The sequence below is a fragment of the Cheilinus undulatus genome, linkage group 11, assembly GCF_018320785.1.
Source record: "Cheilinus undulatus linkage group 11, ASM1832078v1, whole genome shotgun sequence".
NCBI lineage: Eukaryota > Metazoa > Chordata > Actinopteri > Labriformes > Labridae > Cheilinus > Cheilinus undulatus.
Genome location: NC_054875.1, coordinates 47764607 through 47886502, shown reverse-complemented (window position 1 = coordinate 47886502; position 121896 = coordinate 47764607). Strand labels below are relative to the sequence as shown.

Sequence of the window (121896 nt, the reverse complement as noted above, 5' to 3'; positions counted from 1 at the left end):
CCACAGCTGCTCGCCATCTTAAGCTCAGAATACATTTTGAAAATGAAGAGAAACTGCTGCATGGTACAATTTCCCTTCCACTCATCTCAGTACAGGCCTGCACTGCTGTCTTTACATTTATACTGTGCAAAGAAACCTAGTAGCTTTCTACAGTTTGGGAAAATGTCACAAATAATTTGTGGGCTTTCATTGTTGTGCAATGCATTCTGGGTAATGATGTCTAATGAATTTCCAAAGACAACAGTTTTAAAAAACCAAAAATGTCCAATTATTTAAAAGTTGAATAGCTTGATGCAAAGTTAAACAGACTCACAGCTCCCCCTGGTGGTCAGTTGAAAACACTGCAAGGGTCCAGAACAGAAACAGGTGAAAGTGGAGTTAAAAATCATGTTCTGATATTGTACCTCAAAAAATGTATAGATGATCATAAGATTTTATTATGCTTCACTTTTTAGAAATCTTTCTTTGAATCTGAACAAATGTATCAGAAATAAAAAATGATGAATAAATCACATTAATCGAGGAAGAAGTCCTTCATAACTTCTTAATCGTGTGTTCTTAGCAGAACTGCAGCACTGATTGTGATGAATAAGAACAGGAGATGAAGTGATCTGAGTTCATCTTTAATGATACAAACGCCCTCAGACGTCAATAAATAAAACATGTCAAAGAAAAGTAAAGGGAACTTCATTTTCAATCATTCTGTAACACTCAATGAAATAAAAAACGTTTATAACAAGTAATGAAACAATCATAACTTCTACAGCAAGGGTACCAGAGGAAACTACAAATATTTACAGGTAAAGACGAAGAGATTTGGAATAAATCAGCTGAGATTTATTGCATCAGATTGAAAAATCTTTGAAAGTTCAGACTGATGAGACTAATGAACCGAGCCGTCTCTCTGGTCTCCGTTATATCTTCTCTGCTCATCTACAGTCACATTCAACACTTTAAAAAGACAAATAATGAAAGAAAGGAAGCACTAATCTAGTCAAAACGGTGCCTGGTGTCCTCCATTTCCTGGTTTTTAACATTACAATCCTGCAAACATGATTCAGCTGGATGGTGAGACCAAACAGCTGCTGTTTGTAGCACGGATCTCACAAAAATTCAGGATTTTAGTGGAAAAACAAACATGGAGGATGACTGAAATCCTGGCTGTCCTGGTGTGTTATGATCAGTCATGTTTACGTTCACTGAGTGTTTGAAAAACGGTGGGTGATGCCTTCCCATCTGCTTTTTTTCATTGGCTGCTGTAGGCTTTCATCAGAGGAAGTCTGACCTTGAATCATAAATATCAAACATGTTTGATATTTACGATTCAAGGTCAAAGAGGCTCTGACTCGATCAGGAGCAGGAAACCTAAAACCCCCAAACCTGGCCTTCTAGCATGAAGCCAGCCTGCTATCAGCAAAACAAACAAACCCGAAAGTGAAACCTTTGTAATGGAGTTGCATTCTGGGTAATGTAGGCACCATTTGTACTAAACACATTGATATTTCTGCTTCAGCTGCGGGAATTTTAATATTTTCCATCGCTGAAATCTGACTTTAACAACCCTCAGAGAGAAACGAACACGTCTAACACTCAATAATCAAAGGAACCATGAAGCACGGTTGGCTGACGTCCTCATCGGTGGCACTCGGATCAAAAAGCTGCAGAAACGGTGATGCGTTCAGGTGAGTCACTACCTGCCACTGTGGTAACATGATGAAGAGCTGCAGCTGTTTAAAGGAATGAAGCCCCGCCTCTTTTTCACCCCACCGCTTCCTGTTCGCAGCGCGGAGATTTGGCACTCGTTCAGCTCTGTCCGTCCATCTCTCAGGTGCGCCTCCTCTTGGCCCCTCCGGGACTCGCCGGGTTGGAAGACGACATCAGTTTCTCAGCAGCTCGACTCCTCTTCCTCTTCTCCGCCTCTTTCGCTCCTCCTGCTGCTCCTCCTTCACTCGCTCCTTTCTCCTTGTCGCGCTCTCGCTCCTTTTCCCGACTGCTGCTGGTTCGCTCCGACATCTTCACTGAGGAGTTGCTGCCTGAAGAGAGAGAGGATAACGGTTCAAACAAGAGGAATCCTGACAGCCTAAAATTAAATAAACTTATTTAATCAATAAAGTAATCACACTTTATAATAGGTTTGTTTTTTACCACCAAAAAACACCAAAGTCTACTAAAACCACAATTATAACCAAATCCAGCAGCCGTAGAGTTCCAGGCCCTTTGGCCCTGAAAATCGATGGTTTTAACCGTGTAGTGTCACCGTAAACCACAATCAAGGCCACGTCTGTGACACCCGACAGAGAGGTGACCAAAATGGTCATGTTTTTTCCCCCAAAGACCACAATAGGGAAAATTGCGCCATCTGGTGGAAAATGGGGAAAATAGCTTCATCCTCAGCATTATTTTATGCATGTTTAAATGTTCTAATCATTCAAGGATTAAAAAAAATATATATCGAATTATAATGGAAGTAGATGGGACCAAAATGGACACAAAGGACACAAACATCAGGATTTTTGTACACCGGGCATTATAGACATGGGGTATGTTCACTTGGGACTCCACTCCTTCATTTGCCCCCCTTTCCTGTGGAGTCCCACAGAGTTCTTTTCTAGGACCAGTCCTGTCCTCTCTGTACCTCCTCCCCTAGGGCTTTTGGATCGTACCACCTGTATGCAGATGATACACAAGTTTACCTGCCTTTAAGAAGACGTGGCAGCACATCAATCATCTGCTAGACTGTCTCAAAGACATTAAAGCCTGCATGTCCCTGAGTTTTTTAAGTTTTTATGTCAGTAAAACTGAAGTTGTTGTGTTTGGCTCCAGTGGAATCACTGATCCCCCTCTTGTGGACCTGGGCCCTTTTCTACCCTGTGTTAAGTCCACCGTGTGTAATCTTGGTGTGAAGATCAGCAGAGCTTTAAAATTGGATCAACAGATTAAATCTGTTGTTAGATCCAGATTTTATCATCTGAGGCTTTTATCCAAGATCAAATCAGTTTTATCTTATGAAGGCTTCAAGCGAGTGATTCATGCTTTTATTTCTACACAACTGGACTACTTCAGTGCACTTTGTATCAAATTAAACCAAGCTTCCTTTGCACGTTAACAGTAAGCCCAAAATCCCGCTGCTCATCTTTTAACAGGTACTCGAAAACATGATCACCCCCATTTTTTCTTCCCTCCACTGGCTCCCCGTTCATTTGAGAATTGTTTTTATATTTTTTCATTTTTAAATGGATCTGCTCCAGAGTACATTTTGCACCTTTTAGAGGTTTACACCCCATCCAGATCTTTGAGAACAGCTGATCAACTCTGTCTTGGTGTCCCAAAGTCTTGATTAAAAACCTCTGGTGATCATTCTCTGTTGTCATACCTAAATTGTGGAATAAGCTTCCTCTTGAATTCATAATGTCCCCCACCTTACCTACTTTAAAATCGCATCTAAAAATGTACTTTTATTACTTGGGGTTTAACTCAGCATGAGAGTTGTGTGATCTCCTGTGTGTCTTTTATTTTCCTTTACTTACTTTTATCTATTTTATTGCCTTACTGTGTGTGGTTTTTAAACTGTTTTTAGTTTCTGTTAAGTTTTTATGTATTTTCTGATGTTTTTATATTCACTGTGGTTCTATTTTCTTATTTATGTTTCAGTCACTGTGCAGCACTTTGGTATATGTAATGTTTTACAAAACGTGCTTTATAAATATAATGGATTGGATTGGACATAAGTTTTGACAACATATTTCAAAATGCCAAGATTGCCCAAGATCATCCCTGAGGCTTGAAAACTCATAGAATGGCGCCAAGAGGAATACAAAACTGTCCCAAAATGGTACAGAGGGACACATGAAGGTTACAACTAAGTTTTATCCAAAACAGCTGTTGCTTTTCACTTTATTATGATGATTTACTTTGTAACATCCAAATTATCTGGTTGTTTTTGCACATTAAGGAAAGATCATGTTTTACTTTACAAAGCCCTGACTGATCTAAAAGAACTTTGAGTCAACTTTAAATGTACTTTTTCCTTTAACTTAAGACCGGTATATTAACCCCTTCAAGCTTGATAACTCAAGTAGTTGCCCAAAAATTCAAATTTTTTGGAAATGAAATGTTTATTTAACCTTCTACCAAAATCAAAAGAAAGAAAAACTGTCATAAAATTTCACATATACTTTTTTAATCACATTTGATACATTAGGCATTTTTGGCAACTGATAATCCACTGGGGGGCATTTTTCTTATTTATATGATTTTATTCAAAAGGGGTTTAAGTAATTTGTTAGTCATGTTGATCAAATAGAGGTCTCATAAAAGTATGTATCAAATATGATACAGTAGGCTTTAAGGGGTTAATTTAAAAAAAGTGTGATTTTGGCGTGTCTGTCAGTTCACATTACATTACGCTGTTGTGAGAGCACGAACAGAATTCAGAACAGAATTCGGACAGAGTGTTTTCAGACAGACACGGTTCTGGTTCTGGCACTGGTTCCGTTCTGGAGACTCAGAACCTTGGTGCTTTGTGGCAAACCAGCCCGTGTTCACACCAGTTTAAGCAGAACCAAAGTGGGAGGACATGATGGACATGTATCACCACGCCCAGCTCCACTTTTGCCCAAGTCTTTCATACAGTCCCGGTATTCCTTCTTCAGCTTCTTGAGTTACTTAATTATTTGGTCTGGTGTTCAGGTGAACCCACCCTTTCCCATCTCTTCTGCAGGTTCAGCATATAACGTGCTCTTCCTTGTTCTACTCTCCAGCTTCACCTAGAATTCTGTCAATGCCCAGATCACAACCAAACATTTTGTCTCCCCAGCAGACCGTTTTTTCTTTTTTTTCTGCACATCTTCACAATGTAGAATATGACACACCCACTGATGATGTCACAGTTCCCAAGAGAGAACCAACTATTTTTAGTTCCAGCTGAGAACCAACTGTTGAGGTTCAGAACCAATTTTTTCTCGGTTTGAACGCGCCGGCCGGTTCAAATCTAGGTTCACGAACCGGAACTGGCACCGGAGTCCTGCCAGTCTGAAAGGCCTAACAGAGCTGAGTTCACTGACCCCATTTGGTATCTGTAACGTCTGAAACCGGCACAGAGGGGATGACACCTCATCCCCCATTTCCCCTCTGTAACATTCATAGATGAGGTGAAACACCAAAGATGTGTTAAAGCTTTAAACAGCGCTTTGAATAAGCGGCGAGAGAGCGTACCTTCTTCATGAGTAGCTGGAGGTTCTCTCTCCATCCTGAACTCCTCTTTGCTCTCCTCCTCGGAGCACAGCTTCCCTACGACACAACCAAAAAATCTGATCCACATGTGTACCTCTAGGATTTAAAGACACAAACATCAGTGAATGTTTTAAACTATCAGAGCTTCGCTGACAACAGGATTCACTCAAAGACAAGAAGTGAAGAAGAAGAAGAGAAAAGTTCACTGTGAAGAAGCAGAGAAAAAGGTTCCTGTTTTAGTGATGAAACTCCTGAAACCCCTGCGGACAGTTAAAACCATTAGAGAGAAGTCTGAACTTCATCTACAGAAACAAGAGACTGCGTTCTGACCTTCTTTGACGTCCTGGATGATGTCGTCGGGCAGACAGAAACTCTTCTCTGAGTTTGGAAATGGCAAAATCTCAGACTCATGCTGCAACATAAACACACAAAAACATGATGAGAACATGCACATTCAGCCCAGCGTGAATGCACGCATGCAAGCGCGCGCGTGCTCACCAGAGCCTGCATGTCGTACATGGTTCCCAGGTGATCCCAGATGACAGAGGAGGAAACCTGCCGGCCGATATTCTGGCTGAATTTGTCTCTGATGCAGATCATGTGGAAATGCCGATTGACTCCTGAACAACAAAAACAGAAATGCTGAGTCACCACTTCTACAGAGACACCTGGGTTTCAATCAGTGTTTGCTTTAACACACATCCAATAACATTATAAATACATCATGTCACCATCTGCACTCACATTAACTCTCAGTACGAAAAAAAAAATGACGTATGATTTTTGGCAAGGATTCATCATACTGGATTTTCACCAATATTCAGACATTCATTTTAGTTAATACCAATACCATCAAACAAAAGTAGTCTGACCTAAAACTTTAGTCCTTTAAACACACTTTAGAGCTTAAAGAATGAGGGTGAACAAAGACAAAGGCTAAAGCTGACACAGGCCTGTTGGTCCTGACTTAAACTCAATTTTATTCATACATATTACAAATATTTACAGCTGATAAAGGCCAATATATACAGCCTATGTAGGCTGATATTCAAATCCAATATAAGCTGAGATTTAAAGACAATAAAGGCAGATATTTACGACTGATACAGGCTGGTATGATATAGGTATATAGGCTAATTCTTACAGATGTTTCTCACAAATAAAATAGGGGAAATGGGTTGAAAAGGGCCAAAATTGTGCAAAAAAAGCTATGAAAAGGGGTTAAAAAGTGGCAAAATAAACAGTGGCAAAAATAAATAAAAGAGTGGCCGAAATGGGATAAAACATGAGGGAAAAGTGGTAACAAGGGATTAAAGAATGGCAAAAATCAGGGCGCAGGTGTCCTAGTGGTTTAAGGCGCACCCCATGCACACGGTTGGCCTGGGTCGGGATCCGGCCTGTGGGACTTTAATGCATGTCTCTCCCCAGCTCTCGCATCCCTGTTTCTGATTCTGTCCACTGTCCTCCTCTATTAATAAAGGCATTAAGAGCCAAAAAATAAATCTTTAAAAAAAGAATGGCACAAATTTGGTCGGACAGGCATAAAGGGGCAAAAAGTATAAAAGTTACAAAAGCTAAAAAAATGGCAAAAATAGCCTGGCAGAGCAGTGAAAACGGGGTTTAAGGATGGCACAGAGAGGCAATAATTGACAGTAAAGTGGCTAAAAGGGGTTTAAGAGTGGCAAAAATTATTAAAATGGGTCAAGAGTGGCAAAATGTTGCAGAAATGGCCAAATGAAGATGTGAAAAGGGGCTACAAAGTGTAAAAATTAGTTTATATTAGTTCTAAATCACAACTGGTGAGAGCATATTTTCATGGCTTTCAGGGGCCCATTACTCTGGGATCGGAAAAAAAAACACAAATACTAACACAATAATATGTTAATTAGGCCACAATATTTACTTTTTATTTTGTTTATTTGAAAGTCTGGCCCCTAACCCTAACCCCTGGAGACCCTGTCAAGTCTACATCTGGCCCTTGAGCAAATGTACTTGACGACCCCCTGATATAGACTGATATTTACAGCTGATACAGGCTGATATTTACACCTAATATAGAGTAATATTTACACCTGATATAGAGTGATATTTACAGCTGATACAGGCTGATATTTACACCTAATATAGAGTGATATTTACACCTGATATAGAGTGATATTTACACCTGATATAGAGTGATATTTACACCTGATATAGAGTGATATTTACACCTGATATAGAGTGATATTTACACCTGATATAGAGTGATATTTACAGCTGATATAGAGTGATATTTACACCTGATATAGAGTGATATTTACACCTGATATAGAGTAATATTTACAGCTGATATAGAGTGATATTTACAGCTGATATAGAGTGATATTTACATGTGATATAGAGTGATATTTACAGCTGTTATAGAGTGATATTTACACCTGATATAGAGTGATATTTACACCTGATATAGAGGGATATTTACAGCTGATATAGAGTGATATTTACACTTGATATAGAGGGATATTTACACCTGATATAGAGTGATATTTACAGCTGATATAGAGTGATATTTACACCTGATATAGAGTGATATTTACACCTGTTATAGAGTGATATCTACAGCTGATATAGAGCAATATCTACACCTGATATAGAGTGATATTTACACTTGATATAGAGTGATATTTACACCTAATATAGAGTGATATTTACACCTGTTATAGAGTGATATCTACAGCTGATATAGAGCAATATCTACACCTGATATAGAGTGATATTTACAGCTGATATAGAGTGATATCTACAGCTGATATAGAGCAATATCTACACCTGATATAGAGTGATATTTACAGCTGATATAGAGTGATATCTACAGCTGATATAGAGCAATATCTACACCTGATATAGAGTGATATTTACACCTGTTATAGAGTGATATCTACAGCTGATATAGAGCAATATCTACACCTGATATAGAGTGATATTTACAGCTGATATAGAGTGATATTTACACCTAATATAGAGTGATATCTACAGCTGATATAGAGCAATATCTACACCTGATATAGAGTGATATTTACACCTGTTATAGAGTGATATCTACAGCTGATATAGAGCAATATCTACACCTGATATAGAGTGATATTTACAGCTGATATAGAGTGATATTTACAGCTGATATAGAGTGATATTTACAGCTGATATAGAGCGATATTTACAGCTGATATAGAGTGATATTTACAGCTGATATAGAGTGATATTTACATGTGATATAGAGTGATATTTACAGCTGTTATAGAGTGATATTTACACCTGATATAGAGGGATATTTACAGCTGATATAGAGTGATATTTACACTTGATATAGAGGGATATTTACACCTGATATAGAGTGATATTTACACTTGATATAGAGTGATATTTACACCTAATATAGAGTGATATTTACACCTGTTATAGAGTGATATCTACAGCTGATATAGAGCAATATCTACACCTGATATAGAGTGATATTTACACTTGATATAGAGTGATATTTACACCTAATATAGAGTGATATTTACACCTGATATAGAGTGATATTTACAGCTGATATAGAGTGATATTTACAGCTGATATAGAGTGATATTTACAGCTGATATAGAGTGATATTTACACCTGATATAGAGTGATATTTACAGCTGATATAGAGTGATATTTACAGCTGATATAGAGTGATATTTACAGCTGATATAGAGCAATATTTACACCTGATATAGAGTAATATTTATACCTAATATAGAGTGATATTTACACCTGATATAGAGTAATATTTACACCTGATAAAGAGTGACATTTACAGCTGATATAGAGTGATATTTACACCTGATATAAAGTGATATTTACAGCTGATATAGAGCGATATTTACACGTGATATAGAGTGATATTTACAGCTGATATAGAGTGATATTTACAGCTGATATAGAGTGATATTTACAGCTGATATAGAGCAATATTTACACCTGATATAGAGTGATATTTACAGCTGATATAGAGTGATATTTACAGCTGATATAGAGTGATATTTACAGCTGATATAGAGTGATATTTACAGCTGATATAGAGTGATATTTACAGCTGATATAGAGTGATATTTACAGCTGATATAGAGTGATATTTACACCTTATATAGAGTGATATTTACAGCTGATAAAGAGTGATATTTACACCTGATATAGAGTGATATTTTCACCTGATATAGGCTGATATTTACAGCTGATATAGAGTGATATTTACACCTTATATAGAGTGATATTTACAGCTGATATAGAGTGATATTTACACCTTATATAGAGTGATATTTACAGCTGATATAGAGTGATATTTACACCTGATATAGAGTAATATTTACACCTGATATAGAGTGATATTTACAGCTGATATAGAGTGATATTTACAGCTGATATAGAGTGATATTTACAGCTGATATAGAGTGATATTTACACCTGATATAGAGTGATATTTACAGCTGACATAGACTGATATAGACCCATATTTGTAGCCAATATAAGCTCATTTTTACAGCTGATATAAACTGCCAATATAGACTTATATTTTTAACATTGATATAGAGTAATATTTTAAGATAATATAGACCGATATCTACCTGATACAGGCTAATATGTACAGCCAATATATGTCAACAGTCACAGCTGACATGAGCAGATATTTACAGGGTATATAGGTCAATACTTACAGCCCCCAATAGACCAAAATCTACAGCTAATATTTCCTGCCCATAAAAATCATACAGTCAATATATGGGCTGTAATTATTGGCATTAACTTTATCTGCTGATAACAATCATTAATTTCTAAAGCTATTTTCTTCTGATCTACCTGTAGCATAGTGCCTTACAACACTGTGTGCAGGTTAATAATGAAAAACAAAGACTCAGCAAATCTTTATAATTCTTCAGTAAGAGAAAAATGAGTCAATACTGCACACTATAATGTCTAAAAGTTCCCAATGTTTGTGTGCAAATTAGCGAAGTTTGACTGCGTGTTTTATCTTTATCAACCAGAATCACCAAATTTGAGGTGCCTATGCCTTCTCGTGATAACTCAATACTGTGCTACCGACGTTTTCTTATCGTTTGATATTTTAATTGTAGTATCGAGACAGCCCTAGTCATTGATTAATTAGATTAAAGGAATAGGCACATTTAATTATTGACATTAAAAGAATAAGAATGTAAGTCATTGTTGACTAGGACCCTTCAAATGAACTTCGTGGCCTTTAAAAAGGCCATGATCCCCAGTTTGGTCAGCACTGGGTTAACTGGTTAAACTGGACAGCCGTTAGCGCCTCCAGTAGCTAACAGGCTAACTCCGTTAGCTCGCTGTTTCTTACCGACGGGCTTGTGTCCGATCATGGCGTGAAACAGACACACCTCCACTTCATGGCTCCAAACCACCGAGTCCTCCCCGGGAACCAAGGCCGAGTCTGGAGGCTTCTCCTCGGCCTGATTCAGCGTCACGTCGGCCTCCCCCATCTCCAAATATAAAGATAATACCGGCTGGAAGAAGCTAACTGAGCTAGCTGCTCTGAAGAGGGGACTCGAGACTAGTTTCTGAGCATGCGCCAAAAGCAGGAAACAGCATAATGCTGTCGGATATACTCTTTCAAAATAAAAGTATTTATATTGGCCCTGAAGGTCTACTATAAAGAGGGGAATAACTTTTAGTTACATCACGGAATACTGGATTTTTGCCGATAACACATATTCACAAATACCGTTACCGATATTTAGATGTAGTAAATGTAGTTCAGACATAAAACTTTAATCCTTCAGACAGACTATTTACATTTTGAGGATGATTAAAAATAAAAAAAAAATACTTCAGCTGAAGTAGGTCTGTTGGTCCAGACTAAACCTTCACTAACTTTTGTGTTTGTAAGGCCAATATTTACAGCTGATATGGGCAGATTTTTATAGCCCAAATATATCGGTTTAAATATAGACGGAAATGTTTATATCTGCTTTGTAGGCTAGTATCTACTGATAAGGACATCGTGTAAATATTGTGCATTCCTTCTATGAAAACGTAGCTACACAACAGCATATAAGGGCACCTCTAATAAATAAATACTAAGAGAAACCATTCATTTTAGAGGAAAAAGTCAAGATTTTTGCGATCACAAATTCATTAATTAACAAGAAAGCCAACTGAGAAACTTTTTGAGTTTATAAAGTCAAATTTAACAGAAAAAAATCTAAATCTTTCTAGTTTAAAAGTGAGATGTTTTTGACATTGTAACTCAAAATTTCAAGTTTATAAGGTCAAAAATTTTGGACTCTATAAAGTCATGAATTAATGAGAAACAAAACTGAAATCAGTGGTTAGATGGCCCAGTTTACAGAAATGTCTTTTCTAAGTCCAGATGATAATGATAATGTAACTATTCTGGACTTAAATCACAAGTAGTTGTTGATCAGCCCCATTAAAACGGCCCAAATGGACAGACACCACCCAAAAACAAGATGCTGGACCCAGATGTCGCCCTAATAGACACTTATAAAGTGTGCATTTTTTAAAAACAGCTTCTAAATGTTTGCTGTCAGAGACACAGTGATCTTAAATGTTGAAGTCAAAATAGGATAACATATTCATAGAAATGCCAGTTTTTCTATTGTTTATGAAAATACCAGTTGATATGCATGATTGAGGAATAATAAATAAATATTCTCTAACAAACATGAAAACCACATTAGAAACAAAGAACCAGTCAGAGTCAGAGTTATGCTTCTTTATACGGTGATCGAAACACCAAAAAGTTTATTGCAAATAAAATCGATACAGTCCGGGCCGTGAAACGACCTCCTGCACAAATGCAACCAGAGAAAAATAAAGAGAAATAAACATAAAACATTTCAGGTACTTTATATTTAAAATGATGAAGAGCTACTGAACGTCACTGAGCTGAAAATGAGAATGATATTTCTATTTTTTTTATAGTTTTTTCAAGTCAAAATACAAAACTGTGCATCTTTCAATATAGCATCAACATCAACAACATCCAGAATAATAATGAGGCTGGATACGTCCAGTCAGAGTGGAGGGTCTTTAACAAGCATCCAAAAACTCAGAGAAACAACGGTCTGAGAGCACTGGTTTGATTCAGGCACAACCTCAAATTAAAACACTATTAAAAAAAAAAAAAACTAGATTTTTTTTCAGCCTATGGAAACTTCATCCTGTGAAGTCTGATGAAGTGCTGACTGTGTGCAGAGGTGATTCTCCCACACCATCGTTGCTTTAATTGGATATTTATGCAATTCTCATGGAATACAGAGGCTACAAGAAGACAAAACATAACTTTATTTTTATGCCAGAAACCCCAAAGAGAAAGAAACAGGGTTAAAATTAAAACCTGCAATCAGGTCAGTCTGAAGATGCTTGTAGAAAAACTCAACGCTCCTCCTTGTCTCACATTTTATTGGACGAGGATCTACAAAGCCCCGCCTCCACCAATAAGAGGTGAGAATGACAACTGGAAATGCTCAGCAGAGGAGGTCTGCCTGCCTCCTCCTCCCTTTTCTCCTCTCAGGCCAGAATTTTAAGACGAAAACAAAGCGTGCCGATGTGTTTTTTATACTCCGGACAGGTAAACGTTCACTTGGTTTAATCAAGCCCAGACAGGTAAACGCTGACATGGATTAGTCCTCCTACAGACAGGTAAATACTAAATCTCAAGACCGGCTCACCAGGTTTATTATTCCCTGGATGGGTAAACGCTTTAATGCTTAAATCAAGCCTAGACAGGTAAACTTCACCTGGTTTAATCAGTCTCCAACAGGTAAATGTTCACCTGGTTTAATCAAGCCCAGACGAGAAGGCGTTTACCTGATTCAGTCAATCCCGGACAGGTAAACCCTCATCTGGTTAGATCACCCGTGACAGGTTAATTTTGACCTGGATTAATAAACTCCGGACAAATAAATGCTCACCTGATTTAATCAGTTCTGGACAGGTAATGACCTACCTGGATGAGGACAGAGAGGAGCTGAACTTGCAGCCCCTTTGGTTCACTACCAAAGCTTTTGTTTTAGTTTTTGTCTTCATTTTCCCTGAACAGTTTCGGTCCGCAGGAGGCCCCAGGCAAAGAGCAACATGAGGCCCTTCTCTATTTCGCTTTAAGCAATCATAAAAGTTAAAGAACATCTCCATACTTTAAGGTCTCAAGGTGAGGTGTACCTTACAAATTAAAATTTCTGTACCGTGGTTGATGCTTACAGGTTTTGCCTAGAGGCCCCATGGTGTGCAGCGCCTGATAGTTAAACAACCTGAGGTCATCCTCTAAAATGTTCAAACTTAACCATGTCCAAGGAAAAGCACTGTTAGAATTTTCTGTTATGAGGTTTACTTCCTGCTGAGGAGACGGTGTCCCTCGTAATAGCTCAAACAAATCAACAAATAACCACAGAAATAAAAGACGTTAGTTTCCATCTTAATATTCTGGCCTTTTACAACAAAAATGCAAAACTAAATAAAACTTGACAGAAGTCGCTGATGTGAGAAAGCAGAAGGCAGAGCAAGCGGCGGGCCGGCGCCAAATAAACCAGGAAGTGAAGAAACGGAGACAAAGAACCACAGCGAAGGATTGATGGGAGGAATGGTTCTTCGTTTGGTCTGAAGGAAATATAAAAAAGGACAGAAAGGCTGACGTTACTGTGATGTCTTCACAAAGAAGGCGGTTTAAAGACTAAACCAAACACGGTTTCCTGGTCTATCGGCACCAACGAGCTGCCAACACACAGGAAGCTCCACCCTGATGACACCGCAGCTCAGCCGTTGATCGGTGATCATTAAAGCGGATAAAACGGCGTCAGGGCGTGTGCGTGTTCGTGTGTGTGAGCAGCTCTCAGATGGAGCGAGGGTCATGGTAGGCACCGAGTCTGAGACGTTGGAACGAAACAACCTTTAATCAGAAGCACCACCACCGCTAGCACGACAGCAGCCGTTACCACGGAGACCAGCGGCCGTTCCCATGGTTATCAGAGACAAACACGTTTGGCTACATGAGCCCCATTTCCCCCAGCGACAAACAGGAAGCTGGCGAGGTGGGGGAGGGTGGGGCTTCGGTGAAATGTGGTGGCAGCAGGCTGGATGAAAAGTGTTTGGGGGCGGAGACAGGAGGGGCAGCGACAGATGCTATTGGTCCTTTTTCTCTGTTTCTGATGGATCCTCTTTAGGCCCCGCCTCCTCAGGAGGAGACTCCTCATACCTGCAGAGGAAGAGGAGGAGAGAAAGCACCATCAGCTGAGTCTTAAAACACCAATTACATCACAAAACAGCATTTTCTTTCACAGGACAAAAGTGACACATTTCTGAATCTGAACCTAGCAGAAAAGGAAGGATGCACTCTTGGAGTGTTTTTGGTAGGCTGGCCTCTCCTAGGAAGGTTCCCCACTCTTGAAACTACCAACAATCTTTCCCTTATGTTGACCGTCCTTTATTGGAAACCTTTGAAAAGTGGGTGGAACTGGCAAGAAGCGAGGGTTTCTGCCCCATCAGGTCGGCCCACTGGATGTGATCAAAACCCGATGTCCAAAAAGAAGTTTTGTATTGTAGGTGTTATATTAGTTGGTTTGGGAGAGGGGATTTAGAAGATTGTTGGGTTTTCAGGAGAGTTGTAATTTTGAGTTTGGAGCAGTGGTAGCCTGTCAGGAGCTGTATAAGGCCCCGTACACATGGAGACAAATTCAGGCGTATACGCAAAAGTTTTTTTTAACGTATCAGTGTTTCATCCACACGGAAACGGTGTTTTGGGTGACTGTAAACGATACTTTTTGAAAACGGGTCCCAGAGTGCATAAATCCGTAAACGACTACCGTTTCGTCTCTGTGTGGACGTCTACCCGCATCTTTCTTGAAAAGATTACATCACACACATTGTAGCTCCCTTAAGGCGTCAGCGCGGGTCCGGCCAAAACAATGAAAGTGGACTACACGGTTGTGTTTGTGCTGCAGAAGCTACTGAGTTTGTTATGTCTTTTACAGAAAAATCTGATGCTCCGTTACCACCGCTGCCAAACGCACACACCATATGTTCTTAAATCCAAAGCGGAGAACAACCAGAAGGGCAACTACAAGAAAGTTTGTGTCAGTTTTCTGTGATGTTCTTCTTCTCTTTTGGTGCATTTCTGTGGCAGCAACACAGCGCCACGTACAGGCTTGGCATATGCTCTACAGCGTTTTCAGTCGTTTCCAGTGGTTTCATGCTTATGTGGATATTTCCTGAAACGATCCCATCAAAACAGCAATTTATCGTCTCCATGTGGACAGGGCCTAAGACATGTCTTGCACAACCATTGAACATAACGATGATTGCATTTTATTAGCAGTTGTGTGGTGTTTGATAAGATCTCGAAGGGTGAGGTTAGGTTTAGGCGTGAAGCCCACTTTCCCTCACTTCTTGCCAGTTCCACTCACTTTTCAAAAGTTACTAATTAATGCGTACTATTTGGGAAAAAAAAGAAAGAAAAGAGTCAGAACATTGCCAGCTTCACCAACATTCCATCCACTGCCATTGAAGATGATGGTATCAAGCCTATTAACATTCCATCAGTTCCTTTTGAGGATCTTTAGATGTTGTTCTGGGTTCTTTGTGACCGCCTGGATGAGTCCTGATGTGCTCTTGGAATCGTTTGGTTGGTCAGCCACTCCTGGGAAGATTCACCACCATTTTAAGTTTTCTCCATTTGTGGGTAATGGCTCTCAATGTGGTGGGCCGGATCCGAAGGCCTTAGAAATGTCTTTGTAATCCTTTCCAGACTGACAAATGTTAATGACTTTGTTTCTCAGCTGGTCTTGAGTTTCTTTAGATGGTTCCATGATGGGTTGGAGATCTTTGAGCCTGCTTCACTTTGTCAGACTGATTCAACAGGTCTGGCAGTAATCAGGCCTGGGTGTGAATAGTGAAACTCAGCTTTCCAAAATTACTTTTTCACAGCACTGTAACTCAGTGTCCCGCTTGAGAAACACCAACACAGAAATCCTTCATGTTTATAGCGCCAATACAGGACATTGTGGACAGGACAGACACAGGACATGTTACATCTAAGACTGCTGCAGTGAGGTGCCGTTCTGTTGCTGTACCTCATTCATGTGTTAACGCTGATGGACCATGAATATTCTGACACTGGCTGCCTGTTCTGTCACCCAGACTCACCCCGGTTCATCTCCACTACCATGTATTCATAGTTTACACCATTTTAAAGCCTCTCTAAATATTCAGAAATAATGTGTTTGTGTCACAGATTGTAGATGGAGTGATTGATGTAGTTTATGAGGTAAAGACATCAACAGACAGATGCTGGACGAATGTCAGAACTGTTCTTAGTAAGGGGCTGGTTACCTGCCTAGGTGAGACAGAAGAGAGGGGAGATAAGAGAAAGTGGGCGGGGCCTCTACATGGAGGTGGGCTGTAAGCGCCTGTGACGGGGGGAGGAGCCCTTTGCCATAGAGACGGCATCCATGGAGCTAGCCAGGCTGGCGGGCGAGCCGCTGACGGTGGGGAAAGAGGTGAGCCTGGGAGAGCAAGGGAGGACTTCCTCTGAAGACTCATAGCTAACCACGGGGGAGACGGGGGAGGAAAGAATGGACAGGTAGGAGGAGACGTGGAGGAGAAAATTAAGAAAAGAAAGGTGATAAATGAAAGAAAAAGAGGGGCAAGAAAGAGAAGAAGAAACGACAGAGAGAGAGAGAAAGTAAGTTTTTATCTTAAATCTCTGAATTTAAAAAGCGTTTATAGAACTCTAACAAATCTGGTTCAACAGGAAGGATGAGGAAAAGAGGCGATGAGAATGGTGAGCAAAAGCGGGGACGAGGGATAAGCAAAATGTATGAATGTATGATCTTAAGAGGAATCGGGATTCTTGAATCCTCCAAGTTTCTTGAGGTTTTTATCCTTGCAAGATGGAGCAACATTACAGAGTTGTCAGGAAGTCTGCAGAGATGCTCAAGGTTTCTGCTTCAGCACAAACATTTTATAAACTTCAGATAGCGTGCAGCCACATGACCCGTTCTCTGCCCAGAGATAGCAACATCTAACATAACAGATTTACGCTAAAAACCAGGACGTGGAAGACACAAAGAGAGGAAAACTGCACCTGTGTATTTTGCATGAATGTAAATTCCTGTCACAGTGGGAAACAAACTGATGAGGCCTGGATGAAGAAGTGAGCAGTGGTGGGAAGGAGATGTCAGACACAGAACATTTAAAACTCCCTGAGATGCAGCGATGAAAACGTTCTACCCCTTGTCGTCCTCAAAGACAATCTGAGCAGCTTCATCCACTCATTGTTCTGTCTCTTCTTCGATTCGTTCTGCATCTGTTCAAATATTCCACCATCTTTGCTTTCAACCTTAAAGATGCATAGACGCTGAACACACCTGTGAACAAACCCATGACCACGAGGACGGTAACTCACCTGAACATCTCTGTGAGCTCTCCTTTGAACAGCGCTACGATGACGGGGAAGCCGACGCAGGCCGGGACCAGGTAGAGCAGAGCGGGCTGCAGACGAACAAAGAGAGGTTTTATTAAGGCAGGGGTGGAAGAGAATAACGTTTAAAGAAAAGCTGAGTGATGAGGAAATATCCAACATTTAGCCAAATAAAAATGAAGAGCTTCTTAAGAGCTCGGTTCTGTGAGGAACTTTAGTGTGTCGAACCTGTGCATGTTTAAAGGTGTGCATGATGAAGATTGTGAGGCCAAGCCCGAAGATGTAGGCCAGGAAACTCGAGTAGAAATACGTCCTGCTGTTCTTCTTTAAACTGCATGAAGGAAAAAGGATCATTTCACTAAACTTAAAAAACAAAAACGTCAATAATCCAAACAAAAGAGGAGAGGAGAGAAGAGTCTCAGGAGCTGAGGTTACCTGACGTCGAAACGCAGCAGCAGGGCGATGAAGATCCCCGGGATAACAATGTCCCCCAAACCCAACATGGCGAAGTTACTCGCTTCAAGACCTTTCTCCAACAAATCCTGAGGAAACACCACTGTGAAAGAGAGAGAGAGAGAGAGAGAGAGAGAATAAAACTATAAATCAGCATTACTAAACCCTGCTAAACCAAAGAGCCAAATTCTTGAAAAATACCTTTGCAAGAACCAAGTGGCAAAAATGGTCAAAAAGCAGTAAAAAATGGAAAAATGAGTGGAAAGTGACTTAAACAGGCAAAAAGATGGGAAAATGGGCAAAAAGTAGCACAAAGTGGCAAAAATAAGGAAAAATGTGGCATTTAATGGCAAAAGGCTGCCTAAAAGGGTGGTAAGTAGCAAAAAAAGGGGGAAATTGCAGGAAATCACGATAAAACTGGTGAAAAGGGCACAAACGGGATTAAAGTGGCAAACATGGGCAAAAAGTGGCAAAAAAAGTGGCAAAGGCGGGCTTAAAGCAGTAAAATTGATTAAGAGTGGCAACAAAATGGGGAGAAGTGCAGAACATTTTAAATCAGGGCAAAGAAGATATACAGACAAAAATATGTGGTTGCAATGTGACTTGGAATGGATAATTTCTGAGGTCAAAGTTTCACTGTTTTAAGGTTTTCTGGGGGGATAATATTTTAAATTAAGACATAAAAGAGCCACATGTGGCTCTAGAGCCAGGTGTTGAGTATCACTGCTATAAATTGAAGATACTGGAAAATAAACACCTACCCTAAGGTGACTCTAATACTCACGTTTGATTGGTGCTTCAAAGGACTTGGCAACTGTCACCATGACGTTGGTCCCAAACACCTGGAGAGAGAGAAAGGGTTAATAAAACAGATCGAAGGTGAATGTCTGTGCAGATGCAAGGATTGTGTTCAGGAGCTGCTGGATTATTAAAGGAAAAGTTTTTATTTGGATTTTTTGACAAAAAAATCTTTAAGGTCAAAGTGAGAACAGATTTCTACTAATATAAGTAATGTCAGCAGCTGAGAGGGAGAGACTCTGCAGACAACAACTGTTGGCCGGGTTCTTCACCAGTCAGAGCTTTATGGGAGAGTGGCAAAGAGAAAGCCACTGTTGAAGAAAACTCAGATTCAATCTGGACTAGAGTTCACCAAAAGGCATGTAGGAGACTCTATGGTCAAGAGGAAGAAAGTTCTTTGGTCTGATGAGACTAAACACTGACATCACCACAAACACACCATCCCCACTGTGGAGCACGATGGGTGCAGCATCATGCTGTGTGGATGCTTCTCAGCAGCAAAATATAGGAAAATCCTGGAGGACAATCTTATCAAGTCTGACAGAGAACTACAGCTCTGGAGAAGATTTCTTTTCTAGTAAGACAATGACCCAAAGCATCCAGAGAAAGCTACACAAAAATGGTTTAAAGACAACAAGGGGAATGTTCTGGAGTGGCCGAGTCAAAGCTCAGACCTCAATCCAATATAAATTTGCTTGGACCATGTACAACCTGACAGAGCTTGAGCAGTTTAGCAAAGAAAAATTGAGTAAAATTTCAGAGTCCAGATGTTTGAGCCCGACTGAGACCTATCCACACAGACTCAGAGCTGTGACTGCAGCCAAAGGTGACTCTACTAAATACTGACTAGAAGGTGGAGAATATTTATGCAGTCACTTATTTTATATTACAGATTTTTATTTAATTGACATCACTTTGTAGAAATCTGTTTCCAGTTTGACATTAAAGAGGGGTTTTATTTTTTGTCAAAAAAGCCAAATCATACTGACTTTTGTAATCCAGAAAACCAATGAAGGGTAAAACATCTAAGTGGGGTGAATAATTTTTTTAAGGCACTGTAGCCAAATCTGAAGGCACTCCATATTCACATCCATGCAGAGCAGCCCCTTTAACACATTACAGTATCTGTAGTTTTATAGTTGCAGTAATAACGTGTGGTTGTTCAAAGGACACATCTGGGCTCACCCCAAGACCCACCTTCTAAGACCCACTGGTCCTTAAAATTGTTTAAAGCAGCTAAATAGCTCAGTAGTTTACATTGTTGACTGTGGTGGTTGGGGGTTCAAATCCCAGTCAGAGCTAGAGTATCCAGTCTGGGCCCTTGGGCAAGATCTTTAATGCCAGGAACATCTGTCCCAGACGTGAGTCGCTTCGGACAAGCACATCTGTAAAGTTAACGTTGTAAAATCTCACCCAGAAGACGTCGTAGACGAACAGCCCCCCCAGCAGGATGCAGCCGGTACTGACGTTGTTCAGGTGGAGCAGCTCCACTCCGTTCAGAGCGAACGCCAATCCAAAAAGGTTATTGGCTATCCAGTGCTGTGATGTCATAAAATACAGACAGGTCATTGGCTACCCAGTGCTGTCATGTTAAATTTAAATAATCCACACTATGAAGAGGTTATAAAGTCATATTAATATCTTTTAATTTTTTTTCTTTTAACCTTATGTGGAACATCTTTTGGTTGTTTACCTTTTTGAGCAGGTACCAGACTCCCACCACGCTGCTGATGAGCAGGCACACCAGATTCTTTGTGTCAAACTCGTAGTTCACGATTTCTGCAGAAAGAAGAAGTTCTCAGGTTAAACTCTGTGAAAGTATGAATAAAAGGAAAAAAAGAGAATTTAAACAAACCACAAAATGCTATTTTCTCTGTCCTGTTAATGTTTTCCCTCAACACAATCAAATTATTAGAATGAATATTTTTATTTCTATGTAATATTTCTAATTGAGGTAGTTAGTAGTTTTTAAATTATTTGATTCCCCTTGAAACAGGGAACATTTTTCAACAGCAGCATTGTCAGGATAGCAGATGTTGATGTTACCATATTATTCTATTAAAAATCAAATATCAATGTTTAATGCAAAGGCAACAAAAAGGACATACCAGGCAACCAATAACGAGTAATTTATGTACATTTTTGATACCAAAAATTGCAGTAAAACACTAACAAATTGTGTAAATTGTTTAAAAACACTGCATATTGATGTTTTATCCTCTTAATCCTGCTGTTTGAAATTGATCATATCTCCACGACTTTAATGATCAGTGGGAACAAAAAGATGTCAGATTTTTTTTCACAACAGTGAAGAGCAAGGAGAAGGGAAAGCTCTCTCTGTCTCAGACTCTTCTCCAGATGTTGTATTTGTGTGATGCAGACCGCATGTTCACATGTAAGGTGTGTCTCAGGTGTATTTATTGGGGTGTGGATTGTTTCTTGGGATGATTTCTTCACTGGTGTTGAAAGCCATCCTCACAGCAGAGATTTAGTTTGTTCTGGTGTGGACTAACTACAGCTGAATCAGCGGTCTGGTCACCGTGGCGTTGTGCGGTGTGTCTCACCTTCTTTGGACTCTCCGGAGCCCTGTGTGAAGAGCAGCTGGTACTGTTTGTTTGGGAAAGAAGCAGGAAAGACTTTGGACATCAGAGGGCTGAGAAAAGAAACAGAGGAAAAATTAAAAGCTACAAAATCTATAAACTGACGGCTGCTTTCACTCCTAACGAAGGGGCGTTCCCTCTTTGGCTCCTTTTAGTCTCGAGTCAAAGTGACAGTGATCAGATTAAAGATGATTTCTGCTCGAACCCCAAAACAACTAATAAAACCAAAAAATGAAGAATCTCAGTATAGAGAGATGTAATACTAATGGTACTGTCGATGCATGCTTTGGTTCACTTTACAATACTTCAGTGTGAACACAGAAAAGCCTAGAAAAAATAGTTTCTGAATTGGAATAGAGTAAATGAGCTATAGAAGTGAAAGCAGCCTAACTTATGAGCTTAAGTTTGAAGCAGCAGCATGTTTCTTTACCTCATGGTGTGAGACAGAGCGAGGACGCCCAGACCGAAGAAATACACTGATAGCAGCAGGTTAATGTACTCTTGAGAAAATACCTGCATCAGAAACACAGATGAGCTTAAACTGGAGTTGCATTACTCTAAACTTTCTCTGAGTAAACAGTTCTAAAAAGCTGCCGTTACCTTAAAGAAGAGGTAGAGCCCAAACAGAGTACAGCTGGCAATGATGGGGAACCTGGCGGCGTCCCGACTGGTGATGGTCTCTGGCATGTCTGATCCATTCTGGGAGAGAGAGGAGGAGAAACGGAAAAAAGGCACATTTAGAGGGGCAGTCTAACTCAGAATTCATTTTTAGCAAAGGATGGTGTGTTTATAAGTCAAACTTCAGTCATCTTTGAATGCGCACAGCTCACTAAATCCATCAGAATTTTATGTTTCTGATGAAGTAAAACTGCTTTAGAAGAGTTAAATGAAAACATGAGAAACTGTTGGATTTTACCAGAATCTGGAGCTGCAGGGACTTTTTGGGGTTGTGGAGTAAACAAGACATTTGAGAGCATCATCTTAGACTTTAGGCCAGCTACGCTTGCTATTTTTTATCATTTTGCTGTAGATTTGGTATTTGTTTTGGATTTAATCTTTGAGTTTTGAGTTTGCATTGCTTCATCTGAAGCCTGTTTCTTTTGGTTGCTGCATGTGTTGGCACTTTAAGGTCACCGTAGCTTTGTGTGATCCTATCGTCTTTCTGTTACAGATGGAACGGCCCGAGCAGACTGACAGCAGTCCCTCAGAGAGTCGCCTCCATCTATATTCTCCTCCATCGACTCCTCAGAGACAGGAAGTGGGACAGAGGACAGGAGAGGAGAGGAATGACTGAAAGGACAGGAGGGAGGAGAGGAATCTTGTGTTGCAACAAAAGACGAGGAATTTAAACTATTCAGAGCTGCAATCATAAATCAGTGTTTCTGTCATTTAACCCCAACTACACACTGGACACAGAACATGGGAGAGCACAGACAAAGGCCCCGTTTAGACAACGCATTAAGAGGATTTCATATCTGTCTGGACATTCAGATACCAAATGGTAATCCTTGATGTTTTTTGTGGATTCACATCAATGTGTACTGAAAACGGTTTGATATCTGATAGCTTAGACTGCATACAGAAATGGTCTGGGATGTCTTCATGTGGACTGGACTGGTAGCACTGGCATGCACTAAAGACCGCCACATTAACTGATGCTATTGGTGGCAGTCCACTTTATTGATGTCCATCCAGCCTCGCTCAGAGTGATGGGAATTTCAGTCTTTTCAGAGAGTAATAAGAGCTGGTCGTTCAGCTCCAGAGTGGCTCTTTTTGCATTTGCATTTTTTGTATCTTGAAAACAAAAACAAAAGGGGGAAAAAGGGAACCCGCCTTGCAAACAGGTTGTTCACAAAAGCCTCTTAGAATCAGCTCAAGGGGCGGAGCTAGGTGTTGCCAACATTAGGGGCTTAGCCCAAGGCTAGGGGGTCTGGAGGCATTCTCCAGTCAACTTAAAACTACCAAAGAGTAAATCACATGTACAGTAGTTAGTGAGGCATGTATATTTACTTAAGACATGTGGGGGGTCTGGCGTTCCTCCCCCAAAAATCTTTGAGTTTCAAAAGCTTGATTTCCCATATTTCGGTGTGTTTTGCACTTTTTTTTTTCTTTTTTTTTTTTACTAAAAATTAAGTGGCTAAATTAGCTATGAATTGCAGAAAAATTCTCAAGTTAATTGTTTCCACATGATGGAGTCAACAAGGTCAGACTAAATCATCCTAACACAAAATCAAACCATCTTCTAGAGTCTAAAAGCCACACAATATTTATCTGTATAGAAGAACATGAAGATCCCAGATAAATTAGAAATGAAATTCTGTCAGACTTTCATAATAGCCAATATTTTAAAGAATAAAAGAGTTAGTGTTTCCTATCTGATTTGAACCTCTCCAGTCTACAGTCAGCTCACACTTCAGCAGAAACACAGTAAAGAGTCGACCCAGGCTAAATCATGAGTAGAAGTTTAATCTCCCCTCTTTTAGATCAACCTTTATTCTATATGGTTCATGTCTGACTGCAGCATTTTAAACACAGCTTTAACCAAATGTTAAAGTATATGCTAAGAGTTTGGTTCTAAATTATAATAAATTTATCTTTTAATTTTTTTTTTTTGAGAGAGATTTTTCTCCAAATAAATGAGTGAGACTGTATTTAACATCTCTGCTGTGCTCAGTGTGTGTGTGACAGACTGACCCAGGGTCACCAGCATCACTGCGCAGACTCTCAGCTAACAGGATCAGATCACTGTTTATCAAACATGTTCAGAACTCGAACGAAAACTTTAAGAAAGGAGTTCTGTCAGGAACATGGAGGATGCATATTTATTTTCTCAGTTATAGCTCTATAATCGAACTGGTTCATGTGACGGCCGTGTCTGTGTTTTAGCTTTAATCAGAGTGGGGAGACAGACACAAGCAGACAAACGTGAATGAGCTGTGAGCTCAGGCTGAATGAACGTGCTGTATGTTGGCTGTCTACTAAACCAGACTTCAGAAACTTTACCTGTATTCTGACCATCTGCTGTCCTCTATGCTGAACGTTTCTTCATTCAACTTTGGTTTCATCAGCGCAACCTCGGCTTTTACCGAAGATTGCATATTGATGAGAAGAGCGCTCACTTCATCCCCAATTCATGCACAATCAATAACTTAACGGAGGAGCGAGTCCCTCTGAGACCAAAAAGGTTCGGGCTTTAATGAAAACATCCGAGGCTTAAGCCCCTGTAGCCACCCCCTAGCTCCGCTGATGATCAGCTCCATAAGCGACACACCATGACTCCATCAGAACTTGTTGTTTTGAGTCATTATTCAAATCTAACCAGTGCCTCACAAGGTTTACTGTCCAAATAGTATATCTTTGAAAAGCATGTTAGACAGCGTGAGGGAGAAAAGCTGTTAAAAAAGCACAGCTAACCTCTTAACTTGTGGCTAACAAGTTTTTAAAAAAATCAGCATACTTAATCCTTTCATCATTATTAGATCCCACTTATATCAATAATTCTCTTCTGTTGACTTTCCCCACTTAGCGAGTTCATAGGCATCTAGATTTTCTCTGTACAGCTTTATGCCCATTTAAACTGCATTTAACCAACTCATCTAAAGTGGAGAAAATGCTCAGAAAACAGTCAGATTCATCACTGGGTCTCTGTATCAGTAGGTATTTTAGCCCCATATGCCATGTAGAGTGTGGCTGAAATTAGCAGCTAGCTCCACCAGCCCTCATTCCTTGTTGCAGATTAATATCAAGATTAATGTGGTTACTCATCACAGTCTGCATACCACTTTATTTCAATGTTCATATCCTGCTAGGGCTGGACAATTAGTTGCAAATTAGATTAAATTGCAATATGGGCCACTGCAATTTTTAAACAGCAAAAGACGCAATATTTCTTGACCTGAAATTTGCACCAAAATACCAGTCTAAAACCTTTTTTGCAGCAGAGATGTTATGCATTACATATCATGCAGTCATTTAAATGCCATTTTTAAAAAAATAGTCTCCAAAAAATCCTACTTTCTTCAGTTTTGTAGGTTTTTCTTATTGAATATGAGAATGGCATCAAAATGATCCCTCCCTTTAATACAAGAATTCATGTCTGATTTGCAATACGAGTCAAAATCATCAAAATTACACACTTTTTCAAAACTCTTTAGCCCTTGTTTTATCTAATATTGTGTTGGTAATAATATAGAATTATTTATTGTGTGAGTTTCTTGGAAAATACATAACATGAGGAACTTCAGAAAAAATCGCATATCAAATCGCAATTGCAATATTTGGGAAAAAAAAATCGCAATTAGATTATTTTCCCAAATCACCCAGCCCTATATCCCGCTGTTCCTATGACTAACCACTAAGCTACTCCTGTTTATGTCTGGCCAAGCACTGGGGGAAAACTCCGACAGGAGTGCTGCGGTCATTAACTGAAGCTACAGAAGTGACTAGTGGTGCTGAGCTTCATTACACTTTTGAAAGAGCATCTGACCAGGATCTCGGGCCAGGATTTAGCCGATATAAAAAGAAAACTATGAGGCAGTTAGTCAACTTGTACATCTTACACAGGCTAATTTGATACCGATTTAACCAGTTAATCAAGTAACCGTGAACATCCCTACCACCCACATTTCCTAAAGTTACCAACTATAACCTACAGTTTGGCAAAAGGGAGGAAATAATCCCCCCAACAACATTCCCACCTTCATGAAAATTCCGTCTTTTGCCTTTGATATCATCCCTTAGAGTCTTTTGAAATATGTCATCCATAGAAGCTTATAAAACATTCTAGCCTTGCCTTTTGCATGCAGGCCATTCAAGGCCCTCAGTTGCCATTCCAATCTAAACACTACCCCATAAGATTTACTGGCTAAATAGTATATCAACATGTGCTTTAAAAACATGTATATGACATTATGAGGGAGAAAAGCAGTTAAAGAGGAGAGGCACAACTAGCCTCTTAGCTCGTAGCTTACTGGCTCCTATTCATTCTTAGCAGCAGCTTCATGTAGGGATACAAGCCATGGTAAGAGAGCCACAGAAATGATGTTTGGGCAGCTGTTAGAATAAAAGGAGGGACCGGAGGGACCGTGAGTTGGGAGTGCAGAGTATGCATGCGCGGACGGAACTGGAGTTAACTTGGTATCTGAATGACCACATTGTTAATGCAAATGTAAACAGGGTGATACAGGTCAACAGTTCTCTCCTGGTCCAACACCACCTGAACATGTTCATTTCAGACATTATGGTAAAAATAGCAGCTCTCATACTCACTCTGAACCCAGAATCGTAACCATTTTCTCCAAGCTCCTACAGACACAGAGACAAAAAGACAAAAGAGACGGACAGAATGGATGGACGGACGGACAGGGGGAGAGAGGGAGAAAGAGAGAGAGGGATCAGATCTGCAGCAAAGAGGAGGACTGGAAGCATGAAGCTAAAATCAAATCAGCCGGAAAAAACAGATTATTACTTATAAATTACAAAAGGATCACAGGTTTAATGGATTAATTATTTTCTGTTAATTTATCTCCTAATAAATCAGGTCAACAGAAGACAGAGACAGGCAGGCAGATGGAGAGAGGAGGAAGAGGAGGAGAGAGGAAGGACGACATGCAAAGAAGTTCAGGAGCTCGACTCAAATGGAAACCATCGAGACAACACCCAAGACGTCATCTGTTCATCCTGTTTGTCCTCTGCTCTGTTTGTTTTATGGTTCGTTTTTCACATCAGGCACGATTGTCTCGTACCTTGATATGCAACGTTTCAGTGCAGAAATATCGCCAATGTTTTTGAGAAAATAAGACCATGTGCTGAAGTTTGATTCTACAGTTATGTTGGTAGGTAAGAGCATGAAATACCTCTGGATCAGTGCCAGGACTTCTTCCTTTTCATGGTTACAACAGATAATTTTATTTGAATAGAACTATGCTGTTCTTTTGCATCCTAATAAGTCTGCAAGTGTTTCTTATAATCAGTAAGTCTGTAAACTATTTTCTAAGGTTTTTTTTATTAATTAAATGTCAAATATGGAGGAAAGTCTCTGTGAGAGTGTCCTAAATTCCAGAGGATTTTATGAAATGTCTTGTTTTGTCCAAAACCCAAAGATAACTCAGTTGTAACAAAGGAAAAATTGGCATATTTGGCTCCTTTAGACACTCTTGTTTGCAGTCACCAAGTATTGTATGTTTCCATAAAATCACGGGTGTCCAAACTTATTCCACTGAGGGCCACATAAAAAAATCTGAAGGATAGTGGGGCCACTTTCAAATTCCTCTCCTTTATGATATCAAGGCTAGTCAATCCAATCCAATTTAGGTAAAGATTTTAAGTCACAGAAAGATGCACGTCAATAAATTGTCATATCAAAATGTTTGTTTACAGAATTAGCACAGTAGGTAATTTATACCATCTTCACAAACTATAATTTATTTGCGTTTTCTTATTGGCAGACGAGTATAGTTTTGTGTTACCTTCCGGACGAGCCCCCAAGGTGACACAAAAATATTCTCGTCTGTCACTAAGAAAACACAGATAAAATATAGTCAAGCACAAGCTTCATGTTGTAATGTGGGCCATTTTTTATTTGGAGTTTGCTGCGGGCCAATTAAAAATGTACAAAGGGCTGCATTTGGCCCCCAGGCCATAGTTTGGACACCCCTGCCTTAAATGAAGATTGAAACCAGGTTCCAGAGCACCAAAGGAAGTGACCCATTCAGCCAAAAAAAAATCTAAAAAGCTCAAAGAGAAACTGCTCCCAAATGACCCTTCCTTTAGTACCAGTTTGGCTGTTTTAGGGGGCTTTCACACCTACATCGTTTGGTCCAGACTTTCTGACTTTTCTGTTTGGTCCGAACCAAATTGATAGGTGTGAAACCTCCCCTGGACCGTGGTCCGGACCAAACAGCCGAACCTTGGTCCAACCAAAAGAGGTGGTCTCGGTCTGGACCAAACAGAACCACGGTCTGGTTCATGCCCAGTGTGAAAGCATTATTTTGAAAGGTTTGGACCTTCATATCAATGACAGGAAGTTACGACATGACTACCGGCAAAGAGAATCCATCACCAAAACAAAATGAGCCGTGGAAGAGCCCACAACAATCACAAACTACTGAAATTAAGCAGCAGCCTGGACAGGGTGGGCTTACGGTAGCTGCTCTACGTTACACGAGGAGTAGAAGTGTCCATTATTATGTTAAACGGAGATTGTCCAAGCACAGAAAATTTCATAAAATTATAGATAAAGTTCTACCTCACTATTGACAGCTCATCTTTTCAAGAGTTTTACAACACATACCTTCTCTCCCGAGTCCGTGTCAGGATTGCATACTTTCATTCTCCTTTCCTGTTGACGACAATAAAGTTGTCGTCTAATGATTAAACTCATAAGACGAATTCGGGCCAGCCTTATGTACAGCTCTTCAAGTTGTCGCTTTTGGTAGTAGAAAACCAACAATAATATGATGGTAGAAATGATGATTTCATTCATTGTTAACAACATTCAAGACTCACATTATTCAACGTGTTAACGTCAGACGCCCGCCGGCCAAATGGCCAATCAATGTAAACTACAGAGACACGCAAATCACGAAGTTGATGACGATATCACGTAGGTGCGTTATGTAAAGTCTGTTAGTCCGTTTGCAATAATGACAGTGTGAAACCCAAACAGACCAAACCAAATGTAGCTAGACAATGTAACCAAAACATGGACCTTGGTACGGACCTTGGTCCGAACTTTCAGGTGTGAAAACACCCTTGAAGTGGATTAAATAACAGAAATTGAAGAAAGGAAACTGGCTCTCAAACAGGAGCCAGCTCTTGTCATTCATCTAAGAGCCAACTCATTGTAAATGACACATCACTACTCGGCCTCATACATGTGTACTAACAATCTTTCCCCCTGTGTCAACTGTCCTTTGTTGCCAACATTTGGGAATGTTGCCAACCATGGCCCACTATTTGGCAGAAATGGAGGGAAAAAAGGCTCCATCTTCACCAACATTCCATCCTCTGCCTTTGATGATTTCATCCTTTAAAGTCTTTGATAAGCTTTAGTGAGACGATGTCATTTTTTGATGCTTATAAAACATTCCACCCTTGCCTTTTTGCATGCAAGCCAGTCCAGCCCCAGCTGCCATTCCAACCTAACCAGTACCCCACAAAGTTTACCTGCTTAAAAGTTCATCAGCCTTTCCATTAAAAGCATCTCCATGACAAAACAGGGAATTCCTTCCTATTATTCTATGTAAAACAAACTTCATTTCATAATTATTGGCGGAATAATATGTTCATTCATTAATGAATGCTTCTGCTTGTTAAAGTAACTGTGTCTTAACATTTTATTTTGCAGTACATGTAGGTAAAAAGGGGAAACCGACTTGAAAATGGTACCTAAACCTGCAGATGTACTTTCAATCTGCCCACCTGTAATCCCCTCTCTGAGCTGATCTTCATCACCTCTCTGCAGGGAGCTTGTTCCGCTACCTAAAGCTGATTCCACTGCGCATGTGCAAACAAAACCCAAAATGAGCGCAAATAAAGCCCTCAAGTACACGTCACTGTCAGTTTAACTCACGTGGATTTACTTTTACCTCCTCCTCCTCTAGATTCTGTTTAAGCCTCATCTTTGAGGTAACATCCGTTTGAATCTGCTGACTGGTATTTGTTCACGTAGTTCCCCCTCTGTCGGTCTGATTTCCCACCTTTCCCCCAGGATGGGAGCCAGGTTAAAGGTTGCCAACAGTTGGCACAGGAGTGTAAACAAAGAGTAGACTGGCATCCTTCCAGCAGTGACCGTCAGTGAACACCAGCACTACAAACACTGTTAGATATATAATAAACCCCCAATAAACTCACAAACAATGAAGCTGTCATTTAAAAACGAGCAACAAGTGGAGATAAGACCTAGCTTGACTGCTAGTCTTCAACTGAAAATAACGGTTAAATTTCCAAACAGCTGTGGCGTTACTTTGGTTCATTTCGTGAAAGAAACTGTTCAATTTTAAAACTTTTTAGAATAAATTCAACATATATTTACAGATTGACTCGTATAAACATCTCTTATTTGTTTAAAGTGACGGACCGATGTTATTTATGACGTTGAGAATCACCTGGAGAGCCGTTAGCCAGCCGTTAGCTGAAGTCGCTACATGATGTCACGGTGTAAAGAGTGACCGTGTTAATTGGTGGTCTTCAGCCGGATGCGTCAGTGGTTCGTCCATAAAATGTTTATTTTGACAATAAAAAATGTTTTCAATAATAACACAAAATGTGTGACTTTTGATTTAAAAAAGGAAGAAGAAGTTAATTAAAGTGGACGACTTCCTGAACGAACAGGTGTCATTCATTTTACAAATTAACCTGAAGATACTATTATTAGAAACACACTATTTCATTATGATAACAAAATGACTAAGACATATTCACGATGATGGCAGTTATTTATTATTTTATTTTTTACTGTTTCAAAAAACTGCAACATCTCCATCGGCTTAAAGTCACAAGTTAACACGGTCACAGGCTACACCAAAACACCCGCAGACGCTAACTCCGAAAAGGCTTGAAGTTACCTTAGATTTGGAGCAGCTCACGGACCTCAGGGCTCCAAAGAAGATGGGCAGCAGCGCCATGCACACCAGGCTACCGTATGCCAGCGCGGTACCCTCCGGCGTGGCCACGAATTTCGCCGTAGCGTTGATCGCCTCGGTCCCGTTGGAGTCCGTGGCGTTCAGGGCTTCCAGGACAGCAGCGGCGGCGGCCTCCGGGGCCGAGGCCGGGAGCTGTTCAGCCTCAGACATGGTTCTTCAGAGACTTCAGGGCTTCAGGGGACCGCTGGCAGTGCTGGAGGTGAGATGGAGGCTGACAGACGCGTGGAGGCTGAAGGTGAGTGTTTCTCATTCATCTACAACAAACAGGACCGCTGCTGCTGCCGACAGTCGGTAAGGCCACGTTTCCTAAGTCAGAGAGGGGAAACTGTGAGGAGGAGGTCTCACTCTGCTGCTGAAGACCGGAGGTATCGCCGACGCTTTTAATGGTTGATATTACTTTTCACAGACAAATTTCAAAACGTATCACCAACAAGAAACGTTAACTTATATTATTCTATTTCAGTGAAATATTATCTGCAACCCCAGATCACAACATTAGTGCATTTTTGTACTTCAATTTAAATTAGTGTTGTCAATCATTTTTTAAATTAATATAGCTTAATTAATTACAACATTTGTGATTCATTAATCGTGGAAGAACTTGTCTAACATCAGTCCCTGACCTCAAAAATGCTAAGAAGGGGTGCAACTCCTTACTTAGGCGTATAATTACAGTGCCATTGCAGTCCCTGATTGGTGTTATGTTCATACAATATTTTTAGTTACCTTCACTTCTGGGATGTATTTGATACAACTGCTTAAAAATGTATTTCTACAAATAATATGAATGAGACGTGTTTTAGGGGAATAAAGAGACTTTTGTCAGACAGTTAAACGTTACACTTTGAGTCTGCATTCTTTTAAACACTTCGTCATCAAACTAGAAGTCGTCACCTTACTGCTGAAATGAACTTTTTTTCCGATAATTAGGTTCCAAACGCGCAGAGTTCAGCCAAAACAAACCTTGAGTGTCGCTGTGATCCATTTTCTTAATTATAGACGATCTCTGTTGTGAGGAACCAGCGTGACTTCTTCGTTGGTGGAACATATTGTTCCGCGATACAGGAGGCTACAGAGCCACAGCGCCGCCAGCAGTCAGAAGGGAGAACAGAAAAACATTCCAAGCAGAGAGGAAAGATAATTTACATACAGGTGCATCTAAAAAAGATAGAATGTCATTGAAAAGTTTGTTTTTTATCCCTACCCACGTGAATTACTCTAGCCGTGAGCTGTAAGCCATAATCGTCAAGATTAAAATAAAAAAGGCTCGAATTATTTTACTTTGTATGAGGTGGATCTAACATTTATGGGAGTTTTACTTGCTGAATTAAATTACAGGGGAAAAAATGAACTGATGCATGATATTCTATTTTTTAATGCACCTGATGGCAAATACTTTAACACTTTTTTGTACCAAAATGAATAAAACTGTATACATTTAATAAGACATGGAGAGAGAGAAAAGAATCTATCTGAATTTCAGGACACTTATTGTCACCGTCCCAAGTGCACAAAAACCCAATGAGTTTTTTTGTTTTGTTTTGTTTTTTGTTTGTTTTTTTAAATAAAGGAAAATAAATAATTTCTCTTACCATGTCCATGTTTAAAACTCTGGTATTGTGACAAATCTATTAACATGATAAAAGAAAAATGTAAAAGCCGCAAAATAATTCAGCATAAAAACAAAAATAATGTTTTAAGAATTATCAGTCAGGTCAGTCGGTAATACGGGGCAGTAAATCAGCATCATTGTGAAATTTGGAATATTTACATTTTTCTAACTTAGAAATCCCCTCAATTTGTATCTTTTATAAAATTATGAGGGCCTATTATTTCAGCTGTACAGTGTGTTTTCATGTTTTGGTGCTAAAATCTTTAATGTAAAGAGATATTTATGATGATTGTATTAAATCAAAAACTACAGAATGATCTCAGAGCGGTAGCGAAGAAGAAAAGAAGATAGCATGCAAACATTACACTGCTTAAGCGAATATTCATGACACTTATGACTGAATTTATAAGACTGAAGGCTAGGAGCGACAAGAGTCAGATAGTTTTAGTCAGAATACCTGTACTGCACTGGCTGCTCTTTGCTGCCACCCAGTGGTAAAAGTGTGAAAATCGCTTAGAAGAAACTTAAAGGGGACACATTTTACCCCTTTAAGACAAGTCTATATTGGTCTCAGAGGTCGTCCAAACATGCCTGTGAAGTCTGTCCAGTATTGGAGTTTTGCATGTCTAATAAGCCCCTCTGTTTCAGCCCTGCTCAGAACAAGCTGTTTCTGTGTCTGTGGCTTTAAATGTTACTGAGCCGTCTGACTCCGCCCCTCCCAGGAAATGGATGTGGCTTCATGAATGTGATTCTCCTGATCCTCCTTTCAGCTGAGAAGAGGATCAGAGCTGTTTCTCAATATGCATACTGCAGCGTACTTCTGGACTTACGGACTTGTGAAACGTCAACAATCAAAGCCAAAGTTCTGTTCCAATTCAAAGTCCGCATCGAAACAAGTTCGGTCGAAGTACCCTGATGTGGACTCGCCCCGCCCCTTTCATCGAGTCTGCTGCTGGACGTAACTTGAGCAGACTTTTCACAGTTACAATCCCACAATGCAATTCGCGCTGTCCAGCTGGAAACTCAAACAATGTTGGAGTAGAAGTCACACAGTTGTAAGTAATCGTTGCTGCCGCGTAAAAATATGAATAAATTACCTGTGATAGAATTGTGTTTGAAACCCAGAAACGTTGGATGAGTTGGATAAATGTACGATGTCAGTGTTTTTGGAAACACTAGCAACGGGACAACCGCATGTGACGTGTAGGACGTAGAAGTCCGCCGCTGTTCCAATAGTAGTAGGATCGTTCGGCGGACTCCCGTAACCCTGAAGTCCGAACTCTGGAATGAACTTGCCAAGTCTGAACTTCCAGAGAATGCAAGTTCGAACTTGTGAACTTTGAATTGAGAAACGGCCCAGGAGAGGAGGGCGTAACTTTTTTCCAAGCGTGAGGGGCCAACCAGACCTGGGGGCGGGGCTAACTCCCCACATGACATCACGAGAGGCAGTGTTAATTTTGACAGCACTTTTTAATTTAGTTTTAGTGATAGTCTTTTGCCAAAAATATCTTTCAGTTTTAGTCATAATTTAGTCATCTAAGTTGTTTTAGTTTTAGTTGACGAAACTTCCCAACATTTTAGTCGACGAAATTTACAGTAAATTTAGTCGACTGATTGGATCTCTCCCCAACTTACCTCGCCACCACGCAGCAAAAGCAGTTGTGATTGGCTCTCCCTTGTATCTCATCCCACCTTTCCACACAGCCAAAGTAGCTGTGATTGGATATATGCCTAACTTCCCCCTACTTTCTACATGATGAAATAAGGTCTGATTGGATAAAGTCTCTGCCAAACATTTTTGTCTCGTTTTTATTTGTTGACTAAAGTGTCAATAAATTTCGTTTCAGTTTTGTCCATGTGCACTTGTTGTTATTGGTTTCTGTCTCATTTTCATCAGGGGAAAAAAGGCTATTAACAAAAACTATAATGAAAATAATTAGTCAACGAAATTAACACTGCTGAGAGGAAAATCTGAGACCGGCTTGTTTCAGCACACATTTTCTGACAGGTGGAGAAAGAGAGGGGAGGAGGGAATGGATTTTTCTGGTACTTGAGGGGATTGTGGACAGGGACGCATTTTTTTGTTAGAAAAGCCTGAAAAAATGATTTTTGCATAATATGTGATTTTTAATCTCAAAAACAAACATATGGACAAAAGTATTTGGTCGCCTGACCATTACATTAACAGGGACTGTACTGACATTGTATTTGAATACTTTAATATGGACTTGGCCTGTTTTGCAGCTCTAATAGCCTCCAATCTTCTCAGAAGGCTTTCCAGAAGATTCTGGAGTGTTTCTGTGGGAATTTGCACCCATTCGTTCTGTAGAGCAGGGGTCATCAACTACATTTGTACAAGGGCAGCGTATGTTTATGTCACTGTGAGGGCCAGCGTGTTAAATGAAATAAATAAAAGCAACATTTTTGTCTGAATAATTGTATTTTCTTTTCTTTAGCCTTTAGCAGTGAGCTCAGTCCCTGTTCACACTGTGAAATACCTGTACTACATCCAGCCACAAGGGGGCGATTGAGATATTTAACCCTTGTGCCCTCCTCAAATTTACTACCCTCAGGAAACCTTCGAAGCAAAAATGTACATGTGCAAAAAAAACTGCCATTAAATCAGCATACGTCAATGTTTTTTCTACTTTTTTTTTTTTCATAAATCTCTTAAACAACTTAAGACCTGCTCAAAACTACCAAACATTCAATCATTTTCAAGATTTTAACCCTTTAAATGCCAGTTTGATTATTTGAAATATTATATTTTTTTTACTAAAAAACAGAAAAAGTGAATTATTTTACATATAATAAATAGTAGAAATATGGGGCTTGGTGCTGATGAGAGTCTCGGATGGGTCAAAGATTAGCAACAAAATTGGTTTGATCGCATTAATATTTTTAAAGTAATGTCAGAAATACCCTCTTTACATCGTCGAGACAAAAATGCCCCCACTGACTTCCATTAAAACCAGGTTTTTTTAATCTCACTGTCATGGCAGTATAAAATCATGCATTCTTTAATGTCAGCATTTCAATGTGAAGAAATCTGGTGAAATTTGACATTTGTACCATATTCCACCAGATTCAACCTTTTACTCATTGTAGGACCATGCACCAAATTCTTGAATTTTTGCCTGTTATTTATGGAGAGTTTTGTGTGAGTTTAAAAGGGTAACAATTCTGAGAATTATGAATGTTTGGTGGTTTTGTGCAAGTCTGAAGTTGTTAAAGAGATTTATGAAAAAAAGTAGAAAAAATATTGATGTATGCTGATTTAATAGCAGTTTTTTTGTAGGTGTACATTTTTTTCTCGAAGGTGTCCAGAGGGTACCCTAATGTTAAAGCTGGCACTACATAAAGAATACAACTGCAATCAAATCAGTTTTGTTGCTAATCTTTGACCCATCCAAGACTCTCATCAGCACCAAAGCCCCATCGTTCCACTATTAATGTTATGGAAAATAATTCACTTTTTGTGCTTTTGTAGTAAAAAATTAGATATTTCAAATAATCAAACTGGCATTTAAAGGGTTAAAATCTTGAAAATTATTGAATGTTTGGTAGTTTTGAGCAGGTCTAAAGATGTTAAAGAGATTTATGAAAAAAAAGTAGAAAAAAATATTGATGTATGCTGATTTAATAGCAGTTTTTTGCACGTGTATATTTTTGCCTCGAAGGTGTCCAGAGGGTAGTAAATTCATTGAGAGAGTATGAATGACATTAAAGAGTAAAACATGTTGGATTTCAAAAATTTAACTAGAAAGAAAAGTTCCTGTAAAAGTTCATACCACAAGCTGTAAAACTGACAAAATGGTCACAAATTTAAAAAACAAAACAAAAAAAAGTTGAGAAAAATGGCCAAAAATGCCCGAGGAGGGCACAAACGTTAAGCTTCATATTTCTGGGGCTGCCATGTAGTTTGATGTGAATATGCTGCGTCCTCATTGGAGAAGAACACATGAAGGAAAAGGATGGTTTTTTTTTTTAATTCTCAGGCCGGGAAAAAGAAACCCTACTGCATTCATCACAGAATAAAAACAAATAACGAAGGTTTATTTTAACATAGAAAACTTTACTGAAATTTTAAAACATATAAAACACCAAAAACGCATTTTTAATACATTCTTCTGGCATATTCCAAATATTTACACCACTCTCTGTACAGAAGGAACAGAAACAAACAGACCATAATAGCTAACCTGCTCCAACAGTGGTTAAAAAATGTTCATTTAAATGAATCTACAGTATTTACATCAAGAACATCTGATAAAGGAGGGATTCTTTAAGTTTAGGGTTGACTTTAACTATGTTTTTCTGACTTAGATGAGAATTTTTCGGGTAGAAGACATACCTTGCATATGTAGAACAACAAATTTAACAAAAAAGAAAGGAGTTGTCCACCAGGGGGCGCCAATTTCAAGTCAGACAAAGTTTCTAATAGGATCAAACAATCCTCTACTGATTCAAGTATTTTACCACTCCTGTTTAAACGTGATCAATAAGAGAGCTGGCGTGCAGGTGAGCAGACTCTACCAGACGATCACAGAGACGGTACAAAGGATTGGACAACCATGCAGATGCTGAGGAGGATCAGTAGGGGCGTGGCCTGTAGGAGGAGGGCGGAGCTCTTTAGTCTCACTTCCACAGGGAAGTGATCGCTAACTTCCATTACCTGGCAGACAGAAGCAACAGAGCACAGAATGAATCCACAAAAACAAGGCCATGCATCCACGAGTTTCTACCGCAACGTTTCTAAATGTCGTACATGTGGAGATAAAGAATCATTTTAAACTTTATTTAAATATATAAGGAGGACGAGCGTCAGACAAACCTTGGATCGGGGGAGTTTGAACTCTTTCCCAAAGTTGAAGACTTTTGCAGAGTACGGAATGATCCCCTTCAGGAAGGGTTCCCCGTGCACCACGATCCTGAAAAACAAACAAAACAACAATTAAACAAAAATTACACCACAAAGAGCTTTCTTAGCAGCATAGGAGAGGTTTGCAGTGAGTGAATCTGCCAGGGCGAGCTTCCTCAGTATCATGTACACACACACTCAGGTCCTTCAGACTCCTCCTCTTTCTCACTGAAGAATACACACCTGTCGTAAGCACAGCTGGTGTCCTCGGTGACGGTCGTGTCCACTTTGTCCGAGATCAGCCAGGAGAACTTGGTCTGGAACAGTCGGATCTTCTTCTTGTCATGCTTGGTCATGTGGGCGCAGCCGGCGTGGAAATCTCCCAGGAACATCACGTTCTACACACACGAGGATAACACAAATACAGCTCGTTTATAGGCGGGACTAACAGAGATTTATACGTTTGTGGTCATTCAGATGCTTTCTGTGGACACACCTCAATGAAAACAGTTTGATACACTATATTGCCAAAAGTATTCACTCACCCATAATTGAAATCAGGTGTTCCAATCACTTCCATGTCCACAGGTGTATAAAATCATCACCTAGGCATGCAGACTGTTTCTACAAACATTTGTGAAAGAATGGCTCGCTCTCAGGAGCTCAGTGAATTCCAGCGTGGTACTGTGATAGGATGCCACCCGTGTAACAAGTCCAGTCCTGAAATTTCCTGGCTCCTAAATATTCCACAGTCAACTGTCAGTGGTATTATAACAAAGTGGAAGCCATTGGGAACGACAGCAACTCAGCCACCAAGTGGTAGGCCATGTAAAATGATGGACCGGGGTCATGAGGCGCATAGTGCACAGAGGTCGCCATCTTTCTGCAGAGTCAATCACTACAGACCTCAAACTTCATGTGGCCTTCAGATTAGCTCAAGAACAGTGGTAGAGAGCTTCATGGAATGGGTTTCCATGGCCGAGCAGCTGCATCCAAGCCATACATCACCAAGTGCAATGCAAAGCATTGATGCAGTGGTGTAAAGCACGCCGCCACTGGACTCTAGAGCAGTGGAGACGCGTTCTCTGGAGTGAACGATCGCGCTTCTCCATCTGGCAATCTGATGGACCAGTCTGGGTTTGTCGGTTGCCAGGAGAACGGTACTTGTCTGACTGCATTGTGCCAAGTGTAAAGTTTGGTGGAGGGGGGATTATGGCGTGAGGTTGTTTTTCAGGAGCTGGGCTTGGCCCCTTAGTTCCAGTGAAAGGAACTCTGAATGCTTCAGCATACCAAGAGATTTTGGACAATTCCATGCTCCCAACTTTGTGGGAACAGTTTGGGGATGGCCCCTTTCTGTTCCAACATGACTGTGCACCAGTGCACAAAGCAAGGTCCACAAAGACATGGATGAGAGAGTCTGGTGTGGATCAACTTGACTGGCCTGCACAGAGTCCTGACCTCAACCCCATAGAACACCTTTGGGATGAATTAGAGTGGAGACTGAGAGCCAGGCCTTCTTGTCCAACATCAGCGTGTGACCTCACCGATGCACCTCTGGAAGAATGGTCAAAAATTCCCATAAACACACTCCTAAACCTTGTGGAAAGCCTTCCCAGAAGAGTTGAAGCTGTTATAGCTGCAAAGGGTGGACCGACGTCATATTAAACCCTATGGATTAATAATGGGATGTCACTTAAATTCATATGTGAGTCAAGGCAGGTGAGCAAATACTTTTGGCAATGTAGGGTATCTGATAGCTCAGACATACAGAGGTGGTCTGGGAGGTCCTCAGCTGGACTGGATTGGTTGTGCAAACCAAAGACTGCCTCATGACTCACCTTGTTGTCCCACTTCTTGCTCACTTCCGTGAAGACGTCGTAGAGCCGGTCCACCTCGCGCACCGCCTGTTTGGGCTCCGTGTGCAGAGGAACCAGGATAAACTTCTTGATCGCTGAAGGATGGAAAAAGAAAAAAAAGAGAAGGTAAAGAAATAAACAAGTAAGAGTAGAAGTTAGTGAAGAGCTCCTGAAGCGTTGCATGTCCGCTCACCCGTCTTCTGGCTCTGGAAAAAAACAGCGAACGGCTCTCTGGCGAAGGATTGTTTCTTCTGGTACTGATGCTGACTGAGCACGCTCACCGTCTCCGTCCTGTGAGGAGAGATCCATCTGTAAGCTTTAAAATACTCGCCATGTTAAAAGTGTTAGCTGTGACGATGAGCCTCACCTGTAGATGAAGACGTACTGCTGCATGTTGTCAGGCTTGGTTCCCAGACTCTTACTGGCCACGGACTTATAGTGGTAGTTCTCATACCTCAAATCAGCAAAGAGAGGGAAAATGATGATTACTTAAACTCAGCAGGAGGATATCAGCTTCACTAAAGTAACAGACGTGCACAGAGGAAAAAACTAGAGTGTTTCAGTGTGGTCTAGTCAAAGACTGACTGATGTGGCTGAATTTAAACAGTTCTGCAAAGATGAGTGGGATGAAATTCCTCACACAAACGCTTGCTTGCAGTTGTTGCTGCCAAGGATGGCACAACCAGGTTTAGCAATATTTGTCAGCACTGTGCATTAAATTTACCAGTTTTTTTAGTTTCCAACATTTTTACACATGCAAACAAGCCACATGTAGAAAAAAGAATCATACTTTTCATCCAGTGAGAAGTGTGTTCATCTTAATCACCAAAGGTGCACAATCAGCCATCGAGCTTTGAGTGACTCTGCAGAGTTTTAGTTAGTGCAGCCACCCTGGTTTTAGTATTAGTGAGGAGCAGGCTGGAACCAAAAACAGCTGATAAATCAAGATGTCACTAGAAGAGAAGCAGCTGCATGCTTAGCAAAGAGAAGCCTTGTTCGTTATGTGACGGGTTAAATTGGGCTGCAGGATGAAGCACAAAGTTTCTGTGAAATTAAGCTCACAAATTGAGCATTAGTTCAGGCAGGCCACGGGGTCAAACGCTGATCTCACGCAAGCCCTGATCAGCTGACGGCCCGCTGACTCGCTCTCATGCTGCCGTATTTAAACCGCTCTAGCCTGGCTGTGCTCTTCCGCTCTCTCTCTCTGCAAGCTGATCTTTCAACCCTCCTCCACCCCAGCTCCTCCTTCATTCTGATGTAATCAATGTTATTCTGTCGTCATTGATGCCTGCTCTGCTCTGCTCTGGGGTGTTTGCTGCTTCTCTCCCTGCCTTAGCGGCATCAGAAGAGCAGGAATGTGTGCTGTTCCTGCTTGATGCTTTCAATGTAGGCCTGGGGAAGGCAGGGTGATCTAAGAACAGCCACACCAGCAAATATAAATAACAGCAGTAATGATAATTAATAACTGCTAATAAAGAAGTATTTATGGCCACAGACCATGTGTGTTCCTGACTAAAACATGTCAAAAAAACGCAAAGAGACACTTATGTACTTCCTCTTTTCCTGGTTGGGAATAGCGGAGACTTTGTTGGACCAATAAACAAAGTTTTACAACACACTGATTGATTGATAGATGTCCAAGAGTGATCGGATTAATGACAGACTTTCCAGCATGCAGTCAGATCAAATACCATTACAGTGCCGACTGTACGTATACATTTAGACATTCAGGATGTTTACATGCAGGTAATAAAAGCTGATGATCCAGATTACATAACCAAAATTCCAGCAGTGATCCTCAGATCAGCATCTCTCACTCTTGTGTGTTACTGCTGACATTTAGAGTGCATTAGTATTCCTGATTAGTGAATTAATCAATGTCTTCTGTAATGAATCAATTTACTTAAATTTCCATCAAACTGTGTAGAATAAAGAGCTAAGAATCACTGAAACCTGAACCCCTTCCTCCTCATAACATCAATAATCCAAATTTAACCCTTCAACGTAATTTAGTCAAACCCTTTATTTTGGCGAGTCTGCTCAGTCGACTGTCAAACAGAGGGATCATTTTTATCAGACAAACCTTCAGCCTCCGCCTCAAACTGTCTGTATTTCTTTAATTACAATCTAAATATATTTCATACTCTATCAGGCAAAAAGAAACAGGAAACATAGAATGTACTGATGATCCAGGACGTTTAGCCTCACTTAGCACAAGCAAAGCAAAAACAATCAAACCTTGAACCGTTCTCATTTTGTAGCCGCTCCAGATGGCAAGATTATCATGCTATCAGTTTTTTTTTATTTCCAGCGATATTCATCATTGGAAAACTGGGACTTCTCTTCTTGTTGGATGGCAACAAAAATCCTTCAGTTGAGCCCAAGCACTTCAGTTTTTTTAAAATAAAGGACCAAAGGGATCATGGGTAAGTATTCACCTAGATCATCTCTACTGTCATTGTGAATGTTGGCTCGCTTTAGCTCCGCTAGCTTTAGCTCCATTAGCTTTAGCTCCATTAGCTTTAGCTTTGTTGCTACAATACCTACATAGGAAGCCAGTACATTAGCATAACTATTTCCACAATAGGGCTAGCTTTAGCAAACAGAGTATAAGCTTATATAGCTAACATAGCTAGGTTAGGTTTAGATGTAGCTATATAAATAATGTAGCTAACATAGTTAATGTAGTTTTGATAACTTTAGCTATATTAGTTATATTTCTTCTGTAGGTTAGCCTAAGATGTAGCTATAATTAATGTATCTAACGGAGCTTATGTAGCTTCAATAACTTTTGCTATGTTAGCTATATTATCTACATCTAAATAGCAAATTTAGCTTTGCTAGCTTTAATCAAGTCAGCATTAATTACATAGTGAATGTAGTTGGCATGGCTCCATTACCTTTAGCTTTAATTCATTAGCTGTATTAGCTACATAACTAATGTAGCTTTGTTAGCCTTAGGATTAGCTATAAAACTAACATAGCTAACATAGCTTACGTAACTTCAATGGCTTTATCTTTATTAGCTACATTATCTACACAGTCAATGTAGCAACCGTAACTTTTTAAAATTTAATATATAGCTACATCAATTATGTAGCTTACGTGGTTTACATAGCTTCTTCACCCTTAGCTTTGATGACATTAGCTGCGTTACCTATGTAGCTCACGTAGTTCATTGGATTTTGCTACATTAGCTACGCTTCCTGTGTAGCTCATGTAGCTATCGTAGCTTTGTTAGCTCTAGCTTTGGCTTTGTTAACAACTTAGTTACATTACCATTATAGTTTCTGTTGCTGGCGTAGCTTTGTTAGCTTTAGCTCTGTTACCTGTACAGCTACATTACTCATATATAGCTAAAGTAGCTAATGTAGCTTCTTTAGCTTTAGCCTTAGCTATGTTAGCTGTGTTAGAATGTAAGCAGACTGTTTAGCTGGCTTTATGAAATGTTTTGTAATCAAGTTTGCAGGTCAGGTTTTTGACTTTTAACTTTTGGTATCCTGACCCTCAACCCAAACTTTACCCTTATCCTAACAGGAAGTTTAATGTGATTTTATTTTGAAAGTTTCAGCATGTATTACTGTCCTATCAGAGGAGGAGTCTGAGAGCTGCGGTCTGCAGCCAGACTGTTCTGTGTGTGTGTTTCTGGGTTTTTTAAATACAAAAAGCTCAACATGCTAATTTGTTAGCTTAAATTTATAAGGATTCTTGTCATAACCATTTCTTTAGATTTCATGCGAAGCTGGGCTAATCACTCTTTGGATCTCAGTCAAAGAAGCACAGATCTTTTCATCTGCCTTAGTTTTAAGATTTATGGTTGAATTTGGATCTGTTTGACAGTCATCTGAATGTTGCAGGTTTACCATAAAAACAGCCGTTAGCTCTTCTCACAGGCATTAGGATTAGTAAAGACATTAATTAAAGGTGATTGGAGTGATTGATTGGGATTAGACAGTGTCTCACATGCTTATAAAATCCACCGTACCTGTCAGTTTCCCTGTTGGAGGCAGACACATACAGGTAAGTGTTAAAACACATGATGCAGTGTTAGTATTACCATATGAGTGACATTTTTAATCCTTTTATTTTGGGTTTTCAACAATATGACAGCAAAAAACACAAATAAAAGTAAGAAAAAGCTGCAGCCAAATATCTTCCAAAGTTAAAATGTTGCTTTCACTACAATAAAATGAATTAAACACTCCTAACTTTACTAAAACCAGCAAAGATTTTGACAGGAAAACTCAAGTTTGGGCAGAAGTAAGAGGGTGTTGTGTTTTTAGACTCGATGATGCAGAAATGAAATGACAAATTTTTGATTTTTGACCATTTTCAGAGACCAATTTGTACTTATTTAGTATTCAGTAATCCTAAAGTATATGGTGTCAGTACAGTTACTTCACTGCTCTGATCATGTTGGATCCTCCCTGATCTTGATCTGTTATTTATGGTATGATTCCAGAGCGAGCTGCCTCCAACAGAATACCTGCCGTAGCCAATGAGAGCGAGCAGACTGGGAGGGACACCAACCAGATGTTGTGTATTTGTGCAGCTCAAAACTAAAACCAAACAACTGTGCCCTGACCCAGTAGGTGTGTGGAAGCCAAAGGAGGGCCAATGGAGCAAAAATAAAAACCAGTTAATAACATTTGCAACAGTAACTTTATAATATGTCCATTATCTGTACCACTAGGGGTCGGGGGCTGGAGCCCATCCCTGCTGTCATTGGGTAAGAAGCAGAGTTACACCTGGAAAGGTCAATAGCCGATCGCAGGACTAACACAGAAACAGACTGGCGAGCAGCCTACTCACTCCATGGATGGATGGATGGATGGATGGATGTGTAAAAGGAGAGATGGATGGATGGATGGATGGATGGATGGATGGATGGATGGATGTGTAAAAGTATGGATGGATGGATGGATGGATGGATGGATGGATGGATGGATGGATGAATGGATGTGTAAAAGAATGGATGGATGGATGGATGGATGGATGGATGGATGGATGGATGGATGTGTAAAAGGAGAGATGGATGGATGGATGGATGGGTGGATGGATGGATGGATGGATTGATGGATAGTTGTGTAAAAGGAGAGATGGATGGATGGATGGATGGATGGATGGATGGATGGATGGATGGATGGATGGATAGTTGTGTAAAACAATGGATGGATGGATGGATGGATGGATGTGTAAAAGAATGGATGGATGGATGGATGGATGGATGGATAGTTGTGTAAAACAATGGATGGATGGATGGATGGATGGATGGATGGATGGATGGATGTGTAAAAGGATGGATGGATTGATGGATGGATAGTTGTGTAAAAGGAGAGATGGATGGATGGATGGATGGATGGATGGATGGATGGATGTGTAAAAGGAGAGATGGATGTTGGATGGATGGATGGATGAATAGATGGATGGATGCTCAGCCACACTATAAAATCCTGTTTAAATGTCACAAATACTGTTATTAATAAACCCGTGTTTTTCTCTGTTCTCCCTCCAGGTTCTGTGACCTTAAAACATCCACTGGCGTCCCCTCACAGGGTCCGGACCCACACTTTGAAAACCATTGAGCTGGCATGTAGCCAGCCTTTTGTTCAGAGTACCAGTGCCTCTTTAACCCAGAATTTATGCCATGTTTTTGTTTTGTAAGAGAGAGAGGTACTAGCTTTACTCTGTCATTATGAATGTCTGGTTCAGTAGAAACTTTTACCGTTATCTAAAATAAACTGTGTCTTTAACAGCGTTTGTTGTCTGTAGTCAGTGTGAGGTTAAATCTGCAGAGCAGCAGAGAAGAGCAGCGAGTAGATGGTGTTAGTGAGAGAAACAGGAGCTGATATTCTACCTTTCACTGTACCTGTTGAGGGCCGCCAGCAGAGCTTTGATGGCTTTACCTTCAGGATCCATCACTTCCTGTAGGAGGCTGATGTCACAGCGGGACAGAATCTGCTCACAGACAGACATTAGGCATGGGTTTAAGGGTTTGTGCCATAAAGAGGAAGTTCTTTTCAGTTAAACAGGCTCCTTTGTTTTTATAAAGATTTAAAAATCACAGCTAAACTAGTCTTAGCAGATAGCATCCAGATATAATCACTTCAGCCTCAGATAAACCAAGAATGTCAGGTCAAGACTGGCAAAGAGTCACGGTTAACATCGGGGCAGAATATGGCCATTTTATAGAATGTGATGCAGGAGTATGAAAGTAGCTACTATTAGCACAGATTTAAGCACCTTCACCAGTCAGGTACAACTACAAAAGAATTATCAGGAATGAATTCCCAAAGTTATGTGATCTGAAGTAAAAAAGAGCGTTTCATACCCGTATCAGAGCGTGCTTCACTCTGTAGTTCGATGCTTTCATGGCGTTAAATCTCTGCAGATTGTATGCACAGATCCTGAACTCTGGTTTCGTCACTTTGCAGACTATGGGGACGAGGAAACAGGCGAAGAGGAGGAGGAGAGGGAGAGAAGGAGAGCGCCACCTCATGGTTGCACTGTGGAGAAAACAAATGTGATGAAAAAAGACAGAGATAAATAGTTAGCATGGAAAACGAGCATAAATGGGCCGTTACTGTTGGCTTATCGTGTCAACCATCTAACTAAACACACACTGACATCTATCAGTCTGAAAGGCTTTGGGATTCCACACAACCAAAGTGAGAGCCATTATCCACAAATGGAGAAAACTGTGAACAGTGGTGAACCTTCCCAGGAATGGCCGGATGCATGGATGACTTATCCAGGAGGTCCAAAAAGAACCCAGAACAACATCTAAAGACCTGCAGGCCTCACTGACTCAGTTAAGGTCAGAGTTCATGATTCAACAATAAGAGAGAGACTGGGCAACAATGGCATCATGGGAGATTTCATGCTGGAAAAGCCTCCAATGATGCCGAATTAAAACAATTCTGCAAAGAAGAGTGGGACAACATTCCTCCACAGTGATGCGAAAGACTCACTGACAGTTGTCACAAACGCTTGCTTGCAGCTGTTGCTGCCAGGGATGGAACAACCAGTTATTAGGTTTAACAGTGTATTTGCTCCTTTTGGGTCTCCCTCTTCTTCTCTGTATGCTTCCATACGTCAGTCATGCACATTTCATCAATGCCAATAAGATGCTTCTATAAAAAGCCTGTTACGTCTCCAAGAATGAAGGATTTCTCTGGGTCTCATAGGAGTAGTTATTTTATATTACTGCTTACATTTCAGGAGAAAATTCACCATCCTGATCGTTTAAGTTAAATGTGGGCCAATTCCAAAGCTTCCTGTCTTCATGTTAAAGAAGCTGAGACAGCCATGGGTGAATATGTGACTGACAGAGTGGCTAAACTGGTCTGAACGAGGAGCGGGAGCGTGTTCAGACATGAAGGAGAGAGAGAATAGTTACTGTGACCCTTTTACCGAGATTCATGCTCGGTTTCTGTCTCTGAAGTAAAGATGGGCAGAGGTTCAACAATCTGGGAAAAACTGAGGCTAAAAGTTGTGGAACAATTTCAGAAACATGTTCCTCAATGTTAAAGTGCAAAGACTAAGAATCTCTCTCCATCTACAGGCCATAATATCATCAGAAGATTCAGAGAATCTGGAGAAATCTCTGTGAGCAAGGCTGAAGGGGCCACAGCATTAAAAACAGGCATGATTCTGGACTGAAATCACTGCATGGGCTCAGGAACATTCCAGAAATCATCGTCTGTCAACACAGTTGGCCGTGCCATCCACCAATGACAGTTAAAGCTGGAACATGGAGAGAAGAAGCCATATGTGAACAGGATCCAGAAACACTGCTGTCTTCTCTGGACCAAAGCTCATTTAACATGGACTGAGGAAACATGGAAAACTGTTCTGTGGTCAGAGGAATCAAAACTTGAAATTATTTTTGTGGACTAAAGAGGAGAGGGACTGTCCAGCTCCTGATCCTGAAAAGTGTCAAACTATGATCGGGCTCTGATATTGAAACTATTTATTCATGCTCCTTTTTAACCCTGTCACCACTTTTTTTCATCCATTAATTCCAGATCTTTTTGCCACTTTAACCTATTAATTTATCGCCAGTTTTTGGACCTTTGTGCCACTTTTATGGCATGTTTGCCACTCTTTAAAACCACTTTTTGCCCATTTCTGTAACATCTTTATGCAACTTTTTACCTACTTTAGTGGCCGTTTGCCATTTGTATTTGACATATTTTTGCCCATTTTTGCAGCTTTTCATCCATGTTGGCCACTCTATGCTCATCTGTGCAACTTTTAACCCATGACTTTGACATTTTCTTCTTCTGACGTCACTTCTTCTTGCCACTTTTCACCCATGTGCTGCTACTTCTTTGACATTTTTTAATCTAATTTTTGCCCTTTTTCACCAATTTTTGACACTTTCCTTCCATTCTTTGCTGATTTCTTAAACTGTTTTTCATTTCTAAGCTGGCCTTTAAGCCCCTTTTTGCCCATTTCTGCAACATCTTTATGCAACGTTTTCTGCATAAACCTTTTCCACCCTTTTTTTCCACCTTTCTTCATTTTTTTGCTGATTTTTGAATCTGATTTTCCTTTCTAACCTGATTTTGCCTGTTTTCATCCATTTTCACTACTTTTTGCTCATATTTACAATTTCTTTTGCCACTTTCTGAAACACTTTTCTGCGACTTGTTGCCCATTTTAGCGGCCGTTTGCCATTGGCACTTTATCTATTTTTGCCCATTTCTGCAGCTTTTCACACATTATTGCCACTTTGAACACATTTTTGTCCCTTTCTATCCGTTTTTACCACCTCTTGCCATTTTAAAAATCTGCTTTTTATCTGTGTCACTCTTTTTGGCCACTTAGAAAAAAAAAATTCAAAATGTTTATGCTGACCCTTTTTCGCCACTTTTTTTTTTACAACTTTTTGCCCATATTTCTGATTTTTGCTCAATTCTGCAACACCATTCTAAAAGTTTTTGCCTGTTTCAACAACCTTTAGCCATTTGTAGTTTACTTTTTGCCTATTTTTGCAGCATTTTACATATTTGACTACTTTGTGTTCACTGTTGGCTGTAAAGCCACCCTTAACCAATTTTTGACACTTTCTTCCCATGTTGGACACTGCTTTTTGCCACTTTTTAACCACTTTTTCCCCATATTTGCACATTTTTGCCACTTTTTGGCAGTTTCTGCAACACCTTTCTGCAACTTGTTGCCCATTTTAGCAGCCGTTTGCCATTTTTGGCCATTTCTGCAGCTTTTCACATGCAACTTTGAACACATTTTTTGCCCCTTTTAACCACTTTTTGCCCATATTTGTGATTTTTGCCCATTTCTGCAACACCACTCTACCAGTTTTTGCCTATTTCAGCGGCCTTTGCCATTTGTAGTTTACCTTTTTTGCCCATTTTTGCAGCTTTTCACACATTTGTCTACTTTGTGCTCATTGTTGGCCATTAAGCTACTTTTAACCATTTTTTTTGCCACTTTCTACCCATTTTTGACACTTTTCTTGCCACTTTTTGCCCATTTCTGCAATTTCTTTTGCAACATTTTTGCCTATTCCAGTCACCTTTTGCCATTTTAAACAATTTTTGTTACTTTTCACTGCTTTTTTTTGCCACTATTCACCACTCTTTTCACTTTTTGCCTATTCATGCCACCTTCATCAATTTTTGCATTGTATTTGCCAGTTTTTTGCCCATTTTTGCAGCTTCTTTTTGCCACTTTTGAGGTGAATGATCAGATTTGGTGTGTGTTTGGGTGGAATTTCACACACATGTTGTGTGTGGATGGTCAGATATCCAGCAGGAGCAGGGTTAATAAAAAATCCTGTGCAGGGCTCTGGTTGGAGCTCACAGAGACACAGGAGGATTGGATGAATTAGGAGTTCTGTTTTTCTACAAAAGTAACGGCATAGAGTGGCAGCTGCCTTCTCTATAAAACAGTAAGAAACACTCATCATCTTAACATAGGACTGTAAAAAGCTGCATACTGAATGCAGGGAATAATCAAAATATTGTTGAAGTGAAGGGAAATACTGTAGAAGAAGAGATGTTTAATGGTTTGACTCTGACAGACCTGCAGGAGAGTTGACACTCCCTCTGCCTAGACATTTCTGTGTTCAAAGTTAGAAAATGTTCTACCTTATAATCTACATGAACACAACAGAAACTCCAGCTAGAGTAAAGGCCATAGCAGACATTCCTGCAGCCTGTCAGCAGCAGTAAATCTGGTTTTTATGAGCTACAGCAGCAGCAGGAAGCTGCTACAGAAATAAGGAAGGTTCAAATGAAGGTGTTAGTGTTTTATTATTAACACACTGTCAGTCCGGCCTTTAATCCGTCCAGCAGTGACTCAGTTTACTCATGAGAGTCAGTGAAGAGCGTTTGAGGCCTCTGAGCCGCTCCCAGGCCTGAAGGTGGTCGGACCAGTTGAGTGACTTCTCCTCAGACCGCCACTATGACTCCTACTCACACTTTCACTACATCAGCGTCATCAGCAGGGCAACACACAGAAAACAGACCGCCTCCTTCAGGTGGACAAAAGTGTTTGGACACACCTGTTAAGTATTGAGTTCAGGTGTTTCAGTCAGACCCACAGGTGTGTAAAATCCAGTCTCCATGTTCAAACATCTGTCACCCTAAAAGATAGATGCTGCCTTTGCGATAAGACAGAAATTCTCTAGAATCTTGTGTAATGCCTTCGAGAGAGAGAGAGGCTCTGCTTCATATCAAAGTATTTGAATACAACATCATCACTGCCCCTGCTGGTGTGATGATCAGGTGTCTGAATACTTTTGTCCATGTAAAAGGGATTTAAAAGTGGATTTCCTGCAGGCACAGTGTCTAACCTGCACAGAAACATTGTCAGTTTTTTGCACATTTCCGACTCTTGTTAATCCTACTAGTGATTAAATGAACATCAGACATCATACGGCTTAAAAACATGAAAATTCAACAACCTCACTCTGATTCAGTCTTCCCAGGATGTGACATTGTCATGTCTGATTTCCACACATCCTAACTGAAACTGGCTGCAAACATCCCGACCTGGAGGTGAGTTAATCTTTAACACCTGATGACTACCCACGCTGCACAGCACAGGCCTCAGAGTCTAATCTAAATATAAACACATGGAGAGAATGACTAAGCCCTTAACTCTGGGATTTTCCATTAAAGAAAGTCAACAGCAGAATCACACATTTACAGCAGCATTTATTATAACTGTGGCTGATCTGTCTCTGTGGTTTCTTTTCAAATGTGCTCAGCAGAAGTTTTCTACATTTTACCATAAAATTAACCAGTGGCTGTTATCACTGAAAACTAAAAACCTTACCTATATCAGCCATTGGTCGATGTAGACTGTAAATATTAGCCTATATCACCTGTTAATATTGGCCTATATCAGCTGTAAATATTGGCCTATATCAGCTGTGAATATTGGCCTATATCAGCTCTAAATATAGGCCTTAATCAGCAGTAACTATCAGCCTATATCAGCTGTAAATATCGGGCTATATCAGCTGTTAATATAGGCCAAGATCAGCTGTAAATATTGTCATATATCAGCTATAAATATTGGCCTATATGAACTGTAAATATTAGCCTCTTTCAGCTATAAATATTGGCCTATATGAGCCAGAAATATTGGCCTATTTCAGCCCAAATATCGGCCTATATCAGCTGTAAATATCAGCTTATATCAGCTGTTAATATAGGCCAATAAAAGCTACACTCTATATCAGCTTTTACTATTGACCTATATCAGTTATAAATATCAGCCTATATAAGCTGTTAATATAGGCCAAAATCAGCTGTACATATTGTCCTATATGCAGCTGTAAATATTGGCCAATATGAGCTGGAAATATTAACCTATATCAGCTGTGAATATTGGCCTATATCATCTGTAAAAATCAGCCTATATCTGCCATAAATATTGACTTATATCAGCTGTAACTATAGGCCTATATCAGCTGTAAATATTGGCTGATATCTGCTGTAAATAATGGCCTATATCAGCTGTAAATATCAGCTTATGTCAGCTGTAAATACCAGCCTATATCAACTGTAAATATAGCCCTATTTCAGCTAAAACTATTGGCCTCTATCAGCTGTTAATATTGTCCTATATGCAGCTGTAAATATAGGCCAATATCAGCCTTAACTGTTGGCCTATATCATCTGTAAATATCAGCCTATATCTGATATAAATACTGACCTATATCAGCTGTAACTATAGGCCTATATCAGCTGTAACTATAGGCCTATATCAGCTGTAAATATTGGCCAATAACATCTATAAATATTAACCTATATCAGCTGTAAATATGAGCTTATGTCAGCTGTAAATACCAGGCTATATCAGCTGCAAAAATCCCCTTATATCAGCCTTAACTATTGGCCTCTATCAGCTATTAATATTTGCTAATATCAGCTTTTAATATCTGCCTATATCAGTGGTAAACATTGGCCTATATCAGTTGTAAATATCGGCCTACATCAGCTGTAAATATTGTCCTATGTAAATATATGTATATATCAGCCGTAAATATCATTCTATATCAGCCGTAAATATTAGTCGATATCAGCTTTAAATATCATTTTATATCAGCTGTAAATATCAGTCTATATCGGCAGTTAATATCGTCCTTTATCGCATGTAAATATCAGTTGTATGCATGTATAAGATAGTTGTCAGATAGGACCAACAGACCTGTGTCAGGTCTTTATCTTTGATCATCATTATTCTTTAATCCTTAATGTTATACCCTACGACTGAAATTTTAAGTCTGAAATACACATATAAATATCAATATTACTGTCTGCAAAAATTAATTTGTAATTGGCCAACACTGAGCACTAGCTATAATCCAAACATCATAGAAAGAGACAGAATGAGACATTTTGAAATGTATTTTGGAAATGGTCACATGATTTTGTGTGGTTGGAATATTTGGTGTTATCATTTAGAGTAAGTGAGTATTAATTCATGCTTTTATTTTGATAGGATTAGCAGTTTTGGCACCTGACAGGTAAATCAACAGGAAGTTAAGATGGGACAGACAGGCACCAAAGAAGGTGAATAGCTTTTACCAAGAAGGCAGGAGCAAGAGAGACACGAGGAATAATTACAATGTTTATATGATTTTACCTTTACGTACTGTCCCTTTAAATGTTTTTTTTGTTTGTTTGTTTATTTTTTTGTTTGTTTTTTTTAAACATTCTGCTCTGTTTTCTTCCAAGAAACTCCTGGTGCTGTATGAGTTGGTTCTGTTTCTGTCTTACGCTCTTGTTTTATGTTTTTACCTTTGTAAATCTGTGTTTTCTCCATAAAACTTACAAAAGAACAACCATTACTACCTTATAACTGTTGTTTGAGATTAAGAAAGCATCTACCACAGCTGCTGCTCAACTTTACTTAGTTTAAACAACAATGATCAAATACGCCTGATTGAATTCTGGGTAAATTGGTGTATAATACTGTATCCACCTCCTCTGACTGAGCAGATCATTTATTTATAGATGGTCTGGTCTCTTCACAGATAACAGATAAAAACCTACAGTCACCATGACTGAGACACAAACACACCTTTACCTGGGTCACACACGGTCACACACAAATCTCTAAACCCTCACACACTTTTAACCCACACACACTCAGCCCACCCAGGAGCTGCTACTGGTCCAGTCCCAGTAAAAGCTGCTGGTGCTGCTGGTTCTCTTACCTGTCCAGGTGAGCCGAGGGCTGACCGTACGTCTCTGCTGCTCAAACTTTGCCAAACTTTTGCAGGGTGGAGGCTGTTACCTGCTGCTGCTGATGACATCAGCTTCACACCTTCCTGGTTGTCAGATTGGCTCCGCCCTCTAATGCTGCTGCGTTCAAGGCTGTGGGAAAAGACACAACTACAAAAGGTGAGAAAATACAGCAGTAGAATTAACACTATTAGAACTATATAATCCACAAAAGCCACCAACAGAGTGTGCAGTTCTAACATGTGTGTTCAAATATCAGGATGAGCTGGGTTTGAGTTCTGATGCTTTTATAGACTGACCTGTGTGTAAAAGACAAGGGTGGAATGTTTTATAAGCTTTGATGACATCACCTTTGAAGGGAAAGGATGGAATGCTTTATAAACTTTAAAGGATGACATCATCTTTAAAGAGAAAGGACGAAGTGTTTGTGAAGCTGGAGATCTTATCTTAGCTTTTGTGGAGCATTTGTAGAGGAGGAAAATCAGGATGAAACCCAGTTGCTCAACATTTTCCCACAGCTCTTTAACTCCAGTTTCAACATGTCCTTAAAATGCCCTGATTTCATAATCACACCCTGAACTAATTTTTCCGTAGTAATGCCTAAAATTAGTATTAGTAATCCTACAAAACACATTCTTATGGGGTAAGGGTGAGTTTCAACAATGAATGTGTCTAGGTTTACAGAAACAGACACAAATGTGAGTTAAATATGCAAAATATCCCATCTGTTCTTCACAGAGGTGTCAAGGAACTAAGTACATATACTTTGTTACCTTACTTAAGTAAAAATTTTGGGTATCTATACTTTACTGGAGTAATTATTTTTCAGCCTACTTTTTGCTTCTACTCCTTATGTTTAGCAGCAATTATCTGTACTTTCTACTCCTTACATTTTAAAAATAGCCTTGTTACTGCTATTTCATTTCAGCTTGTTTTCATTCCAGCTTATCGTCATAAAAAAAAAAAAAAAACACAAATAAAAAACCTGAAACCTATCCAGATAAATCGCGCCATCCGGATAGAGTGAATTTGATTGTGGTTGGATGAGATGTATAAACATAATACCATTCTGACACCCTATTGGTTTGAACGCGATCTATCACACCTGCTCACATGGCACAAATCACGTCACACTCCAGCAAGGAAATAGCAGACGTATGTAGCCTAGTATGAAGATGTCCGTGGCAGAGACTCAAGAGAACTCGAGCGAAATGTCCCAACCAATCACCAGTAAGGAGGTTGGTAGCCAGGAAGACCGATACTTCTAAGCAACTAGTCATCATATCTTCCACTCCATGAAACACATGTTAATGCTCAGTAGTACACATATATGGTTCTTGAATGTATTTGCATTGTAATAAAATGTGTTTATTTTCAACAGGCATAAATGTGGCTGAAACAGGTGAATCCCAAATTTTTCAACATTAACATTTTGATATGACATTATAGTCATTATGGCCTTTAGAAAAATGTTTTTTTTGGGGGAGGTGCGGTAGTGCACTATGGTAGAATGTAATGTAATGGTAGAATAGAATGTAATGGTAGAATGTAATGGAAAAGAAAGTACAATGGAATGGAAAGTAGAATGGACTGGAAAGTACAATGGAATGGAATGGTAGAATAGAATGGAATGGTAGAATGGAATGAAATGGTAGAATAGAATGTAATGGAATAATAGAATGGAATGAATGAAATGGTAGAATAGAATGTAAGGGAATAATAGAATGGAATGAATGGAATGGGAGAATAGAATGGAATGGAATGGTGGAATGGCATGGTAGAATAAAATGGAATGTAGAATAGAATGGAATGGTAGAATGGAATGAAATGGTAGAATAGAATGGAATGGAATGGTAGAATGGAATGGAATGGTAGAATGGAATGGAATGGTGGAATGGAATGGTAGAATAGAAGGGAATGACAGTATAATGGAATGGATTGGTGAAATGGAATGGAATGGTAGAATGAAATAGAATGGTAGAATGGAATGAAATGGTAGAATAGAATGGAATGGAAAGTATTACGGAATGGTAGAATGGAATGGAATGGTAGAATGGAATAGAATGGTAGAATGTAATGGAATGGTAGAATAGAATGGAATGGTAGAATGGAATGAAATGGTAGAATAGAATGGAATGGAAAGTAGAATGGAATGGAATGATGGAATGGAATGGTGGAATGGAATGGTAGAATAGAAAGGAATGACAGTATAATGGAATGGATTGGTGGAATGGAATGGAATGGTAGAATGGAATGGAATGGTAGAATAGAATGGAATGGTAGAATGGAATGAAATGAAGAATAAAATGGAATGGTAGAATGGAATGTAATGGTAGAATAGAATGGAATGGTAGAATGGAATGAAATGGTAGAATAAAATGGAATGGAAAGTAGAATGGAATGGAATGGTAGAATGGAATGGAATGGTGGAATGGAATGGTAGAATAGAAGGGAATGACAGTATAATGGAATGGATTGGTGGAATGGAATGGAATGGTAGAATGAAATAGAATGGTAGAATGGAATGAAATGGTAGAATAGAATGGAATGGAAAGTATTATGGAATGGTAAAATGGAATGGAATGATAGAATGGAATAGAATGGTAGAATGGAATGGAATGGTAGAACAGAATGGAATGGTAGAATGGAATGAAATGGTAGAATAGAATGGAATGTAGAATAGAATGGAATGGTAGAATGGAATGTAATGGTAGAATAGAATGGAATGGAAAGTAGAATGGAATGAAATGGTAGAATAGAATGGAATGTAGAATAGAATGGAATGGTAGAATGGAATGAAATGGTAGAATAGAATGGAATGGAAAGTAGAATGGAATGGAATGGTAGAATGGAATGGAATGGTGGAATGGAATGGTAGAATAGAAGGGAATGACAGTATAATGGAATGGATTGGTGGAATGGAATGGAATGGAATGGTAGAATGGAATGGAATGGTAGAATAGAATGGAATGGTAGAATGGAATGAAATGGTAGAAAAGAATGGAATGTAGAATAGAATGGAATGGTAGAATGGAATGAAATGGTAAAATAGAATGGAATGGAAAGTAGAATGGAATGGAATGGTAGAATGGAATGGAATGGTGGAATGGAATGGTAGAATAGAAGGGAATGACAGTATAATGGAATGGAATGGTGAAATGGAATGGAATGGTAGAATGAAATAGAATGGTAGAATGGAATGAAATGGTAGAATAGAATGGAATGGAAAGTATTATGGAATGGTAGAATGGAATGGAATGGTAGAATGGAATAGAATGTAGAATGGAATGGAATGGTAGAATAGAATGGAATGGTAGAATGGAATGAAATGGTAGAATAGAATGGAATGTAGAATAGAATGGAATGGTAGAATGGAATGTAATGGTAGAATAGAATGGAATGGTAGAATGGAATGAAATGGTAGAATAGAATGGAATGGAAAGTAGAATGGAGTGGAATGGTAGAATGGAATGGAATGGTGGAATGGAATGGTAGAATAGAAGGGAATGACAGTATAATGGAATGGATTGGTGGAATGGAATGGAATGGGAGAATGGAATGGAATGGTAGAATAGAATGGAATGGTAGAATGGAATGAAATGGTAGAATAGAATGGAATGTAGAATAGAATGGAATGGTAGAATGGAATGTAATGGTAGAATAGAATGGAATGGTAGAATGGAATGAAATGGTAGAATAGAATGGAATGGAAAGTAGAATGGAATGGAATGGTAGAATGGAATGGAATGGTGGAATGGAATGGTAGAATAGAAGGGAATGACAGTATAATGGAATGGAATGGTGGAATGGAATGGAATGGTAGACTGAAATAGAATGGTAGAATGGAATGAAATGGTAGAATAGAATGGAATGGAAAGTATTATGGAATGGTAGAATGGAATGGAATGGTAGAATGGAATAGAATGGTAGAATGGAATGGAATGGTAGAATAGAATGGAATGGTAGAATGGAATGAAATGGTAGAATAGAATGGAATGTAGAATAGAATGGAATGGTAGAATGGAATGTAATGGTAGAATAGAATGGAATGGTAGAAAGGAATGAAATGGTAGAATAGAATGGAATGGAACGTAGAATGGAATGGAATGGTAGAATGGAATGGTGGAATGGAATGTTAGAATAGAAGGGAATGACAGTATAATGGAATGGATTGGTGGAATGGAATGGAATGGTAGAATGGAATGGAATGGTAGAATAGAATGGAATGGTAGAATGGAATGAAATGGTAGAATAGAATGGAATGTAGAATAGAATGGAATGGTAGAATGGAATGAAAGGGTAGAATAGAATGGAATGGAAAGTAGAATGGAATGGAATGGTAGAATGGAATGGAATGGTGGAATTGAATGGTAGAATAGAAGGGAATGACAGTATAATGGAATGGATTGGTGGAATGGAATGGAATGGTAGAATGAAATAGAATGGTAGAATGGAATGAAAGGGTAGAATAGAATGGAATGGAAAGTATTATGGAATGGTAGAATGGAATGGAATGGTAGAATGGAATGGAATGGTAGAATAGAATGGAATGTTAGAATGGAATGAAATGGTAGAATAGAATGGAATGGAAAGTAGGATGGAAGGGTGGAATGGAATGGTAGAATAGAATGGAATGAAATGGTAGAATAGAATGTAATGGAAGTATAATGGAATGGAATGGAAAGTATAATGGAATTGAATGGTGGAATGGAATGTAGAATAGAATGGAATGAAAAGTACAATGGAATAGAATGGTAGAATAGAATGGAATGGAAAGTATAATGGAATGGAATGGTATAATAGAATGGAATGGTAGAACAGAATGGAAAGTATGATGGAATGGAATGGTAGAATGGAATGGAACATATAATGGAATTGAATGGTGGAATGGAATGGTAGAATAGAAGGGAATGGTAGAATGGAATGGAAATTATAATGAAATGATGGAATGGAATGGTAGAATAGAATCAGCCCCTGTGGCTCGGCCTAAGCTTTTGTCCTTAATGGCATTTTTTCCCCCTTACATTACTTTTACTTTTATACTTTAAGTCGTTTTGAAACCAGTACTTTTACACTTTTATCTGAGTAAAAAGCTTGAGTTGATACTTCAGCTTCTACCAAAGTCTTCTCAAACTCTCGTAACTACACTTCTACCTGAGTAATGAATGTGAATACTTTTGACACCTCTAGTTCTTAATATAACCTCCTTTATACAGAGCAACATGAAAACACTCATTTTAACATATGAAAAATATTTATTTTATGGGACTTGTGCAATGCTAACGTGTCGGCCTACAAAAATATGCCACCCTGCAGCTCTCCCAACTACAGGGGGAGTGAGGGAATGGCTAAGAGGGCCCACAGTCTCTCAAGTGGTATTAAATTACAAATTTTTCTTTACTTAAAGCTGCTTAGAATAGCGCATAAAACTGCCTGCAGCATGTGTTTTGAGATTTTGTCTTTAATTTTAGCTTACACATATTGTTACTGTCTGTGTCACTGTGTTTTATCTTTATTATGTACAGACTGCTCCAAACCAATTACCCTTTGAGGGATTAATAAAGTTGTTGAATTGCAAAACTGGGCTAAGACCCGGATATTTAACATTTCTGGCTCTGCCCCTGCTCCTTTCACTCTTTTAATTAAATTGATTTGAATAGCCTTATCATTAAAAGTTAAATATATAAGATTTACTTACTTTATTAGCCCACATATGTGTGTTTTTAACATTGAAAGAAGATGAGGGTATTTCAGATTATCTCTAAATTATGAGGGAAAATGTGAAAAGTGTTTCTGCTGTCCCCGGTCTCCCCTGCCATAAAGCCCCGTTTCACCACCGTTTTCCTCACCAACACTGCCCCCTACTGTACTTTAAAGATGCCTACATTACCTTTTATGGTAGTGTCCGCTGTCCACAGGCCCCGCCCTCCTCCCAGGGCTGTGCTGGGGATAGTTTGAGGAATCAGGATCCAGCTCAGAGGACCTTCATACAGTAACGGGACAGTCCGTCCTGGGGCTTTAAACTTTACTTTAACCCGCTGATATGGACTAACGGGAGCGGAGGACGTCACTCTAAAGCCCGGGGTGAGTTACTGAACCCTCACGGTGTTGAATAAATCAGTTGGCGGCAGCAGGACAGTGTCAACAAAGTTGTTAGCCTGTTTGCTAACTTTGCAGTGATGGGGGAGCTAACGGGATTAGCCGTTAGCACCACTGCCCCTTCATTCAGTCACAGAAACAGAAGAGTGTCCTCTTAAATGATTTTATCCGTAGTTTTACCGCTTCCATGTAAGATAAAAAGAAGGTTTAAATATAGCTTTAAACACTGACAAAGATGTCCAAACCTGTGTGCTAACGGCACAAAGACGATTAAAACAACTTCGGCAGTTTAAACCTGGTTGAAACATTAAAATGTTTGCTTGTTGAGTAACTCTGATACAGTCTGAACTAAGAGCTGTTTGTTCCTGTCTGAAATATGTCTATGTCAGAGTCATACTGTGTCGTTTTTTGTAGATATTTTGTTATTAAGGAGCTCACCTGCTGATATTCACACACTCAGCATGCTACATTTAAATACACCAGGTACACTCCCACTCAGTCTCCTTCCATGTATCGTTTTGGGTTATTTTATGAGGTTGTTGAAATTTTGATTCCACATTTTAATGATTACTTTTCCAAAATGTATATTATTGGAAAGTGAAATGCAATTTTTTTAATGTCAAAATTAAAACTGATTCATACAAAGTAATGCAAAATAAATTAAAATCTGTAATGTAAAATAAGTGACAGCATAAATATTCACCACCTTTAAAGATGCTGACCTAATTCAACAGAGGTCCATACAATGTTGCTAGTAGTCTCAGTGATTGTAGTATAAAGACACTTGTGTCTGGAAGGTCCAGTCACTGGTTAATCAGTATTCCTGGCTACCATTACACCAAGAAGACAAAAGAACACCCCAAGCAACTCAGAGAAAAGATTATTGCAAAGTATAAGTTAGGGGATGCATAGAAAAACATTTCTGAAGCTCTGAACATCCCCAGAGTTCAGTTAAATCCATCATGAAGAAATGAAGGAATATGTCACATGTGTAAATCTGCCTAGATCAGACCGTCCTCACAGACTGAGTGAGCGTGCAAGAAGGAGACTAGTGAGAGAGGACACCAAGAAACCTGTGACTACTCTGAAGGAGTTCCAAGCTTCAGCAGCTGAGATGGGAGAGACTCTGCAGACAACAGCTGTTGGCCGGGTTCTTCACCAGTCAGAGCTTTATGGGAGAGTGGCAAAGAGAAAGACACTGTTGAAGAAAACTCAGATTCATTCTGGACTAGAGTTCACCAAAAGGCATGTGGGAGACTCCACGGTCAAGAGGGAGAAAGTTATTTAGCCTGATGAGACCAAACACTGACGTAACCACAAACACACCATCCCCACTGTGGTGGTGGCAGCATCATGCTGTGGGGATGCTTCTCAGCAGCCAGCCCTGGAAGGCTTGTAAAGGCAGAGGGTAAAACGAATAAAGCAAAATAATAGGAAAATCCTGGAGGGCAACCTTTTTTAGTCTGACAGAGAACTATGGCATTATTTTCCATTGAGACAATGACCCGAGGCATACAGAGAAAGCTACAGAAATGGTTTAGAGACAACAAGGGGAATGTTCCAGAGTGGCTGAGTCAAAGCTTAGACCTCAATCCAAGAGAAAATTAGTGGCTAGACTTGAAAAGGACTGTTTACGCCTGATCCCCTGTGCTGAGCTTGAGCAGTTTAGCAAAGAAGAAGATAACTCTACTAAATACTGACTAGAAGGGAGTGAGTACTGATGCACTTATTTTACGTTACATTTTTTATTTATTTAATTGACATTACTTTGTAGTAATCTGTTTTCATGGTGACATGAAAGAGGGTTTTTGTAATTTTTTTTCCAAAAATCAAATTATACATCAATCAACGGGTGAAACATCCAAGGGGGTGAAAACTTTTTTAAAACTGTATAGCTCCCTACAGCTCATAGCGCTGCACAATAAATCAAATCACAACTGCCAAAGAGAGGGTGAGCCAATCAGAGCTCAGAGAGGAGCGGGGAAGTAGACAGTCTGGTTGTTTTTTTATGTTTGGGGCTTTATTCAAAATGTTTAAAACTCACAGTGGGCCTTCCTAGTGTGTAGGCAACCCCATATACCTGAGGGTACAGCCAGCGGTACCGTTGATATATTTAAGGCCAAATAAATGATTCTTACCGCTGATATGTATGACTGATATATGCTGTAAATATCAGCAAATATGTTAATATCTGCCAATACTGATATCCTGCCAATAATATCATGCATTCATACTTATTTCTCCTTATTAAACAGGCTTAACAGCCGTGTTGTTGGCTGAGAGAATTCTAAGAGCTTGAAATAAGTGTCAAAAATTAAACTTCAGTTCTGATAACACACCTCAAAGTTCAAGGAGTGGTGATGAACAAGGACACAAAGTATGCCTGATATATCTGCTGTAAATGTCAGCAGGAATGTGCATATCTATCTGCTGATTACGATGTGTATTCCTGGCTTTTTTATACACATAACAAAGTGTTTTGTCTCACTCTTTTGGCATTAATCTTACAGAGTATGAGCTGTGTCCCTCCCTTAACCTTATGCTGGTTTGTTTAGCTATGAGGAAGTTCTTCTGAGTTTACCGTTATATCTCAGAGTTGGAGGGAAGAGAAACTTTGCTGACAACTTTCAGCTAAAACGGAAACACTCAAAGTGTTAGAAAATGTGTAATCTCTACAGAAAGATCCTGCTGAAGCTCTTCAGGCTGCCTGCTTCCTGTGCGTCTTGTTTTCCTGGCTGCTGGCTGACTTAGCATCTCGCTGCATTATTCATGTGTGACATGATTTCCATTGAGATGGGCCGCCAGCTCCGTAACCGAGCCAGCTCAGCTCTCAGCCATCTCTGCCGGCTCTGTTTCCGATGTGGATCTGTGTGTCTGCAGGCCTGAAATGTGACCTACTAGTTTTTTCACTGACCTCGATTGTGGAAGTGATGATGGATCATGGATCTTTAATGTGGCTGTGCACATAAAGCTAAATGTTACTTAACCACATCCTCTAATTATTTTTCTGTAATTACACATCAGCATACATTTATGATTCTTCTTGGAAATAAACTCTTGGAACTAGCAGTTTACAATAGATTATGGCTGCAGCTAGGGCTGGGCAATGCTGTGCAGTCAGTGCACAGAGTGGTTAAACGGAGGCGTGTCCTCAGTATAAACTAGCCACTGGGGAGAAAACTCCTGCACAGTTCCTAAATTACACACAAACAGCAGAATTGTCATGAACATTCACCTCTAAAAGAGGTATGAGACGTTTATCTGCATGTTATTTTTCATGTTTTATATAAGTACAGTGTTTCTCCTATGTGCATCCAGCAGCGGTGGTGCGCCGCACATGGAGCTCAGCAAGACTTTAAAAAAAGTTGTCATTTTCCTCGTTCACACAGCGCTGAACTGAACGGACAGGACGTAGCCATAGAGTCCTGCGTCGGACAGCGAACATCCTACCTGACCATTCCTGCTGATTTCCTGACCGTTAACACCTGCCTGTGCAGTGTGTGTCATCTCTCCCTCCCACCTGTACGTGCAACATGCATGTCCAATTCCTCCTACAGTCTGACCTGACACTAAAACACGTAATGACAGAAGTTGCGTTTGTTTTAAGAAATTATAATATTGTATTCACTTAAGCACTGTCCTTGACAAATACGTTGTTTTACTGTTCTAATCAAAGTTTTCTCACTGAATGAAGCATGGAAGAAAACACTCACATCCTCGTCAGGCATCACGCTCCAAAAACATCAGCTACAGCTAACAGCCTGGACTAATTAAACCCTGGTTATATTAATAAGAGTAATGTCAGGATCAGATTTACAGACTTCATGTACACATTCTTTGTTTTTTAAGCTGTAGGTGGAATTATTTTCTTGATCGTTGTTCGCGAGTGCCAAAAAGCGTAGCATAGTTTGGTCAACTCCTACAGAGAGTTCGTTTTCACTCTATTTGCCCCTTTCTGTCCCTGTCTTTGTCTGTAAATAAAACACTTTATGAAAAGAGGCCGATTTCTATGGATAACAAGGATTTCCCCTCAAATAACAGAATGTTGGTTCAGTATCTCTGTGGCAGTCTCTTCCTGTGCGTCATGAGGTGCATCAGAGCAGTAGTCACATTTATGGAATTATGCTGTGCCTTGTTTACGAAGTTAAACAGTTTTAGTGCAAATAAAAATTAAATTCAGACCTGATCACAACTCAGCCCTCTAACTAGGTTCTTTTAGTGGATCTAACAGGATAATTCTCCTTAAAAACTGCTGCAGGTGTTCTTGAAATATGTCTGTAATTAATTATTTCCTCATGTGTTTATAACCCTACGTTTCTGACACTGTGCTGATATGATTTGTAAATCCTGTGTGGTGGATAAGTTTATCAGTCAGAGGTGGAGCCATGGGGGGGCTTGTGGGGTCTATGCCCCTTATGTTTTCTCAAAAGCCCTGAATCTTTAACTTTGGTAAAAGTACATTATCTCTGATTATTGATGAATGTAAAAAGAAATATCATGTATTTTGATAAATACAGTGACCCTGCTGATCACAACATGGAAATTTCATTCAAACTGAAAAAAAAACCCACACAACTCTGTTGTTTTTTTACTTTGAAAATCTTAAAAGCTCATGCTACAGAATAAATAAAAACCTTACTATTAATATTTCTGCATTTTTTAAGAAAAAATTATGCATCTTTAATGACACATTTGGTGGGTGGGGGGGGGCACACGGCGCTTCACCTCCGCTGCTACAACTCCATCCTAGGGGAAACACTGAAGTATGTAAATAAGGTTGACATATTTCCAGGTGAAATAATACAACCCTCTTCCTCTGTTGTTTCTCTAGCCCCTCCCCTCTGCGGAGGCCTGCTGGCACCATGGCATCCCGGCTGCTGGACCGTCTCAAGCGCTCGCTGTTCAAAGATGGTCAGGGGGCGGGACCAGAGCAGGAAGCAGGAGTTGCACAGGAAGAGGAGGAGGAGGAATCAAGAGAGGACCGCTGGGAAGCGGAGCTAGAGGAGGAGGAAGAGTGCGTGACGGACCGCCTCGGAGGGACGCTCTGCTTCGACAGTGGAGGAGTTGGAGCGGAGGATGGAGGCGAGGGAGAAGGATCTGGGCTCGACAGCGACTCAGACTTCATGGGAGAGTCGATGGAGGAGGGGCTTAGCAGCACAGGTGGGCAGGTGTTTTGTTTATCCATATAATCTAATCCGTCCTTCCTGTATTTTGCTGCTTTGGGGTGACAGAGGGGGAGTAGGCCTGGGCAATTTGGCCTGAAATTTATATCATGGTATTTTTCTTGCCCTTGTCAGTTTTACAGAATTAAAAGAGATGATATTTAAAGGCATACCCAGGTGCTACAGTTGTCTTTCCCCTGAACCAAACCTGTGATGACACACTGAACTGAAGTCCCTCTGTGTTCACTTCTTTGTAGCTGCTTCTTTAGTTTTAAGTTCCATTTCTCTCCCGCTAAGGTGTTTTAATCAGCTACTGACAGCACCATATTTCCTGATGTTGGCCTTCACAATAAAAGCACTGGAACTAAATACCAACAACAGACTTTTATTGTGAAGAACTTTATGGGAATGTCTCACTGCAAGAAAAAAAGCTCTTTCAAAATTTGGATGAATCTGCACTAAACGTTGACTTTTCTCTCACTGGTTTGGTTACAGATGCCAGTCCAGTGGGCGTGTCCCCAGTTGCCCCCTCCCCTTCCTCCCTGCTGACTCGGCAGCTGCAGGAGAGCTGGAGGAGCCTGCGTGGACTCGGAGGAGGAAGCACTTCACCAGGCGGGAGGAAGATGACGGACAGTTTGATGTTTGAGGTGACGGACGCCAGCGTGGTGCAGGACGGCTCGTCCAAATACGTGGTGAGGTCCGATTCGTCGTCCAGCACATGCCACAGAAGTATTTAGAGGAAACATGTTTCAGCCTGGAGATGCTCCAGCTCAATCAAGAGTAGTGAAATAATCATAGTGACATACAGAACACACAACGAAGTGGCAGAGATTTTTTCAAGCTGACATCCAAAGGGGTTTCAGTTTATTCTGATTTACATTGACGATATGCTTTTGGTGCTTTCCATTCACTTTGCACATTCAATGTCAGAGTTGGGAACCACATTGCACCTCAGTTGACCATGTTTCATTATCAACAACTCAGTAACTCAGGGTCTGGAAGTTCTTCCAGGGTTTTGGTGATGGATACAAGCACTGAAGTCAGCATACTCCATGGATATTTTTGACTAGAATCAGCTGATAATGATCAGTTGCCGATCGATGAAAGCATCCTTAAGCATGATCACATTTAAAAACAGTAAAGCTTCAAACAGAGGCGGTTGTTTTTCCCTTTCTTACTGTCTGTTTCTGCAGCTGTACACCGTCCATGTAATCCAGTCCGGCGGCAGTGATAAGACTCCTGCCATCATTACTCGCAGATATTCGGACTTCCAGCGGCTCCACGCCACACTGCGCCGTAACCATGGAGACCAGATGGAGCGTGTCTGCTTCCCACGTAAGTAAAGGTTATTTTAAGTATTTTAACATGCAGCCATTCAGGATTTTTTTTTTTTCAATAAAAGATTAAGTAAGAATTTAAGCCGCTGTAGTGATCAGTTCAAACACTGATTATAAAATAGGAAGGTTTCATCTAAAAGTAGTTTTGTCCTCAGGCCTGATGTCACACTAGGGCTGGGTGTTCCCACAGCTTCACGATGAAGTCATAGAATGTAGAAAATAATGGATGAAGTCTGAGTGACACCAGCTGACTGGGGGCTTTTATAGCCAATCCTCAGCAGCCACCATATTAGAAACATCTCAAACTCACTTTAGATAAACTGTCAGGATTTACATCATCATTAAGGTTGAATTTGACCAAGTTTCCCCTAATGGGCGATCCGTAAAGGTTTATTTTATCTTATCTTAAATTTGTAAGTAATTTTAATAAAAAACTAAAGTTATATTCATTTTGGTCATAGGTTTTAAAATACCCTTTTTAAGCCCTTTTCATGCACCTTTGCGGGAGACTAAACATAAATGAATATTTTGACACTGGATAGTCACTACAGGGATGTGTCGTGATTCTGTAACATCTGCGTTGATGCACATGTTTGCATAGATTGTCATATTGATTTGCGGAGTGCTGACTCACTCGTGTTGAAACTGAACATCCTTATGTCCTGATGTCTGCAGGGAAAAAGCTGAGGAGTAACTTCACCGCAGAGACGATCGCCAAACGAAGCCGTGCGTTTGAACAGTATCTGTCTCACTTATGTTCCCTGACTGCCCTGCGGGGGGCGCTGTGCGTCAAACAGTTCTTCTACCAGACCGACCTGCAGACCGCCCAGCTGTTCATCAGGTAACACACACACAGACACACAACATAAGCATCAAACTTCTTTACTTTCTTGTTTTTTCAGAGAAGAACAATCCAAGAAAAGTTCACCTGCAGATACGCTTGTTTTTTAGATCAGGGGTTCTCAACTGGTGGACTGGTACCCAAAAGTGGGTCACGAATGTGTGCCTGGGAAAAAAATTGTGCCAAATTGTCTAAATTGTGCACATTTTTTATGAAGTTGTTTAGCTTTTTAAGCTCATCAGTCAATCACACCGTCGTTTAAATCTCACATCAGTGAGGTGACAAGAGTCGCCATTTTTAACCCCAGAACTATCACCAAGATTAGGATACTTATTTGAGATTACACACTAATAATGTCCTCCGAAAAATCTTGCTCTCCCAGTCGGTTGTTAACGTTCTCACTCTGTCTTTTATCTTTTCATTTGCTGACACACCCTAATGAAGTGTTTCTCAACTCTCTCTTCACCCGCTGGCAAATAAAATGCAGAACTGAAAGTATAATGAGTCTAATCCTCCAGATATTCAGTTAGGGTGAGGTTGAGATGAAATCATGAGGGTGGAGCTTTATAAACCCTGATGATCCCCGACCAGGCCTAACGCCCCCTGAAACAGCTGGTTAGTTTTTATTACACGAGTTTATCTGAAATCTAAAGTCATTCTAGTGCTTGTAATTTCTGCTGTGGGGGTTCTGGAGAGTGATCTCTTTATAGTTCGTCTGCAGAAAATGTTATGCCATTGTGAAGAACTCCAGATGAGGAGTGGCAGGAGGTCACACCTGCATAGAAAAGTGCTTTTAAAAAGCCCAAAAATTAACCTGTGGTAAAAGCCACCAGGGATCATAGCCAGTGGATGGAGACATTTTCTGATAACTGCAGTGTGCAGCGCCACCTAGAGCATTAACAGATGAACTTTCCTGCATTTACATGGATTTCTAACCACTGTCCTTCACTTCCTGTCTCCCATCTTTTGGGCCTCATCTGGATCACAGTCAGCCTGTTGCTGTGTTATCTCTGCCAATAATGTATTTCCTACTTTATGTGATTGAGAAGTTTGATTAGACTTCATTTGTATTGTCAAATAGATAGATAGATAGATAGATAGATAGATAGATAGATAGATAGATAAATCGATGATAGATAGAGAAGTTTATCTCTTGTTTCTGGTACGATATTTATCTTTGTTTTTTTTTTTAAATTAATTTTTTATATTTTGGTATTTTTGATACTTTGGTATTTATTTTTGTGTGTTACTTAGTGTACATTTTTATATTGTTGTTTTGGTAGTGATTGAGAAATTTATATTTTTTGGTGTTTTTTGACTTCTTTATATTTTTGTATATTTGATATAATGTTTTTTATCTTTCTAACTTTTTTTGTTTCTGATCATATGTTTTTTTTAATATTGATTATTTTTCTAATTTTAGTTATCAAATTTGGTGTATTTTGTTACTTATTTTTGATATTTTTATTTTCTTTTTAAACTTTATTTATTTTGGTGTTTTTTGGTATGAATTGTGTTTTTTTTAATTCACAAAATTTTGGTATTTATCTTTGGCGTTATTTGTATTCATTTGTGATATTTTGGTTGTTTTTGATATTAAGGTTTTTTTTATTATTGGTGTTTTTTAGTATTTATTTTGTATATTTTGGGTTTTTGGTATTTACTTTTAATATTTTTGTATTTTTGATACTTTGGTATTTATCTTGAGTGTTTTTTTATGTTTTTGCCATTTATTTTAGATATTTTGTGGTTTTTATACTATGGTATTTTTTCTGCTGTTTTTTTGGTAGTCATTCTTGTTTGTTTGTATTTTGGTGGTGTTTTTTGGGGGGGTATTATTTATTTTTTGGTGAGGTATTTTTTGGTAATATTTAAAAGATATTTAAAACACTTTTTTAAATACTGTGGTTTTTATCTGTTTTTTGTCTGTCTGGTCTGGGTTTTTTAAGTTGTTTTATTTTCTCTTTGAGGGTGGGACGTTACCAGGAGGCTTTGGGTCCGCTGCTTAACGCCAAAAGACTGCAACACAAACTGGGCTGGGCAAGTTACTATGACAACCAGGCTCAGACCCCGCCCCCTATTCCTTCTCCTTGGTTCTTCACATTGGTGGGGCTGTCATGTTGTTTCCAAGAGGTGGATCAGCTGGAGGAGGCAAGGGATCACTGCGACCTTGCCCTGCGCGTTCTAACCCCCGCTGACGATAAGCCCCTCCCTCTCAGCGACAAACCACATCCACTTAGTGAAGGGACACAGCTGCACACGGACAGGCCACACCCCCTGTTGCTGCCATTGTTACGGGCGGTGGTTCGGCTCTCGTGGCAGACGGGAAAGGACAAACGTCAGTGGGAGGAGCTCCTGCAGCAGATGGAGGAGCAGTGGGCGGGGCTTGACAATCAGCCAACAGTCAAGGAGTTTCTGGTCAAACACAACCTGGAAGAGGGCGAGGGGGAGGGCTAACATGCCGCATGTCAACGCACGCCATCACTGCAGAGTACAATCACTAAACTGGTCAAACACAGCCTGGTTGTTGTAGGGTTAGGGCGAGGGTTTAGGGCTAACAAGACCGACATAGTCTGGCTGTAGATGCTTCATCTAAGACGCCGTATATCTCAGAAAGGACATACACGTGAAATAGCAAAAGTAGCGTAGCTATGTTAACTTTAGCTAAAGCTTAAAAAGCTAAAGCAAACCTTTTTTGTGGTAATACTTCTAAAACAAGTTTATCCATAGTTGAATCCTGGATTAGACCTCTGACCTTTTCCGTATTATTTATTTAAAATGTTGCTTCGTCTGTAATATTTGCAACGTGGTTAATCCACGGATTTAACTGCCAGACTTCAAGAAAAAATCCGAAATTTTAAAAATGCTGTACCAGCAAATTACGGCAGATCCTTTCTGAGATAAATGCCATCTTAGATAAACAATCTGTAGCCAGACTCTTCTCGACATAACACATGCACGCCATCACTGCACAGTGCAATCACTAAACATGACAGCCAGAGGAAAATCAAAAAACATGATTTTAAGATAAAAATGGTTAAACTACTGCTACTTTGAGGTAACTTTAGTAAATCCAGGAAAAGTCAGAACATTTACAAAGAAAAACAAGAACCTCTTAACTCTCCTTATGAAAATATTTAACCTAAAACCAGGGATGAACCAAATTGGAAGGGAGTGATATTGGATATCTTTTCTTTCTGCAGGATGTACTGCTAACTGAAAAATACTTACCCTTAGGGAAATGTTTTTCAGTTTTTATCACCCACGCATCATGATTTATTTATTCAGTCAATGTTAAAACCTTAAAACAGGGGATGCACCACGAAGCGAGCTCAACATAACCAGGCTTTCTTTGGGTTAGCAAGCTTGACAAACCCTGTTTCTGTTTATCAACACTCTGCCTCACTGCTTGGCACAATGGTCTGTGCCCAAGCAGTTCCTTCAGTTTGGCTGAGAACAGGCAGCTTACAAGACAAACTCCCTCATTCAGTTGACTTTTCTATAAAGTAGGTCAGTTTAACGTGTTTCCAACAGATATTACAGGGTTTGTTTGTATGCTGCTTTGTCCAGCTGGTCCGCCACTTTTTGGAAAAGGTCACTATTACTCGTCTACCTCTTGTCCATGTACTTTCTTATCTTTAACTCTTTCAGCTGTCCCAACTTAAACGAGGCCCCGCATCTGTCTAGAAACGTGGTTTTTGGTCCAGCACCTGCCATTGATACTTTCATCTTGTTCTCTCTCCAGTACTCCCTGATCTGCCGCCTTCCTGATTTTATGCTGCAGGTGTATACAGTCCAACTGCCAGGTCAAAGCACAGCAGTGTTAACTCTGTCAGATATTTTAAATCTAGTCTTAAGCTCTAATCGCACAGTATTAGTTTTACCAAGGGACCTCAACCATGTCTGTTTGCAGAGTAAAAATTCTAGATCAGATCACCATTTGTGTAGCTTGCACACCCTCCAGCTGACTGTCCAGATGAGCAGAGTTTTCAGCGTGCAGTGTCTTTAATGTGGTTGCAGTTTGCCAAAAATCAGGTAAATTTAACCATCTTGTTGCCTGCTTGGGAATGAAGCTAAAAGACTGCAACAGGACGTCTAAACCTGGTAGAATAATACGCTTAGTTTAACATGATGTAAAGCCGCAGAACAAAAGCACTCAACACATAAGCCCCTGACTGCAACCTACTAGCAACTTTTTTCGCTTTTTTAAAAAATATAATTTTATTAAGTGATGCAAAACAAGACAGGTGAATGATACAAATACTCCTAACCCTCCCTGCAACTCTAACTGCACAACATTTAGTTTGATAACTGTTATCACACTTCTCTGTTGGAACAGCTGATGAGGAGGATAAGCATTGGATTTATCAGCCGCTGACGGGATGCCCTCGGTAAGAGCCCTGGGACGTCTTCTTAGGCGCAGAGGCAGCCATTCTTCACGATGTGTAAAGAACAAAGACTACTTTATTAGAGGCTGTTAGCAAAAGATTAAAATAGCGCAGAACTGATTTGTATACACTCCCCAGTTGTGCAGCAGACGACTGCTCCTCAAATCCTGAATGAAAACAGGTTTAGCTGCAACACGGCAGAGATGCTGATCTTTGTAGAGAAAAACATGCGTCTAACCAAGAAGTAGACTCTAAGGTAGGTATTTCTATGGTTGATTTTACCCCCTCTAAAGTGATGATACTGTTTCCTCATTTATCACCGACAGTGTAGAAGTATCATGGATGTTTAATGTCCAACAGTCCAGCACTAACAGTTCAGCTTCCTTGTTGAACACTAAACTTACATACATTATCGTATTTTCCCCCGCTTTAGATTTTTGACAGAACTAGTTCAAATTGATCAGTAATTTAACAGACATGATGCTGAAATGTTAATGAATGACTGAACAGTTCCTTTTTGCCGCTGTATCTTTGCTAGACTTTAGTGTTTACTTCGTGGTGCAACCCTTCCACCCCCTCATAGGTCACACAGGTACATGAGCCCCTGGTAGAGAGGCCCGGAAACCCCTGACACACCAGGTGTGACCAACACACCTTTCTAAAGGACATTCTACTTCTCATAAAACATCTTTTTGCTATTTTTTTTAACAGATTTAAAATGTTTTCTCTCTTAACTGCAGTCTTCCTCCCTGCATTCGCTTCTTTCTTGGTGCATCACTGCCCCCTGTAGGTCAGTGGATGAAAAAGAGATAATCTGCAGAACATATAGGAATCAAACCATAAAATTAAAACTTCAGTTACAAAACTTAAGCTGCAATAACTAACCAGTAAGATAATCTTAAATTTGCAATCAATAACAAAGTAAAGAATGGAACTAAAGCATGATGCATCAAATAAATAAGCATTTATTAACCTCATTGAATAAGCATTAATCCAGGATTTTCAGCCAAACATTATAATCTGTTTGTGAATACAGCCACGATTGTTTCCTGGATGTCTTGATTACTGAAGGTTTTGAGGGATTTTACTGCACTTTTGAAATCATAAATGAGCATTTTAGATGTTTTTTTCTCACCTCCTGTGGGTGTTTTTCTGTTTCCAAAAGGCATAGAATCACAGAAGCACTAATGAAACTTTAGTCCTCCCACACATCAGCCGACTCTTTCACTCACCATCAGGAGGTCCACATGTTCAAGGGAAAAACTCTGCTGCTTTTTCAGTGCCGATTGTGTCTTTCTAAGTGGATTTGGTTACTATAGTGACATGTGGTTTTAGCGGGTTTAATGAGCTGGAGTGGATGACTGGATGAGGGATAAAAATAAATGTGAGGACATGATTTACATCAGCAGGACAAATGTTGAAAAGGTTTTAACTCCTGGAGTAAAACATGTGACCAATAAGGGATGAGAGAAAGTCATTAGCACAGTAATGGCTAAAAACAGAGAAAAATGATGGAGTTGTGATCTTAAATAAGAGAGAGTGTTAATGTTAGAGAAGATGCACATGTACAGATTTATAATACAGCAGGTTTATGAGAAAAAAAGCATTTAAAGATGGAAACTTGTTCAGATTCTACAAAAACATGACAGCTGAAATCACTCGTGAATCAAACATTATGCAAATTTAAAAAGTAATGTATTAGACCCTGTTTATACCTCACATTAGCACCTGTTTTGGGCATTCAGGTATCAAGTGGTAGTCCTTTATGCTTTGTGTGGACACACCTCAGTGAAAACTCAATCTGATAGCTCAGACTGCACATCAATGTGGTCTGGGATGTTTTCATCTGGTTGGATTGGTTGTGTAGATACACGCATCAAAGACTGCCCTGCTGACAAAAACCATGCCTTTATTGATGCCCTTCTAGCCTTGCTCAAAGTTCAGGGATATAGATTACAATAGGAGCTGGTCTTTCTGCTCCCAAATGGCTCTTCATTTGGTACTTTGAAACTTTGGATCTTTAAAACATCAACAAACATTGGAAAAAGGAAACCATCTCTCAAACAAGGGCCAGCCCGTAGAATTGGCTCATCCAAAAATGACGTACCACAAGTTCCTCGTAACTTGTGGAACTAGCGGAGCGAGGGTTCCACACCTACTTTTCCAGAAGTTGCAAACTATAGCATAGTATTTAGCAAAAATAAAGGGGATATGTCCTAAACATTCCCAACTTCACAAACATTCCATCCTCTGCCTTTGATTATGTCATCCTTAAGAGCCTGAAGTAGTTTTTATAAGGATGCTTTCATCCTTTTAAGTCTCTGATAGGCCTTAGAAAGATGATGTCATCCTTTGAAGTCTTTGACAGGCCTTAGAAAAAGGACGTCATCTTTTGAAGTCTTTGACAGGCCTTAGAAAGATGATGTCATCCTTTGAAGTTTGATAGTTTTAAGAAAGATGATGTCATCCTTTGAAGTCTTTGACAGGCCTTGAAAGATGATGTCATCCTTTGAAGTCTTAGACAGGCCTTAGAAAAATGATGTCATCCTTTGAAGTCTTTGACAGGCCTTGAAAAATGATGTCATCCTTTGAAGTCTGATAGTTTTAAGAAAGATGATGTCATCCTTTGAAGTCTTTGACAGGCCTTGAAAGATGATGTCATCATTTGAAGTCTTTGACAGGCCTTAGAAAGATGATGTCATCCTTTGAAGTCTCTGATAGGCCTTAAAAAATGATGTCATCCTTTGAAGTCTTTGACAGGCCTTAGAAAGATGATGTCATCATTTGAAGTCTGATAGTTTTAAGAAAGATGATGTCAGCTTTTGAAGTCTTTGACAGGCCTTAGAAAGATGATGTCATCCTTTAAATATTTTAAAACATTCCATCCTTGCCTTTAGCCACAGACCAGACTAGGCCCCCAAGTGTCATATCAATCTAGTCAGAACACCAAGAAAAGCTTGGGGAGAAAAGCTGTTAAAGAGGTACTGCTAGCCTCTCAGCTAATGGCGAAGTAACCCTCTCATTTGTTTAACATGGTTCCTACCACAACTAGATGTACTTTCAGGGCATTTCTCTGACTGTGTGAGACAACAGTGCTACCCAGATGACCAATGACAGGGCTGGAGGTCTGTGTCGTCTCAACAGGTAGTTACATAGTTGGGCACACAGACCTCCAGAGAGTGCTATGGTGTAGATTTGATGCTGAAGTATGAATCTGCCTTGAAGAGCTGGTTGTGCAAAGCTGCCACCTGCTGGTGGAAAATGACAGAAATGAGACAGGTTTTTATTTGCCTAAGTTTTGGGTGCATGAGTTCAGATCCTCTCTGGAGACGTGTTTGTAATGCCAAGTGTGAACGCACGTACTGAAGAGCAGCCAGCTTGATGTCTGATTACCCAGCATGGATGTTAATGTCAGGTGTAAACAGGGTCATGGAAATCTACTGTACAGCCTTATTGTTGCCTTTTTCCCAGCAGCCCCCTCTCTCTCTCAGCAGCCTGATGCTTCTCTGATGGAGGCATATTTTTAGAATATTCTGTTTACAATGTATATTACTTTTTAATCTTTTTCTCTTCGTAGCTCTTCATACCTGCAGGCCTTAAAGCACTATCATGTCTCATAAAGATAACAACAATGTGATCGTTTGGATTCTCCCTTCAAAAAAAAACTGAATTTTCATGTTTTATCTTGTAAATGTAGAGAACATGTAGAGTATTTTATTTTAAATGTGCACTTAACATGAAATCATAAAAATGATCAGTCAAAGAGCATATATCAGTCATGCAAAGGCATATGTTCTGCATATTTCAGTGGATTTCTGCACAGGTAGAGTTCAAATATTATTTAAGAATGTCTGCTGTGCTAGCAGAAACCATGGAGCCAGTGTTTCTTAAAAAAGGGAATACATTTTGGCATTAAAATCTGTGTGAATGCATCATAAATTCAAACAAACTGCCTGTATGAGTGTACGGCCAGCTACACATGAGACGCTTTTAAAACGTGGAGACCGAAAACACGAGGACAGTTTGAGCTGATATATAAACCTAATCATCCAAGATGTCACAGCGGAGAGTCCACAGAATCACGTGATCGAAAGAAGAAAAACAAACATGGATGTCGGTTGAAATCTTATGCTGGCTGTCCTGGCATGACCCCTGATCTGGAATCATAACTATCAGACATGTTTGATATTTAAGATTCCAGATCACAGAGGCCCCAACTTGAGTAAAAGAATCATAGTTATGCCACAAACTTCAGAGTCACGCAGACCAATAATCGGTTGCATCAAGCCTCAATTCAACCCTTTTTGGGAGCGTGGTGTCGAGTCTGTGGTCAGCCTTAGCTTATCATAAAACTGATATATTGATGCTTTTAAAGATACTTTAAAATGAGGACCTTGCTCTTCTCTTCATGATTGAAAGTTCTGAAAAATGCTGAAGCTGAAAAACAGAAATGCAGCTAGTTCATGTGATGGAAACAAAAGAGAGCAACAAGTCCATCAAAACCTGCATGCAAACCCGACTGTACATGGTCTAAATCGGTCGTTTTCATCTGGTTTAGCATCAGGACCCATTTCATGACGAATCACAGCACAAATTTCTGCCAGTTTTCAATAATAACCAGATATATTTAATCAGAAATTTGGACTTGAGAAGGAACAAAAGATGTGACAGGAGACATATCCTTCAAAATAAAAGCACATCAAAGACTTTATGCCCCAACTGAAAATGACTTTGCAACCCATTTTTGGGTCCTGATCCACCAGCTGGGAACCAGGGTTCTCAAAGCTGCAATTGCAGGAAATGACCCTACATTGTTTACATTGGACTTGTATTTTTGCATCATGTTTTTGCAAATTGTCCTAAAATCGTCTCATGTGTCGCCAACCAGAAGAGAAACCCTGTAGGAGTATTTATTAGACATGTGGGACAGAAACGGGGTCAGACTTCAGTGAAATCCTTTATTGTAATGTTTATTCAGAGTTTTTTCCTCTCAGGCTTGTCAATCGACTACGGGCTGGTGGCTTGGCATTTCTCTGTAGCACTAAAACATGAAAGAATATTTTATTTTGTACTTTGATTTTAAAGAGCTGTGTTTTCTCGTTATGGTTTCACGTGTTTGCTGCATTTTCACTAAAAACAAACTGGTTTGAAACTCCTGGGATGTTACGGTGTGTTCTAGTGAAGCTACAGCCCGTCTCTGTTTAAAATGTTTTATGTCAGAACCGATTCTTAGAGCTCTGTACGAGTATATTTTCAAGTATATTCTATGAAATAAATGTTTTATAAATCCTGAATTTCTCTATATTTGCTTCTATTTGTTTGATCTTTTATGGAGCCATTTTACATTTTAGTTAAAGAAGATAAAAGAGCATTGAGAAATTTTGTCATCTGATAAAAACAATAGTAGTAGCTGGATTTAACCATGGGAACTGGGAGAAATCCGATTTTCGTGGTGTTTTTAGTCATACTTTTAAATTGAAAACATTTTCTGACCTAAAACCAGCGGTGCTGAAGAAGAGGATAGATTCTTAATTTCGGCTGCCAAGATTAATCACATTAATCGTGATTAATTAAGGCTCAAAATTAGTGCATTATTATTTTTTTAATCTCATCTATATTACCCCTTCAGCACACTTTGGTTAAGCCAGGGGTGTCCAAACTATGGCCCGGGGGCCAAATGGGCTTAGCCATTTTTGATTGGCCTGCAGCAAATTCTAGAGATAAGAAGAAATATGGCCCACATTAAAACATGAAGCTTTTTTCAGCACAAGGCAGTCGACTTTTACGCACCATGTGCCTTAGCAGTCGTTGATCCTGCTCTGTGGTCTTCCACTTCTTCCACTAGGTGAGTTGCTGTTGTTCCTAAACTCTTCCACTTTCTAATAATATCACTGACAGTAGACTGTGGAATATCCAGCAGGGTTGAAGCTTCCCCATCTGTCTGATTCCAAATGTGGCATTCATCATAGTACCAAGCTTGAAGTCCCTGAGCTCTGCAGAACCAAATACTTTTGTCCACATAGTTTGTTTATCACTTCTGACTACTTAAATCTGGCCGTTTTACATCCACCAGGCCGGGGGGTCAAACATCTTTGACATAAATGAAAATATTTCTGATTGCTGGAGATTAATTTGTACAAATGTGTCCATTGGTGTCATAAATCCCCATCCCTGGTGTCCCCACAGTGAACCGGATGGTTTGAAGTTTGACTTCGCTCTCTCTGTGGATGTTTTGACTCCTCTCCTTCAGAGCTTCACCTTCGTCTTCAAACAAAGATGCTGACATTTCCTTTGTTTCTATTTCTTCCTCTGATGAGTCAACACGGACACTTTCTCCTCCTCCTCCTCCACCTCCTCCTCCTCCTCCTCGGCTCTCTCCGTCTCTGCAAACAGAAAGCAGACCTTTCCTTTCTCTGTGGACGCTCAGAATAACTCCTCCACCTTCACACCTTCCTTCATCATCGCTGACACTCAAACTCTCTGCAGCCATCCAACCACGAAGACTTCAGCTCTGAACACGTGCAGCAGGAGGCACAAGATGCTGGGACTATCAACAACTGTCAGACTTTATATACAAATCACAATGACAAAAATACAACCCCGAATCCAAAAAAGTTGGGGCACTCTCTAAAATGTACATAAAAGACTATAATACATCAACTACATATCAATGTTAAAGCTGAGACATTTTAGCATTTCATGAAAAATATTAGCTCATTTTGAATTTGATGGCAGCAACACATCTCAGAAAGTAGGGACAGGGTCATGTCTGAAATACTCAGTTTTTGGTGAACCTCTGCCTATCCTTACTCCTGAGAGACTGTCTCTCTGAATGCTCTTTTTATACCCAGTCATGTTACTCACCTGTTGCAAAATGCTCCTCCAACTGTTCCTCATTAGTACCACTTACTTTTCCAGCCTTTTGTTGCCCTGTCCCTACTTTTTTGAGATGTGTTGCTTCAACCAAATTCAAAATGAGCTGGAATAAAAGGTACTTTTTAACTCTTTAAAGCACTTTAAATTACTTGATGTATGGAAGAAGCCCTATAAATAACCTAAAAAGTGACTGTTTCTGCAAAATATACTGGCATGACTTTGATTTAAGTTTGGGTAAAACATTGCCTCTATCTCCTCAGAGCACTAACCTTTCTGTTTGTGACGTTTTTTATTTTTTTCCCCTTAAAATCCAGCTTTTCAAACTCCCTCTGTCAGATTATACTCTTCCGCTGTAATTCCCAATGCTGACCAGCAGAGGTCACCCTGCCTCAGCTCATGATGACGTAGTTCCCGGTCAGATTCCTGAGGTCAGACAAAGAGGAACACCAGCAGACAGTCATCATTGATGGTAGCAGTAAAAATGATCTTTTCTTTAGTTGAACAATGTCTGGATGAACTCTTTTGGAGCAGAAATCTGTGGATTCCTCAGCAGAACGTTCTGGAAAAAACACACACAGCCAGCCCAGGTGATCACACTGCTCATCTCTCTGCACAGCAGACATGCCAGCTGTAAATAAGTCCCATCATCCTCCACAAAACATCACCATGGTGACAAGGCCAAGAGCTGAGACATCATGCAGCCGCCGTGGAAACACCAGTTGCTATAGTAACGGTCATGGAGCAGGACTGGAGAGGCAACATGGCCGTCAATGGAGAGTTACTGACTCTGAGAGCTGTCAGTCAATGTCCATGAAGCAGAATGAACATTTAGAGCAGACATTACCGTACAACTTCTAATAAACGCCCCCAAAATTTTTTAAGCCCGTGTCATTTACTGGAAACAATGTGGCATTTAAAGAACATTAATGAACAAACGAATTAGAAGAAAAGAGAACAGAGATCTGGTACCATTTTAACCAAAAGCCCCTGCACTCTAAGGGGGGAGATTTTTGTTTCTTCATTTTTTTTTTGTAACCTGCTGGAACTGACATCTAACCCTGAAGAAGATGGATGGATGCATGGATAAATAGATGGATGGATGGATGCATAGATGGATAGATGGATGCACGGATGGATGGATGGTTGCATGAACGGATGCACGGATGGATGGATGGATGGATGGTTGCATGGATAGATGGATGGACGGATGCATGGATGGATGGTTGCATGGATGGATGGATGGATGAATGTTTGATGGATGGCTGGTTATGATTGGCTCCTGCTCAATCTGTTATCTTAAACATGTTGATCTTGATCAGGATTGGAAACACAACAATAAAAGTCACAGAAAGATGAAATCACCACAAGAATATTTGCATTTTCACAGTTTACTGACATCGTTTTCCACACGTTCCTGACAGTGAAGTCTTCCATCACGTCTCTCTCTCAGACATCATGGTTTTAAGTTTCATGTACATTTGTGAGGTCACAGCGTGCATGGAAACACAAAAAGTAGAAAATAATCCAACACTGACCCACACGCCGCAGGTCAGCCAGAAGCTTCCTGTTTGATTATTGCACACAGCCCCGACGTAACCGTCAGAAGGTTCAAATCAGGACCAGATCTAAATAAAAACAAATTATTCAACATTTACTTGTTATATTTGAATATTTCCAATGCATTTCTAAGACAGAGTAGTTGAAATGGAAGTTACATCTGGCTACACACAAGATCATTTTAGGCCTGATGTTCAGCATGAACCTGGATCTGGAACCACTAATATCAGACATGTTTTATAGTAATGGTTCCAGGTCATGGAGGCTCTGACAGAATACCCACAGCAGCCAATGAGAGCGAGCAGACGATGATTATCACCAGCTACATGCTGCGTACTTTAACAGCTCACAAACATGCCAGCGAGCAGAAACGCCTCTGTGCCCCGGCCAAAAGAGACACTGATGAAGAAGCATATGTTTCTATCGTCCTCCATATTTGTTGGCCGAATCATCTCACATTTGCATTTTGAGAAAAATGTTACAGAAGTTTCGTATGTCTGTGTTTTTTAACATTCAAACATGTTCATTTTTAAAATCCTGCAGTGTGTAGCCAGCCCATCCAAAGAGTTTCCTAATCGTCTTTCACATAATCCATCTACATTATGTATTTACTATTCTTTGTTGATTTAATCAAAGATGTGACTGTCATGTCATATCTGGTAGGGATGTGATTATCTTAGCTTAGTACTGCAGAGACTGGTTGAGTTGTTACGACTGTTTTTGCAGTAGCTGTAAGGGTGTTCTCTCCCTAGACCTGTTAGTTTAAAATGAACTCTAGTCTGTTCTCTGAACATATAGTTGTCTCACAGTGTCACTCAATGCATTTCAGATGTGATATAGCTTTAAGGTCTTTGCACACTGAGTCTGTTATTCTGGATGTGTTTTTTGGGTCTGTAGTCCAATAAAAAAAATCGTCACACACTCACACCCTGCACACTGAGTCTACTACGCTTTTATTTGTCTTCACAGTAAAAATTTGGAGAATGTGGCCAGTGGGTTTTAACTGCAAAGAGAAAAAAGAACAGTGAAGATAATTCTGTGGCTCTTTCACTCCTCTCAGAACACCCTGGTCTATTCTCCTAAAAGTACACATGGGGATTAGGGCCACTAATTTTTGTTGTTGTTGTTGTTGCTTATCCAAGATCTTTTTTTTTTTTTTTCAAATTTTGAAAAAAATGTCTGAAGTATGACATCAAAGTCTGAATAATGAGATTAAAATCATAATTCTTAAAGTCAGATCTCAGAGCTCAGAATCAAAATTCTAACATTATTGTCAACATTTTAAGACTAAAGTCAGAATTATTGAATAAAGTCAGCTTTTTAATTCCAAAGCCCAGATTCTTAGATCAAAGTCAGAATTATAGAGTCAAAGTCAGAATTATTATATTAAAGTCAGAATCATTAGATCAAAGTCAATTCCTGAATTATTAGATGAAAGTCAGAATCATTAGATCAAAGTTGGAATTATTAAATTAAATTCAGATTTTGAAGATCAAAGTCTGAATCATTAAATCAAAGTCAGAATCATTAGATCAAATTTGGAATTATTAAATTAAATTCAGATTTCGAAGATCAAAGTCTGAATCATTAAATCAAAGTCAGAAATATTAGATTAAAGTCCGAATTATAAGTGTGAAGTCAGAATTATTAGATTAAAGTTAGAATTGTGAGATTAGAGTCAGAATGTTGAGATTCGAGTTCAGGTTTCTGAGATTTAAATCAGATTTCTGAGATTTAACTCAGAATCATTAGATCAAAGTCAGAATTATTAGATTAAAGCAGGAATTCTGAGATTAAAGTCAGAATGTTGAGATTTGACTCAGATTTCTGAGGTTAAAGTCAGAATCATTAGATCAAAGTCAGAATTATAAAATCAAAGTCAGAATTATTATATTAAAGTCAGATTTCTGAGATCAAAGTCAGAATTATTAGATTAAAGTCAGAATTCTAAGATTAAAATCAGTATCTAGAGATCAATGTCAGAATTGGGGTTAAAGTCTGTCTGACAGAGATTTTCATGCCCCAAGATTGTAGGACATGTAAAAAAAAATGTGTTGAAAAAACACAAAAACGGAAACTGTTGAGAAAAAAATAATGAAGGTCGCATGTTTCAGTGTCAGTGTGCAAACATGATAAAAACAACATGAGATCATTTTTCTTAAATTTGAAAATTCTGTAGGAAAAACTGACTCGGTGTGCAATGGAACTTTTAACAGATCTGGGCTCCCTCCAGTCTTCATGCTAAGCTAGGCTAACCACGTCCTAATTCCTCATAAAAAAAACAGATTGGAGATTGATTAGCATTTTGTTCAACTACTGATCAATCAGATAAAACAAACATAATGAGCACAATACCTTCATGTTTAAAAAAATAAAACAGCTTTAAGGAGGTACAACATCACAACAAATATCTCAGAAGTCAAGTCACAGTTCTGATTGTCCTAAAACAAGTTCCCTTTGTAAAATCCTCTTCAGTGAGACGGGTTTAAAGACCTTCATTCAGCCTCAGAGAGATGTAAAGGAGTCAGGAGATTTTAGCTAGCTGCTTGCTTCATACAGTCGTATTTTTCACAGATGCTGTTTTTCACTCAGGTGGGAGCCGATAGATTGTGCAACAATAAATCCTTGTTCAAGACGCTTTGATATTAACATGCTATAACCAGCATAAGCATAGTTATATTATTGTAAGATGTTTTTTTAATTTGTTTTTTTGAAGACAAGCATCTTTGATTATTGGTGTTTTCAAAGCATGACACATTTACTCTGTGCTAATTAGGAGTTAGCATGCTAGGTTTAGGGCGTTTCACATTAGGCACGATTGCTCCAAAAAGTAGGCTGTAGTTGGCAACTTCTCCAAAAGTTTCCAACAAAGGACAGAAGCAAAGGGGAAAAATTTTTAGTTGAAAAAAATGTTCTAATCATGACTGAAATTTAAAGAACTCCCATGGACCGTGCTGGAGTCAGGCACGGTGACAGAGGACGGTACGCTTGTGATTTTGGTGCTAATGTGAAACCATCCTTAGCTATGATAATAGCTCATTTATGCTAACTGTTGACTGTAGAATAACACCTTACTACAAACACTAGCATAGCAGGATGTTGGTGAAAAGCAGAAATAATCTTTTTGAGGCAAAATAAAGGATAAAATATAACAAAAACTGAAATGATTTTAAAATATACTTTTACACAATAACATTTTTGAGACTGTCCACAAACCAAAATGACACGATATCTTTGGCTAAACACTACGCACAGCTGAGTATCAGTGTTATATCATCATTCACACAGACGTCCTAACCCCACATTTAAACAGGATATGAAAATAAACACAAGTTTTCTCATTATTAACAAAGTTGCATTGAACCGTTCGATTATATAACAGAAAATAAGATTATTATAGCTGACCCTGATAAACACAACGCTCATATTGGCCAATCACCATTGTCCCCGGCTGATATGTGAAACCCGGACTATGTTTACCCTCATTTAAGAAAGAAACGGCAACATTTTACAGAAAGGTTCACAAAAAATGGCGTCTGAACTACGGCGGCAGAATGAGTAACTAACTGTTAGATAACCAGGGAAGGAGTCAGGAAATACCAGAAGTAGTTAGTAGTTATCATCACATGATACTTCTCAGCCAATCAGATCCTTTACTCTGACCAAGCTGATGCATTTTATTTGTATCTATTGAGAAAATTTGTAGATTTTGGCAAACTGTTTCATACTTAGACTGATGTGGATAAACAGTGAGAAATAGCTTTAGCTACATTTCCTTAAGCTAATAGAGCTATGTAGCAAACAAAGCTAAACCTAAGCCCACAAGGCTACATTATCTATGTAGCTTAATTAGGTTTAACTACTTTTGCTCAAGTTTTTAAAGCTCACTTAGCTACAGATAACCGCGCTAACAGACCTAACAAAGCTAAAGCTAAGTTCACAAAGCAGCTATGTATCTACATTATCAACCTTGCTAAATTAGCTTTAGGTATGTTTGCTAAAGCTAACTCAGCTAACCCCACAAAGCAGGCACATATCTACGTTATCTGTGTAGTAAAATTAGCTCTAGCCATGTTTGTTAGAGCTCACACTGCTAATGCTAACTTAGCTATAGATAATGTAGCTTAGGAGCTATGTTGCAAACATTAGGAGGGCTAAACTCACAAAGCAGCTATGTATCTACATATTCAACATTTCTAAATTAGCTTTAGGTATGTTTGCCAAAGCTCACTTAACTTTTAAAAACATAGCTTTATAGCTAATGGAGCAACATAGCTATCAAAGCTAAAGCTAACCCCACAAAGCAGGCACATATCTGCATTATCTGTGTAGTAAAATTAGCTCTAGCTATGTTTGTTAAAGCTCACGCTGCCAATGCTAACTTAGCTATAAATAATGTAGCTATGTAGCTTAGGAGCTACATTGCAAACATTAGGAAGGCTTAACTCACAAAGCAGCTCTGTGTCTACATTATCTACACAGCTTTAAATACATTTGCAAAAGCTGACGTTGCTAAAGCTAACTTAGCTATGGGTAACATAGCTACATACCTAACAGAGCTATGTGGCTAAAGCTAAGCTCACAAAGCAGCTACTTATCTACATCTTCTATGTAGCTATGTTGGCTTTGGCCACATCTGCAAAAGCTCACATTGCTTAAGCTAACATAGCCACGCTAGCTACTTGATTAGTGTTAGATTGATTAATGTTAAGTTTTAGAATAGGAGGTTTAGCAAAAGTAGCTTTAATGCTAATTTAGTTACATGGAAAACATATCTACGTAGCCTACATACGTTAAATTACCTTTACAAGGCTGAGGCAAGCCACCATTCATGCAACTACTTCCAAAACGAGTCTTTACATAATTTGATCTCAGATTTGACCTCTGATCTTTTATCTGTTTTATTTATGGGATGTTTTTAGTCTGTAATGTTAACAATGTTGTTATTTATCAACTGTAACTGTCACATTTTGTTTGTTTAAGACTAAAGTTTTATTTAAAAAAAAAATCTAAAACTGGAAATAGTACATTGTGCCAGTAAATTGCAGCTATTCCTCTCGGAGAAATATGGCATCTCAGATGAATGGTCTCCGAACTGTTTCTAAAGTAGGCTGCGCTAAATTGATTTAGCATACTTAGCACACATGTCAGGTCAGGCTTCCTCTTACCTGGGACTGTAGAATACACCGTGAGTCTTAGAACTTTTCTTTTGGGTCAACGGGACGAAGTGGGTCACTCAGTGCAGGCAGTACATAAGTATGTCGGACACACTAATGTAAACATTACAGACAGAAAGAGCTAACATGGCTAATGCTAACAGAACAGGGTAGAAGCCCTGGTTAACCAGCAGGTAGTGACTTGTTCTTCCCTAGTCAACCTGCAGGTAGTGACTTGTTCTTCCCTAGTCAACCAGCAGGTAGGGACTTGTTCTTCCAGAGTTAACATGCAGGTGGTGACTTGTTCTTCCCTAGTCAACCAGCAGGTAGTGACTTGTTCTTCCCTAGTCAACCTGCAGGTAGTGACTTGTTCTTCCCTAGTCAACCTGCAGGTAGTGACTTGTTCCTCCCTAGTCAACCAGCAGGTAGTGATGTATCTTACCTAGTCAACCTGCAGGTAGTGACTTGTTCTTCCCTAGTTAGGCAGGTAGGGACATGTTCTTACCTAGTTAACCAGCAGGTAGTACCTTTTTCTTCCCTAGTCAACCAGCAGGTAGTGACATGTTCTTCTCTAGTTAGGCAGGTAGTGACATGTTCTTCCCTAGTCAATCAGCAGGGAGTGACTTGTTCTTCCCTAGTCAACCAGCAGGTTGTGACTTGTTCTTCCCTAGTTTACCAGCAGGTTGTGACTTGTTCTTCCCTAGTTAACCAGCAGGTAGTGACTTGTTCTTCCCTAGTCAACCAGCAGGTAGTGACACGTTCTTCCCTAGTTAACCTGCAGGTATTGACTTGTCCTTCCCTAGTTAACCAGCAGGTAGTGACTTGTTCTTCCCTAGTCAACCAGCAGGTAGTTCCTCCTTCACGCCAGTTTTAGTGAACCTTACTGATAAAGTGTTGCTGAAAAAAACGACCTGAATTTTCTCTCTGAAATGTGACCGCCTTGTCTAAGTCTCACTGATTCAGTAGAAGAAAGGAGACATTTTTATCTCTGGGGTAAATGAAGTCCTCTTTGCGTCCAGCCAGCAGTTTTCAATCCTCATAATTGACGTTGGATGGCACAGAGACGGAAACAAAGTCAATAAAACCAGAAAAGGAAATGGAGTCACTTTGTCACAAGGCAACACGCTGGATGTGTGATATTCCCGAGCTCTCACAGGCCGTCTGGTGTGTGAAGAATCCCATCAGTCACTGGGAGTCTGTGAACAGAGTCATGCAGCTCTTTCCTGTCCAGAACATCCGCTGACTTCAGCCGCAGATCCTCACGGACAGAAATGTTAGTTTGATCAAATCCAGCATCCATTTTTAGTTATTTTTATAATCCTCGAACCGTTAGAAGAGACAAGTTTAGACTCTGACAAGTCAGAAACATCCGGTAAGACCCGATCCACATCCAGATTCTCTTTGTTTGCAGCTGAAGTCCAATAAAAAAAAGCTTAAACACGGACCTGCTGCTGTTCCTGCCAAAGATCTGCTGGCTTTGAAAAGCTCCTCTCACTACAGCGTTCCACCGGTTCATCTTACTAACTTGTTGTTCATCATGTAGTAAATGTTTGAGCCAGCATGTTCATGAGCATCCAAAATAACTAGATTTATGAGTAACCCATGGATGAACGGCCTCTGTCAGCAAAACAGACCAGATTCACACGGCAGCCATGTTTCTGTGGTGTCACACTCAAATGTTCTCATGCTGTACTCTTATATTTGTCTGAGAAATGTCAGGATTCTGGAGATTTTTATTGAACTAAAAGTTAAGCACTACTGGAGTTACTGATTGGTTACGGAGCCCTCAGATGGAGTAAAAGAAATACTTACATTCAGAGTGTTCAGGGCCAAAAATGGACAGCATACATGGATAGCAGTAAAATGCTGCACATTATTTTTTTTTCCCACTTTTTTTGTAATAATTTTTAAATCGAGACTAGACCTGATCATAGATATCAAATATGAGTCAAGTTTGAGGAATTTAATCCTTTAAGAGCCAGTTTAAGTGCAAAAGTCCCCGATGTTTATAATTCAAACAAAAAAAATTGGAAGATTTTTTTAAACTCTACATGCAAATCTAATTTCCTTGAAGGTGAATTTCACAGCCTAATATAATTAATAATTAATGTTAATAATGAGCTCCAAGTTTTATTTTTAAACATTATTATTTGCTTAGATTTTATTAAACTGTTAAAATAGCGCCCCTATTGGAAACTAAGAAAAATGCATGCAGTTTCCCCTGCATGCCAAGTATAGAAAAATGTCTGACATTTGATGAGGAACAGGCAAAACTGCAAATTTGAAGCAATGACTCCAGAATGAAAGCCTAATAACATAAAATGCACGTCTTTTTTTTCCTGCGATGCCCGGGGGATGAAAGTGTTGCTTTTAATGGGTTTAAATGGGACATTTTTGGTCACGAACAGCCTAAGTGGGTACAAAACATCTACAGAGATTATAATTGACCCATCACAGGGTCTGATATTACTTTGAAATTCTATTGAGTTAGCATTAACATGGTCAAAGTAATTTAAAAAGACAACAAAAATATGAGAGAAAAAGATGCAAAATGGCCTCAGCAGCTTCTATGGGCTGGTAATTAAATGGAAACACTTTAAAGGATGACATCATTGTCAAAGGCAGAGGATGGAATGTTGGTGAAGCTGGGGATGTTGGCGGCTTTCCCCCTATTGTGTTGTTCATTATTTTAAAGTCATGCTCAAGACAAAAAAGAAATTATAAGTGACCGCCTTGACTCAGTTTCATTCTCTCTTTCAGCATCCACTGTTTTGTCAAAATGTGTTACTTTTCACTGAAATATGAGATGTAGATTTTTTTTTCAACAAATCCAGGTAATTCAGTGATACAGTGAACCGTCTTTATGATGATCAATCGCATCCTTTTATTGCATTCTTAACTGTTTTGGTGTCGTATTGGATTTTTCAATTGTCATAAACTTCGAGCAGAAGTGTCAAACTCAAGGCCCGGGGGCCAAATCCGGCCCATGGTACAGTTACACTCAGCTTGCAAGATGATATCTTATTCTTATTATAACTGGCCCTAAAATATGAGGTCTGCAGATTTCTTCCAGCATAAAAATGTAAACTTAACCTTGATGATATGAAATATTCTCAAGTCATAAAAATGTGACAAAAAGAGTAAAAATAATTAGATAAAAATAAATATGTGAAAATTTAAAAAAATATCAATTTGTGTGTTCATTTCATATTTTCAATTTTGCAATGCACAATTATGACTTCAATCTATTATTTGGACTTTTATTTCATGTTTTGAACATTTTATATTTATTATTTCAACTTTTTGTCTCATATTTTGACCTTTTCAATTAATGATTTATACTTTTTATCTCATATTTAGACCTTTTTAATGTATTGTTTTCACTATTAGCTCATATTTTGAGCTTTTTCAATTTTTTATTTTAAATTTAAACTCATATATACATGATTTTAAATTTCTTTTTCATGTATTTGCCTATAAAAGTATTATTTTAACATCTAATTTCATGTTTTGACCTTTTGCACTAGTAAGTTAAACTTTTTATCTCATATTTTGAGCCTTTTATCTTATCATTGAGACTTTTTAAATCTCAAAATCAGTCATCATCAGTGCTTAATTTTTCCCCCATAATTTATTACTGGCAAAAATTTGGACAGTTTGGTTAAAAGTGGACCCTGTTAGGCTCTCAGGTTAAACCTTAATTCAGAATCTGATCCCCTCTGTGATTGAGTTTGACACCCCTGATTTAGAGTATCTGACCCCCTGTTTGAATACAGACCTGCTTTTATAGGTAGATGGACAATTATTTAATTATTTTACATCACTGTGGCTGCAGGGAGATGATGACATGGATTAATGATAGTGTGCTGAAAGACACAATAAAGCATGAGATTAATCATGATTAATAAGATTAATGCACTAATTATGGAACTTCATTAATTGTGATCAATGCGACTAATCTTGACAGCCTTGGATACCTGTCATGGTTTTATGAAAGCAGAGAAGAAAGCATAATATAAAATAAAATAAAGTATCATCAGCATAACGCTTTAGTCTGAGAATAAGGAAGCAGAGATTTTAATGTAAACTGAACCAATGACTGTATTACCTGTGGGGTGCCATAGAGAAAAGAAAGTGTTGTATAACACAGAATCATCAGCGTAAAGCTTCACTTTGAGAATAAGGAGTTGATGGTGATGAATGAGACAGTGCAGACTTTATCCACCCATCCCTATCAACCTTCTGATTCTCAAACTAAAGCTTTACGCTGATGATACTGTGTTACACAACACTTTCTTTTCTCTATGAAATATGACGATTCATACACACACTGGCTAACCTTAACTTTCTTGTTCATATCCTGTGATGATATCATCTTGATTTTTATTTGTTGTGATTTTGTAAGAATTCAGGTACTAAACTCCTAAAAATGTAATTGTGCAACATGATTACAACACTTGAGCCTTCCATCCTGAGAGTGATGTCACAGGAACATGGCTGCTGTGGGGCTCTGGTTGATTTCCTCCCAAACTTGAACTCCTCCGTCTTATTCGCTACCAACTCTACGTGAACACGTTTCTTTGTGCAAACCTGGAGTGAATCCGAGCCTGAGCGCCGGTCTAGAATCTTCCACAAATCATCAGTTATCGTCATGGTAACCATAGGTTCAAGGTTTCCAATCAGACAGTCGTAACCGATAACAGAGGGCTGGGGCACAGCTGATTATCACTCTCCACGCGGGTCCCGTGAGTCAGCAGCTCCTCCACCGTCGTCCAATCATCGAGCAGCTTACTGTTCCTCAGGCGGTTCTGCTTCATGTGGCTCAGTTCGAGCACCGTCTGTGATGACAGCGAGCCCTGAAGCATCCCACTTGGCTCCTCCCCTCCACCCCGCCTCTCTCTGTGCTGCCTCGAGAGTGCCAGATGGCGTCTCCTCTCTGTCCGGCTCCAGTACCGCCCTGCCCATCGCCCGTTGTCCCCGTCCTCTCCACCTTCCCTGTCGCCGCCTCCTCTTACTTCCTCGTCTGTCGTGACCTCGCTGCGCTCTCTAGCCAATCGGTAAGCTCTGGCTCGGAGCAGCTGGTTCCTCACTGATTTTTGATTGGACAGTCTGGAGCGGGGGGAGGGTGGCGAGTGGGAGCTGCGCTGCGGGGCCCCCAGCGTGCTGTACAGAGGACCAGAGGGAGCTTTAGGGTTGCTGGGTCGAGTCCCGAGGGTTTGAATGCCTCGCCAGTCGGACGCCCCGCTGGAGCCAGAGCCAGGGCTCTTGGAGAGTGAGTCGTCCTCTCTGCTGCGCGTCGAACCTTTGCTGCTTCTGGTCGAGTTCTGCTGATTGGTGATGCTAGCTCTGTCTAAGCTCAGGTGACTGGTGGAGTGGCAGTTACTGGGATAACTGGCCCTGCTCCTCGGCCCCAGCGCGTTCTTGCCGCTCCCTGATTGGCTGTTCTGCATCACGTTTTGATCCGTTGTGTTGGGATGACTGGCCCTGCGGCGCCGCTGTCCTTCACTTAAATCAGTTACTGTTCGACTCCGACCTGGAGCCTCTATTGTCCCGCCTCCGCCCTGATGCTGCTCCAGCCATAGTGCCCTCCGCTGGCAGGGTTCAGTACGACAGCCTGCAGACAGAAAAGTCACATCAGATATTGATCTCACGGTGGCTGCTCTCTCTAGTTTCTGAAGAAATTACAACCCTAACAGCCTGAATCAAAACGGGGAATCATCACAGCTAACAGTGAAGCAGGAGATTAAATTAAAAATTAAAAACATCACACTAATTTCTGGGTTATTTTCACAGAGATCAGCTGTGTACATTTTACACCTGTGGTACACAGTGCTCAGACTTTTTTGGAACTGGGTTTTGAATAAATCTTAACTAACCGATAGAAGGAGAAGGAGGCGAGCGGTGACGAGGTAAGGTGGGACTCCTCTCAGCTCTGTGAAAGTGGACTGTGGTCATGGTGCTGTTCCCCACGCTGCAGCGGGATGCCTGCGGCGTTCCGGTGTGAGTCACCGGGGTTGTCTCAGGGATGGACTCCAGATCCCAGCGTCCTCTCTGCTCTCTTGGGGAGTGACCCGAGCGGAGATGGTGCGTCTGTCGGTGGGTGTGGTTTCCGTGAATCTTGTGCAGTCGTCTGTGCTCCCCTGTGCTGACGCTGTGAAAGCCAGAGTCGCTGGGTTCAGACGAGATCAGGGACTCGGAGGAAGAGGAGGAGCCCTGGGAGGAAGGGGTGTGGCCTGGCAGCGAGGACATGGCATCTGTCTCGGCCTCAGAGAGCGGGATCCGGTGGTTTGGACTGTCTGGACCACATCCCAGCCCGCTATCGAGCTCGCTGAGAGGAAGGTATCCAAGATGGCGGTCTGACCGCCAAGGAGGGCGATAGTCCGGCTGAGGAGACACGGAGAGAGGGTTATTTATTTTTTGGCACACCCCTAGCTTAAACACAGTTCCATCAACAATTCCACGTTCTTCTTCCAGTTTAGAATTGATCAGAGTAAAGCTTTTTTTCAAGAGGCAGCACGAGAACGATTGAGAGAGAGAGAGAGAGATAATGGCATGAAACGGAGAGAGATAAAGGTGCAGCAGAGAAATAAAAAACATTTTCTATCAGATCACCAACCTGTCTTTGGAAATTCTTAGACTCCATCTGTTCTGCGTTGTAACAACCGATCAGACAACTCTCTGAGTTCGGCTGGTACGGCAACATTCCTGGAGCGTGCTGTAAAAATCAAAGACACTGAGTGAAGTGATTTATTTGGATGCATACTCAAGTTATTAGAAGTCAGTTGAAGACACACAAGTTAAAATCAGTTACACCTTGTTTCCACATATACATCTGTTTATGGAGGCTGTCAATATAGGCAAATGTATTGGCCTATATCTGCCTATATATCAGCTGTAAATATCGGTTTACATTGACAGAAAATATCGACCTATATTTGCTGAAAATATGGCATATATATGTCATTATATATTGACTGTAAATATCTACCTTTATATCAGCCTATAATGGCTGGAGATATTAACCTACGCCAGCAGTAAAAATCAGGCTATATTGGCTCAATATTAGCTGTAAATATTGATCTATTGAACTAAAATCAACATTATTTATCAGCCTTTGTTGACAGTAAATGCATTGTATAAATTGGCTCATATTAATTGCAAATATCAACCTGTATCACTTGTATAACTCAGCTTTAAATACAGGCCTTTATTTACTTTAAATATCATCTTATATAAACCAATATATTGGCATACATTGCCCATATTTCAGCTGTAAAATTCAGCCTAAATCAACAGCAAATATTGACCTTAATGCTGTACACATAGCACATCTCTCAGCCTATAGCAACTGTAAATATCTGCCATTATATCTGCAATATTTACATTATATCAATGTGAATATTGGCTTATTTCAGCAATAGATATAAGCACATATATTGGCCTATATCTTCCTTTATAGCAGCCAGAAATATTGGCTTATGCTGACAGCAGATATCATCCTACATCCACTGTAAATTATGGCCTATACCGATTGCAAATACCAACCTATATTTGCTGAAAATATGGCACATATATCAGCCTATACTGAATGTAAATATCTACCTTTATATCTGCCTAAAACAGCTGTAAATGCAGCCTATTTTCACTGTAAATATTGGCTTATTTCAGCTGTAAATATTGACCCATATATTGGCCCATATCTGCCTATATAGCAGCTGTAAATATTGGCTTACATTAACAGCAAATACTGTCCTGTATCCACTGTAAATTTTGGCCTATATCGGCAGCAAGTATTGACCTACATTTGCTGGAAATATGGCATATATGTCAGCCTATACTGACTGTAAATATCTACCTTTTATCGGCCTATAACGGCTGTAGATATCAGCCTATGTCAGTTGTAAAAACCAAGCTATATTGGCCTATGTCTGCTGATATATCAGCTTATACTGACAATAAATATCAGCCTGAATATCAGCTGTAAATAAGTATTAAACTATTTTGATTGAAAATATGGGCCCTATATCAGCTGTTTTAACAGCCAATATTGACCAGTCTGTTAAACCCCCCTTATATAATCTTGTTCTTTGTCTGAAAAAATAAACAGTTTTGTCCTCTTCCCATGGCTACAGGTAGTTTCTATCAGGTTTCTATCCATTGGTAAAGACATGCACTTCATCCCCTGGACACTAGAAAGCATCATCCATATATTTACAGAAGTGAAGTGGAGTGGAAACGAGGTGTGAGAATACAAACAACAGATAAAGGACCTGGTAGTCGAGTCTGTCCAGGTGGTCTAAGCTGTAGGAGACGCTGGGCAGGTAGCTGGTCGCCGGGTGTTGGTCGTTTGGTCTGGGCAGGTAGCCGTTGGGCGGATAGACATCTGGAGACATCATCAATCGACTGTTGGCGGTGTACAGGTCAGCTGGCACGGTCATGTGACCATAGTAAGGCCTGTGAAGGGGACACAGTGAGTGAAATACACCATGTAAAGGGTCAGCTCCATGGTGATCTATTTATTGCTCATGAGTGGAAACGGTACGACCCATGAAATGTGAGTTCCTCCATAAATATTTATCGTCTTGATGCTCATGTATAATCATCGCATGTGCTGCACTGACAGCTGTCTCTGCAGAACAACCTTCATCTTATGAATATGTACGAGAGTGCCCAGGGACTGGATGCAACATCACGCTGACCTTGCAAAGTGCAGACTGTCCCTCCATCGACTCAACGATGTGCAGAAGTGGAGTCTTTCATACCTTTAAATTGATGTTATAGACTTTAATGTGGAATTTCTACACTGATGTGGCGTAATTCATTAAAAAACCTATGCTGTTAGCTAGGTTTAAACATTTACTTCATTTTTAGGGTAGACAAAAGTATTTGGCCAAATCTGTTAACTATTTAATTCAGGTGTTTCAATCAGTGTTTGATGGAGGAGGGATAAAGTCAGTGTTACTTAACCCTGCTCAACCAAAGAGCCAAATGAATGAAAAATAAATTTGCAAGAGCCACAATCTAAGTGGTGAAAAGTGGAAATTAAACTAAGTTAACAGTGGCAAAAGTGGTCAAAAAGCGGCAAAAAAAGGGGAGAAAGTGGAAAAAGTGGGTGGGAAGTGACAAAAAAAAGTTAAATGTGGCAAAAATCAGGAAAAAGGTGAAAAATTGTGCAAAGATCAGAAACAAGGTGGAAAAAATGTGCAAAAATCAGAAAAAAGGTGGGAAAAATGTGCAAAGATGAGAGAAAAAGGTAGAAAAATGTGCAAAAATCAGAAACAGGGTGGAAAAAATGTGCAAAAATAAGAAACAAGATGGAAAAAAATGGGCAAAAATCAGGAAAAAAGGTGGGAAAAAGGGAATTATGTAGCATTTAACTGCAAAAGGCAGCTTTAGTGGGTGAGAAGTGGCAGAAATAGGCAAAAGGGGTGAAAAGTGACAAAAAAGAAGTGGCAAAAATTGGCCAAAAACCTGCAAACACTGGAGGAAAGTGGCAAAAAAGTGCAGAAAGTGGCAGAAGTGGGTGGGGAAGTGATAAAAAAAAAAAGTTAAAGGTAGCAAAAATAATCAAAATGTGGCAAAAAATCAGATAAAGGTGGAAAAAATGGGAATTAAGTGGCATTTAACTGCACAAGGCTGCTGAAGTGGCTGAGACGTGGCAAGAATAGGCAACAAGGGGCAATACATTGCAAAATGCAGGATAAAAGTTTCAAAAACGGTGAAAAGTGACAAAAAAAGGTGGCAAAAATTGGGAGAAAAGTGGCAAAAGTGGGTGAGAAGTTGGAAAACGTGAGTTACAGGTGACAAAAATTGCAAATAAGCACATTGAAAATTTACAGAAAACTAGAGGATGACAATGAAGTTTGACAATTAAAGCCTACTGTGTAAGTGTGGGGAAACAATTAGATCGATGTGACTTGCAGTGGATGATTTCTGAGGGCAAATTTTCCTTTTTAAGGTTTATAATATTTTAAATTAAGACATGAAAGAGACACATGTGGCAGCAGAGCCATGCGTTGAGTATCATAATGGTGTTGGGCTGTTTCTCAGGGTTAAGGCCAGACCCCTTATCTCAATGCTTCAGCAGACCAAGACATTCTGGACAATGCTATGCTTCCAACTTTGGGGCAACAGTTTGGGGAAGGCCCGTTTCAATTCCAACATGACTGTGTCCCAGAACACAAAGAAGGACTATGAGGACATGGTTCGATGAGGTCACACAGGGCCCTGACCTCAACCCCATCCAGCACCTTTGGAATGAACTAGAATGAGATCAGCGCCAAAATCTAGTCAAAGTCAGGCCAGTGAGGCATGCATTAGCCATGGCTTCTTCTAGGGGTTGGGGGGTTCCAGCAGCATGGACTCACCCCCGTGGGTACCAAGGGTAGCTGGGCTAGAATCCTTTGATCCCCTCCCAAAGCCAAACTCACCCGGTGCTGTAGGCGTCTCCCTGGACTGCCTCGCCCTCCACCAGTCCCATGGCTCTCAGGGCCTCCCAGTGCCTTTCTGTTGGGACGCTGCACTCATTCGCACAGCGGGACCGCCGCCTCCTGTGACCGCGACCCCTTCTGGCCTCTACTTGCACATTGATTGGCTGGCCGTACTCATCCACGTAGTGCACCTCCTCGTGGTGATGGTGGCGAGAAGGTTCTCGAGGTTTAGCCTGAGGAGGGGGACATTAGGACCAGTCTTAATCACTGAAATCTATCCATTTACCTGTATCAGGAGAATAAGCTCCTACAGATCCTTGAGACTCTCCTGTGTCTTGTGTTTACTGTAAAATGTTGGCGGTTTATCTGCAGCGTGGATGAAGGACAGAGGCAGCTGCTCTACACTGTGGCAAAGTGGGAGTTTAGCCTCCAATGCAAGGTCAGTCACTCCTTTTGTTTCTAACTTTTTGGCTTGCATGACTACAATGGTGTTACATAACGTGGCATATGATTCATCGGCTCTTTATAGAAAAAGATAAAGGATTGAGCCATTATGTTTAGTTGGAGAGCAGTAGCTCTGCAGGTCTGCCTCCAAATCAAGCAGGAGCAGATCCTCTCACTGATTATTTCCTCTCTGTGTGGATAAATTCATGAAAACAGACGATGAAGTGAACAGACCGTCAATCCCCCATAACAAGCCGTGGGAAAAAACTGAGAAATCTCAACTGCTGTATTTGAAGAAAACATTAGATATTAATTTTAACATCTCATAAAAATAAATGTAAATCCTGTATTTTGACATGTTTTGTATTTAAATGTCTTGTTTTTGTTCCATGTCATGTTTCTGTTACTCTCCAGTTTTAAATGTCTTGTTTTTGGCTCTGAGCTGCTGTATGTCTGATTGATGATCTAAAAATAAGGCAGCATTGCCTTATATTGTTATAAAACTCTTTATGAATGTGTAAATATTATGATTATTATTCATGATATTAATAGTAATAATAACAATGATAATAACAATAATACTATCATTATATTATTATTATTATTATTATTATTATTATTATTATTATTATTATCATTACATTAATAATAATAATAATATAATAATAATGATAATTATTATTACTATCAATATTATTAATGATAATTAATAGTAATAGTAAAGTAATTATAGTAATAATAGTTGTAATAATAAAAATAATAATATAATAAATCATTAATAATAATAATAATAATAATAATAATAATAATAATAATAATAACAATAACAATAATAATATAATAATTACAACAACAATAACGATAATAATAGTAATAATTATAATAATATTATTATTATTATTATTATTATATTTTAATGATAATAATAATATAATGATAATAATAATAATAATGATATTAATAATAATAATAATTATAATGATACAATAATAATAATAGTAATTATGAATATTATTTATTTATTAATTAAATATTATTACTATTACTATTATTATTATTATTATAACTAAATATTCTTCTTACTCTTCTTCTTCTTATTATTATTATATTATCATTTTAATATTATTATTATTATTACTATTATTATTATTAACAACTAAATATAATTCTTATTATAACTGTTATTATTATCATTATTACTATTACTGTTATTATTATTATTATAACTAAATATTCTTCTTACTCTTCTTCTTCTTCTTATTATTATTATTATTATATTATCATTTTATTATTATTATTATTATTATTATTATTACTATTATTATTATTAACAACTAAATATAATTCTTATTATAACTGTTATTATTATCATTATTACTATTACTGTGATTATTGTTATTGATGGCTGAAAGGTCAAGGGTCCTATTTTGATGTTGTAAAGCAGAGCTTCACAAACAAATGAAAACACAGTATAGTAAATCAATATACAAGTACCCCAATTCCAAAAAAGCTGGTACACTGTCTAAAATCTAAACAAAATCAGTGCAATGATTGTTAAATCTCAGAAACCCATATTCCATTCACAATAGAACTGAAAAAACATATGAGATGTTGAAACTTAGTCATTTTATCATTTCATGAAAATATAAGCTCATTTTGAATATGAGGGCAGCACCACATCTCAAAAAAGTTGGGACGGGGCAACAAAAGGCTGTAAATGTAAGTGAAAAACAGCTGAGGGAGCATTTTGCAGCTAACTAGGTTAATTATCAACAGGTCAGTCACATGACTAGGTATAAAAGGAGCATTTTAGAGAGGCAGAGTCTCTTAGGAGTAAAGATGGGCAGAGGTCCATCAGTCTGATAAAAAAAAAAAAAAAAAACGTGTAAGAAATCATGGAAAAACTTCAGAAAAACTTTCCCACCATCTACAGTCCATAACATCATCAACAGATTCAGAGAATCTGGAGAAATCTCTGTGAGTAAGGGAGGAGGCTGAAGGGGCCCTCAGGGGCCACTGCATTAAAAACAGGCATGATTCTGAACTGAAATCACTGCGTGGGCTCAGGAACATTCCAGAAATCATTGTCTGTCAACACAGTTGGCCGTGCCATCCACCAATGACAGGTAAAGCAGGATCATGGAGAGAAGAAGCCATATGTGAACAGGATCCTCATTTAACAGCTCATTTAACATGGACTGAGGAAACATGGAAAACTGTTCTGTGGTCAGAGGAAACCACAGACGCCGTGTCCTGTGGACTAAAGAGGAGAGGGAGCATCCAGCTTGATCTCCTGGCTCAGGTCTAAAGCCTGCATCTCTGATGGTATGGGGTTGCATTAGTGCCTATGGCGTGGGCAGCTCTAACATCTGGAAAGGAACTATCAATGCTGGAAAGTAGAGAGAGCATTTAGAGCAACATATGCTCCCATGCAGACAACATCTCTGTCAGGGCCGGCCTTGACTATTTCAGTTCTATTGTGAATAAAATAGGGTGTTTATGAGATCTGACGATCATTGACTCTGTTTTTATTTACATTCTCTGCAACGCCCCACCCTTTTTGGAACTGGGTTGTATAAAATGATCCAGATATGTGATTTTTAAATGCTGCAGGCTCTTTGTTGATCTCTTGCACACAGACGTTAGTGATGGCTGAAATGAAAGGATGATGTAAATGTAAGTGTGTCACTGTGCTGTCAGCTCTCCGCATAAAAGGACAGTCGGCGCCCTGAAGGACTCGCCATCATGTCCGCTGAGTGTACGTGGTGACAGAACGATAAAGGAGGTGGTTTGTGTTGGAGCGTCACATGTGAGAGGGAAGTTACTGAGACTTCAGCGGCTCCATGTAGGTCAGGATTCACTATCAGCTCGCTGTAACCCCTGGACCAGAGCTGGAGTCTTTACACTCTGCATGCATGGCCCCGGGGCCCGCACTGACACACAAATACACACAAATACGCAATCTAAAATGACAAGAAGCAAACAGACAGAGACAAACAAGCACACGTAGAGTGTTCACAGACATTAATAAGCAGATCATACATTTGGAAACCTGCTCCACCAAGGTCATACACAGAAACCAGCACACAGAGTGATGTCCCCCGGAGAAGCATGGTGCGCTCGGCTGCACTTTGACACTAACTCGGCCTGATCTCTCTCTCTCCCTCTTCATCTATCTGTCTCTCTCGCTCTTCTCGCTGTTTGTTGTTTTTCTAATTTGTGAAGCTTCGACTTGATTTTCAGCGAGTCTCAAAGTGCAGAACTCTGCAAAATGTGACACTCCACGTTCTCAGCACAAAATCACAGAAAGCGTGCAAAAACTGGATCAAACGTGTCAAAAGCAGCTCGCTCTGCGAGGCTGAATCAGAGCGTTGGATGTGATGCTGTGCAGTTCTTTTACTGTCATTTAAAAACAACGTCTCGTTGAATCATGCTTTCAGTAAAAACATTCGACACAAACAAGAGGAAAGATGCATCTACTGCTAGTGTTAGCAGGCTAGACTGGTTCTGAGAGCCTACTAGAGCCGTCCACGGCCATCAGGGGCGTTCAAAAGTGTGTGGGACGGTTGCATGGGTGTCTGCAGGTCCTACCAGCTTTGGGCCCTGTCCAAAAGGTGACAAAAACGATATATTGCCGTTCTGTTTTGAAAAATTTTTCCATAAAGACGGGATTGTTTCAGGAAATATCCACGTAAACACAGAACCACTCAAAAGACTGAAAACGCTGTTGTGTATATGCCAAGCCTGTACGTGGCGCTGTATTGCTGCCATGGAAATGCACCAGAAGAAAGAGAAGATCACAGAAAATTGACACAAACTTTCTTGTAGTTGCCCTTCTGGTTGTTCTCCATGTTGGATTTAAGAACATATGGTGTGTGCATTTCGCAGTGGTGGTAAAGGAGCATCAGATTTTGCTGTAAAAGCCATAACAAGCTCAGTAGCTTCTGCAGCACGAACACAACCGTGTAGTCCGCCATTAATGTTTTGGTCGGACCCACGCAGACGCCTTAAGAGAGCTATACTTTGTGTGACGTAATCGTTTCAAGAAAGATGCGGGTAGCCGTCCACACGGAGACGAAACGGTAGTCGTTTACAGATTTATGCACTCTGGGGCTAACCTTGCAAAGCAGATGGACACGCCTGTTTCCTTGTTTCTCACTGGCAAATCCATCTTGCTAAGCTCCCATCTGAACCATCTGGGCCCAGTTAGAAAGTGACAGGACCAATCAGCGATCAGGGGCAGTACTTTCAGAGGCAGCAGAGTTGTGACGTGAGCAAGCAGCAGCAGGAGCTGGTGCAGTTATGGAGGAAGAGATTAGCGTGGATGCTGCTAAAGTGCCAGATTTATCAGAACTTGACAACCTTTCTTTGTTAAAAGATTAAAAGAAGAACAGCAGTGAGTTGTTTTCTCTTCAAAAACGACAAAAGTCGAGTGCTTACTTGCCTATAGTCGCCATGTTTCACTTTATTCCTCAGTAGCTGTGCCTGCGCAGCTTGCTAGCAGCTATGTCTTGTGTTTTGTTGCTCTGATTGGCCCGTAGTGACAGACAGAACATTCACCCAATCATACTCCAAGGATTTTTCAAAGCCTCTGCCTTTTCTCAAACGTTTCCTATTGAAGCTTTCCCAGATGGATGTGTGAAACACATCCATCTGGCATATCAGGTTACTCTGGCACCCGTTTTCAAAAAGTATCGTTTACAGTCACCCGAAATGCTGTTTCCGTGTGGATGAAACGCTGATACGACAAAAAATGTTTGCGTATACTCCTGAATTTTTCTCCATGTGGATGGGGCATTATGCCCCGTTTATATGACAACGCTTTGCTTCGTTTTCCGTTTTCGTTTCCAAAAAGTTCCATGTTCAGACGGCAATGTTCTCAAAATGATCTCTCTTCACACAAGACTGCAGGAAACACCAAAAACAATGTAGTATACATGCCAGGCCAGTAGATGGCGGTGTGATTTTCGTGCCTGCACCAGATTCTGACTCGACCCAGTCAGAATCTGGTGCAGGCACGAAATACGTCTCCGCTGATCCAAGTGATGGTGAAGTAAATCAACACTTTGTTGGAGAAGTACAGTTAAATTCAAAAGAGTGAGATGCACAAACAGTACACTGGTGTCAGCCATCTTTGTTTTGGGCATCCCATCACATGGGTTATAAGCCTACTCGCTTGTGGATATTCACTGCAGCCGCAGTATGCATGTTCATTTTCAGAAAGTGCAGTTTTCCCTGTTTACACAGAGATGATGACAGGGGCGTTTTGAAAAACTCCCACTCTGGAGCCTGTTTCCAAAAAGTTCCGTTTTCAGGCACCAAATGGTTGCCGTGTAAACGGACAGCCAAAACACAACAAAACTTTTGCGTTTTCACTCTAAAATGTTGTCGTGTAAACGGGGCATTAGGGAGCCAAACTAGAGGGGGCAGTGGTGGGTTCTTTTTTTTTTTCCAAAAGTTGAAGTTTTGCAGTTTCTCCACTCATGGTTTCACATTTAGTTTGAACATCAAGGTAGAAAGATGCATGGAAGCAGGGGCGTAACTAGAGAGGTTGAGAACATCACACAGGGCCCCCCTTAGCTGGTTAGCCAAGCAACAAATGTTGCATCCTTATTGCAAATATTTATGCATTTTATTGCATTTTTAAGCATTATTTCCCCATTTATGAGCATTATTTCTACTATAGTTAAACTAATTTTACTCACATTACTTTTCAGTGTTGGACTATACCATCTGGACATTTTTAAAGAAGGAGCAGGGCCCCCCGGTATTGTATTTTACTCTATTTGATACAAATTTCAGTCTGTTGACCAATTCATTTAGTCACACACTAATTATTAACTCTTTGAGGGCCACAGTTTTTTCAAGAAAATATTCAATTTTAATATCAAGATTTCAAAAGGCATAAGCTTGAAGGTGGTTAGAGACAAAGGCATACTGTAAATGAGAAAAATCTTCAGTATGACCCAAAGTTTGTGATGGAAGTAAATTCACTCATCTAATTTGCATATTCTGATGTCACCAGGCGGCCTCCACCGCCACGGCTTCTACCATGGCTTCATCTTTCTTTACTCCCGCTACCTCTGTCAATATTCGTGTTTTGACCACCCCTGCAACCCCCACCATGTCCCCATCTCGGCTACGGTGAGGAAAAGCATCGGCTTCAGTATGTGCTACTTGTGGACTCTCATGCGCACGGAGTTGCTGTGGCTCCGACACACAGTCTCAGTCTGATAGTACGACTAAATGTCATCATCAGAGGGGTAAATAATTCTCCATTCCTCCCGGCATTGTGAGTATTCTCACTACAATTCGCTCTCTTTCTCTATTTTACACTCCGACTACAACCGCTTCTACCACTTCCTCGTTTCCTCGACCGGTGGTGTGTCTTCAAACTCTCTCCAAAACTTTGAATAGAAACACGCCCACAAATGCTGCTGGGATTGAAGTTACTCATGTCTGCCATCTCCTGGTGGTAACAACATCCGGCATCATATTTGCAGCTACAGCCTGTTTAATTCAGCAATGTTGTTGCAATTTTGCAACTTTGGAGCTTAGAGAGTTGAGAAGAAATAAATCAAAACACACTTCTTATTGCAGACTTCTCAAGGGGCCCTCCCTACCGTGGGTCTGGGTAACCAGTATCCGTTCCCCCCTGTGCTCGACCCCTGCATGGAAGCACAATGTTAAACCTGTAGGAGCAGAAAAAAAGAAATCTTTTCTGAATATTTGTACACAAGGCATTTAAGAAAGAGAGTTTTTAAACCTCAATGGGGTTTCATGTTAAAAAGAGATTCTAGAGAGAGTTACATTCTAAGAGCTATACAGAAGAGGTTTAGGACAACTGAAAATAAAAAAGATTTTAGAGGCATAACTTTTCTTTCAATTCTGACTCAGAAATCAAAAAATGAATTTTGATATTAAAGTCAGAATTTGGACAGAAAAAAGTCACTTTAGTTTTAAAATTCTGATTTGAATCTCAGGATTTGGACCCTCAAAATTTGGAGAAAAACACTCTTTCTTGGAATCCTGACTGCAATCTTGAATTTCAAATTTTTCCCCCAATTTTTTTTTTTTTTTTTTCAGAAATCTGACTTTAATCTTAATATTCCAACTTTATTTTCAGAATTCTGCCCTTAATCTTCAAATTTTAACCTTTTTTGGTAAACTGACTTTAATCTCAAAAATTCTGAATTTGTTCTACAGAATTCTGACTAATCTCAGTTTCTGGCCTTCTTTTAAATTTAGAATTCTTACTTTAAACACAGAATTCCAAATTTGTTTGTCAGAATTGAGAGGAAAAAACCCTCTGAATTCTGAGAATTCAGTATTTCTCCCCTTCAGAACTCTGACTTTTATTTTTACTATTCAGACTTTTTTTAAGAATACAGCTAATTCTCAGAATTCTGACTTTTATTTTTACTATTCAGACTTTTTTTTAAGAATACAGCTAATTCTCAGAATTCTGACTTTTATTTTACTATTCAGACTTTTTTTAAGAATACAGCTAATTCTCAGAATTCTGACTTTTATTTTTACTATTCAGACTTTTTTTAAGAATACAGCTAATTCTCAGAATTCTGACTTTTATTTTACTATTCAGACTTTTTTTTAAGAATACAGCTAATTCTCAGAATTCTGACTTTTATTTTACTATTCCAACTTTATTTTTGAAAGAATACATCTTATTTTCAGCATTCTAAAGTTAATCTTGTAATTCCAACTTTATTTTGGTATTCTGACTTCAATCTCAAAATTTTTAAACTTTTTCCTCAAAATTCTGACTTAAATTTCAGAATTTCCACTTTATCTGCTGATGTTGTCTGCATGTCACCTTCTGTCTTCCTATCTTTTCTTTGGGTTGTTGCTTTGTTCTTCTGCTTGCTTCTGCACTTGTCAAAGCACTTTGTAAACCCATGTTTTTAAAAGCGCTATACAAATAAAGTTATTATTATTATTATTATTTCTGTGAATTCTTTTATCCGATAATTCTTACTCTTTTTCTAAACACAACATGTGAGGTTTTTTGTGATTCATTTAACTTTTAAGTCAACATCTGATAAACAACAACAACAACTAGGTCAGTGATCCTCTACTGGTCACCACCACCCCCTAGATGAGAAACGGAGACCCAAATTAACTTCCAACCACACACTTATTTTAATCCTGATTTTAATATTCTAATCAAACATGCTGCACCTAGGACCTTAAATAGAACAAAACATTTGATCTGAATTTCATGTAATTATTTTATATTTTAACAACTAACATCTTAGTTAAACATTTCTAAGAAAATAAACCCTTAAAACACGCTGTTTCTGCACTTAAAGGGTTAAATGAACCTCCCTTCGCTGCTGTCGCTGGGCGGAAAAATACTTTGCTCCAGCTTTGTGATTGGTTCGCCCTCCACAACATTTCGTCAGGCAAGGGTAACACCTGCCAATGAGAGAACAGTTTTAAACGCCAGTAAAACTGACCAATCACAGCGCCCCTCTTAGTGGACCGTTGACCGTTGTTGGCGCACGGATCAAAAGCTAGCTCAGTGTTAGCTAAATTAGCTAGCCAGCTTACGCTTGTTTGAAGCTACAAGCTACATTAGCATACTGGAGGATGACCAAGCAGAATTCATCACAGCGGATTAATTTTTAAAAGAAAAGTTGGATTGTAAAATGAAGACTTACATCTGAGATTAAATTGGAGCTGAAAACGAAGTCTTTTGAGAAGCTTTTTAACTCCTGGAATGACGTTGGCTGGCACCGAGGTGGACTTCAAATGAACTGACCATCAAAAAGTAAGTTATTTAAAATCTGAGAGGCTGCTGTGCCATTTTTTTCAACTGCTGTCACTGGTTAATTTCACTGCCGTATAAAGGTTAATTTCACTGCCTTATAAAGGTTTATTTCACTGCCTTATAAAGGTTTATTTCACTGCCTTATAAAGGTTAATTTCACTGCCTTATAAAGGTTAATTTCACTGCCTTATAAAGGTTAATTTCACTGCCTTATAAAGGTTTATTTCACTGCCTTATAAAGGTTAATTTCACTGCCTTATAAAGGTTTATTTCACTGCCTTATAAAGGTTAATTTCACTGCCTTATAAAGGTTTATTTCACTGCCTTATAAAGGTTAATTTCACTGCCTTATAAAGGTTAATTTCACTGCCTTATAAAGGTTAATTTCACTGCCTTATAAAGGTTAATTTCACTGCCTTATAAAGGTTTATTTCACTGCCTTATAAAGGTTAATTTGACCGTTTCATAAAGGTTTAAACACCTTTATGCCCAGCTGCTTCAGTCATTTAATTCACCAAATCAGTGATCAGTTTAATTCTGCATAATGGCTGTTTTCCCCTTGCTGTTCTTATAATGTTATTTATGGACAAATATTGCTGGTTTGGTGATTTTTAAAAGCCACGGTCGCTGTTAATGGTCCTGAGGTGTCTTGTTGAAGTGTCTTGAAGATGTTGTTGGTCTTAGAGAGGAGGTTAGTTATCTTTTGTTCTCATACAGTTTGTTGTCTGTCTGTTTGATAAGCTAAAACATTAGCATGATGATGGTTTTCCACTGATTCGTTTTCAGATGTAGCTTTTTCTTCATCTCTGAGAATAAAGTCAGAGTCAGATTTCAATCTGAATTCTGGTCTTAAAATCAGAGTAAAGTCAGAATTCACAGATTATAGTCAGAATTCTGACATCAGTAAAAGAGCACAGCCAGTTTTTATTTTCAAATTTCTGAAGTTAAATTCAGATTAAGCCAGAATTTAAAAAAGAAAGAAAGAAAGAAATCAGAATTCTCAGGTCAAAATCCAATTACTGTCAAATTTCTATTGACTGAGATTAAAGACAGACTTAAGTCATAATTCTTAATTTAAAGTCGGAATTCTGAGATTAAGATGTAAATTATGAGATTAAAAGTCATATGAATATAAAATCTAAAAATATAATGTAAGGTTTCTAGGATTAAAGTCTGGTTAAAGTCAAAATTCTAAGATTAAAGGCAGAATTCTAAAAATAACATCAGGTTAAGATTAGTAGTCTGAAATTAAAGTTGGAATTTTTGGATTTTAGTCTGATACAAGTCAGAATTCTGAGATTAAAGTCAGATTAAAGTCAGAATTCTGAGATTAAAGTCAGATTAAAGTCAGAATTCTAAGATTAATGTCAGGTTAAAGTCAGAATTCTGACATTAATGTCAGATTAAAGCAAGAATTCTGAGATTAATGTCAGATTAAAGTCAGAATTTCTCAGATTAAAGTCAGAATTTTCAGATAAATGTCAGATTAAAGTCAGAATTTTCAGATTAATGTCAGATTGAAGTCAGAATTCTGAGATTAAAGTTAGATTAAAGTCATGATTCTGAGATTAATGTCAGATTAAAGTCAGAATTCTGAGATTAATGTCAGATTAAGGTCAGAATTTCCAGATCAATGTCATATTGAAGTCAAAATTTTCAGATTAATGTCAGATTATAGTCAGAATTCTGAGATTAAAGTTAGATTAAAGTCTGTACTCTGAGATTAATGTCAGATTAAGGTCAGAATTCTGAGATTAATGTCAGATTAACGTCAGAATTCTGGGATTAATGTCAGATTAAAGTCAGGATTCTGAGATTAATGTCAGATTAAGGTCAGAATTTCCAGATAAATGTCATATTAAAGTCAAAATTTTCAGATTAATGTCAGATTATAGTCAGAATTCTGAGATTAAAGTTAGATTAAAGTCTGTACTCTGAGATTAATGTCAGATTAAAGTTAGAATTCTGAGATTAATGTCAGATTAAGGTCAAAATTCTAAGATTAAAGTCAGATTAAAGTCAGAATTCTAAGATTAATGTCAGGTTAAAGTCAGAATTCTGAGGTTAATGTCAGATTAAAGCAAGAATTCTGAGATTGAAGTCAGATTAAAGTCAGAATTCTGACATTAATGTCAGATTAAAGCAAGAATTCTGAGATTAATGTCAGATTAAAGTCAGAATTTCTCAGATTAAAGTCAGAATTTTCAGATAAATGTCAGATTAAAGTCAGAATTTTCAGATAAATGTCAGATTGAAGTCAGAATTCTGAGATTAAAGTTAGATTAAAGTCAGGATTCTGAGATTAATGTCAGATTAAAGTTAGAATTCTGAGATTAATGTCAGATTAAGGTCAGAATTTCCAGATCAATGTCATATTAAAGTCAAAATTTTCAGATTAATGTCAGATTATAGTCAGAATTCTGAGATTAAAGTTAGATTAAAGTCTGTACTCTGAGATTAATGTCAGATTAACGTCAGAATTCTGGGATTAATGTCAGATTAAAGTCAGAAGTCTGAGATTAATGTGTAGATTAAGGTCAGAATTTCCAGATAAATGTCAGATTGAAGTCAGAATTCTGAGATTAAAGTTAGATTAAAGTCAGGATTCTGAGATTAATGTCAGATTGAAGTCAGAATTCTGAGATTAAAGTTAGATGAAAGTCATGATTCTGAGATTAATGTCAGATTAAAGTTAGAATTCTGAGATTAATGTCAGATTGAAGTCAGAATTCTGAGATTAAAGTTAGATTAAAGTCAGGATTCTGAGATTAATGTCAGATTAAAGTTAGAATTCTGAGATTAATGTCAGATTAAAGCAAGAATTCTGAGATTGAATGTCAGATTAAAGTCAGAATTTCCAGATTAATGTCAGATTAAAGCAAGAATTCTGAGATTAATGTCAGATTAAAGTCAGAATTTCTCAGATTAAAGTCAGAAGTCTGAGATTAATGTGTAGATTAAGGTCAGAATTTCCAGATAAATGTCAGATTGAAGTCAGAATTCTGAGATTAAAGTTAGATTAAAGTCAGGATTCTGAGATTAATGTCAGATTAAAGTTAGAATTCTGAGATTAATGTCAGATTAAGGTCAGAATTTCCAGATAAATGTCATATTAAAGTCAAAATTTTCAGATTAATGTCAGATTATAGTCAGAATTCTGAGATTAAAGTTAGATTAAAGTCTGTACTCTGAGATTAATGTCAGATTAAAGTCAGAATTCTGAGATTAAAGTCAGATTAAAGTCAGAATTCTAAGATTAATGTCAGGTTAAAGTCAGAATTCTGAGGTTAATGTCAGATTGAAGTCAGAATTCTGAGATTAAAGTTAGATTAAAGTCAGGATTCTGAGATTAATGTCAGATTAAAGTTAGAATTCTGAGATTAATGTCAGATTAAGGTCAGAATTTCCAGATAAATGTCAGATTAAAGTCAGAATTTTCAGATTAATGTCAGATTGAAGTCAGAATTCTGAGATTAAAGTTAGATGAAAGTCATGATTCTGAGATTAATGTCAGATTAAAGTCAGAATTCTGAGATTAAAGTCAGATTAAAGTCAGAATTCTAAGATTAATGTCAGGTTAAAGTCAGAATTCTGAGGTTAATGTCAGATTAAAGCAAGAATTCTGAGATTGAAGTCAGATTAAAGTCAGAATTCTGACATTAATGTCAGATTAAAGCAAGAATTCTGAGATTAATGTCAGATTAAAGTCAGAATTTCTCAGATTAAAGTCAGAATTTTCAGATAAATGTCAGATTAAAGTCAGAATTTTCAGATTAATGTCAGATTGAAGTCAGAATTCTGAGATTAAAGTTAGATGAAAGTCATGATTCTGAGATTAATGTCAGATTAAAGTCAGAATTCTGAGATTAAAGTCAGATTAAAGTCAGAATTCTAAGATTAATGTCAGGTTAAAGTCAGAATTCTGAGGTTAATGTCAGATTAAAGCAAGAATTCTGAGATTGAAGTCAGATTAAAGTCAGAATTCTGACATTAATGTCAGATTAAAGCAAGAATTCTGAGATTAATGTCAGATTAAAGTCAGAATTTCTCAGATTAAAGTCAGAATTTTCAGATAAATGTCAGATTAAAGTCAGAATTTTCAGATTAATGTCAGATTGAAGTCAGAATTCTGAGATTAAAGTTAGATTAAAGTCATGATTCTGAGATTAATGTCAGATTAAAGTTAGAATTCTGAGATTAATGTCAGATTAAGGTCAGAATTTCCAGATCAATGTCATATTGAAGTCAAAATTTTCAGATTAATGTCAGATTATAGTCAGAATTCTGAGATTAAAGTCTGTACTCTGAGATTAATGTCAGATTAACGTCATGATTCTGAGATTAATGTCAGATTAACGTCAGAATTCTGGGATTAATGTCAGATTAAAGTCAGGATTCTGAGATTAATGTGTAGATTAAGGTCAGAATTTCCAGATAAATGTCATATTAAAGTCAAAATTTTCAGATTAATGTCAGATTATAGTCAGAATTCTGAGATTAAAGTTAGATTAAAGTCTGTACTCTGAGATTAATGTCAGATTAAAGTTAGAATTCTGAGATTAATGTCAGATTTAGGTCAAAATTCTAAGATTAAAGTCAGATTAAAGTCAGAAGTCTAAGATTAATGTCAGATTAAAGTCAAAATTCTAAGATTAAAGGCAGAATTCTAAAAATAACATCAGGTTAAGATTATTAGTCTGAAATTAAAGTTGGAATTTTTGGATTTTAGTCTGATACAAGTCAGAATTCTGAGATTAAAGTTAGATTAAAGTCAGAATTCTGAGATTAAAGTCAGATTAAAGTCAGAATTCTAAGATTAATGTCAGGTTAAAGTCAGAATTCTGAGGTTAATGTCAGATTAAAGCAAGAATTCTGAGATTGAAGTCAGATTAAAGTCAGAATTCTGACATTAATGTCAGATTAAAGCAAGAATTCTGAGATTAATGTCAGATTAAAGTCAGAATTTCTCAGATTAAAGTCAGAATTTTCAGATAAATGTCAGATTAAAGTCAGAATTTTCAGATTAATGTCAGATTGAAGTCAGAATTCTGAGATTAAAGTTAGATGAAAGTCATGATTCTGAGATTAATGTCAGATTAAAGTTAGAATTCTGAGATTAATGTCAGATTAAGGTCAGAATTTCCAGATCAATGTCATATTAAAGTCAAAATTTTCAGATTAATGTCAGATTAAAGTCAGAATTCTGAGATTAAAGTTAGATTAAAGTCTGTACTCTGAGATTAATGTCAGATTAAGGTCAGAATTCTGAGATTAATGTCAGATTAACGTCAGAATTCTGGGATTAATGTCAGATTAAAGTCAGGATTCTGAGATTAATGTGTAGATTAAGGTCAGAATTTCCAGATAAATGTCATATTAAAGTCAAAATTTTCAGATTAATGTCAGATTATAGTCAGAATTCTGAGATTAAAGTTAGATTAAAGTCTGTACTCTGAGATTAATGTCAGATTAAAGTTAGAATTCTGAGATTAATGTCAGATTAAGGTCAAAATTCTAAGATTAAAGTCAGATTAAAGTCAGAAGTCTAAGATTAATGTCAGATTAAAGTCAGAAGTCTAAGATTAATGTCAGATTAAAGTCAGAATTCTAAGATTAATGAAAGATTAAAGTCAGAATTCTGAGATTAATGTTAGATTTAAGTCAGAATTCTGAAATAATGTTAGATAAACATCATAACATCACCCCCTTGAAAATGAGATGGTCCATCTCAAGGGGCTATCCTTCTAAAATAATTAAATAAACAAAATGAATTAATAATTCTCAATTCATAGTTAGAGTAAAGTCAGTATTCTGAGATTAATGTTAGATTAAAGTTAGAATTTTGTGATTAAAGCCAGATCAAAATCAGAATTTTAATATTAAAGTAAGATCAAAGTCAGATTTTTGTGATTAAATTTAGATTAAAGTCAGAATTTTATCGTTAAAGTCAAATCAAAATTAAAATTTTGTGATTTATATCAGATTAAAATCATAATTTTGAGATTAACGTCAGATTAAAGTCAAAATTTTTAGATTAACATCAGATTAAAGTCAGAATTTTTAGATTAACGTCAGATTAAAGTCAGATTTCTTAGATTAGTGTTAGATTAGAGTCAGAATTCTGAGATTGATGTTAGATTAAAGTTTGAATTTTGTGATTAAAGTCAGATTAAAATCAGAATTTTAAGATTAATGTAATATTAAAGTTAGAATTGTGAGATTAATGTTACATTAAAGTCAGATTTTTGTGATTAAAGTCAGAATTCTGAGATCAAAATGAGAAGGGGACCTCAGTGGTAGTAGTCCTTTTCCAGAGACCTCAGGGGGCCTGGATGCCTCATAATTTACTTAATGTTTTGATGGCTACGCTTGAACCTTTCTCCCAAAATGCTTTGCTTTGCTTCTGCTCGTGCCACTTTTAAACGTCTTTTCCTCCCCAGTGCATGAAATTCATCCATGAAATGACAATGCTGTTGTTGATTGTTAAATAGTCTTTGTCAAGTTCAGTTTTCATTGAACAGAGTCGTCATATCAGAATCAGGGCTGGTGGACAGAGTGGTCTGTTTTGACTCGTCAAGGCGCCGCGTAGCTTGGAAACGTTCAGTGAAAGGGGCGGTCCTCTGCTGTTGAAATTCTTCCTTTGAATATTCTGGCATCAGGAGTTTCTTTTTACTTTTCAGGAGAAAAGTGTGAGCTGAGTGATTTGTGAAGAGGAAAGTGAGTCACGTTTCTCTTTGTCCATAAAGAGAGTGTCAGTCTTTTATTCAGCGATTTGAATGGATAAACGCTCAAATATTCTGGTGCACCAATGAATAAAAACCACAGTGGTGGCTCTTTTTGTTGCTTATTGTATTAAAGCCAAGAAAAGAAGCCAAAGTGACAATTTGATTGGTCATAATGGGATTTCATTGAGTTATAATTATTACAATCAGTGTTTTTGTCACTTTGGGATGACGCTCTAAAAAGATGGAAATTACAGGAGAACTATTTGCAGCTCTTTGGTCTGATTTGTAAGAATTTTCTGCATCTCCTGAGCATCCAGCCATCTTAATAATAGTATTTTCACTTCAGTGTTGCACAAATCATCATCACAGTTATTGCCATTTGTTACTTATATTTTATGAGGATAAGTTTTTCATGCTGCATTGAAGATCTAGAGTGAACTATACACCAAAAAGTGTGATTTAGCCGTCAGTCCTGCACCGTGTCCTTCTATGTCAGACCGTTGATGTCTTTGTAATCAAATATCAACATCCTGCCAACGTCTCATGTGAGGAAAATAAACCAAATGTGATGCTTAATTATCTTTCAATCACAGCAGCGTCACAACAGACCGCTCAAACATTTACTCTCAGCTTCTGCCGAAAATCTCCCATGATCCTCTCTGAAACAAACCCTCAGCTGTCACCTCGGCAGCAAAAGTCCATTTTTACTCAAGAAATGGATTACATGTTTGCTGGTTTTTGACTCAGAGAGAAGAGCCACGGACAGAAAGAAGAAAAGGATTGGTTTCTAAGGGAAGTGAAGCAGAAGTATGAAAGAGACCGCTGTGAGAAGAGCTGAGGGAATTCTTTAAGGATGCTTTCTTCAGAATCTCCTTTATTCTTTAGGAAACCAATCCAGGTTCTGCACCAGTCAGAGCTTTATGGGAGAGTGACATAAAGAAAGCCACTGTTGACATTCACCAAAAGGCATGAGGGAGACTCCATGGTCAAGAGGAAGAAAGTTCTTTGGTCTGATGAAACCAGAATGGAGCTTTTTGACCATCAGACAAGACGCCAAACACTGACATCACCACAAACACACCATCCCCACTGTGAAGCACGCTGGTGGCAGCATCATGCTGTGGGGATGCTTCTCAGCAGCATTTAATGCTGTGGGGATGCTTCTCAGCAGCATTTAATGCTGTGGGGAAGCTTCTCAGCAGCATCATGCTGTGGGGATGCTTCTCGGCAGCATCATGCTGTGGGGATGCTTCTCAGCAGCATCATGCTGTGGGGATGCATCTCAGCAGCTGCCCCTGGAAGGCTTGTAGAGAGAGAGGATAAAATGAATGCTGCAAAATACCGGAAAATCCTGGAGGACAATCTAATTCAGTCTGACAGAGAACTACAGCTTGGGAGAAGATTTTCTTTCCAGTCAGACAATGAGCCAAAGCATCCAGAGAAAGCTACACAGAAATGGTTTAAAGACAACAAGGGGAATGTTCTGGAGTGGCCGAGTCAAAGCTCAGACCTCAATCCAACAGAGGATTTGTGGCTAGACTTGAAAAGGGCCGTTCATGCCTGATCCCTGTGCAACCTGACAGAGCTTGAGCAAAGAAGAATGGAGTAAAAATGCAGAGTCCAGATGTTTGAGCCTGACTGAGACCTATCCACACAGACTCAGAGCTGAGACTGCAGCCAAAGGGGACTCTACTAAATACTAACTAGAAGGGTGAATATTTATGCAGTCACTTATTTGACATCACTTTTCATGCCTCAGTGAACCTGATTTGAGCAAAGAAGAAAGGAATGAAATTCCAGAGTCCTGATGTTTGAGCCTGACTGAGACCTATCCACACAGACTCAGAGCTGAGACTGCAGCCACAGGTGACTCTACTAAATACTAACTAGAAGGGGAGAATATTTATGCAGTCACTTATTTGACATCACTTTTCATGCCATTTTCTTTTTTCAAAGAAGCCTAAAATCATATTGGCCATGATTGTTTTATAAAATCAGTGAAAGGATTAAACATCAAAGGGGGTGAATCCTTTTTATAGGTACTGTAAGTCCCACAGCAGATGAGAATTTTTAGATTTAAATCTGGTGCAAGTCAGACTTCTGAGATAAATGACAGATTAAAGTCAGGATTCTGAGATTAATGTCAGATTAACGTCAGAATTCTGAGATTAAAGTCAGATTAAAGTCAGGATTCTGAGATTAATGTTAGATTAACGTCAGAATTCTGAGATTAATGTCAGATTAACGTCAGAATTCTGAGATTAATGTCAGATTAAAGTCAGAATTCTCAGATTAATGTCAGATTAAAGTCAGAATTCTGAGATTAATGTCAGATTAACGTCAGAATTCTGAGATTAATGTCAGATTAACGTCAGAATTCTGGGATTAATGTCAGGTTAAAGTCAGGATTCTGAGATTAATGTTAGATTAAAGTCAGATTTCTGTGATTTAAATCAGATTAAATTCAGAATTCTGAGATTGATAGATTAAAGTCAGAATTTTGTAATTAATGTCAGGTTAAAGTGAGAATTCTGAGATTAAATTCAGATTAAAGTCAGAATTCTGAGATTAATGTTGGATTAAAGCAAGAATTTTGTGATTTATGTTAGAATAAAGTCAGAATTCTGAGATTTGTTAGATTAAAGTCATAATTCTGAGATTAATGTTAGATTATAGTCAGAATTCTGAGATTAATGTTAGATTAAAGTAAGAATTTTGTGATTAATGTTAGGTTGAAGTCAGACTTTTGAGATTAAAGTGTTTTGAGTCCCACAGCAGAGGAGAGGGTCAGCAATGTCTCCTAAGTTTAAAAGGCTGGACTAATTCAAACATGCGTGAATGGAAAACACTAATTTTCAGAATGCATGATGGCAGCACAGCTTCATTGTTCACAGATTTGTCATTTAAACAGCATTTAAAGGCTCCAGAGACAGAGTGTCATCTGTGATTTAACCATCTGGAATTTTTCTCTGGCAGTCTGCTGATAAAAAGTTTCATTTAAGCTGGCAGGTTCTGTTTGGATGAACAGGATAAAATCCCCTCAGTATGAGATGTCAGATAGAAGGGAGCGGTCCCTGCCCTGCAGGTGCTGATTCTGTCAGAGTGTGCAGCAACTTTTAGAAACTCCACTCTCTCTGTATGTCAGGATCATCCATTTAAAGAAAACAGTGGTGTATGTACGGTTTAGTAAATAGAATGTGGGATGGTCATATTATCAGACAGTAATCTTGCAGGATTTTAAGAATGTTTTTTGGCTCAACAAAGAAATATTGACCGCTTTTTTTTAGGTTATGCTATTTAAATTTCCTGTCAATGGTTTGATAGAAGTTAGAACAGGAGGCAAGTGTGTCAAGACTGATTTTCAAATATTCCAGATTCATCTCATAATAAATGAAAAATTCAAGTACTTTATTTGTTTGATTAGGGCTTACAGCTCACAACAATCTAGAATCTACTACCTCAAAATATCCAAATATTGTGGAAAAGTCCCAAATGCAAAGCTTTCCTGAGCCTTCATTCTCTCACTCTGGTTCAGACCACACAACCACAATCATGGGAAAGACTGCTGACAGGACTGTAGACCAGAAGGCAATCATCGTCACCCTCCAGAAGGAGGGTAAGCCACTGAAGGGCACTGCTGAAAGGCCAGGCTGTTCTCAGAGGCTAGATCAGAGCAGATTCATGAAAAGGTGACTGAAGGGAAAAACAGGAGCACAAGCAACAGGAATGAGCTCAGCCTTCAGAGGATTGTCAAACAAAGCAAGAACTTAGAGGAGATTCACAAGGACTGAACTAAGACTGGAGTTAGTGGATCAAGGGCCACCACACAGACGGGTCCAGGAAATGGACTACAAGTGTGCAGTTCTTGGTGTCTAGCTGATCCTGAACCACAGATATCATAAGAATGGACAGTTGCTTAGTGGTCCAAAGTCCTGTTTTCAAGTCCCAGAGTCTAGAGGAAAATCTGAGAGGCCCAGAGTCCAAGGAGCTTGAAGCCCAGTGTTTCCAGTCCCCATAGTGATGGTTTTGGGGTCCATGTCATCTACTCTTTGTCCCCTAGTCTTTATCAAGTCCAGAGTCTACGCTGTTAGCCGTCTACCAGGAGATTATAGAGCCCTTCATGCATCCGTCTGCTGAGAAGCTTCATGGAGATCCCGATTTACTTTCACCTGTCTACAGTGACGCTAACCTTGCAGAGCAGATGGATTCACCCGTTTCTGTGTTTCTCACTGAGGAATCCATCTTTCAAAGCTCTCATCTGAACCGTTTGGGCCCGGTTAGAAAATGACAGGACCAATCAGCGACGAGGGGCAGTACTTTGGGGTGCAGCGGAGACCTGAGGTAAGCAAGCAGCAACAAGAAGCCAGTGCAAATATGGCAGAAGAGATTGGCGTGGATGCTGCTAAAGCGCCAGTTTTATCGGATCTTGACAACATTTCTTTGTTAAAAGAAGAACAATGAACAGCAGAGAGTTGTTTTCTTTTCAAAAATGACAAAAGTCGTGTACTGGCATGGCTCGCATTATACAACTCTCTATGGAGTTTACCCCTTGGTAACGGCTATGTCACATACAGTTGCAAGAAAAAGTATATGAACCCTTTGGGATTTCTTGGATTTCTGCATAAATTGGTCATAAAATGTGTTCTGATCTTCATCTAAGTCACAACAATAGACAAACACAGTCTGCTTAAACTAATACCACACAAAAAATGATATGTTTTCATGTTTTTATTGAACAAACCATGTAAACATTCACAGTGCAGGGTGGAAAAAGTATGTGAACCCCTAGGCTAATGGCTTCTCCAAGAGCTAATTGGAGCCAGGAGTCAGCCAACCTGGAGTCCAATCAATGTGATGAGATTGGATGTGTTGGTTAAAGCTGCCCTGCCCTATAAAATACACACACCAGTTTTGAGTTTGCTGTTCTCAAGAAGCATTGCCTGATGTGAACCATGCCTGGCACAAAAGAGCTCTCAGAAGACGTACAATCAAGAATTGTTGACTTGCATAAAGCTGGAAAGGGTTACAAAAGTATCTCTAAAAGCCTTGATGTTCATGTGTCCACGGTAAGACAGACTGTCAACAAATGGAGAAGGTTCAGCACTGTTGCTGCTCCCCCTAGGCGTGGTCGTCCTGTAGAGATGACTGCAAGAGCACAGCGCAGAATGCTCAATGAGGTGAAGAAGAATCCTAGAGTGTCAGCTAAAGACTTACAGAAATCTCTGGCACATGCTAACATTTGTGTTGACAAATCTACAATAAGTAAAACATTAAACAAGAATGGAGTTCATGGGAGGACACCACGGAGGAAGCCACTGCTGTCCAAAAAAACACATTGCTGCATGTTCAATTCTTGATCGTAGGTCTTCTGAGCGCTCTTTTGTGCCAGGCATGGTTCACATCAGGCAATGCTTCTTGAGAACAGCAAACTCAAAACTGGTGTGTGTATTTTATAGGGCAGGGCAGCTTTAACCAACACATCCAATCTCATCACATTGATTGGACTCCAGGTTGGCTGACTCCTGACTCCAATTAGCTCTTGGAGAAGCCATTAGCCTAGGGGTTCACATACTTTTTCCACCCTGCACTGTGAATGTTTACATGGGTTGTTTGAGAAAAACATGAAAACATATCATTTTTTGTGTGGTATTAGTTTAAGCAGACTGTGTTTGTCTATTGTTGTGACTTAGATGAAGATCAGAACACATTTTATGACCAATTTATGCAGAAATCCCAAAGGGTTCACATACTTTTTCTCGCAACTGTATTTCGTTGCTCTGATTGGCCCGTAAAGATGTGACGGACAGAACGTTCATCTAATCACCCTTTTTTCAAAGGCTCTGCCCTTTCCCAAACACTGTGTATCAGAGGTTTACCAGATGGACGTGTCAGGTTACAGTGACGCCAGACCGGAATCTGGTTTATGTACCATGGTGTTACTGGGTTTGACTGGCCAGCCAACTGGTCTGACCTGAGCCATGAATTCTGGGAGATGAGAGGCACCAGACTCAACAATCCAGACGAGCTGAAGGCTGCTATCAGAGCAGCCAGGGCTTCATAACGCCCCAGCAGGACCACGGACTGATCGCCTCCACGGCACATCACAGTAATTCACACAAAAGGGGCTCCAACTGAGTGATAACTGAGCAGAATTTTCCATAAGATCAACATTTCTGTGTTATTCTGTAATATTTACAGGGAGTGGATCTCTGATTTTCATGAGCTGTGAGCCGTAATCATCCACATTTAAACAAAAATAGAAGTACTTCAGATGAAATGAGACTTAAAGCTGTATAAAATGAAGCGATGGTGCTCCACTGTGCCTTTGTTTCTCTATGTTTATGGCTCCCTCTGATCTCCATATAGGCTGATAAATAGATGCTGCATAGATTGTATGTACAGTGACGGTTCTGCACGTCTTGTGTGGTCATGTGACGTTTGATGCCCTCGGTTTCACAGACCGGCTCGTCTCTACAGCCGTCACACTCCGTTATGATCTGTCCTCTCTCTGTCTCTGTACCGTACCATGTTCATCCATCAGAGGACCACTGCTCTCCTCCACCACATTTGTGTCACAGGAAGTGATCCAGTGAGGTGTTTGTTTGTTTACACTCAGAGCATGGAGGATGAAACCTCCTCTGACATGCGTAGCTGGATAATCTTGTGTTCCAGCGCTCAAAGATGAACGAGCGCCAGGAAGCATTCGTCCTGCCTTGGTGGCTGCAGATTGTTCAGCTCGGCGTGTCTAAAGGGAGCGCTGAACCGCAGCCGGTGCGGCCCTTAGATCGGCGAGGCGTTCAGCCAGGAGACGAGGCGCCGAACGAGAACGCGGCTAAGCTACAGGAGCGGGTGCCATCACCGCGGAGGGCTGAAATCTCCAACAACACCACAAAGGGCAATTACTCCGATGTGTCTTCTGGTTTTAACAAGCAGAGAGAAAGGCGAGGGAGCGCTCACGAATAACAAACACTTTCCAAGAAAAACTCTGAGTGAGCGAGTAATTTAGAGAAACAGCGCTGCAGATCTCTCCTCATGTGTTCCTCCGCTCTGTTCAAACAGAATACCTCGCTTTATTTTCCTCCTTTGCTTTTAGAAATGATCTGTTTTCTTTGCTGCTGCTGAGTCACCAGTGGAAATCATGCTCCTGGTACAACAGAAAAATGTCCTTTTAGAAGAATTCAATTAGAGAATCAATACCAGATGTAGCTCTGTGATGAGTACAGGCAGAATAAGTCGACCACATGTTGATGTTCAGAAGAAGCAGGAGCATCTCATTTTTGATGTCTCTGTGTGTCACAGATCAGCATTTCTGCATCAAACCAGGAAATTAAAGAGGTAAAAGCTACAATATGTAGAAATTTTTTACAAAAATTGAAGCTGAAGTAGCAGAAATGGCTAAAGTTAGGCGTATGCATGGCGGGTAGGCTTCTTGAAGATTGACACAACCCCAGTCATGCTCTGGATGTCCTTGCACACTTCCAGGGGGAGATAATCTGATAAAAACAAAGTCCACAGCTTTAGGGCGGAGTAAAGGGGTGGATGTAGTGAGTATGCACAGCCTAAAGCAGGGGTGTCAAACTCAGTCACAGCAGGGGCCGGATTCTGAATTTAGGTCTAACCTGAGGGCCTAACAGGGTCAAGATTTAACCATTGACTGTCAACCTAAATGATTTTGAGATTAAAAGGTCAACATGACAAGTTAAGAACTCAAAATCTGAGATAAAAAAGTCAAACTTAAAAATTTTAAAGGTAAAAACATGACATTTATAGTCAAAATAGTGTTTTTAAAAGGCAAAGTATGAGATAGAATTCTGAAACCATGATTTTTAAGTCAAAATATTATATAAAAGTCAAAATCATTAGTTTTAAATGTAAAAAATAGTTAAAAGTCAAAGTAAGGAGTTGATATGGTCAGCAAAACTGAGAAAAAATTCAAAATCATGATATTTCACAATCAACGTGTGATAAATATTGAAATTGTGAGTTTAAAATGTCAAAGTATGAGATTAAATTTCAAATTCATGAGTTTTAAAAGTCTAAATTTAAAACAGTGTTAAAAACCATGAGTTTAAAAGGTGAAAAAACGAGATAAAAATCAAAGATAGGAGTTGAAAAAGGCCAAAACAAGAGATTAAAGTCAAAATCATGACTTCAAAAGGTTAAACTAGGATTTAATGTAAAATTATGAATCAAAAAGGTAAAAATATTGGATAAAAATTCAAAGTTATGAGATGTAAAGGTTAAAATATGAAATAACAAGTCAAAACCATAACTTTTAGTCATAATTGTCAGATGCAAGATTAAAAATAAAAAGAAAACACAAATTTCTCCTACGTTCCTGACTTTTTATCAAATTATTTTTACTGTTTACTTTTTCTAATTTTTATGACTTAACATGGATGTTATAAATCATCCAGGATAAGTTTACATTTTCATACTGGAGGAAATCTGCAGACCTCATACTGGTGGGCCAGTTCTAATAAAAATATCATATGACCTGGTTGGCCAGGTATACCTGTACCACGGGCCAGATTTGGGCCCCCAGGCCTTGAGTTTGACACCCTTGGCCTAGAGTATTCCCAACCTGGGGTCCAGGACCCTCGAGGGGTGCCAAAGATCTCATGGCGAGGCTTTGTCTGCCAAAATTAGATTTGCACATATCGACTAAAACCCTGATAAAACAGTTCAGTTGTTTTCTCAAAGGTCTTTGATAAGAAAAACATGCATGGATCTTTGTGTGGAGTTTTCTCAGTGAAACAGTTTTGGTTTTCGTCAACAGTGTGCCACCTTTTCTTTTTCTGCACTGATGGGGGGCTCAGCTTTTCTCAACTTTTCAGCCTGCAACCCTCAAAATAACGGTGCCAGAGACTAGGACTACTGTCCCTGAGGCTGGTTATGTCAAAGATTTTTTAAACATTATTTTGGTTTCGGCATAAATTTCACCAAGTTCCATGTCTTAATTTTAAATCGAATTAATTTCATGCTTACATCTTTACAAAAATGGGAAAAAATACAGTTTAAATCTATTGATAATAGTGTCTGCTTTTTGGAGGGTATCTTGCGACCCCTTCTCAGTGTCTCGCAACCCCCCTCAGGGGGTCCTGACCCCCACTTTGGGAACCTCCCAAATGCTCTAATAGGTCGTTTCCACCAAGCGGTCTGGCTCAGTTCGGTGCAAAACCCCCGCCTATCTCTGGGTGTATCATCAGGAGGTAAAAGGCCAGACAGAAGAGGTGCTGTCTAGCTTGACCTTGTTTGCTGAGCGACACTCATTTATGTCAAGGTTGACCCCGGTTGTGACCGGGCCCACAATAATTTATATCAGCTGAACATATCAGCAGTATAATCAGATTTTTTGCCTAAATGTTGGAAAAGAGCACAGATGTGCTGTCAGTTACTGGTGGTTGATTGGGTGCCATACTCTCAGCCCTGAACATTTTGAATGAAGCCTCAATAATAAAACAACTACCAGACTGTCTACTTCCCCGCTCCTCTCTCAGCTCGGCTCCACTCGGCCTCTCTTTGCACAGGAGAAAGTTGCATATCTGCATGTCCGAAGAACCAAATCCAATATCCTGCAACCCTAGATCCAAATTCCCAGCATGAATATGAAGTCTACTCTGAACAAATAATTGTTGATGTTTATAGACTTTAATCTGAGGTTTCCACCCCCCTTTACACATTCATCTACTTGGGCTGTCCTGAAACCAAAGTGGTTAGCAACAACAGCATCAGATTGAAGCTGCAGTGGCTCAGACCAGACAGCTGTGACCTTCACCAGCTCTAAACATCATCAACCCTCAGTCTGAACTGGGCATAAGGGTGCAAAGTAGGGCTGCAGCAATAGATTCTTTTGGTAATCAAGTACTCTATTGATTCTTCCAATGATTAATCGAGTACTCTAAAAGAAATATGGCATTTTTTTAAATCAGTCACTTTTACTTTTTTTAAGTAGTACTAGAAAAATGAGAAAAGAAGCTGGGTCCCTTAGATGAGCTACTTCTATATTAAAAATTGGTATTAATAGGTTCTCTAAAGAAAATATATTTTACAAAGTGCAATTAAGCTCTGATGGCAGTTTACATTTCTTAAAGTTACAAGGAAAGGAAGTTAAATAATGACATTAGATTATGCCATATTTGGGGTTTTAGGGATCCTCTCCCAGGACATTTTGGGTGCTTAAACTTTGTCTCTTCTTTTGTAGTTTGTATTTATTCTTCAATTTGTCATTAAAGTAAAGGGACACTGAATCATTTTAATATCCTCTTCTTCATGCATGAATGTAATATTTCACATTGTAGTGAGAACAAAGCTCCATCATTCACACAGCGGTCTGATGATGTCTGAAAGGTGAACCTTTAGATTACAGGAATACAGTTTATTTTTGTTGTTGACTTTTAATTTTTGCACATTTTTGTTTGTGAGTTCATCCACCATAATAATCGGATTTTTAAGACCATCCACTGACATGGAGAACACATTTTAAGGGAAAATGCTGCTTCTATGACCTGTTGAATCCTGACTGTATGATGATAAACTTCAACCTATTTGGTCTCAGTTCCGTTTAATTGGTGTCAACTCATTATCAATATAGTCCTAAGTCTTATCAAATTAAAACTGCGCTGAATTTAAATGATTTATAATTAAATGTATAACATGCGCACGTGAGAGAGAGAGGGAAAGCACCAAAACGGGACTTTAATCGTGACGCCTGACTGTCTTCTGTGAAACCATTGGGTCAGTCACAGAAGTTTATGAATTTCCCTGAAGTCTGCAGACACAAACTGAGCGCTTTTTCACACCAGTGAGTCATGCAGGCGAGATCAACTCGGAGATCT

At 39.1% G+C, this 121896-nt stretch overlaps 4 protein-coding genes across 9 annotated transcripts; 1 reads left to right on the top strand and 3 right to left on the bottom strand.

Annotated features, from left to right (window-relative positions):
• Positions 1-607: 607 nt before the first annotated feature.
• On the bottom strand, positions 608-10830 carry LOC121517004 (MRG/MORF4L binding protein). Its single transcript, XM_041798484.1, has 5 exons — positions 10604-10830; positions 5731-5852; positions 5563-5644; positions 5215-5289; positions 608-2033 (listed from the first exon to the last, which is right to left on the bottom strand). The coding sequence occupies exons 1-5, from the start codon at positions 10743-10745 to the stop codon at positions 1825-1827; spliced, it is 630 nt and encodes a 209-aa protein (XP_041654418.1). The 5' UTR covers positions 10746-10830; the 3' UTR covers positions 608-1824.
• A 1168-nt stretch (positions 10831-11998) lies between these two features.
• hm13 (histocompatibility (minor) 13) lies at positions 11999-31528 on the bottom strand. 3 transcript variants are annotated; one of them, XM_041799338.1, is made up of 13 exons: positions 31119-31528; positions 28844-28891; positions 26821-26856; positions 22153-22251; positions 21983-22065; positions 21517-21605; positions 20646-20731; positions 20366-20491; positions 18939-18996; positions 18137-18257; positions 17930-18032; positions 17687-17772; positions 11999-14479 (listed from the first exon to the last, which is right to left on the bottom strand). In XM_041799338.1, the coding sequence occupies exons 1-13, from the start codon at positions 31344-31346 to the stop codon at positions 14407-14409; spliced, it is 1236 nt and encodes a 411-aa protein (XP_041655272.1). In that variant the 5' UTR covers positions 31347-31528; the 3' UTR covers positions 11999-14406. The 3 variants fall into 3 exon arrangements, with proteins under 3 accessions (XP_041655272.1, XP_041655273.1, XP_041655274.1); XM_041799339.1 differs by lacking the exon at positions 28844-28891; XM_041799340.1 differs by lacking the exons at positions 26821-26856; positions 28844-28891.
• Positions 31529-36862: 5334 nt separating this feature from the next.
• LOC121516986 (deoxyribonuclease-1-like 2) lies at positions 36863-53355 on the bottom strand. 4 transcript variants are annotated; one of them, XM_041798456.1, is made up of 10 exons: positions 53225-53355; positions 45857-46031; positions 45383-45483; positions 43511-43522; positions 39893-39979; positions 39719-39816; positions 39508-39620; positions 37913-38067; positions 37643-37739; positions 36863-37483 (listed from the first exon to the last, which is right to left on the bottom strand). In XM_041798456.1, the coding sequence occupies exons 2-10, from the start codon at positions 46022-46024 to the stop codon at positions 37352-37354; spliced, it is 963 nt and encodes a 320-aa protein (XP_041654390.1). In that variant the 5' UTR covers positions 46025-46031; positions 53225-53355; the 3' UTR covers positions 36863-37351. The 4 variants fall into 4 exon arrangements, with proteins under 4 accessions (XP_041654390.1, XP_041654393.1, XP_041654392.1 ...); XM_041798459.1 differs by having other exon boundaries at positions 45395-45483; XM_041798458.1 differs by lacking the exon at positions 43511-43522.
• A 5853-nt stretch (positions 53356-59208) lies between these two features.
• On the top strand, positions 59209-73600 carry snx21 (sorting nexin family member 21). Its single transcript, XM_041799752.1, has 6 exons — positions 59209-59336; positions 64183-64511; positions 65009-65205; positions 65707-65848; positions 66526-66691; positions 68662-73600. The coding sequence occupies exons 2-6, from the start codon at positions 64214-64216 to the stop codon at positions 69146-69148; spliced, it is 1290 nt and encodes a 429-aa protein (XP_041655686.1). The 5' UTR covers positions 59209-59336; positions 64183-64213; the 3' UTR covers positions 69149-73600.
• Positions 73601-121896: the final 48296 nt, after the last annotated feature.

Bases quoted from the DNA above. Each gene is read 5' to 3' on its own strand.
- LOC121516986 (XM_041798456.1), bottom strand. From the start codon at position 46,024: ATGAGGTGGCGCTCTCCTTCTCTCCCTCTCCTCCTCCTCTTCGCCTGT. The intron at 39,817-39,892 runs GTGAGGCTCATC...CTCTCCTCACAG, and splicing joins CAGTACGTCTTCATCTACAG to GACGGAGACGGTGAGCGTGC. The intron at 38,068-39,507 runs GTGAGTCATGAG...TCGTGTGTGTAG, and splicing joins GCAAGAAGTGGGACAACAAG to AACGTGATGTTCCTGGGAGA.
- LOC121517004 (XM_041798484.1), bottom strand. From the start codon at position 10,745: ATGGGGGAGGCCGACGTGACGCTGAATCAGGCCGAGGAGAAGCCTCCA. The intron at 5,645-5,730 runs GTGAGCACGCGC...TTTATGTTGCAG, and splicing joins TGTACGACATGCAGGCTCTG to CATGAGTCTGAGATTTTGCC. The intron at 2,034-5,214 runs GTACGCTCTCTC...CTCTCTCTTCAG, and splicing joins TCCAGCTACTCATGAAGAAG to GCAGCAACTCCTCAGTGAAG.
- snx21 (XM_041799752.1), top strand. From the start codon at position 64,214: ATGGCATCCCGGCTGCTGGACCGTCTCAAGCGCTCGCTGTTCAAAGAT. The intron at 65,206-65,706 runs GTGAGGTCCGAT...CTGTTTCTGCAG, and splicing joins ACGGCTCGTCCAAATACGTG to CTGTACACCGTCCATGTAAT. The intron at 65,849-66,525 runs GTAAGTAAAGGT...TGATGTCTGCAG, and splicing joins GGAGCGTGTCTGCTTCCCAC to GGAAAAAGCTGAGGAGTAAC.
- hm13 (XM_041799338.1), bottom strand. From the start codon at position 31,346: ATGTCTGAGGCTGAACAGCTCCCGGCCTCGGCCCCGGAGGCCGCCGCC. The intron at 28,892-31,118 runs GTAACTTCAAGC...TGTCGTCAACAG, and splicing joins TGAGCTGCTCCAAATCTAAG to GAAAGGAGAATGAAAGTATG. The intron at 17,773-17,929 runs GTTCGACACACT...GTTCGTCTGCAG, and splicing joins ACACCTTTAAACATGCACAG to CCCGCTCTGCTCTACCTGGT.